The sequence below is a fragment of the Drosophila busckii genome, chromosome X (assembly GCF_011750605.1).
Source record: "Drosophila busckii strain San Diego stock center, stock number 13000-0081.31 chromosome X, ASM1175060v1, whole genome shotgun sequence".
Classification (NCBI taxonomy): domain Eukaryota; kingdom Metazoa; phylum Arthropoda; class Insecta; order Diptera; family Drosophilidae; genus Drosophila; species Drosophila busckii.
In genome coordinates, this window is record NC_046608.1 from 15,214,322 (window position 1) to 15,353,271 (window position 138,950).

The 138,950-nt window shown below is 40.0% G+C and overlaps 18 protein-coding genes across 27 annotated transcripts; 9 read left to right on the top strand and 9 right to left on the bottom strand.

Moving 5' to 3' along the window:
- The first annotated feature begins 22,466 nt into the window (after positions 1-22,466).
- Positions 22,467-23,433, top strand: LOC108605831 (probable RNA-binding protein 18). 2 transcript variants are annotated; one of them, XM_017995637.1, is made up of 4 exons: positions 22,467-22,521; positions 22,583-22,689; positions 22,774-22,987; positions 23,049-23,433. In XM_017995637.1, exons 1-4 carry the CDS (start codon positions 22,510-22,512, stop codon positions 23,352-23,354), a joined length of 639 nt encoding a protein of 212 aa, XP_017851126.1. In that variant the 5' UTR covers positions 22,467-22,509; the 3' UTR covers positions 23,355-23,433. The 2 variants fall into 2 exon arrangements, with proteins under 2 accessions (XP_017851126.1, XP_017851127.1); XM_017995638.1 differs by lacking the exon at positions 22,467-22,521 and having other exon boundaries at positions 22,620-22,689; positions 22,820-22,987.
- On the bottom strand, positions 23,422-24,228 carry LOC108605832 (probable 28S ribosomal protein S25, mitochondrial). The gene is made up of 3 exons (XM_017995639.1): positions 24,013-24,228; positions 23,746-23,940; positions 23,422-23,643 (listed from the first exon to the last, which is right to left on the bottom strand). The coding sequence occupies exons 1-3, from the start codon at positions 24,147-24,149 to the stop codon at positions 23,472-23,474; spliced, it is 504 nt and encodes a 167-aa protein (XP_017851128.1). The 5' UTR covers positions 24,150-24,228; the 3' UTR covers positions 23,422-23,471.
- Positions 24,229-24,440: 212 nt separating this feature from the next.
- On the top strand, positions 24,441-26,525 carry LOC108606694 (nucleoside diphosphate kinase 6). The gene is made up of 2 exons (XM_017997061.1): positions 24,441-24,711; positions 24,773-26,525. Exons 1-2 carry the CDS (start codon positions 24,512-24,514, stop codon positions 25,020-25,022), a joined length of 450 nt encoding a protein of 149 aa, XP_017852550.1. The 5' UTR covers positions 24,441-24,511; the 3' UTR covers positions 25,023-26,525.
- LOC108606693 (b(0,+)-type amino acid transporter 1) lies at positions 26,120-40,340 on the bottom strand. Of its 5 annotated transcripts, none has more exons than XM_017997057.1 (9): positions 40,234-40,339; positions 30,946-31,117; positions 30,799-30,845; positions 30,138-30,239; positions 28,577-28,819; positions 28,012-28,510; positions 27,267-27,363; positions 26,683-27,001; positions 26,120-26,621 (listed from the first exon to the last, which is right to left on the bottom strand). In XM_017997057.1, the coding sequence occupies exons 1-9, from the start codon at positions 40,280-40,282 to the stop codon at positions 26,551-26,553; spliced, it is 1,599 nt and encodes a 532-aa protein (XP_017852546.1). In that variant the 5' UTR covers positions 40,283-40,339; the 3' UTR covers positions 26,120-26,550. The 5 variants fall into 5 exon arrangements, with proteins under 5 accessions (XP_017852546.1, XP_017852545.1, XP_017852549.1 ...); XM_017997056.1 differs by lacking the exon at positions 40,234-40,339 and adding an exon at positions 31,505-32,395; XM_017997060.2 differs by lacking the exon at positions 26,120-26,621 and having other exon boundaries at positions 26,768-26,939; positions 40,234-40,340.
- Positions 40,341-41,900: 1,560 nt separating this feature from the next.
- On the top strand, positions 41,901-44,856 carry LOC108607268 (E3 ubiquitin ligase Rnf157). The gene is made up of 3 exons (XM_017997961.1): positions 41,901-43,234; positions 43,345-44,294; positions 44,378-44,856. The coding sequence occupies exons 1-3, from the start codon at positions 42,003-42,005 to the stop codon at positions 44,548-44,550; spliced, it is 2,355 nt and encodes a 784-aa protein (XP_017853450.1). The 5' UTR covers positions 41,901-42,002; the 3' UTR covers positions 44,551-44,856.
- Positions 44,857-45,110: 254 nt separating this feature from the next.
- LOC108606375 (glutamine-dependent NAD(+) synthetase) lies at positions 45,111-77,189 on the top strand. Of its 2 annotated transcripts, none has more exons than XM_017996430.1 (7): positions 45,111-45,328; positions 56,929-56,979; positions 62,593-62,820; positions 71,847-72,098; positions 72,768-72,857; positions 72,917-74,350; positions 75,432-77,189. In XM_017996430.1, exons 4-7 carry the CDS (start codon positions 71,953-71,955, stop codon positions 76,117-76,119), a joined length of 2,358 nt encoding a protein of 785 aa, XP_017851919.1. In that variant the 5' UTR covers positions 45,111-45,328; positions 56,929-56,979; positions 62,593-62,820; positions 71,847-71,952; the 3' UTR covers positions 76,120-77,189. The 2 variants fall into 2 exon arrangements, with proteins under 2 accessions (XP_017851919.1, XP_017851918.1); XM_017996429.1 differs by having other exon boundaries at positions 62,564-62,820; positions 75,432-76,119.
- On the bottom strand, positions 45,649-68,783 carry LOC108606374 (cytosolic carboxypeptidase Nna1). 2 transcript variants are annotated; one of them, XM_033294490.1, is made up of 17 exons: positions 68,516-68,783; positions 57,755-57,933; positions 55,578-55,730; positions 54,550-55,444; positions 53,276-53,966; positions 53,083-53,218; positions 52,880-53,017; positions 52,535-52,815; positions 51,873-52,032; positions 51,653-51,811; positions 51,392-51,586; positions 50,389-50,504; positions 49,656-49,791; positions 49,036-49,563; positions 47,817-48,340; positions 47,392-47,763; positions 45,649-46,847 (listed from the first exon to the last, which is right to left on the bottom strand). In XM_033294490.1, the coding sequence occupies exons 1-17, from the start codon at positions 68,574-68,576 to the stop codon at positions 46,064-46,066; spliced, it is 5,508 nt and encodes a 1,835-aa protein (XP_033150381.1). In that variant the 5' UTR covers positions 68,577-68,783; the 3' UTR covers positions 45,649-46,063. The 2 variants fall into 2 exon arrangements, with proteins under 2 accessions (XP_033150381.1, XP_017851916.1); XM_017996427.1 differs by lacking the exons at positions 51,392-51,586; positions 51,653-51,811; positions 51,873-52,032; ... (6 more) ...; positions 57,755-57,933; positions 68,516-68,783 and having other exon boundaries at positions 47,817-48,322; positions 50,389-50,508.
- Positions 77,182-78,512, bottom strand: LOC108606376 (inosine-uridine preferring nucleoside hydrolase). The gene is made up of 2 exons (XM_017996431.1): positions 78,093-78,512; positions 77,182-78,034 (listed from the first exon to the last, which is right to left on the bottom strand). The coding sequence occupies exons 1-2, from the start codon at positions 78,330-78,332 to the stop codon at positions 77,207-77,209; spliced, it is 1,068 nt and encodes a 355-aa protein (XP_017851920.1). The 5' UTR covers positions 78,333-78,512; the 3' UTR covers positions 77,182-77,206.
- A 174-nt stretch (positions 78,513-78,686) lies between these two features.
- On the top strand, positions 78,687-81,178 carry LOC108605645 (ubiquitin carboxyl-terminal hydrolase MINDY-3 homolog). The gene is made up of 6 exons (XM_017995428.1): positions 78,687-79,162; positions 79,300-79,433; positions 79,545-80,229; positions 80,296-80,455; positions 80,511-80,670; positions 80,776-81,178. Exons 1-6 carry the CDS (start codon positions 78,787-78,789, stop codon positions 80,920-80,922), a joined length of 1,662 nt encoding a protein of 553 aa, XP_017850917.1. The 5' UTR covers positions 78,687-78,786; the 3' UTR covers positions 80,923-81,178.
- A 757-nt stretch (positions 81,179-81,935) lies between these two features.
- Positions 81,936-83,225, bottom strand: LOC108605636 (S-phase kinase-associated protein 1-like). The gene is made up of 2 exons (XM_033294346.1): positions 83,011-83,225; positions 81,936-82,694 (listed from the first exon to the last, which is right to left on the bottom strand). Exon 2 carries the CDS (start codon positions 82,685-82,687, stop codon positions 82,199-82,201), a length of 489 nt encoding a protein of 162 aa, XP_033150237.1. The 5' UTR covers positions 82,688-82,694; positions 83,011-83,225; the 3' UTR covers positions 81,936-82,198.
- A 378-nt stretch (positions 83,226-83,603) lies between these two features.
- Positions 83,604-88,627, top strand: LOC108606799 (ubiquitin carboxyl-terminal hydrolase 7). Its single transcript, XM_017997261.1, has 4 exons — positions 83,604-83,947; positions 84,594-86,068; positions 86,167-87,564; positions 87,780-88,627. Exons 2-4 carry the CDS (start codon positions 84,794-84,796, stop codon positions 88,527-88,529), a joined length of 3,423 nt encoding a protein of 1,140 aa, XP_017852750.1. The 5' UTR covers positions 83,604-83,947; positions 84,594-84,793; the 3' UTR covers positions 88,530-88,627.
- A 1,642-nt stretch (positions 88,628-90,269) lies between these two features.
- Positions 90,270-91,879, bottom strand: LOC108605839 (pleiotropic regulator 1). The gene is made up of 2 exons (XM_017995647.1): positions 91,696-91,879; positions 90,270-91,638 (listed from the first exon to the last, which is right to left on the bottom strand). Exons 1-2 carry the CDS (start codon positions 91,806-91,808, stop codon positions 90,324-90,326), a joined length of 1,428 nt encoding a protein of 475 aa, XP_017851136.1. The 5' UTR covers positions 91,809-91,879; the 3' UTR covers positions 90,270-90,323.
- A 430-nt stretch (positions 91,880-92,309) lies between these two features.
- Positions 92,310-94,194, bottom strand: LOC108605759 (LSM12 homolog A). Of its 2 annotated transcripts, none has more exons than XM_017995562.1 (5): positions 93,400-94,194; positions 93,086-93,219; positions 92,801-92,917; positions 92,613-92,744; positions 92,310-92,551 (listed from the first exon to the last, which is right to left on the bottom strand). In XM_017995562.1, exons 1-5 carry the CDS (start codon positions 93,542-93,544, stop codon positions 92,399-92,401), a joined length of 681 nt encoding a protein of 226 aa, XP_017851051.1. In that variant the 5' UTR covers positions 93,545-94,194; the 3' UTR covers positions 92,310-92,398. The 2 variants fall into 2 exon arrangements, with proteins under 2 accessions (XP_017851051.1, XP_017851050.1); XM_017995561.1 differs by having other exon boundaries at positions 92,801-92,932; positions 93,400-94,193.
- Positions 94,195-94,324: 130 nt separating this feature from the next.
- LOC108606034 (chromatin accessibility complex 16kD protein) lies at positions 94,325-94,903 on the top strand. Its single transcript, XM_017995861.1, has one exon. The coding sequence runs from the start codon at positions 94,421-94,423 to the stop codon at positions 94,823-94,825; it is 405 nt and encodes a 134-aa protein (XP_017851350.1). The 5' UTR covers positions 94,325-94,420; the 3' UTR covers positions 94,826-94,903.
- Positions 94,904-95,361: 458 nt separating this feature from the next.
- LOC108605533 (regucalcin) lies at positions 95,362-97,477 on the bottom strand. Of its 2 annotated transcripts, none has more exons than XM_017995286.2 (3): positions 97,373-97,477; positions 95,701-96,419; positions 95,362-95,643 (listed from the first exon to the last, which is right to left on the bottom strand). In XM_017995286.2, the coding sequence occupies exons 2-3, from the start codon at positions 96,417-96,419 to the stop codon at positions 95,451-95,453; spliced, it is 912 nt and encodes a 303-aa protein (XP_017850775.1). In that variant the 5' UTR covers positions 97,373-97,477; the 3' UTR covers positions 95,362-95,450. The 2 variants fall into 2 exon arrangements, with proteins under 2 accessions (XP_017850775.1, XP_017850774.1); XM_017995285.1 differs by lacking the exon at positions 97,373-97,477 and adding an exon at positions 96,489-96,592.
- A 1,946-nt stretch (positions 97,478-99,423) lies between these two features.
- LOC108606533 (zinc finger protein hangover) lies at positions 99,424-113,361 on the top strand. The gene is made up of 8 exons (XM_017996712.1): positions 99,424-100,035; positions 105,170-105,496; positions 106,561-106,707; positions 107,375-109,100; positions 109,675-110,669; positions 110,734-111,369; positions 111,586-113,134; positions 113,248-113,361. Exons 1-8 carry the CDS (start codon positions 99,829-99,831, stop codon positions 113,268-113,270), a joined length of 5,610 nt encoding a protein of 1,869 aa, XP_017852201.1. The 5' UTR covers positions 99,424-99,828; the 3' UTR covers positions 113,271-113,361.
- A 2,380-nt stretch (positions 113,362-115,741) lies between these two features.
- Positions 115,742-117,656, top strand: LOC108606534. The gene is made up of 4 exons (XM_017996713.1): positions 115,742-115,982; positions 116,081-116,623; positions 116,774-117,069; positions 117,136-117,656. Exons 2-4 carry the CDS (start codon positions 116,136-116,138, stop codon positions 117,273-117,275), a joined length of 924 nt encoding a protein of 307 aa, XP_017852202.1. The 5' UTR covers positions 115,742-115,982; positions 116,081-116,135; the 3' UTR covers positions 117,276-117,656.
- Positions 117,657-122,715: 5,059 nt separating this feature from the next.
- Positions 122,716-130,997, bottom strand: LOC108605382. The gene is made up of 6 exons (XM_017995051.2): positions 130,922-130,997; positions 129,685-130,784; positions 129,359-129,616; positions 127,101-127,950; positions 125,532-126,217; positions 122,716-125,460 (listed from the first exon to the last, which is right to left on the bottom strand). Exons 1-6 carry the CDS (start codon positions 130,995-130,997, stop codon positions 122,950-122,952), a joined length of 5,481 nt encoding a protein of 1,826 aa, XP_017850540.2. The 3' UTR covers positions 122,716-122,949.
- Positions 130,998-138,950: the final 7,953 nt, after the last annotated feature.

A 138,950-nucleotide genomic window follows, 5' to 3' on the forward strand; every position in this document is an offset into this window, starting at 1 on the left:
TTGTAGCCTGTCAGCAGCATTGATTTAATAATATTAAAGCAGCGAAAACGCATATCAAAGCCAAGAAACTCAGACACGTTTGAGCCTGCCCACAACCCCAGACCCAGCCCCAGCCCCAAGTTGCCAACTGACTGTTGAGTTTGTTACTTTGGCGCGCAACTTTGAACAGATGAATGAACTCCCTCTCTCTCTCTCTCTCTCTCTCTCTCCCTCTGTCTCTGTTTGCCAAGTTAACTGTGTCAATATAGCGCGGCACACACTTGTGCAAGCCTTTGCCACTTCACACTTTGGCAAACTAATTTGCGGCTTCAACATAATTTGCATGTGAGCCGCCACACAAAATTAGCATCAAGTATTATTCTTAATTTTTGAGTTTTACACAGACTGGTAGCGTATTTGAATTTCGTTTACAGTTTACTCTATAGCCTTTGTTGAGTAAATAGACAACACACAGCAGCCTAAATAAAGCAAACAAAGTCAGACGCACGCACGGGCTCTAAAGTGTTGAGAACGCAGCAGCCAACAAATACAAAAGAGAACTCAAAGACAAGCAAATATCTCAGGCTGCCTGGCAGCCGTATGAGCTTTTAAAAAGGGTTAACAAAATAGCGCAAAAGGCAGTGTGGCAACTGTTTTTTGTCTCTTCAGCGTGCTGTGAGCAGCAAATTGTGAGCAGAAAATTGAAGCAATTTTTTTGCTTAGCAAACAGCAGAGATCAGCTGTTAGTTGGTGATGTGCAAAAAAATATCGATGCATCGATCATTTGTAAATGTGTGAATGGCAATATTTCATAAGTTTATTTTTCTTTAAGCTGTTTATAAAAATAAATAAATAAAACTGAAATTAATTAATAAAAATAAAACACAACGGCTCACATTTTTTTACTGCTTTGTATATATTTTAGGCCATCGATTGTAAGCAAATAAATATTATTTATAAATTGTTAAATTTACTCATTGAGTCAAAATTTCGCACCGATATTTTAGCTAAATATCGTTATTTGATTTTGAATTGAGCAACAACTGAGCGTCAAACTTTTATCGCTCACATAGTAAGAATATTTATCAAAAAATATTTAAACTCTGCTCTCTTGTTGTTAGTCTGCCCTACAGGGCATGAATGGTAATATATTATATATATGAATTGTTAAATAAAAAGAGATTTGTGGTCTTTTCGTTGTTGTTCGATTTTCACAGCATTGAGCAACAACTGAGCGTCAAACTATTGTAAGATTAACTTTTCTAAAAGTTGAAAGTCTCCTCTCTTAGTCTTGCACTACAGGGTATATTGGATGAATTAAAAAAGCTAAGAGCACTGCAGCTACCTGGAAAGCAGCCCAAGGATGCTCGTAAGCAGCCAACTTCAATGCATCCTGTCGTCTTAGGCGCGCACTCAGACAATGGCGCCTCGACAGTTTAATACAAAAAGTTCATTGCTTGTCGCTCTTGACACGTGCATAGAGACTCTTGGGTGCATGTGTGTGTGTGTGTGTGTTGGTAAATTGCAATGCTTTGGCATTGAGGGAGACAAACTTTTAACCCGATGCCGCCCAATTTGACAATTAGAAGTTCGCGCTACGCTTTGACTTTAAACAAGCCGCAATAGCACATTGTGCGTATGTGTGTGTGTGTGTGTGTGATTGTGTGTGTGCGTAGACAGCAACAGTCACTTAACATGCAACGCTCGTGTGTCTGCGTCTGCCTCTGTGCTCTGTGCTCTGTTCGCTGTGTGTGTCTGCAAAGTTTTGTTTGCAATTTACGTAGCCTCATATGCAAATAAATCAAAATGCTTGTAGAATGCAGTCAAGCGTCAGGGCGTCGTAAATGTTAATTGTATTTTATTAAAGATGCTGGAAATACAGTTAAGCTTGCACTAGAGCCCAGCCTAGAGCTTGCATCAATTAACAAAATTGAAGCAATGCGCATATTAAAATTGAAGCAACAAAAACAAATCAATTAGAGCATTAATTAATATATTATGTATATAATGTATACATTGCAGCATTAATTTGATCTCGCTAGCTAACTATAAACAATGCAAATTTGCAATTGTAAATTTCTATGCAGCGCTGCAAAGTAGGCAAAACTTTTTTTCCAACTGCTTATTTCCCAACTTGTTCACATCTGAAGATTTGCAGAAAGCTTAATTTTTAGCAATAATTTAAAGGCTAGATAGCTAGAAAAGAGTTGCAAAGATTTTGACCTAACTCTCTGTAATACCAATAACATGTCACAACTCAGATCTGTCCTAAGCTGCAATTGTTTCGGCCGAAGAACTCTTTTGCATTGAGGTAAAATATTTCAAACCAAACTGCTAAATACCCATGAAGATCTCGCTATAAAATCTCTACCAGGCGGTAAGTGGACGTGGATGTGGATGTATCAGTGTCGAAGTTTACGACAGAAGAAGGAGATGATGATGATTTGCCGATTTGCCAAATAATCAAACTACCAAGCGATCATCGCTATAAAATCTCTACCAGGCGGGATGTGAGAGATTGTCATTATTAAGTCTCGCTATAAACTCTGTAACAGGCAAGCACAAGAGCCCAGGCTATTATTTTAACTTAAATAATAATCCAGTTGATAATTTTATATTTTTTAATGCAGGAAAAGTCTCTAGACTGCCGCCTGTGGTTATTTTTTTCTTAACCTTGTTGTCGGCCCAAATATAATTGCCTGCTTGAGTGTCAGTTAACATGATAGATGACACTCTCTTAACTATTTTTTGTCTACGAAAATGTGGGCTCACTTTTTATAAATCGTAGTATGTTTTTGGTATTACATATTGTTTGTCTTATACTACGAGAGAATGAAAGAGAGATAGAGTGTTAAAAAGAAGCAATGAGGCTCTAATAAGAAAGTTGCCATCACTTAAATAAAATAAAAAATCAAGGAACATGCAGAGTTTGCAACTAAAATTTTATCACACATAATCAACTAAAGTTATTAATTGTGTGTTGGAAATATTTGAATGATTGCCACTTGCTACTAAAAACAAATTTAATTAAACTGTTAGCTCTGCATTTTACTAAAGCATTTGACATTTGCTTTTTAGAAATATTTAGAAACTTTCTTCAAGCACAAGCAAGCTGCTGACTAATGTAAAAAGTTAATAGTCAGAGCCCGAAAAGGAGCAAAAGAGACACTCGAGAGAGTGTGAAAGAGCAATGCAGGCAATGCATTCATTGAAGAGAGAGTTTTGTGGCACTTTAATTAAATGCAAATTTAATAAGTTGGGCAAATGTAAGACACAGAAAAAAAAGTGCTAAAACTATTTGCAAATGTGTATGTATGTGTGTGAAAATACAACTACGCATTATTCATTACTTAAATAGTTGGCTTGGATTTTATTTAAATAGCAGAGAAAGAGAGAGAGAGAGAGAGAGAGAAATAACTTGTAGCCAATTGTAAAGACACACTGAGCGTATGAGCAATGAGCAATGCACTCAATTTAAATCGATTAAGCGAATGCACTTTATATTGCATTTAACATTTAACAATTTGCAATTGCTCTCGCCGCCACAACACACCGCAATACAATGCAAATAAATATTAAGTGAACGCATTTAATTTTGTAACACATTTGCCCCCAAACGCGACTTGTAAATATTTAATTAGCGCTGGAAATTATATTAAAATTGCCCTGTTTGCTGCCAATATACAAATATATTAATATTTGTTTCACCCCCGCCCCGATTATTATGAATTTCATCATGCGTTTTTTTTTCATTGCTTGCATTTTAAATGAGCGCACACAAAATAAAATTAAAAGCAGCAGCAAACAAACAAGCAAAAGAGTCATAATATTTTATTGTAGTAATAATTTATTTTGAGGTTAATTACAATTATTTACAGACAATGACAACAATGATTATGATGTTGATTGTTATGGCTTTATTAAAAAAAAGACTTGCAAACTAGCCAATAGCAAAGGCAATAACTATTTAAAAACAATAAAGTAAGGCAAGTCATGAAGCTGAAACGAATTTCAAATACGCTAAAGTTGGAATTTTAAATTAATTTAAATTTAATGTCAACTATGCACAGTCGACGCTAAAAGAAAATGATTAAATTAAAATAAGTATTTAATAAGTATTTGTATAAGCTTTTTTTATTTTATTATAGTTAAAATTGTTGCCTTGAATAAAATTATTTAAAAAGAATAAACACGCTGAAATACGCTACAGACAAGTTTGAAAATTTAAATAATAAATCTTCAATAAAAAATACAAAATTTATATAAATGAATAGTTTTGTTACATTTCAATGCGCGTTTATTATTAAGTAAATGCTAATTTGTATTTTATATTTATTGCAAATTCAGTTAGGCAAATATAATACGTATAATAAATTTAATGCACAATTGATACAATATTTTCAAATATTCTTTGAGCTGCTATAGACTGTTGTATGCGTTAACAAATGCTGATTTTATTTGTTATATTTGACAGCTTTTTAATAAAGAAAAAAACAAACAAACGTATTTACTTGCCGCCGCTGCCTGTTGCACACTTTCATTCATGCAACTTAATTATAGTCACAAGTGAGAAGAGCAGAGAGATCCGCAAACAATTAAATGCACAAAAACAAAAACAGCAAGAAAACACAAAAACAAACGTAAACCACGCATAAAGCAAAAATCCATGTGTGTATTTGTAAACAATTAATGGCGCTATTGTGAGGACAAGGTGCGTAACTGCAGCTCTCGCTACGCCGCAAACAAAACAAGCGTGCAACAATAGGATTCCAATCAACTGAACAACAACAACAGCAAGCAACACCAACCTGCGCTGAAAAATATCAAAATGATAAACAACATTCATACTAGGCAAACAAGCGAGTATAAAAGGCATGTAAGCGCATTTTGCACACACTGAGTTTGATGCTTTATTTTGATACACTTTGACATTATTGTGTAAAATGGAAAAGGGTATTATGAAGTTGTGCAAATGTATGCAACAGTGAGAAATAGACGTGGCAGACCCAACAAAGTACACATATTCATGATCAGCAAGACAAACTGCGTCGATATAGCCATGTCCGTCTGTCCGTCTGTCTGGCTGTTTGAGCGACTGTTTCTCAGCAACTATAAGAGCTAGCGCAACCAAATTTTGTATGTAGCTGCTCCTATAGCCAAACCCAAATGCTTTTATTTTATTTTTATTTATTTCCTTCCCCCTACTACGCAAATCAAAAAAAATATTTACACCCACAATATTAAGTAGTTAAAAAATACTTAAAAATCTAAAATAAATCACAAATACGCTTTGTCATGTTATTGAACGATGCTAAACATTTCAGAACGATCACACAAATAACTTAGGAATTATTCACATTCTAATTTTCAATATAAACAGCGCGGTGCACACAAACGTCACTGCCGACGCAGGCGGCGGCGTCGCTGCTGACGCTACAACGAAATCGAACTGTGACGCGTTGGCTGTTTGTGTGTATGTGTTTGTGAGTGCGTGCGTGTGTTTGCTGCAATGCTCTAGTCAAAGTGTATATAAAAGTCCGTTGCGCACAACTTTCTTTATTTTTTATTATTGTGCAACATTAACTAAATTAATGCAGCAAGCGAACGCAGGCTTGCAGCATTAGTGCTCGTTAGGCAAAGCTTAAGCTTGAATGACATAACAACTAACGAAGCAACAAGCAATACACAATAGCAGTTGCCTTCTGTTCGGTTAATAACAATAGATTGAACTGAATAGCTGCCAATGTTGCACTAATGATGGCAGAATGGACTGATTGGCAATTATTTTTATATTGCTCAATTTAGAAATTCTGCGTAATTGGTAATAGACTCAAATAGGCAAATAATAAGTGAATTACGATTATTGTCGTTTGTGCTTAATTGTTTCTAAATAACGTTTAAAAGTAGTTCACAAATAATGCAGCATTTTAATTGAGATGCTACAAAATAATTGCAAATAATCGTTTACAACTTTTAGATTATTTAATTTAAAGTTGAACAACTGTTGAGTAACGATTAGTAATTCAATTACTTTTAATTTACATATTAAACTATTTATTATTATTTAAATTAAAGTCGAACAACTTATAAATAACGATTAGTAAATAATTCGTTTAATTTTAATTTACATATAAACTAATGTGATAAACTTACATTTAATTTAGCACAATTAGTAAAATAATGATAATTTGCAATAATTGAGCATATTATTAATGTATTAATAATTTAGTACTTAATTTAACTAAGTTTTAATAATTTTCTTAGATAACAAATACAAATTTCAAAATGTAAGATATCGCGAAGCCTTCGATGGCTTCAGGCTGCTCACAATTTTCAGCGTACATAATTAATATAATAAAATATATATAATTACAATTTTTAATAATTTTAATTCAATAATTTTAAAATGCAAATTCAGACAATTTTGTTATGACAACTCCACAAATTCTTATGGTTATCTCTCTCTCTTTTTCTTTCTCTCTCTATCTATCTCTGTCTGCAAGTAAATAGTTTAAATAAAATGGTGTTCAAAAATATTCCAAGTAATTATTGTTGAACTTTTATGCAGCTTTATCTAGTATTACCATGAAATGCAATAACTTTTGTTAAATGAATCAAATTGCATTACTGTTAATAGTAACGGACATTGAACAGCAACGAGCTCGCTGAATTTTGCAACGCTCGCAAAGCCTCTTAAGCGTATTAAGCGAAACTATTTTATTTGCAAATACCAGGAATACAATTAATTACCTCACGTTCATTACATTCATAGCTGCAAGCGCGTTTTTAGTTTGCAAAGCTGATAAATAAGTATTGCATTTTATCATCATAAATTGTATGCGTATTTGTTAGCGATTTAGCGAATGCAGTGTCCTTTTTTGTTGAGTTATGGCCGCAGCAGCAGCAGCGAAAACTTTGACTGCATCAAGCAATTGGCTAAGCTGAGACTGAAGAACTAAAGTGCAATGCTCAGGTCGAGACTGCAAGTTAATGTTGTTGTGCGCTTCCAGGCAGTGGGTGGTGGGTGGTGGGCAACAACAGCCACAGCCACAGCCACAGCCACAGCGGGTGGTTGTGTTATTTATGAACTGTGCGCGCCTGCAAGTATGCAACGATTATAATAATTTTAGCTTATAATGTGTTTTTTTGCCCAAGTTCTCGCTCTAACGTTAACGTCGTCGTCGTCTCGTCTGGCAATTTGCTGATTTATACGCACTTAGGTAGCTTAAAGTATCCTGTCTAGCTATGAGGCTTGCTGCTGCTGCTGCTGCTTCTTTCGCTTGTGTGTGTGTGTGTGTGTGGGGTTCGCAGCTCATAACTCTTGTGCTGCTTGTTGTGACTGCAACCAGCACCTGGCGGCTTGCCACACACACACACAGACACACACACACACCTTCTACACTTTGACTTGTAGCTTGCGGCGTGGCCTTACTCGTAGCTACATTTAAAAATGCATTAGCGTAAATCAATAGAAGCTATGCTTTTATGATTGGCATTAAATCTAGCTGACCCCCCACCCTCCCGCCTCACTCTTTTTGCTTTGCTTATAGCAGAGGTCAAGTCACAGCTGCTTCAATGCATTTTAGTGCGCTTTTAAATATTTATACATTTATTTTTAAGCCCCTCAGCCACTTCAAAGATTTTGCAGCCAAGCCACAATTAATGTTTTTGCCTTTTGTCTTTGCAGCTTTGTTGGGCTTGCATTATCCTTTTAGCCAGCGGCAAACAACGCTAAAGCTTAACCATACCTAACTACTGTTAATTAAGCAACGCTCCTCCAAAATTGTTACAGTCTGAAGACGAAAATGGTGAGCTGAATTATTTAATTAAGTCAAAAGTGCAGCTAAGTGACTTCGATAGACTTCAAAGTGTAAAAGAAATTATTAAATCAATAGCAAACAAATTCTTTATAAATGCATATTGCTTGATTTAATTTAAAATCAATACAAAAGCAAACAAAAACTAAGCATATTAATTTATTATTAAATCTATTTACAGCCATTGACAAGTAAACCAAAAAACTTTTGCTCTTGATGTCTGAACTTTGCTTAAAACTCTTTTCGATTCACATGCAACTTTTGCTAATAATTGACAGCATTTTTGTTTGTTTTACTTATTTGTATATATTTATAATTAAAACACTTAACTATAGTTAAAGGCTGCTGTTGTTCAAATCTTAAACTTAAAGTTATTTTAATTGCAATTCTTTTAAATAAAAAGCTACAGTCACTACTTAATTTTTGTATCTTTATGCAATTTGTTTCTTTATTTATTTTCATGCAATTTTGTTACTCCACAGTTAAAGAGCTAAAGTTATTTGATTGCATAAATAATACAACAGAACATTGCCGAAATGCAACTGCTGTTTGCAATTGTTATAGTTGAATAATAACTTTTCTAAGAACTTGCATGTTGTAATTTCGAAACTGAAATCAAATTATTACTAAACTAACATGCAAATAAAACAAAACAAAACAGAAAACAGAGCAAATACTTTTTATGTTTTTAGGCCAATGAATTATACAAAAATTTGCGAATGTAACTGCAATTTGCATTTAGGCTTTTCGACTATTGTCTAACAATGCGTATACGTAATGTGTGTGTTGCCAACTTGAATTTAATTATGCAACAAGTTCGAGCATATTTAAATGCAAAAACTGCAATAAGCATAATAATTATAATAAAATTGCGATTAATATAACATTAGGCTATTGGCTGGTTGGGCTAAACAGTTACTGCCAACAATATGCGGCTCAATAAAAGTTAAATACAATTTGTAGCAAACAAACTGGGCAAATCTATATACATAATATTGTATGTAGGCTTAGTATAGGTTAACTGCATAAATATAAGTACACACACACACACACACGCACACGCACACGCACACTCGTTGCTCTTAGCTGGTTTTCAACTAACCCAACGGCCATGCAAAATCAAATTACATGTTTAACAAACAAACCACTTGCATGCTAACACACACACACATAGAGAGTGTATGTGTATGTGTGTGTGTGTGTGTATGCATATGGCGGCCAGCTGAACTGTCGGTAGTCTATATAGCTGGCCGAACAGTTTTGTGCCCTCAATGCGTTATGCTTGAACTAATTATTCACATTAATTCTAATTTGATTTGTTTATTTTGTATAACGAAATGTGTTTGCACTTTGAGTGCCAAGCCTCGTGTGTGTGTGTGTGTATTTTAGTGTGTGTGTGTGCTTTGCATATTCTGGTGGGCGTGTGCCAAAAGAGGGCGGCACGTCTGCATAACTAAGTCAAGTCTTGTGCGTGTTATTGCATAGCTGTTGTCCCAAAGCTAACTAAGGCGGCAGACAGCCGCAAGCAAAGAGCGTAAATAATAGAGAAAGAGCGCAAGAGAGAGAGAGAGAGCGAGTGCTGAGTGCTGAAACTGGAATTCAATTTTATTTGAACGTAATTAAATAACACTCGTCAGTTAGGCATTTATTTGTACTATTGTTTAATGTGCACTCGTGTGTGTGTGTGTGTGTAGACCAAATAGCCGCAATGCTTATTGAATCTTTGCATGTATGTGTGTCTCACTTGAAATGCAAACACACACACACACACAAACACTTGACAAACCGCAATTATACGCTGAGAAACGCTTTGATTAAATCGCTTTTGTCTGCTACTCTTTCTGCTCATTTGTCGTCTCTCTCTTTCGCTCTCGCTCTCTGTGTGTGACGCAGTCGAGCATTCAATACTCTTGATTATGTTAAGAGCGCGTCGAGTACCTAAAGTTTTTGCCCAAGGCTGCGACAATTGTCCACACATATGCAGCTATGTGTGTGTGTGTGTGCCCATCAATCAAGCGCCGCAGCTGCAAGAGGCGCAAGCAAATGCCCAACGCAAATAAGCGCTGTAGCATAAAAAAAAATAGACGAAAATCAAAGCAATTGCCATAGGGCTAAACGACGTTGTGAGCTAAAGAGAGAGAGAGAAGAGAGAGAGAGGGAGAGAGGCTAGTGAGAGCGAGAGAGCGTGTCTAGAGAGAGTGCTAGAAGAGAGCGAGAGAGCGTGTCAAGAGAGAGACCTAGTTTAAGAGCTTGAGCTTTGAGCCGCTCATCAGCGCTGCCAGCTCTGTCGCTAAGTTAGCTAAAGTTACGTTTTTGAAAAAAAGCTAGAGATAGCAATAAAATCTAAATGATAGCTTTATTTATGAGCACACAAATTATGCTCTCACTTAATCTTTATTTGCATATAAATGAATTGCTTACGAATCTGAGATATGCAAGGACGAACGCAACAATTCATTGTTCTCATTGGCGCTAGTATTTAGCACTTTTGCTTTTGATAAATCTCCTCACACTTTTTATACAAAAAATGCAGAAAGCAATGCTGAAGTTGTGCACATGTTTGTAGCCCCAAGTCTTATCTTGAAATATTGTTTCTTAAAGTAATACTTAGCAGCTTTACTAAAATCGTATTTTCAAATTAATTTTCACATAACTTGCTCGAAAATCTTTTCATTTTCAATTTATTTGCTCTTGTGAATTAGTTTTGCTAATAAGAATGACTTCAAAATTGTTGCCAAACTAACTGCATAACCCTCTGTCTCTTTCCCTCTCTCTCTTCCGCTTGTAGTATAAGACTAAAAATATATAATACCAACATACTATAATTTATAAAAAGTGAGCCCACATTTGGATCGGCAACGAGGTTAAGACTAAAAATAAAAACCGGCACAGCAGCTTTTATTAATTAAAATTTCCTGAATTGAAAAATTCTCAGCTGGAAATTATTTAAATTAAAATTATAGCCCGGGCCTCTATGCTTGCCTGGTAGAGATTTTATAGCGTCCTTCAGCTGTTTGTATGGAAGTTAGATCATTCTTCATAAGTCTTGGCTATATAAAAAATACTTACATAAAAATATTTTAGTATATTGTTAAATTAAAAGAGCGGGCTCTGGAGATTTTATAGCGAAATCTGGTCTGATTATTTGGCAATTGGCAATCTCCATTATCTTCTTCTTCTGTCGTAAACTTCGACCCTGATACATCCACATACCGCCTGGTAGAGATTTTATAGCGAGATCTGACGTCTCTTGCACGCGTTCCTTAAGCTTGGCGCACTCATTCAATGTTTTGTTCTCCGTGGCATCCTTGGCTTTGTTCGTCCTCTGGTTCTGCATCAACCTGGCGCTTCAGTAAAAAATTTATTTATTTTAAGCAAGCTTGCTGTTACCGCTGGGGCAACTTAATCTAGTTATATGTAAGGGAAAACAATAACAAAGGATCACATGGGTCCATACATATGCTCACTAGACAATATAATATATATTCCTTGAAAGCATCTATAACTCGATAAGCTTAAGCTAATTTCAATAAAAATGTTGCTTATCTTCAATAACATATTTATAAAAAAATGTCAAAGTGTATAAAAAATATTAATTAATAGAAAAATAATATTAGTGTTCCAATAATTATTTCGCCTGTGGTATTGTCAAAAATGTTCACCAATATATAGCAAAGATTTATTTGCTCCCCCCGCAACCAGTTTTTTATTATATCTTTCGATTATAACTTATATTCGCATTAAGATTTCCCTACTGCTTGCTGACGCTCAATGCAAGCCCAAAGTGTATCAGAAAGTTGGCTGCGCTCAATTTTAATGTTTGTATTATCTTTTCGCTCACTTGCGATGCATTTTCTTTTAAGCATGAGCATTCATAAAAACAAGCAAATAATTTAAGCATAAAACCCACAATCAAGATAATGAAAGACATGCACACACACACACACACTCACACACATACATGCACATGCACACTGGTGCAAATATTTATGCACATAAAGCAAAGGATTGCGAAGCGTTGGGCGCTTAACATGTGAATCGGTTGCATGAGTTTTTCAATATGCAAAGTGTTGCACGCTATGTCTCGCTCTCTCTCTCTCTCTCTCTCTCTCTCACACTCTCTCTTTCTCTATTACACTTGCATATGCCATATATAGTATGTACACTGGTATGGGTATAAGAAAATATGTTTGCAGCTTTTGCACAGTGGCGCATTTGCTAACTAAATAATTTATACGAAGCTTTGCCAGACTGTCCTGTCCGCTGGAGTCCTTTGAGGACAAAGCAGCTTTCGTATTGTTGCATGACATTTTGGTAATTGAATAGCTAAAGCAAGCCTAATGAGTAATTAAATGGAAATGCATTGAATAATGTAAGCACAACTTTGAATATGCAGCTTGCAAGCAAATTCGATATGTCCATAGCATAAGTAAGAAATAACACAAATTAAATAATAGAAATAGACTGAATGCATCACATGTAGAGCAGTTCGATAAGCAGATATAATAGATGTATCTCTAAGTAAGTTAACAATGTAATCTAATGATATAACTAGCTTGTTAGTAAGCCCAACACATGTGTCAATAATCAAAGCTTTAAGCAACTCTGCAAAGCAAAGCAAAGACAAAGCGATTTCTCTCTCGAACTTGTCTCTGAATTGATAATTGGTAAAATAGTCTAGTAATTACTTTCATACACATTAAATGGAAACTTATTTAAAAGAGTTAAGTAATTTGAAAGAGAGTAAAGAAATTGGAACATAAATGACACTGACAGTGGCAACTTTTTTTCTTTCGTATATGATTGCTGTTAAAGTCAAAAAAAAAAATTAATAAATACATCTGGTGGGAGTTGATCACACAGCATCCAAATCCAGCGGCTGCTTCACTAGCCTCTAAGCCAGTTTGCTTCTTAAAACGACTTCAATTTGTTTAGTATTTTGAAGTAAATTTCAAAAAGTGTTGCCTACTTTTATACGCTGAGAACTGCTTTGCACATGCGAGTGACTTGTAATTCCCAAGTGGTTATAGTACGTGTAGACTTAATATATTGATTAGCTTGGACCCTTGTGCTTGCCTAGTAGAGATTTTATAGCAAGATCTCATAGAAGAACACCAGCGTTCTTTGGATCTCCATTATTTCTTTCTTTAAAATAAAGAATAAATAACGGATATCATATGCTTCGAAAGAAGCCATTACCAATACATTCACATTCCCGCCTGGGATGCACTTAATTATTCCTCGCAATGATCCAATGGGAATTGGAGGTTCCCCATCCCACTCCCACATCCATATCACGAGCTTGCCTGGCAGAGATTTCATGGCGAGATCTGCACACCACAGAATTCCACTTTCCAATTGAATAATAATACTTAACTTTATTCAAAAATTTAAAATGAAATTTCCCTAAAATAGTACAAAGTCCTCGTGTCTCTAGTCGAGCGAATAATCCCACGTAAATATATTTACAAAAATGAATTGCCCACGTCCCCCTGGCCAACGCCCATGCCTCTAATCTAAATGGCTTGCTGAGCAAGGAACACATTCAAATTTATAAAATTCGCAATCACATATACACATCAAATGTTTGTTATTTTAATTTAGGCCAAAAAACACATTCAGTGGACTCTTTTGTGGCAAAATGATAAGTGTATTTAATTTTCATATGCGAACATTTTTCTAATTATCAATATTTTGCGGTCAGCAGTTACTAACATAATAAATTAGCTGTTGATTTATCAAACCAGATGAACACAGCGTTTATTGTCGCCAGCTCTGCTTTAATGCAAATTACATAAAATTAGTTAGTCAAACATTTGTTGAGACTTTCGCTTTGTGAGGTGCCAAACAGATTTTGCAGCCAATTAACGCAAACAGCAATTAATTTAAATGCAACGCATCAAAACTAATTGAGCAAACTGAATTAATTAAAATGCAGCCCGACGCCAAAAAAAATATAAAAAACTAGCTAAAAAACCTTCGCAGTGCAGCAATAATAATGGCAACAAAGTCGTCGACAGCTGCCACGCCCACACAAGACGCCGCCGCATTGGACCGCCGCCATATTGTTAGCATACTGTGCGCCCAAATGGGCGCATGCCACGCCCCCACGCCCATGCTCTCTCATCGCTGTTGTGTTTAATTTCTTTTTGCCTTGCACGGCATGCAAATGAAATGTCATAAAAATTGCAACTCAGCAGCAACAGCAGCAGCACCAGCAGAGACGTCGACGTTGACTGCAACATCAATGTTGGCCCCAGCACAGAGTTGAGCGCGTGAGCGTGACTACAATGGAAGAATGCAACTACAGTATGTGCTATTAAATGCTGTCACAGGCAGTTTGCATGCATTGAAAATGTGAAAATGTTCGAAATAATTATTACTCGCGGGCTGCCAACAAAGCTCAAAGCTTGTAAAAGAACGGTAAATTGCATGGAAGAAGCAAGAGAGGAGCGCTTAAGCAAAGAGAGCGCTAGTTTTATAATTATGACTCGTAGGCAGTAGCAACAAAGTTAAGGTTGTAAAAGAACGGTAAATTGCATGAAAGAGCCAAGAGAGCACTTAAGCAAAGAGAACGCTGCGCCATCATTAAGCAGAGCAAGTTGATCGTTTGACTCTTTCTAAACAAAATAATTATTACGCGTTAGCAACAGCAAAGTGAAGCTTGGAGGCGTGAAGAGAGCACTTAAGCAAAGAGAGCGCCACGCCACCTTTGACTCTTTGCAAGCAAAATAATTATTTCTCAAGACATCGTTTAAGCAAAGAGAGCACCACCTTTAAAGAGCACAAGTTTGATCGCTTGACTTTTTATAAGCGCTCACGCTCTCATCTCAGCGCTGCCAGCGGCGGCAGCAGCATGAACCGCAGCGACGACGCAGCGCGCATATTTTTCAGCTTGTTGTGCTTATTGTTGTTGCTTCTGCTGCTGTTGCTTGTTGTTGTTGGTTGTATACATATACACATATTTTTTAATTTTTTTCTTTTTTTTTTTAATTTTAAAACGCAGTCATTTTCTTTTGCTGCTGCTGCTGCTGCTGCTGCTGTTGCATAAATGAAAACGGGAATAGAAAAATGCACAGAGGCAGTCGCGGTTGCACACATTGCCACACTGCCTGTTTGCCCTGGGACTGCAGCAGCAGCAGCAGCAGCGGCAGCAACTCCAACAAACGCCAACGGACGCATAGACAAGGACAGCTTAGAAATTGTGAAAAGTATTAAATTTCAACGCCAGGCCAGCAGCAACAAAAACAACAACAACAACAAAAAAGAGCTGCAAGTCACACACACACACACACACATATACATAAAGCCGCTGGTATAGTTGCCACCTCCACAACCTACAACAAACTCCCAAAGCGTATTGCGCCCACATTGGGACAATACCTCAGGCGTTGCGGTTTGCCCGTTGCCCTTCAGTTGAGTTCAGTTCACTTCAGTTCAGTTCAGCTGGGTTTATCCCAATCGCAGATTGTGCATGTAACTGGTTTTGTTTTTATTTTTTTTTTTTTTTTTGTTCTGTTTTTTGATATTGTCAAGCCACCGGGGGATTGCTGGCAAGTTGTGCCGTGCCAGTGTTGTCAGGTCAAGGCATAAATAAACGCTTGCATGTCAATTGTTTGGATAAACGTGAAATTTATGGTTTTACGGCTAGGTGTGCTTAATTAATTAAAGCTAAGAGCACTTAGATTGAAGGATGCTTTATTTATTAGCCGTTCAGATACAAGTAAACATATATAGAGCATAAAGGCTCAAGCGATACTTTTGAATTTCTTTTCTCTGACAAAATATTAACGAAACATAACTAATTTTTTTTAGAATTTTTGAAAATACAAGCAGCATATTGCTATAAAAATTTTTATATAATTTTGTATATAAAAACTAGCATACCAAAAACCAATAATAATCTTTAGTTATTGCTTTAGCAAAAGTTTTGTTTTCTCAGTAGCATATAACTCTTTATTTATTTATACATATGCATTCGTATATTATTGCTGTTAAAGTCAAATAAATAAAATAAATAAATAAAGCCATGGCTGTAGTGGAAGTTGACAGCTGCTTCACTAGCCCCTAGGCTAGTTCGTCTCTTACAATGACTTCAATTTGTTGAGTATTTTTTTTTTAAGTTTCTTAATTTTAATTTTTGCAGGAACTCGTTCAGGATGCTTCTGAACAGCATTGCACATGCGAATGACTTGCAATTCCCGAATTGATTTGTCCGAATTAAGCAAATCAATTATTAAATTTGTTACAGACAATACACAAATATCAGCAGCTTACTCTAATAGAAGTTATATAAAATCTCCTGACAAAAATTGCTGCAAGCAAATGAGTGCAAGCTTATTTTTCTCTCAGCTCAGTAACAAATATTTTGGGAGTTTACTTTGTTGTTGTGATGCGTTGATCATTGAATGGAATTTCATGCTCTCGAGCTTAGGCCGCATTTTGAATGCAAGTCACATGCGAACTAAATACTTTCGGCTTTTCAAGCGAATTGCACTTGATGATGTTGTAGTCGTTGCTCTGTTCCCAGTAACTTTATAGTCAAGCCAGAGCAAGTCGTACCACTCACTGCTGATGACCACAAATGCCACAGCAGGCTGCAATTTTCTATCACCAACAACAGTAGCAGCTGGGCAGCTGCCTTAACTGACATTTTTCTTTGCTTGCATGCTGCAAACAAAAGTCAAAGTTTTTCCCACTAACACACACACAGACACACACTCAGACACATGTGTGTAGCCTTGAAACTCACTCTGCATTGCCATTTAAGTTCCTGCAGCAAAGTCAAGTCCGTAGCACTGATCAAAATTATTTGAAGCCAGCAATTTTTGTAATTAAGCGAACAAAGCCAAACATTCGTTCGGGCATTTTGGCTCATTGTTTGGCTGCTGTGTGTGTATCTGTGTGTGTGTGTGTGTGTAAAGTTGCTCTGGACAACTGGAAAAACTGCTGCATGCAAATCGAAAAATAATTACAATTGCGCAAAGTTTTTTAACGAACTGACAACTGTGTGTGTGTGTGTGTGTGTGAGAGCCGGACAGTCATATGAGAAGAGCTCTGAGTAACTATTGCTTGGTGAAGAGCTTTTAGGAAGTGCCTGATTTCTTTCCGCTTCCGCTCGCTCTCACTCTCGCTCTCACTCTCGCTTTATTGCTTTGTATGCGTGTGTTCGTGTGTGTGTGCACACATTAGAAACATTTTGAAAACGAGCCATGCATATTGCTGGCCATGAACGCATGTAAATGCGTTTGAATTCAAAAAAGCAAAAAAAAACTAAAAAAAAAAAGAGCTGAATACTTATAGAAAAAACTTTGGGCAAACTCATTCAGTTCAGCTCGTGTAGATTTGCTCTGCTAGATTTTGCAAAAGGATGGCATAAAAAAATAAAGTGAGCAAGAAATAATTGTTAGCAACTTTTCAAGCTCATAAAACTGCTGCCCATAAAGCCAGTCAGCTATACCCCAATGTATTCACTGTATCAGTCAGTTAGCATGTGTGTGTGTGTGTGTGTGTAGCGTTTTAGAACTATTGTTCATTTCAAGCATCAAGAAACTTGGCAAATTGTTGTGAAGCAACGCCCGAAACTTTTTGTTTATATATTTTTATTTTAACGCCTTTTGGCAGGTGGCTGCCCCAAAATGTAGGCAACAAAAAAAAAACCGCAAAAAGTTGTAAGCGCAAAGAATTTATAAAATCATTCAATGTACTAGCTAACAATTAAAAATAACAACAATAACGTTTTTTGTTTTTTGCAGCTGTCAAAGTCAATTTTAAGAATATGTTTTGCTACTTTCAGTTCAAGTTAAGTTCGTTGCGTGGCACTTTTTATTTTCATAATTTATATGCAGTTGCTTTTTGAGTTGAATTGCCTGCAGTCTGGCAATTTAAAAGTTTTGCTTTCTCTGCCTTTCAATCTCATTGTCTCTTGCCACAATTTATGCATTATTATTTGACACTCATTGCAGTTGTTGTTGTTGTTGTTGTTATTGCTGTTTGTTTGCTTTTACAGTTATGTTGCACTTTTATTGCCGACACACTCGTAAGACAAATGTACACAAGTCAAGACACAAAGAGTCTCAGCAACAGCAGCGAAGAACTCATTTCGAGGCCATGTCAACGTCACTTCAACCCACGCCCACGCCCACGCCCTCACGCTTGTCTCAGCTACAAAATCAAAAGAGCTTCACACACACACACACACATGCGTACACAGCTGTAGTGCATATAAACTTGCATACAATGCTTTTAACTATTTTACTTTGCCGTCTGACACTTTCTGCTTTTTATACTCTCTTCTCTTTTAGCGGCTACCAGGGCACTTTAAGAATTTTCGCAACATATAAAACAAAGTGTGTATATATCTGAGAAATACTTCAAATTGTAAAAAAAAGCATAAGTCAATACATTTAAGTAATTAATAAACTATGTTACTTATAATAATTTACATTGCCTCAAAAGTTGCTGCATTATTTTTTTTCTATTATATTCATTATATGTGAATTATTTTTATTTAATGCGAGTTACTTTCGCATAATTAAAATAAAAATTATGCAATTAGTAATTTTTAGTTTCAATAGTTGTAATTAATTTGCATAATTTTTCAATTTGTATTTGTTATGGGACTGGTAACCCTCAAATAATTGTAAATTATACATTAATTCGCCTATAAAAATAGCTTCAAATAGTAATAAATGTATGTATTAATATAAATATTAACTGAAAAAATATATAGTATAATTGTAAAATTTTAATAAATATTTTTGCAATTATTTGTAATAATTTTAGTTTTTAAATGAAGCACTTAGAAATAAAATAATTTGTTATATTAAAATTTTCTCATATATTATTGCACATCAGCTTTATAAAATTCTTGTTTATTATTAGAGTATTAAAGCTTCGTTGAAATAATTGCAAAGCAAATATTATATCACTGATTTCTCTCTCTGCTTTCACTTTATCTCTCTCTCGCACACTCACTCTCTCTTTCTTACTATCTTAGCTTGGGCTTGTTGAAAACTAGCTCTTTAATTAAGTAAATTTATGATTACCTTACTGCTGGCATTGCTTCAGCTATTGTCACAGCTTCCATAAGTTTTAATTAAAATTAAAATATGTCTGTCTGCATATATATGCAAATTGTGCATGTGTGTGTGTGTTAACTAATTTCCATTTGATTTTAAGACTTGACTTGGCATTTTAATGGGCATTACAACACCTTTCAACTGCCAACAATTATAACGAGAGACATATGCATAGAATAAGACGCTGCATTTCTTGATTGCCACAATATTTCGCTGTCTGCCCAGTTGCAACACACACATCTACATAATTTAAATAACTTGCAAAAAAGACACATTTATCGCATAATAAATTCTGTCGTATATACATCAAAGAGTTCGTAGAGCAAGCAACCAACTAAGAATGAAAGAGAGACACACATAGATTGACGCTTGGCAAGCTTAACAAACAGTAGCTAAAGCTGCATGCATTGCCACTCTGGTTGATGTTGCAAAATTTGCAGCAATAATTGCATAGAAATAGAAAAAACATCAAAAGCAAATGTTGCTCATCGGAATCTGCAGTTAATTATTAAATATTTAACAATATAAACTTGTACAAAAAGCAATAAACAGCAGTTAATTTTATTACAACACTGAATTATGACTTAAGCTTAAGCTTAATTGCAATGTGTCGCTTGAATTCCTCAAATATACTTAGGTGTGCCCCTAAAGATATGCAGCATTAAAAATTTGCGCGTATCATAGCAGACAGCTTTCAGTCGCGAGCATGATTTTGTCTTCAGCTGGCAGAATTTTATTTGTTTTAATTTGGTTTTCTTGTTTTGCAAGTTAAACAAAAAATGTAAATGTAAGAACAAGATAAGTTTATTAAAAAAAAAAACTTTCAATTCGTGTAGATTAATTGATTTGATGTGCTGTTCAGTTACTGATAATCAAACACAATAAAAGTCAAAAAATCAGCTAAGCTCAAATACTATTTTTTATTTACAAATAATACACATTAATTGAATTGTTAAAAACCTTTTAGTATTGCCTGCAAAAGTCGCTACAAGGACCATAGTACAGCGCTGCTAGCAAGTGTTTCAGCTCACTAGCAAACAAGCCTTTTTTCCAAATGATGGACAGGCATTCAATTGCTACGCATTCAATTCAATTCAATTCAATTCATTCATTTTATTCAATTCAGCAAACTCTTATATACATACATATGAATGTAATGTTAAGAACAATAAATGACAAGCTGTATTGCCTAAAAGCCAAATGCTAATGCATTCGATAAGTTTAAGCTTTGCTCAGTTACTACTTAATCGATAACAAAGCTTAGCTTAGTGCAGACGCTGCAGTTACTTAGAGAGTATATAAAAGTCTAGCATTATATTGTTGTTGTTTTTTTTTGTGTGTGTCTCTTTTATTTTTTGGTATCATGGTCTATATAAAAATTTTTACTGCAAGCTAACACAGACGCACAATGTTAACGATATGCTGCTGCTGCTGCTGCTGTAGCTGATGTTTATATTTGCGTGTGTGTGTGTGTTTGCTTGTGTGCCACGCTTGCTTTCAGCTCTAGGAAATAGCAAAAGCTGTAAAAAATTTGCATTTTTATAAGAACTTAAGTCACTAAAGGACTTTACTTTTCCAAGCACTTGAACTGGTTTTGCTGCTGCCATACAAAAAGTTTTGCATGCGTGCCACATATCGCACCTAACCCACGCCCCCTCACACACACACACACTAAGGTCTATGCTGCTGCTGCATATCAGCATATCTAACTACAAGTGTGCCATGTCTATGTGCATTTATAATAACAGTTATATTTATGCACTAGAAAAAAGCAAAAGAAAACATTGTAAAAGGCTAAAAATTGTGTCCATTTTGCAATTTGCCGCCGGCGCGCCGCACTGAATCATGACACAAGTGGCAAATGGGCTACGGCTAGGTGAAGAGCAAAAGAGAGAGCAAGAGCGAGCACAGTCGGTGACAGTTGCTGGCTAAAATGCTCAGACTGCAAATGACTTTGGCATGACACATTGGGCTAATTAGCCCAGCTAACACACACACACACACACACACGTATAATATGCATTAGTAGTAATGCCTGCTGCATGCTCAAAGCTAATTCGTACAGCTGTCAGTTTTGATGATATGCCCGCTAGATGGCGGCAGCAATTCATAGTTAACCCTTTTATTTTATGCAGCTAACAAATTCCAAGACGCAGACAGAAAGCCTCACTTAACACATGACCAAAGAGCATACCAAAAAATATGCAGAAAAAGAAAAAAAGAAAAGGAAATAAGGGAATTTTATAACAAAGCGGAGCAGCACAAATATGCGAAAATATGTGGGCGGAGTTGGTGATGGGGAAGAGGCGCGCAGCTGGCGCGCAACGACAAATCCACAGTCCACTTGAAATATGCAACAGCAAGCGCCCGCTGGACAGGATGAAATAACTTGATGTGAACGCTTGTAGACACTGCTAATGCGCATTGTATGCGATAAGTTCCAAGCGCTCTGGGGCAACTTCCGACGGCGTCGTTCACGTTCCCTACGCTTTGCACCCATACACATGCGTATATATATATATATATATATATATATATATATTACATACATACATACTGTGTTCGCTGGCTTGCTTCCGTTGTTGGCGTAGTCTCTTGCAGCAAACCGGAATCCTAAATGTCCGTCTTATGTCGTCTGTGTCGACCGTCGTCCGCTGTCTGACCGTCTGGCCGTCTGGCTGCCGGTTGTTGGTTTGGCATTCAACTGCACGACCAACACAAATTACCATCGTTGAGCTGAAGCACCACTAACAAGCTGGCAGTGTCGTCCACTGTGAGTTACGGAGTGATGATGAAAAACTAGGTCTTGATGTGTGTCCCTGTGTTCCTGCCATGAGTGCTGCTGTATGTGTATGTGTGTGTGTGTGTGCTGTGTACGACTCTCAACGTCATTTGTTTAAATAATTCACCGCGACGCTACAGCAGCCGCACCAAGAGCGCCATGCATATCGAGCTTGTCGAGCTCCCGGACACATGCTTAGTTGCATATGTAAGAAGATAACGCTTTTGCCAGTGACATCATCAGCCAAGTGAAGTTTAGTATGCATGCTACAAAAATGTTGCAAGGTCTTATGTAGGGGTACATATAGTTCATACGCCATTGCTGATGCTCATATATTTTACCGCACACACTGCACTTTTTTTTTCCTCTCTTGTCTTTATTCTTTATGGCTTGAGTGTAGCAAATGCAACATGTTGGTCATTTGTTGCATATGTAATTTGCTGAGCAAATCACTTTACGGCATAAAAATGGCCACAATTTGCTAAATTTACGTTTGTAAAATTTCAGTCACGTACTTCAATTCAAATTATAAATTTGAAATAAAAGACCGCGTGCGCCCTTTTGAATGGCAATAATCACAGTGTGCTGCGAATATCAACGACTTCAAACTTATCGATTTAGCGCTACTGTGTACATTATATACAATTTAAAAGAGTATTGGGCTAATAGCATGATTTTTACTATATTTATTTTAAATTACCGTTGACATGCATTTATAAATTGAAATTGTATACAATTTTTTAATTTTGCCGCCCAAAGATATCGATATTAAACGTTATCGACCTATCAGCTGTTCATGACAACACACTATCATCCAACTAGCTAACTGAAAGGAAAAAACTACACAAAAATGGCGAATGCTGTGCGTAAGAAAATAACAATAATATTTATTCTATATTAATGTGGCGCTATTTATGTTTCAGGGGAGCTCAGCAAACGCGACTGCCGGCAGCAGTGCTGGAGACACCATCACCAACTCTGAGGACCACAGACGCATCTGGGTGGGAAATATAGATTCCCGCATCACTGAGTAAGTTGTGTACTGTATAAACAGGAATTGTTCCAAATAGACAAAATTGTGCTAATATATATACTCTGCCTTTGACAACTATTGGTTTCAACTCCTCAAACTAATGCAAAAATGCGGCGCCATCGAAAAGTTTGACATGCTCTTTCACAAGGGCGGACCGATGGTGGGCCAGTCCCGAGGCTATGCCTTTGTCACCTTCGCACAGACTGAGGGCGCTACAAATGCTTTGCTCAAATTGGACGGCACCAGTGTAGGCAGTCGCTCCATTGCTGTGCGACTAGCTAAAAATATAAAATATGTAAGTAAGACTGGAAAACCAACTTGAGACATTATTATTCATAGTTTTTATGCATTATCAGGATGATCTCCAAAAGCCAAAGCCTCGTATTGAGATACCCGCACTGGGTACTGGCAAACGTGAGGAGAAAATAAGCAAAACAGAAGCCATACGCGCCATAGAGGCCAAACTCAAGGTGTTGGAACGCCAGACAGACGATAATTTAGAACTCAATAACAGCGGTCGTGAGCCAAATGTGCCCTTCATCCAGCGCTATCAGTTCAACAAGGATCGAGACTCATTGCAACGTCCTGGACAACATGGCAAATACAGTAAAAGTAAATCCTCCGCCCCATATCATCGACAACAGCGTCCCAAAAGACGTTGAGCTACCCTCTCATCGTAGTCATACGTACATTAAAAAATTACTTTACGTCTAATTTATATAAACATACATATAGTTTATCTGATTTTTTTAAAAAACAAAACAATAATTTGTCTAATTCTACTTGGGTGCAAATAAGAACTTTCCTCTCATATTATCTGGCAGCTTCACTGTGCCTGGACAGGGCAGTTGTCCGGGAATTTCACAGATGCAGTGCCGTTCACAGCGATATCCAAAATTGGCTGGATTATCTTTACTCTCAGCCAGACGCGCCTCCGCATCCAGTTGCTCACTATAAAATATAACATACATTTATTTGTCCATAAAATAGAAGAGCGCTTGTATTGCTCTAAACGATGAAAGAGTAAATGTAATGATGAACACATGCACTTACCGCGTCTTGCCCACCACCTTGACTAGATGCTCTATAATCTCGTCCTTATTGCGACTGTCAAGATCCACAATCATATCCCGACCATCCTCAAAGTAACAGCGCACAAACGGCGAAGGGGTCATGTTTTTTAACGTAACAACCTGTACTTCAGGATTTCTAAACTGTATCTGTGGTATGTTCCAAAACACAAAGTCTCTGCGCATAGAGAAAGAAAGTTTAGTTTAGCATCTATTGTGTAAAGTTTAGCAAGAATGTGTGCTCTCTCACCTGGCGCCCGCATGATGATCTCCATAGGTATTGTAGTTGACACTGAAAATGCGCACCTTGTCCTTAAGAACCAGCTTGCCGGCATTCAAATATTTCAGAGTGCGCCTTATAGGCTCTCGTCCCTTCATGAAAGGCATTTTTCAGCAGTTTTAATTCAATTTAAATGCAAAAATAACTACAATGCGGCGGCACTTGTGTAATATAGCAAAACACACACAGATGGCTATCGATAACAACGCAGCAGCATAACGATAAGTAAACATATCGATGCAGCCGTCATTTAACAAATAATAACAGAATAATTTTAGCAAATGATTGTAAAATAATAAGAGTGAATTTTTAATTATACAAAACCGCAGCTGCAATTTATATAAATATAACATTAATTGTTATCGATTAAGCTTGTTTTCAATAAGTTACATCTCTAGCCGCTCAGCGGTTGCATAGCGAAAACAGCGAAACAAAACAAAATAAGTTAAGTAATATAAATAATAGCACTATGGAAATTACGCTGGCCGTGCTTAAGCCACATGTGTGTCGCAACACATACGCCTTGCAACAAATCAAAGCGCTAATTAGCAGCAATTTCAATATATTGGAAGCCAAAGAGGTGCGCATTACGAAAGAGCTGTCGGAACGCTTCTATGCGGAGCACAAGGGAAAGTTCTTCTACAACAGGCTAACTACATTTATGCACAGGTAAATCAAGTGTATTTCAATATATTAGTAGCTCCAACCATTAATACATTATATGTTTTAGTGGCCCCTGCTATGCGCTCATATTGCAATCGGAGGCATGCATTCAAAAGTGGCGCCACCTCATGGGTCCAACGAAAGTGTTTAGAGCTGTCTATAGCGAACCCGACTGTATACGTGCGCTCTATGGACTCTCGGATACCCGCAATGCCTGCCATGGATCAGACAGTGAAGCCTCTGCTCTGCGTGAAATAGCAATACTCTTTCCAGAGTTTAAAATAAATAAAACCTGCGAGCAAACGCATAAGGCGTGAGAGCCATGAGAGAAACTCAAGCACACGAGCACCAAAATGTATTCTTAGTCAAAAATATGAGCATTTGTTGTTTCAAAAACTTTATTATATAAATTTTCGTTACATAATACAATTTATACTCCGTTTTACAAGTACGTGTATATAGTAAATACGTATGTATATATAATTTAAGTATGTATGTAAATAGAGAATAGAGATTTGTAGTTTTGTTGTTTTGTTTCTTAAGTTCCTTTGTAAATATGTAGATTGTAATAAAAATTATAAAATTTATAAACTTAACAAATTATATGTACATCAATTGTATGTACGTCCCTTGTAACTGGGCATAACTGTAGTATATAAATAGTATGTGTGTTTGTATATATATCAAATATAAGCATTGCCATAATTCTTTTCAAATCTGGCAAGACGAGCAAGACAATTAAGTATATATAGTGTATGCTGTAGGTTCTCTCCGATTGTAAATAATATAATAATCAATTGAAAATTCTTGCTGTTTAACAAAAAAGAAAGAGAGAGAGCGACACACTATGCATTTAATAGTGTGTGCTGCTCTAACTTATGTAATTTATAAGCGTTTGACGAATTGCTTAATAGTATTTAGTATATTGTAATTTGCTTGCTATTCTCTTATGTGAGTTATTTTTGTTGCAACATTTATCGCCTAAGCGCTACATCAAACAAAAATCGGACATTCTTTGTCTTAAGCTTATAAATATCTTGTTATTTTTTTTTTAATTTTTAATTTTTTGCTTTTTTTTGTTGCTAAACCTTTGGTATCAATTACAATCATTAATGCCTATATGCAGTCCTACAGTTTTTCACAATTCGGGTTACGTGTTTTTTTTTTTTATAGTACACACGCCAATGCTAGAAACATTCAGTTTGAAAGAAGGGGACAGAAAGGTTTTAAGATAGAACTTAAACTGTAGCTAAGTTGCTATGTCTTTCTTAACGGGCTCTACAGTGAAACATAAACATAAAGGATTCACTCCTTAATATAATTAACAAAATGCCAGCAGCGTGTGCAAATTGCTAGACATTTATTCAGAGACTTTTGTTGTTGTGTTTCCTTTGTTGTTGTTGTTATAGTTATAGTTGTTGTTGTTATTGTTGGTGGTCTGAGTTCGTTGGGCAAAGACCAATAGTTAAGCTAAGCTAAGCTCACACAATTTTAAGCACTAGCGCCTCCAATTGTTTATAATTTACAACTATAATTTGAATGCAAGCAGAACACGCTCTGAATTTGTTTTGTTTGTTTGTTTGGTTGGGGTCAACTATTTTTAATAGTTAACAAACAACGACATAACAATTAGAATATTCTTAAAGCAACTTCTCTATGTAACATATAATCTTGAATATCTGTGAATGTTTTGCTTTGCTTTTGCTCATTATTTTTTGTAAGTATTTTGGTAATTTCTTTGCTTTTTTTTTTTTGTTGTTTTTGTTTTTGTTGCGTCTACAGAACTAAGTACATATGTAATTATCAACATTCCATCAACACGTTTCTTGAGCACTTGGAGAATTATTACTCGAACATGGCCATCGAAGATGTGGGCACCACCTCCAGCAGCAGCTGGAAGAACAAAGTTACCTTGTCTGCAAATAGATTCTGAATTAGTTCGAAATTTCGATAGAGTTGAGAGTGGGCGTTACTTACTCATAAAGCGTGGCGTCATGCCCAGCTTGACGAACGGCACATAGAAGATGAGCCCGGCAAAGATGAAGAGCAGTGCATAGAGATACTCAATGCGTGGCGTTTCGAATATGGGCGCGGCAACGAGATACACTGAGATGACCAAGACCACAACGGGAATGATAATTGGCACTTTATATGGCCGTGGATAGTTGGGTTTGGTGAATCGCATCACGATGAGGGCCAACATGGCGCCGCCATAGAATATCCATGCGGTGAAGCTGAAGAAATCAATCAGCGAATCAATTGTGCCATGCAGCACCATTGCCGAGGCAATCAGCGACTGTTAGAAGAGAAATTGGGTGGAAAAGAAGGAGTAGGCAATGTTTAGAACAAGGATTCACAGAAATAGGAGGATTTTGTTAAGAAAACAAAAAAAAACATAATCGAAGCACAATGAATCTAATTTTGTATTTATGGATGGTTGGGGGGAATATAGCCTAAATACAATTAAAAGCAATTTGTGTGTGTTTGGGGTTGCATTTAAGACGGCATATAAAGATTATGTGTTTGTGGGCTTAATTAGAGCAACTTGAACTGCAACTTACGTGGAATATGAGACCAGGTGCTGGTGTCAAGCGTCGCACATGCACATACGACAAGATGTCCAACAGATGACCTTCACGGCTGGCCGCAAAGCAAAGACTGCAAAGAATAGAGAAGACATTTTAAGAATGGAAAACATTTGAGAAAGTTCATTTTGCCACAATTGTAGTCAATCGATCCGAATTCTCATTAATCTTTCGAAGCTCTGAGCAGAAAACTGATATTCTGATATATTTTCCGATAATGTTTTATTTTCCGAATTTGTCGAATAGAAAACTACAATTTGCTACAATTTACTTCCATCTACAGAATTTCGAATTAATATTTTAAGTTTATCACTTTTATTTTCCGAATTTTTCGATTCGACAACTAGAGCGTGGGCTTCGTTATCTATAAATCTTAAAAAGGAACTTCTCAGCTCAGCTCTCAATGGAAAACATCAGATAAAGTTCATTGTGTAACAATTGTAAAGTCAATCGGACTTCAAAGTTCCATATTCTCTTTTCTCTTTCGAACTTCTGAGCAGAAAACTGATATTGTGAAAGTCTATCTCTTTTATATTTTTGAAACTTCAGACTTCGTTAGGCATGTATAGATATTAAAGGGAAACTTTTGAGAAAGTATCAGGTCCTTAGCTGTTAATCTAGTATCAGTTAGTATTTCAGAATTCCATTAGGATATGTCAAAAATTATCTCACAAATATTATAATTATTATTATTTATATGTAGATATTCGATTCGACTTACCGTCCAGCAGCGAAGAGCGTGCCATTGGCACTGCCAAATGTGCTAATGGTAACACTTAGCGGCATTAACCAGGCAAGGGCGCCCAGAATGCGATTGCCAAAGGTGACAGCGACTGCCTCGGACTCGATCATCTCGGTGGCCGACATGGCAGCCAAATAGGAAATGTTAATCAATGCATAACAGAGCGTTACCAATGGTATACCAATCATAATAGAGCGTGGCAAATTCTTGCTGGGATTCTTAATCTCCTCGGTGACATAGTTGAGATTATTCCAGCCATCGTAGGCCCACAATCCCGTATAAAATGCTGTCGCAATGGCCCCAATATTCGGCATCGGCCCATTAAATGCATTCGACAGATGCTGCGTGTTGCCCTGGAACAATTTCCAAGCGCCGCCGCAGATGACAATAACAACGGCCACCAACTTGGCAGCAGTGAAAACATTCTGCACGGCCATGCCCAGATTAACACTATAGCAATTGACAAACAATATCATCACTAAAAGAGGGAGAGAGAGAGAATGAGTTAATTATTGACAAACAGTTCGACAGTTATATAACTTACCAATTGCCACAAGCGCAACCATTTTGACCACGCCCCTGGGCGGATCACATTCGGTGACAAATGCCTCAACGGCATATTGCGCAAAGGATAAACAGATTATGGCCATTTGTGATGGCTTCAACACCAGTGTCGATACCCATGAGAAAAGAAACGCTGGCGCTGGTCCATAAGCGTCCATAAAGTAGGCCCATTCCGCACCAGACGAAGTATTCATCGTGCCAAGTTCAGCGTATGCCAGAGCGCCTGCAAATTAAGCAAATTAATAAGCATGAATAAGTGAAAGTTTTAATGAGTCTGCGTCGCACACAGTGCTGGCCATTCAAATAGTTACAGCTTGATTTTCAAAATTATGCATAGAATTCATATTTCAGTTTATTATTTTGCTGCTGCTCACATTTATTTTTATTGTTCCTATACATATGACGCCTGCTGTTTGCTTATGGCCACAGAGTGGCGTGCTAACTTGTTGTAAGCCAGTCTAACATTAAATTAAATGTCTTGTAAGCAGCTTAGCACGTGCACGTGTCGGTTATAGCCATAAAAGAATTTGCTTTAAGGCTCACCAAATTTATATAAGGCAGCTGATATATACTATACTTATGTAAACATAAAGATGCATTTTTTTTAGTACTATAATTTTTAAAACATTGTTTTTATCTCTTTTATAGACAAAACAAAAGTTTATTATGTTTGACTTATAGTAATCAAATGAATTATTAAAATTATTAAGATATTTGCTAAAATATAAAAATTTAGTTTTGCAATTCGAGCAGAAAAAAATGAAATATTTCAGATATTGATATTGAAATTTTTAACATACTTTAAGATATTCAATTTTTGTTATAAGTATTTTTGATACTATAGGATTTTAATTTTTGAAATTTATTTTTTTTTATATAATAACTTTAATTTTTAAATTTGAATATACTAAAAATATAAACGCACGCATATTTTTATTTAAGATAATATTAATTTGTATATAAAATTGAATGTATTACAGATTTGCCAATTTGAAATAATTAAACTTTTAGTACTTTCAATATAGTTTGTGCTTATTACAGATTATATTACGATATAGGCTCTTGCATTATTTATTTATATAACTAGCGCATTGCTTGAAATTCAATGCTATATTTACGTAAATCAATGAACTGACAAATTCAAATTTGTAATTGAAATATGGCTGGTGAAAAATGTGGGCAAATATAATGGCAAGTTGCACACTTGGCTCAGAAATTGATATGGCAATTGTTGTTTAGAGTATAAAAACAACAATAGAGCGCAACATACGTAACTTATAGACACATATAGCATATGTATATATGTATATGTGTGTATATAGTATTATGGAGGTGCCAGGCACACCCCAATGGGCAAAAACTAAATATGTTGGCCCAGTGCCAGGCGTAACGGCAGCAACAAGTGATGGATGAGAAGCCTGGGATATAATACGACTAACTAGTGTGCAATATAAATGGGTCACTGCACACTGGCTAGACAGCTGCATAAGTATTAGTGTGTGTACGTGTGTGTGTGTGTGTGTGTGTGTGTGTTTACTTACCCAAAAGCGAGAGCAGACCACAGGCAAGCCAGATTATAAAGCTAACTCCAACGGAACCGGTGCGAACCAGTAAACCGGAGGGTGACACAAATATTCCAGACCCTGCAACAAAGTTAATATATGTAAATTAGTGAATGAATGCACTTCCGGCTTGCATAGAATGCTTTCGCTTGCATACGTCATCAGTGTAAAAAGCTTTGACATTGGAAGCTTTTATGGCGTGGCAAGTGGGCGTCAAGCATTGCGTGTTGCATTGATTGCCATTGCGTGCCACATGCGGCATACAACATTTTAAGGTCATAGGTGCATAGCACCGCATTGCTGTTGTTGTTGCCGGTGGCGTATGCGCAATATTTACGAAATTGTATAAACAACAAACAGTCGAAATTGAAATGTACACGTCAACGTCAAAGAAGTTTGAGCTAATACTGTATACTGTAAACAGTACGCGAGCTCGTTATTTAGCCTTTTGTTTATCAATGTTGTCAATGGATATGATACTTTTATGCGTGCGCTAAAAATAAATTACGCATACGCAGCGTTTGCTCGTTAGCGAGCTATACGCGTATATTTTTGGCCAAAACGCGCCTCCAATGTGCTCAATGCTGCAGCACAAGGTGAGCGTAGCGCTCAATAGCAAAAATATTGCCTATGAACTTACCTATCATAGTTCCGACAATTAAAGCCACCCCACTGAAGAGGCCCAGCCTAGAAAAAAAGAAAATCAAAAATAAATGCATAATTTATGTTAATGGTTAAGCAAAGTTAAATCAAATCACAAAACGTTCAAAATAAAACTTTTATTTACCTTCTCTCGAGGTGAACAGTGTCGTTCTGCGTTGAGCCATTCCTCTCCAGCGACTTCCGCATCCGCCCGGTCCCTGATGAGTCGGTCTCTGTCGCTTCGGGCCCTTCTGTCCCAAAAGACCCATTGGCACACATAGTCCCGTTGTTCGTTGCTTTTGTTGGCACATTATGTCCTACGAATCACAGAGCAAAACAAAAATAAAAAAACAAAAAAAAAAAGAGAAACGCCAATTAGCAAAACACACACAATAACAATAAAATATATGCACAGATAATTGTGTCGGCATTAGTTAAAAAATACAAAAAAAAAGAACTTGTCCTATTGAATGATTTGATAGATAAACAAATAGTCGGCAAAACTGTTTCTATTTTCGTTTTTATATACACACACACACACACACATACAAGTATATTGTATATTTCGGTTATAGCCTTGGCTAATGAATGCCTCACGCATTAGACGCATATCAGCAGACACATGTATCTACATAGATAGCGGCGCCCATTCACATATATACACACACACACACACACACATACAGACATGGATGAGCACCCACCTCTATTATCTGTTGAATTAGTTTTGCATGCGTTTTTTTGCAAGCAAAATAGTTGTGATATTTTATCGCGCATGGCATGGACGGATAACAAATAGCCAAAATTATTTCGCCGCGAATTTCAGCTCTCAGCGATTCAGAATATAACCAACGAAAGCGAATCTCAATAAAATAACGAATGCTGGCTAGCTGGCTGGCTGCTGCTGCTGCTAATGCGGCTGCTAAAAAACGCGTGCGATGTGGGCGACTATTCGCTGGCAACTATGCCAACAGTTTGCAGGCGCGTCGTCAAATATGTTTCCACACACACACACACACGCGCGAGCACACACGAACACAAAAGTAAAAGCTTCGTTCTGCCGACAATAAGAACACGAAGCAAGCGCCTGTCGCTGTCCACGAAATTGTCGCTGCTGCTGCTGCTGATGCTGAGCAGAGATCTCTCTCTCTCTGTCTCTGGCTGGCTCTCTCACTCGCGTTGCGGCTCCAAAAGGCTGGGCGCCTGTAATTCTATTGCTATTGCTCTCTTTAACGTTTGTCGTCGGTTCTCGGCTTCTTCGCCACTTGTCTACGTGACACGAATGCCGGCAATATGTACATATGTATGTATATAATTTATTGTATGTATATTTGCACAAGTACAAGTCCTCGCCTCGTGCGCCTAATTTATACAGCCAGAGTAAAATCTCAAAGTTTTTTACGCTTTTGCCTGTTTTTGCAATTTGTTATGTATGAATTTTAATAGCGCGCTGCTTGTCACTGCAGACAAATTATTTGCAGCCACATTTTCACACTGATGAGCAGCGCGAAGGTGAAGAGATTTTCTTTTACAAATTTATGTACACACAGACACACGCGAAAGCTTGTACATACATATATCTATGTATGTATGCATGTATTGGTGATTATTTATTTATTTATGTGTTTTTTTTTTTTTTTTTTTTTTTTTTTGGTCGGTTGCTCGTCGTTTGCTATTTATAACAGCACACAAATATTTTCTGTTCACAAAATATCGCAATTTGAATATTTTCTCAGGCTATTTGGCTTTTTATTATAGCAGCGCTGCTGCTGCTGCTGTTTTTCTAATTTTCTTTCGTGTTTTCAGCTAATGCTGCGCTTGTGTGCTTTTATTTGCGCTTGTCGGCGTTTGTGTCTTTGGCCACGTTTTTATTTGCCCGTAGTCGCCTTGTCCACTGTTCAATCAAAACTGCAGTACAGTGGCACACAATTGTACAGTGGCACACAATTTGAGCATTGCAAGGGTTCCCAAGCAGAGAACTCTGCTCCCACACACACTCGCGCTCTTAAAAAAGCATAAAAAGCATCGCTGCTCTTTTATTGTGCGTGCTGCTGTACAGCAGTCGAATTTTTTTTTCATTACTCTTGCGCTCTTTTCAGCGCGCGCGCTCTTTCTCGCATAATTGTTTTGAAATGATTTTTGGTTGAATTGAATGTGTGCTCGTGGCTGGCGGCTGGCGGCTGGCGGCTGTCTTGTTTGCACTGTACTCAATCTCAATCAACAACAACTTGCTGGCTCAATTGACTGTTTATTAAATGCGGAATTCCCTAAACGATTGCCATTGCCCTCTCACTCTTTCACGCTCTTTCTGTTTTGCAATGGATCATGTGCTCGCTGCTGCTCTTGCGTGTCTATTACACATCTGTTAAGTTAAGCAATTGCATGGGTTGTGCGCTCGCTTACGCATTTGCTCTTCACTTAAATTGTTTCATCAGCCATTTGACTCCTACAGGGCAACACGCATTAGGCTATGGACTGCATTGCTGCTGGACCCTATCTAATACGTCAGCAGCAGCTGCCATACACACGCGCCTAAACTTATAAATAAATAACGTGTGACGAGCATACACACATATGTACATACATACATAGCATGTTTTTAAATATGTATGTTTTTAGTTATGTATGTATGTATATGCATGTCACATATAAACATAAATAAACTGTTTCTTGCACGAGTATTTTATTGTGCTTAATCTTGCTAGTCTTTCCCTTTCTCGCTCTTCTTTTTCTTTTTTGCCATGCTTTCTGTCATAAAAGTCACGCGGTTAGCGAACATTCTTGTTTACCATGCTTAAATTTTGTTTTTGTTTCTCTGTCCTTTTTTTTTCGCTTTGCAAGCACATTACTGTATTAAACTAGGCACAGTGGTACAGAGAACGTTAGTAAACAAATCAAAGTCTACAGAATAATTGCTTTTGCATGCAAATATTTGAAAACAAGTGTATTTTCAAATGTAAATGCTTGCCGTTCCTTTGAATGTTAAGTGTCAAGACTTGTCACAGCCTCTGAAATATGCTATACATAATATTAAGCTTTTAAGTTTGTATTTAGTTATGTACATACATACATATGTATGTAAATATAAATATATATTATAAATATGTACATACATTTGATTTGACATTTTGCCCAACAACATAAACATAAATTTTTCAGTGCAAAGCATATTTAAAGTTAGCAATTATATATACAATGTTTTAATTATTCTTCATTTTTAGAGTTTGTCCTTCAGGATTGAAGCCTGCTGGCTTAAAGTCACAGCAAATATTAAGGCAAACGAACTCATTTGTTTGGCTTGCGCGCATTGCATTGCACCGTTATTTTTCTTTTGCTTCGTATTCGTTTTTGACAGTGGACAAGGTTGTTAGTGTTAAGCTCAAAATTCTAAATAAATGAAAAGCAGCATTGCTTGTTAGCCAATAAATTGCTCTTTAATTAAAACTTTACATTAGCCTTTTCAATTAAGAATCTAATTTGTTTTGCCCATAGCATTCATTCACATACATAGCACATGTACTAATTAAACTAACAGCTTGTTAAATGGCAACAGCAGATCATCTATTAATAAGGCGCAGCCCTACCCTTACTCCCCAGCCCTGCAAATCAATCAAGTAACGGACCCCAGCTTATTACATAGGCTTGGGACATTTGTCAGTTTACAATTAGCTCAGCTTGTGCAAAGAGCAAAAAGCGAAAAATGCGAACGCTTGGACTTGCACGTAGACTGCGATAAAGTGAGAGGGCGAGAGCGCAACTCGCCACAGGTAAGAGCAGTGCAGTTATTGTCAGCAAAGTCGCCTGCGCGACTGATTTAGTAAATTTGTTTTTCTTACGTTTTGTTGTTAATAAATTCGACAAATTGATGTGAGAGTCAAATAGATAAAGTTAAGTAAACAATAGTTCATGTTACTGGACACCCAGCAAATTGTTGTTATGAAGTGGGCGTCAGTCTGGTGCGCTAGCAAGTGATTGAGCTTGGTACACACACACATATGCACACAGCTGTGACGCAAAGCAAAGCGCTGCTGACGCCGGCAGAGCAACGTCTTGCCATGAGTAATAATCACGCGGATAGAAAAAAAAATAAAAGTTGCGCCTCTCTCTCTCTCTCTCTCTCTCTCCGTTCTTTTTCTTCGCAGACTGCTGCAAATGAAAATTTTAAATATAATTTGCCACACAAAGCGAAATTTAGCGCAAGGGGTGAAACGTTTAGCTGCATTATTATTGGCAGGTGTCCAAATTAAAATGATGCTCTATGCGTATGTGTGTGTGTTTAAATATTTATTAAGCAAACACACACACACACACACACACACATGCATAAATGTATTGTATTTAGTTGGGCGCATATTTTGCAATTGTTTAACTGTCAACTGTGAAATGCAATGCGGTAAACAAACAAACAAACAATAAGTTGTATGGGTTATATTTAAACTTTTTGCATAGCCACCCTAACAATTATTTGCTGCCCACGCAGCAGTGTATAATATTAAATATACAATTTATTAGTTTATTTATTTAACGATCGCGCTAGGCTGCTGCTGTGCCTGTTAATGAAAATAGCGCATGCAATGTTTTTATACATAAATTATAAAATGTCACAAAATTCAATGAAAACAAGCGCTAGATCAATTGATTGATTGATTGATATGTATTTTGGGCAAATATTTGTGCATGCCGACAATCAAAGCACGCTCTCGAACTTGTCAGGACATGTTAAGCAAACGAAAGCAACACGCATACGCAGCGTGTGACTAGAGCAATGCGAACTTAATTGATTTGTCAATATAAAAAGCAAATATTAACTAAAGTTTGCGCCCATAGGCAATACCAGAGACAGAGAGAGAGAGAGAGAGAGAGAGAGAGAGAGAGAGAGGCGTGTATTTAGCACAGCGCTACTTTTTATGTATATATTTATATATAAAACTTGAAACAAATATGTTTATACATATGTACATAGCATTTGCGTCAGCAGCAGCGGCTTTGTATATGTGTGTGTGTGTCTAGTTCGCTGCTCCCGGCATGTCTCCGGTTTATTGGATGCTGTCGAAAATGTTCGCAGTGTTCGCTTAATTGAAATGTATCGTTTACTTTTACTCAGCTCAATTAACGACAAGTGCAGACAACGGACTAGCTCTCACTTTGAGCTGCGGGTGGCTGACTGGGGGGGGTGGGCAGCTGCCAACTGCAGCCAAAGTCAATGTCAAGGCGTCTTAAGTGCCTCGCTCTGTGCCTGACTTGCACTTTGCCAATGATTTTAGCTCAAGCAACAGGGGGTTGGCTTAAGTGTCGCTCTCGCTCGCTCACTCTGCCGCTCAATTAAGCGCACTTGCCACACAGTCAAGCATTTTATTTTGCCTCACAATTTACATATATTTTTATATACATAATGTTTTCTTTTTTTTTAATTTTAAAAAGTGCACACACACACACACAGAAACATCAACGACCTTGACATTGTCAACGCATTAGTGCGAAGGTCATGCACTTAAGCAGTGCGTGACAATTGCCTCGGCTAAAAGATTGCACTGCCTACAAGCGGAAAATGCAAAGAACATGAAAAGCTTTTGGCACTCGACACTTGCCACCGTTTGTTGCATATGCTGCAAGTACTTTCCTCTCTGTCACATTATTAGAAATAATACAAAGCGAAATGGTAAAGAATAAAGTGGAAAAAAATAAAGTTTTTAGTTTTCAACAATAAAAAATATACAATGATTTTTAAGCATTAGCAACACAATTTAAGCAGCTTACTAAATGTCTAAAGTATTTGAAGAGCAGCTCAGGAGCAACTTAAATAAATTTGAAGTTAGTGTTATTTACTTTCAATATCGAAATATTTACACTTATCAAAAAAAAATTCCCCATTCTAATCTAAAACTGTTGGGACAGCAAATAAATTCAGTTAAAATGTGATAAAAAGTGCAAGCAGCTTAATTAAATATTTAAGACAAGATAATTATTTCAAAAGTACTCAGTAATTATAGAAACAACAATAAATGTGCGATAACCTTGCAATGGCAATGGAAAAATTTATTTATGATAAAAGTTGCATAACTTTCATTTAAACAATTTTAATCTCGCTGTCTTTCACTTTCTATAAACATTATCATCAAAATTTCAACAGCGATAAGTGAAATTGAGTGTTGGGTATTAAAAAAAACAAGATAATGCAAAATTTTAAATGTCCATCAGTTTTGATCTAAACAGATTTAACGCTTGAGTCTAAGCCTATGCATGTTTGTGTGTGTGTGTGTGTGAGTGTGTGTGTGTTGCTCGTTGCGCGTTTCAATTTAAGTCAATTGATTTTTATTTGACTCGTGACGCGCCAACTTCAGCGACTTTCCCCCCACATTGCTGACGCTAATGATTGGGCATGTATTTTAATTATAAAGCGATAAATTCATTTGACTAGCCTCAGCTAGGCGTCGCAATTTTCAGACACACACACACACACACACAGAGATGACAAATTGTAAATAGAAATAGAGAATTTAGAATTTTGCCATTCAATTGATTGCTAAAAATAACAAAATACCAAAGGCGCAACAGCAAAATATTCTCAACGTCAACGTCCAACGTCAATGCTCATAAATGAAAATTTAATGTATTAAAGCTTTCCCACCTATGGCCGCTTTTCCCACACATTTCTTTCTTATGCATGCATCCTTGAGAGCCTTTCTACAATTTCTCAGTTAATTTCTTGATGGTTTTTCGAGACATTTGTTTATTTTCTCCTCATGCAAGCTTAATGAAAATAGACAAAAATTGTGAAATAGCAAAGCCACGAGCGCCAAAGCCGAAGGACTCGTAAGGACGTGGCACGAGCAAGGCATTGAACTCAATTTTAAGAGAGCATAATCCAGACACGAGCCAGTCGACAACAGATACTCTCACACACACGCACACACACACAAGTGTGTTTATGTAAAGGTATTGAGACTTAAATTTAGGGGCTCGTCGTTGCCCTTGCTGGGGGACATTGTAACTATAAAAGGCAGCAAGTAATAGGAGAACAGCAAGAGCAGATGGAATGCATAGATTGCAGATATATGTAAATATATACATAGATAAAAGCAAAAGCTTATATACATACATATCTATCGTATTTGCTGAAGTTAATTTCGATTTATGCGCCTTTGAATCTGTTAATATTTCAATTTAAAAATAATTCAAAAATCTTTAGCATGCTTTAAACAAATTATATAAAAATTAATATAAATATTAACTTATACTTGGCAAATTTGTGTTGAATTTTAAATATGTAACTAATACTAGACTTTTAACAATTAGTTATTTATTTAAAGTTGACAATACAGTATTTCAAATTAATTTGATACACTCATAAATAGCTGTTAGTGTTGGTTATTAACACTTTTTATATTTTAAACATTTCTTTTACTTGCATTTTCAATAAAATTTGCATTAATTTTGCAAAGTATTTCAACATTTTAAAACTTTCTCTAAATTCTATTCAAAGTGCAGCTACCCGACAGCGTTGCCAGATGTTTGCAAATGCGCACATTTTAATGCACGTTTACTAAATTGGATATTTCTAGGCGCTGCTATTAAAATCAAATGCCTGTGCAGGGTCACACACACATACACAAATACACACACACACTCAGACAGACAGACAGCTAGGCGTAGGCGGAGTGGCCACCTGTTTTTATGACATAGTCGCTACCAAATAAGGCAAAACTTACGCAATTGCCGGTTACTGGTGACGTTGTGGCCCACAAAGCAGCTATATATATATATATATAAAATATATATATATATCATGATATATATATATGCAGCCATAGTAGTGGGCACAATGTTGATTTTGTTGTTCAATGACAAAAGCTTTGGCTTAACGCATGCGCTGCTGTGCATGTCCTTGCGAGGACAACGAGCTGGCTAATAATATGTGCGCTTCCCACGCACCACTCACTGACAAAATCAGGCAGCCCCAGCAGCCCAGCCCAACCCAACCACCCCCAATAAAGCAGCAGCAGCAGGACCAACCCCAAAGTCTAGCGCTTTGCGTGGGCTACACACACAAGCATAAACGCACATATACATATGCGTGTGTGTGTGTGTGTGTGTGTGTGCCGGCTGCTGCTGCTGCTGATTTTGCTGTGCGCCGCATCGTTGTGTGAAAGTTTTGTGCGAAATTTTTGATGATGGAGTAAAACTGTAGCATAGTTATCTGCGCAGCTAGCCGCTGCCTGGCAAAAGGGTCATTGCCTGAAGGTCTTGCTGCGGCCCAGGCACAGTTACAGTTACAGCTCAACACAGCCACACAGCTTGTAGCCAAGGGTTGATTTTAGTGCTTTGATTTACGACGCTGCTAATTTAAATTGCGTTGTTAAACATATTACTCGATTGATATTGCAGTCATGCAAGGCATTAAATTAAAAGCCTTGGAGCTAACTAATTGACTAGCAGCTTTGCAGCTGTGCTCTTGGCATTGTCCTTGACCACAAAGCTCTGCGACTTAATTGCAAATGCTGCTGCGCAATTCCTTAAGCCTGTCTTGCTATTAAATTAGTATAATATTAGAATTTGCTTCATGGCGCTTCGTAGCTAGAAAAGTAATGCTAGTGGAAATGGCATAAAAATTCACAGAAATGTGCGTGCCTTAGCTAAAATTATATTGCTGACTGCCTCTAGTTAAGTGCAGTCTTTAGTTGACAGCAAGAAATGTAAGAAATGCTTCAACCCAAGCAGCTGCAAACTTGACTCTTTTCATTTCGTTAAGCGCATTAACTGAAAATGTCCTTGTGGCCTTTTGGTACAGTTGCATAGCTCTAAGCTTAGTGATAAGAGTCTTAACTGTTGCGTAATCAGTTTGACATCAAAAAGCGCAACCGAGACCACGCCCACACGCCCAGGAAGAGATTTTGTTTGCTACGCATTGCATATTTGCTTGTGTGTGTGCGTGCGTGCGTGCGTGTGTGTGTGTTGCACTAATTGCTGAGCGTGACCCACACACACACACACACACAGTTTGTTGTTGCACTTTTGCCGGAAGCCCAAGTTGTGCCGGTTGCAATTTATAATAAACTTGGCTTAAAGCACAAACAGCTGTTTAACACACACACAAACACATGCACATGTATATTTTTTTTAGCAATTATTTATTTTCGACTAGCTTAACGCATGCGCTTGCTGCTGCTGCTGCATTGAGCTCAAATTTTGCCTGGGCAAACATCGCTTTAAAATAATAGCTCATACGCACCATGTAGCCAAATATAACGTATACGCCAGCGCACACAATTATGCACGTGGCAATGCAAAAAAAAAATGCGACACACTAATTAGCAAACAAACCAAAAAAAAAATTAACACTTGTAGCTTATTTTATTATAAGTTAGTGTTGCAAAAAAAAAAAAAGTAAAAAAAAAATAGTTGTTCTTTTATTGTTGTGGCAGCTTGCACTCACCATCGGCATGAATATGATTTGTGTGGTTTGGTTCGACATGCTGATACATGACTTGTTGCAGTGCACCAATGTCGTCACTTTCATGTCACTTTAAACACTACAAGAGAATGAACGCGAACGCGTCTGTCTCTCGCTATATATACGACAACTGGGGCCGCCCCAAGTACACTCGGTACACTCGTAGGCGAGAAAAAAAACCAACAACAACGTATCGGCTAACGTTGTCGCTAAAACTTGCCGGCCCGGCTTCACTCCCAAAACGTAAAAGTATTTTACACACTGTGCGACATAACCGAGAGCAAAGTGCATGCATTTAAATTTACTAAATCAACTAGTAAAATATTGTTTTTTAATATAAACTGCTTTGATTGCATAAGCAAATGCGCGTAACTTTTTGCTTGCTTTAATCAAACTATAATTATGTTACGCAGTGTCATTTACACTTGGCTGTGCGCAAAGCTTTTATTTTCGTCATGCTCCTTTATGAGCTTTTCGCCGCCCTTTGACTTTGTCAGTTAGAGTAGAAGAGCATGCTAAAGAGAACTTTCGAGCAAAAGAGCAGCAGCTGTCATATCATATACATATACATATATACATATGTATATATATAGCTATGCGTTGTAGTTCTGCTTGCCTGTATGTAAAAAGTTACTGGCATATTATTCGTAGTGTGTGTTGCGTATAGAATTGCGTCTGGGCCTGTCAGCATTTTTATATATGTATATATATCTATCTATATGCATCTGTGCAGAGCTTTGACTTATGATCGACAGTTGTTGTTGCTTTCGATAATCAACATTTTAATATTTATATACATAGCAATTGCAACCTTTTTCTTTCTCTTGTGTTTGCCTTTCTAACTTTGTATGCTTGTAAAATTCATCTTGGTTAGCGCGTCAGAAAAATCGATGAGCTATAGCATTCATTCGTATTAATGGCGTAGGCGTTTTGCTCTACTACATACATCCATACATTCACTTATATAAACTATGCGCACACGTAATCTGAGATTCGTTTTGTTGCATTAGTAAGCCCTTATCCGCTAAAAGCCAGTTCAGGCCTAGAGAGATCCATGTTTTTTATTAACCGCAGCGAAAGCTTTGTGTAAGCGATATCCCAGCATTGGTTTTCAAGGGTTATACAAATATATACATAACTATGTATTTATTCGCACATTTCCGTAACCTCAACTAATATGCGGCAAGCAAGCAGTTCAGTTTTCACAAATATATCAAATGAGTTAGTTTTAGTCGTTAGTATACTGTGACTATAGCAGTTAATTATTGCTAAGCAATTGTCAACATCAAAATTTATATTTGTTGGTGATGGCAAATTTGAACCACGCGCGCATAGCTGAGCAGTATGAGCACAAACTCCAGGATGTGGCGGCCGGCCAACTGCGCGCACAAATATCGATATTATTGAACATATGACTTTTTAGCGACAGTCGACACCAATCGAAACCGACGGCGATATTTATACATAAATCATTGCTGAATAACAAAAATTCTACTATTAGCTTTTTAGCTTTTTTAAGCAGATTTTCGTGCAAAATAAACTAAACAATTAACATACTTATTCTGATATGAAAATTAACAACACTTAATCAATCGAATTTTCTTAGGCAATCGAGTTGAACGAACAACGTTATCGATTTCTCACATCACTAATGTTGTAATTGTGTGCAAAAAGAAAAGAAAGAACAAAACAACAGAGCCAGTGCAAGGTGAAAGCAAAAAGCAAAAAGACCAAACCACATTACGTACCTAATGGGCAACTTCGTGAGCAGACAAAATGCAGCTGTCGAGGAAGCAGATCATCCTACTAACCATGCCTACAAATATCCGCCACGCATGGGCAACTTCTTTGGCAGTCACTTCATAATGGGCGGTGAACGTTTCGACACGCCCCAACCCGAATCATACTTGTTTGGTGAAAATGCAGATCTTAATTTTCTGGGCAGTCGACCCACAGCGTTTCCCTATCCTCCGCCACAAGCGAATGAACCAACCAAGACGCTTAAGAGTCTGGTCAACATACGCAAAGAGTCCGTGCGCTTTGTGCGTATACCAAATGACAAAAAGCCCACAGACAGCGATATCGATGCATTGAAAGAGAAGAAAAAGAAGCTCAAAGAGGGCAACATTGAAGAAGTGGACGGAAATGTAATGTGCAGCATGACGGGCGGTGTCGATATAGATGCAGTGCCTCCCACATGCTGCTATAACGTTGAATTCACATTCGATTCGGATGCCAAGTGCGCGATCACTGTTTATTACTTTTGTAGTGAGGATGTTAGCCCCAGCGGTGTGACATTGTCGCCACGCGAGGGACTTACGCTCACCTCGGATACGTATCACTACGAGAAGGGCATCAACCAGAGCTTCTCACAGCCCGGACATATATTTAACCCGCAACTCATACCCGAAGATGAACTTATCTACAATTCTGGTCGCGAGCAATATCCTGTGGCCATACACTGCGTCATCGAGGAGGGCAACGACGAGTGCCGCCAATCGCACACCACAATTTGCGTCATTGATCATCATCCGGAGACCAATAGCTATGTGCTGCGTGCTCTGAAGCAGAAAATCTTTGTCGACGGCCTTTGTTATTTGCTGCAGGAGATCTATGGCATTGAGAACAAGGCAGTGAACAAATCCTCAATTGATGAGGATATCGATGATCATGGCAGCGAGTGCGTCATTTGCATGAGCGAAACGCGTGACACTCTCATACTGCCCTGCCGCCATCTCTGTCTCTGCAACTCGTGCGCTGACTCGTTGCGCTACCAGGCCAACAATTGTCCCATTTGTCGTGCCCCATTCCGTGCGCTCTTGCAAATCCGTGCCGTGCAGAAAGGCATCAGCACGCATATGTTGCACCAGAACACGCCCACTTCGGGCGGCGAGCCAGCGCCTGTCGATGTGCCGCCTGGCTATATACCCGTCTCGCTCATTGAGGCGCTCAATGGTCCGCCACAGTATGTGGCACGCGCTAGGTAATGCTGCAGCATTTAAATCAATGGGTTGCCAATGAAAAATTTTTAGCCAAAGTGTATATCAATATCGCCTAATTCATATTCATATCAACTTTTATTTCATTTTGCAGAAACAGCGAACATGATATAACGGATAGCAGCGCCACTGCAGCCGCTTCGACAATGACCACTGGTGACATCAAGCCCACATCACCGATCAAGTCGAGCAGTCAGCGTCGGCCAAAGATCAAGAAGAATGCTTCGACATGCACCACCACCAACGAAGTGGGCACCATTACCAATACCGCTGGTGGGGGCGGCGGCGGCGGCGCCTCCTCGGCGCTGTCGGTCGTTGAAATTGAAAGTGATCCGAAAAAGTCCGCAGCCACATCGCCCATGTCGCCACCAACGCCAACGCTAAGCTGCTCGTCGGACAAACAAGAGCTGCATATTGTTAATGAACGTCATGCGGGTCTTAAGTATCAGAAGCGCAACCACAACGAAGGTGATGATGAGGATAGTGAAAATGAGAAATTATCGCCGCTGCTTTCGCCTGGAAGTCGCAGCAAGCACAATTCAACTAAATCGCTCAAGCAGGTGGTGGCGAGCTTAGGCGACGACGATGAAGATGATGTAGTGGTCAATGAGGCTGCAACTCCAACTAGCACTCCGGATGCAGAGTCTCAGCCAGTGCGCAAGAGCTCATCATTAAAGCGCACAAATCAACGTCCCGAACTGGCAGATGAGAATACGCCCAGCATGGAGAGTGGCTCACTGGCAAACAATCTAAGTGCCGAAGACTCCGACTACTATACGCCGGAGGACACTCAGAACACAATACTCAGTCCGCTCTGTTCGAATGAGCGGGCCAAGAGTGGCGATCCGCTTTGTGGCGCCACCACAATTACCAATCGCAGCAGCACCAATTTGAGTGCACCCAATGCCGTCGTCGTGGGCTTTGTAAGCGGCGTCAAGAAGAACGCCGCTGCCGCTCTTCACAAGAAATCCACATCGGTGGGCAATATTGTGGGACCAGGCGGGCCAGTTGATCTAAAGAGCAACAATGTTAGCTCACTACCGGGTAAGCGTCTCTAAATGTTTTCAATGAATTAAAAACAATTTGTACTGTTTTAAGCTTTATATATAAAAACTTCTCTATTTTAGATATGCTGGACAGTCCGGTGAGCGGTAATTCGGCATCGACGCGTAGCTCAAGCGACAGCTACTCATCCAGTTCATCAACCAAGCAGCTTCTTAGCTCCAATCCAACCACAACATCGACGGCCAATATTATTGTTGATGACAAGACTGCTTTGCAGAATGCCGTCAATGTTTGAGATTATCATCTCCACTCTACTGACTATCCATTTAACGAAAATCGTGCTGCATATGTGCAAACAATTGTTTCATACATAGCATAAAATGTGTAAACCTTTCGGAATGACAAGTGTCTGCATATATGTAGGTATGTACTTATATGATAATGTTTTATTTATTTGTAGCGCCTAATCTTAGTTAAATCAGTGCCGCTTCCCCTTTGGGCCATAGACCAGCGTGCAATAAACACACAGTTATATACACACATAGTGAAGCACTTTAACAGCAACAGTATACAACATTAAATATATATACAAATATATTATATTTAGCATAACATTAAAATCTATACTTATATCGATATATCTTATGATACATAATAAGCAACAAATGGCTTGGGTATATAAATGAACAAAATATTACGAACAATAATAACAAAAAAATATACTAGTACAACATTCCAACAAGCAGCTCCAAATACACATGACAGCAATTATTTTATTAGCTAAATAAAAACCATAAACAAAAGATTGTTTTACTTTTTCTTTTTTTTTTTGAAGTTTAGTTCAATTCAAATACTTGCATATGCTATGGCTGCTCAACAAGCAGCAGGTATCGTATATCGAGCAAAGCTTTGGATGACACTTGCTAAAATCAAGTTCGATAACAGTCTTCAGTTGCCAATTTGGTTTTGTTTACTTTTGCAAGCTTGAACCTGGTATCATAACGTTCGCCTAATAAAATAATACATAAATTAACTAAATTGTGTAACGCTGAAAAGGCGCAACGACAAGCAGGGTATGTAAAACTGCAAAGCGGCGTGCAGGCTAAACTTTAATTATTGTAATAACAATGGGCAAGGGCACCTTGCGCGTGCTGCATGTGTGAGTGCGATTGAGATTAGAGTGTGGTAGGGCGCCCCCGCGCTGGCGTGTTAATTAATTATTGTTGTATTGTTTTGATGCCGACTTGCCCTACTAAGTAATTGATTTTTCAGACAGGACATACAAACACAGACAATTGCAGTTACAATAAAGCTACATTTTATTTATTTAAAAGTTGCAACTTTGCATAGAAAAGGCAGCGCTTATGGTTAAACAAAAAAAAAAAATTAGCTATATGTACATAATGTTGATTTATTTGTTCGATCATATGTACTTTCATAATTGAACATGCAACACATTCTTTTTACTACTTTTTTATGTACAGTCGGTATACACAATGCCTACACTTGGGAGTAAGCCCCCCGCCGCGCTCCACACCAAAGGGTTGAAGAGTTCGTAGGAAGGGGGTTCAGAACACCAATAATTTTGCTAAACTAATTGTGCGTCTGCATTCATTTTGCAACATCACTGCACTAAAATTTAGTTTAAAACAGATATAGAAAGAGGAAGATAGAGTGAGAGGGGGGAAGAGTAAACAAAATGCATAAACAAGAAAACAGGGAAATTCACACAAAAATATTTGCTATTGCTTGTGGCTAACGGAGGCGACGCTGAAACAGAGGGAGGGATCTATGAACGGAATGATTTTTCACTTGGCCGATGCCGAAGCGGCCGCAGCAGCAGCGCTGGCCATCGAACGCGACTTGCGCTTCTTCAACTTGGTCTTCACCTTGCGCACCAAACTAACCGTGTCCAGCGATATGCCAGCTGCCGATTTGTTGGCCTGCACCAGACTATTATTGCGATAGGCCAACATGCTAGTGGCACCCACCATGGTGCCCTGACTGCCGACGCCGCCCTTCACATGCAATCCAGCCGCATGACGCATACGCCGCGAGCTGCTGCCGCCCGCTTGGGCATTCGTTTGCTGAACTGCCGTGACCACCAGTCCGCCCGTTCGGAACTTGCTAGGCACACGCATGCCGCCAACACCAGCCGTGCCACAGGCACTATTATCCATTTGATTCTTGAACAACAGTCGCTGCATTTGTGTCAGTTGCTGTTGCTGCTGCGCTGTTGAGCTTGACTGAGCAGCACTGCCACCGCCTGCGCCGGCATTGGCGCGTGTGCGTGTAAATCTGGTTACCAGTTGCGTAGTCTCGGCTATTTTCATCATGCTGCTGCTCTTGCGTTTGGTCTTGCCTGTCGATGCGGCCATCTGTAGCTGCAATATTTCGGCACTGCCCATGCCGCCGCCTCCTCCTCCCGACTGCTTGCTGCTGTTCTTTTTGCTGGTAAGCGGCTTACCGCCGCGCAAAAACAGCTGCTGCTGGTCATCCAGCTTGCCACTGTTGCCGGCCAGCAGACGTGCATGATTTGGTGGCATCTTCTTGTGCTCCTGTTGCCACATCAACAGCTTCTGCGAGCAGGCGCTGCAAAGGGGGGAATTGGGCTCAGATTAGTTTCAGTTTAACTATAAACAAAATTCGAAAAACAAAAATATTCTCAAAGCATTTAAGCTTTTTTTTTAAGATTTCACTACTCAACTACACTGAGCATAATAAATTCTGTTAAATTTCAAATTAAACATTTAAATCAAGCAATAGCAAAATATATTAGTAGAAAATAACAGTTTTCATTAAATTTATAAAATGCTGCTGATAGAACTTATTTTCTAAATCTTTAAAAATTTATGTTTTATTTAAAATAGTTTTTGAAAAAAAAACCTTTATTTTTTGCAAAGTACATTGAAAAATTTATTTTAATTTATTTATTGCTACTTGCTAGTAAAAATCGGCTTCTTTTAAAATTATACGTAACTTCTTAAATCAATCAATTACTAAGTAATCAAATTAAAAGCTAAAATTTTCCTACATTTGATGCCTTAACATAAAGTTTCAAATTACGCATAGCCAAAATTATTTTGATAAACAATTTGAAAATTGATTTGTTATTGTTAATTTGTTTTCTACCTACTTGAATAGATCCATTTGATCCAGTTTGCGTGGCTTGCGTGGGGCTGACATGTAGGCAGCGGGCAGGGCGGTCGGCATGCCCATGGAACCGGCATCCTTGTTGCTGCTCATGTTGAATATGTTGCGCGTTTGAGCGCCTCCAGCGCTGCGTATGGCAGCAGCGGCGGCTGCTGTGGCCATTACATTTGCCATCTGTCCATGGGCTTGACCAGGTGGTGCCTTGCACCAGGCCAAGGGCCGTCCATCGGCATCGCCATGAGCGCCCGTCCAGATTTTCTTCTTTAGCGACAGCTTCAGCTGCAGATCTTCGGCATTGCCGGGATTGCTTTGAGCACGCTGCTGTGCCAAGGGTATGAAATTGCTGGGCACGTTGCTGAAAACCAAACAGGATTAGCAGTTGTGGCAACTGTGGCATCCACTACTTACCGTCTTGATGGCGGCTTATGTAGCTTTACCGGCTTGGGCTCATGCACAAAGAAGTTGGCCTTGCTTTCCTGATTGAGATTGTGCCAGGAGTAAGTGCGTCTGGCACTGTTCACATTCGTCTGTCCCTGCAGCTGACCCACCACTTGCTCCGGCGCTGTGCGTGGCGTCAACTTGTACACCTCGTACTTCTTTATCCCACCCGGTCCGCAGCTCTTCGAGGGCGTGGTCACAATCAACTCGGGCGGCATATGTGCCGGCTTCGGCTTCTGCACCACCATATCCCCAATTTCCTCAATATAGCGACGCTGCAGTTCACTTTGCAACAGCGTGTGGCGCAACGGTGCGACGGCACCAAAGCCCTGCGTATTCCCAGTGGGCGCATGCTCCTCATCATCCGTTGAGAAATGCAAGTCAGAGCCCGGATCTGTGGTGGGCAAATCGAGTGTGGTGCGCGCCACTTCGTTGCGTTTCTTCTGCGGCTTGCTGCGCACACGCGGACGACGATTCTGTACGGATGGAAAATTCTATATAATTATTAAAAATAATATATATACAACACGCAATGCTAAAAATGTTCTACAATCTACGTTGTACTCTTGTTTGTGAAGAATTCTATTTAGTTTTCTTCTGCTCGTGTATAAATAATAGCTGAATTATTTTTTATATCATTGCTATATTAGAAATCAAATCTGCTGTATTTAGTATCCTAATTTTTTCACTTTTGGAAGAGTGACAAAACTATGAACTTTTAACGATTTATTTTAAACATTATTTCGAAATCATTATATTAATTTATTCTTAACCCTTAAGCACCCTTATGAGTGTGAAAAAGAATTTGCTTCAGTATTTTCAACTACTCTCCACACATTGTTAATCGTTCACTTATAAAAATATGTTAAAAGCGTTCAAAAGAAGATAACCCTGTTTTTCTACAAACGGTCTTTCTTTTGAAAAAGGGTTTTCTAAATTATTTTCTTATTAAACTGTATTCAATTCAATTTAATTCTATACCTCCATTTGTCTAACAACATATTAAAGCATGATAAAATTTAAATTAAAATGGGGTTCAAAACACCCCCTAAGGAACCCAAAATAGCTTTGCGCTGGCTCCCAAAGAAACTTTTTCACTATCTTCAACTCTGAACTATTAAACTAAATTGTTGTCAAGTGTTGGGTGCAGTGTGGTGCATTTGTCGAGTGGATCGGGTGCATACTATACCTTCTTGCGTCTGAATATGAAAATACGTCGATTGGCCAGCCAGAGACGTAAATTGCGATCAACACGCATCTTGCGATTAATATTGCGATTCTTCTTCTCAATCGGCATGACTTTTCGCTTCTGTTTGCCACGCTTGCGTGAGCTGCCACTGGATTGCTGCTTGACCATAGCAGCTGGCTTGGATTCGCCCAGCTCATCGGACTGTTCTGAGGACTGTGAGCCCAGACTTTCGGAACTTTCGGATTCCACGGGCGGTTGCGGCTGTTGGGATGTCCGTATCGTTATCTGTGAGCGCACACGTGCCTCGCTGGCAGTTAGATTAACATTGGCACTGCCATTGGGGGAGCTGCTGCTGCCACCACCACTTGCACTACCACCTGTGGCACGCTTGGCATTGTTCGGCTTGTTGCTCACTTTATGGCGACGGCGCTTCAAGCGCGCCAAGGCTTTGAACTTGCGCTGTAGCACGGGTGAGAAGTAGATTTGATCCAGGACATGCATGACTTTGTGCATGCGGCGAACACGGAACTGTTTACGGTGCAATTGGGTAAGAGGTGAGAGTGCAGTGACAGCGAGTGGCATGTGAGAGAGAGAGAGAGAGTGGGAGTGGGGGTACCTACCTTGCGTATCTCGTGCAAGACCTCGGGTGAACTGGGTGGCGCTCGTGTGGGCGCACAGCAAGGACCTTCAAGGTCTGAGGCCGTTATAGAGTGCTTGCCCTCGTTATCAGAGCTCGAGCTGCAGTTGCCCTCATCGCTAAAAGGTTAGTTAGTTAATCGGTAATTTAGTTTGGCGTATTGTAAAGAGATGCTATAAAAACTAAAGTTAGCCTCAAAATGCACAAATAATTCATTAAAAATTGTTTCTTAACGTTAATAACAGCAATCGTAATTAAAATAACTTATAATTCCTGGTTCTGTAACCTGAATAGTCTATGAAATTAATTTATAATATTCTTTTCCGCTTATAGAAGATGATAGAAATAATTGGAAATCTCCTAAAGCTGCTAGAAATATTTTTTTATCAGCAGCTACTTTTAATTGTTGGGTTCCTAATTGAATAGAAGGAATAACTTAACTTCTTTGAAAGAAGCAAAACTAACGTTGGATAGGGCCAACTTAATATACACTTTGATACAGGTATTTGGAATTTAAAGGGTCTGTCGTTATAAAAAAATATTAAATCAAATGTGCGGAAACGGGGGAACCAAGTCAAGTGACGCTAAAACTTATAATAGCTGAAATCTTGTTGTTTATACAGACGAAAAGTCTTAGACCCATTTACATTATGGGGTCGCAAAAGTGAAAAATCCTGAAATGCTTTTAATATATTGTTATATATTTTTGTACTTACCTCGAATAATCAGATAGAGGTATATTTAATGGTTCATCAGCGCTAGAGCCTTCGCGCATCAGTCTTTCGATAATTTTGGAGCGTAGTCTTTCCTGTTGTTTGAGTAAATTTAAAATCTATTGTAAATGTCAATGCATAAGGATTAGTTAAAAATCATACATAGGGCACAAAAATCAAAAAACAAAAATGAATTGAAACATTTTTAAAATGCTCAAAAGAGACAAATTAATAATGAAGCAGTCGTTGGTCGTTGTTGTTGTTGTCGTTGTTTAATGTGATACAAGCTAAAAACTAAATATTTAAACAATAATAAAAGCAAAACTACGTAAAATGTTTTATTTCAGACAAAGAATAAACTAAAACTTTTGGCGTAGTGTAGGAACTTAATGTAAACACAAGTCTTTGGCTAATTAACAGAAAATTACAAAGCAAATTAATTTACAAAGCAAATTAATTTTAATAATATAAACAATTTAAATAAATATATAAATGTGCAGCTTAGGCTAAACATATATGAATTAATTACTAGTATATATATAAGATTATGGTTATGCGCACTATATAAACTTAGACTAACAGCAATTGTTACTAAATTTAAGTATGTGTTTTATAGTGCTAATAACTATAAATTCAAAAACATTAGAAAAACAGCGATGAGCGATAGATAGCATTCAAATTAATAACTTTTGGCACTTTGGCAACAAATTTTTTTTTCTCTCTTAGTCTCTCTCTCTATCTCTTTTACTCTTTTCAGCTGATTCTTTTTTGGGGTACAACATATAGATAGTATATATATTATGCAAATTGAGCAACAACAAAGACAAACAAAAACGCAGACGACAATTTACACAAAAATGTTTAAAATTACACACTGAACAAAAAGCTGCAACTGTAGGCATTAGTGTCTAACTAACTGTGTATGTATGTATGTGTGTGTGTGTGGCTGTGTGTGTGTGTGTGTACAACGTTCCTAGGAGACACTTTTCTCCACAGATCGTTTCACTTTTAACTTGTCGCTTATGATACATCCCTGATCGGCCATTTTTTGTAATTTTAATGCTTTCTGTTCGCGTTTCTCGCGTTTTCTTATCTTTTTGATTTGCTTAAATAATTTAGCATGTCGCTTTACTTTGTTCGGATTCTCATCACAATAGTCCAATAAAGTCTCACAAAATGCGCGGCCCATGTGCTCATAATCCTGTCAAGAGAAAAGAAAACACAATCAAATACAATTAACTTTCAAGTGCTTCTATAAAGCTCTCACCTGTGTATTAAAGTGCGTGCCCTTGCGTGAGCCCAATGAGGAGCCGCCAAAGGATGCTTCAATCGTATAGCTATTTGTTATGCCCAGCATCCAAACAACAATGCGTCCAGTGCCCTCCTTGCTGCGCTGTATTTTAAATTTACAGCTTTCAAATGAAAACTAGTGGGGCAATAACAATTAGCATATAACTTGCCATGATAACTGCAATATGCAAGCTTACCCGATCGGCGCTATTCTTGTGCAGCATCAATGGAAAGACCTGCTCGGTGAGCTTCTTCTCCGGATTGCGCTTGTTCTCACAGCCATATATAAATATGTTGTGCTTGCGTGAATGTGCGTGCATATCACAGTACATGGCTACGCCGCATTCCTCAATCAGTCTGGAATAGTTCAAAATAGTTCACAAACCTCAGCATTTCGAATAGTAGGGAACTTGTAGACTCAAAAGCTTATCTTGTCTTCATTTCTAGAAAACTACTGCACTGGTCGAAAAATTGTGAAACAGTAGGAATAAAAACATTTAAATCGATCGGATAGAAACTTGTAGGCTCAAAAACTCTTTTCAAAACATTATCGATTCTCAAAATTTCTAGAAAACTGCTTTCATATATTATAGACAAGAACAAATTTTATTTTGCATATCTTAATTTGAAATCTTATTAACTATTATTACTCTCACCAACTGCAAAGTTTTAAGAGTCTACACAGACTTAAGAAGTTTCTGAATTTATCAATTTATCTAATATTATCTAATATCTATAACATTCTGCTTATCAGTTGAATGCCTTATCATACGAAATCTATTCGTTCTATTAGTTTACTAAATTCTTTAACCAATGCAATTCATCCTTTTGGTATTTCTGTCCTTAACTTAATATTTACCTTCTAATCATGGCTTTTGTATACCAAATGGATGGATATGTTTCGCGTATAACTGTGCGATATTGTCGATTCAAATCCTTGCCAGTTAACGAATTACGCGTATTGCCAACAATAACACCATCTGGATTTAGCATCGGCACCAGTTTAAATATAAACTTGTGACGCAAACGCTTAGCCACTGTTGTATCACCCGTTATGAAGTCCATAAGACCTTTCATCATCCATGAAGCGGGCGTTTCGCTTGGATGGACGCGTGCCGATACAACAATTGATTTCTTGCGCTAACAATATATGATATATATATATGAATATGTGATATATGATTGGAATAGCGGAAATACTTACGCGCATGTTTTCCTCATTGCTGGATGGAGCAGTGACTGTTAAATAATAAACATTATTGCCGGCCAGCGTGCGACAGAGCAGACGTAATTTGCAAAACTTCGATTTGACAGGATGACGTTGGATTTCCATTAAATAGTCCTACAATTGAACAGACAGAGAAGTGAAGGGAGAAGTGAAGAGTGAAAAGTGCTAATGTGATTTACCTGTAAGTCGCTATAGGTATATGGATAGCTGTGGGCAAAGAACACCGTATCATCGTCGTAGTCAAATTCGATGGTAAATGTTAGCGTATAGCTGGAGTTATCCTCATCTTCCTCATTGTTGGCATTACTGTTGCTTCTGTGGACGAAACGTTGCGTTACAGAGATTTTAGTTCAGTGCCTTGGCCTCACTTACTCATCATCATTGCGATAGTAGCAAATGTTGTTGCCACAACGACGCCAGCCCTCGTTTTTAACCTTGGCCGCCTGGTTGGAGTACATCACAGGTCGCATGCCATCGTTATAAAGACTGTCCGACTTGACCAGATTCACAATGGAGAAGCGATAGAGCATATTACGTCTGGTGCGGCGCACACGAAAATAGAACCACTGCTTGGAGCGGCTCGTATAGAGATCAGGACGTAAATATAGCTCATAATAGGTGGGCGTTATTTGCACCGCCTTCGCCAGATTGCCGGACTCGAAGCGTGACTCAAACTCCAGGCTATCGTATTCCTCATTGTTCAGCGGATGGCAGTTGGATATGAACTTGGCGCCGCCCACTGCGGAGCGACTGAACTGCATTTGTGGAATTTCATAAGAAGTATTTGGACTTTTATAATTGCTGTCATTAAAATTAAATTCAGTATTTAGCTTATCGCTGCCTAACTCAAACGAGCTGCTGGTATAAGTGCTAGTGCTTGTTGTTGTTGTTGTTGTTGTATTAGTATTTGTATTGAAGCTGCTTGAATTTGACTCAACCTCAAAATCATCACAATGCGTGGGATCAAAACGACGACGTCCACGTGCCACAGCGGCAACAGCTGCTGCCATGCTCATGACGCGTGTGCTCAGCGGGGATTGCATGTCATCCGCATGAGCTGCAGCTGTGAATAAAATGTATAAGTATATGCCATGCCCCAGAGGAAAGCGTTATGGTCGAAATATATAAAAATATCAAATGCTTAAGCATTCCCGTGGCTATAATTGGTTTTGAAGATGAATATAAAACGTTTGTGTCTAGACAAAATATTAACGTTACGAGCAAAAGTCTTTTGGAACGCAAAAGCTTCGGTTACATTCAAGAAAATCAGTTAAAAGATTATTTATAGCAAAAATACCGCTTAAGGATAAATCTCTTTTTTGAGTTGAACATTCAAAAAGTGATTTCTTTTCCAAAATTTTCCATTTTACAGATAAATCTCTTTTTAGAGTTGAATACTCAAATAGAGTTTTAAAAAGAGAATCATTTCATGTACAGATAAATCTCTTTTTAGTAGAGTTGAAAATTCAATTCAAAAAAAGAAAATGAGTTAAAAGATATTTTGCTTAAAGATAAATCTCTTTATAACGTGGAAAATTCAAGTAGAGCTCTAGAAAGAGCAGTTCCGAATGAAATTGCGCTAACTGACAAATCTTCAACAAGAGTTGTCGAATTCGAATCAATAAATCGATAAAATCAACTGCGACGCTTACTTGCCAGCCTCATAAGACTCTCTTCGCCCACTAACGTCTCCGTATCTGATACGGAACTAGAGCCGCTACATGGACGCTTATCAGCACCGCCGGTTAAACGACCAGCTGCAGCACTACTCTGGCCCGCTAAATTGTTAGTTGTTAGGGCTGCCTCTGGATTATCCGTGCTGCAATCATCACCACTGCTAAACAAATCTTCTTCCGGTTCACCCATGGCAATATTTTTCTTGCGCATTTGCGCCACCTTATCAAAGCATTGGCGTGCACTATTCTGAAAGGCGACCTCCAAGCGTGTTATATTCGTTTTGGGCAGCTTGAAAGGGGTTACGGCGTATTTGTTGTGTACCTTGCTAACGCCGGAGCCAGCGGCTGTTGACGGCTTCTCGCTGTGATCCACAATCTTCTCAATGATGGCCTTCGATACCTTCTTGCCAAACTGACTGAGCACATAGTGCGGTGAGGCGGGCTTGTATTCGGTGCTATTATTTTTCCATATGTCATCAATTTCGCTATTGTCCTGGCTAGTTTGCTTGCTCTCCGGCTTGCTGCTGCTGCTGCCACCTGCTGCTGCTCCAGCTGCTGGCGTCGGCGTAACAATCTCGTATCGTTTCTTCTTCGCCTCAATGAGATTCTGTATGGCAATTTTGTCGCGCGCCTCTTGTGTCGTCTCGCCACTTGTCTCATCATCATCGTCATCGTCATCATCCTGCGAATTGCTTGTCGAGCGATTTTCGACGCTATTCAATATCTTTGAGATGCTGTTCAGCTGACTTTTGCCCGCCGGCATGCGACGACAATTGGGCGTGCAATCGTTTCTCGAGTCCGAGGAGTCGTCCGAATCATCGCTGGACTTGTCCTCTGTCTTGGCACAACGCCCAGTTTGGCTGCCCTGTTTAAGTTATGCAAAACTCACAATTAGTTCAAATCCCCACAACCCCCAAGCACACAACTCTCTCTACCACACTCAGACAATGTGCCGACGGTGCATTGTGTTATTGAAGTGTATTTTGCATAATACTCACATAGTTGACAGCACTTATAGGACAATAGTTGAATACAACAATGCCATTCTCTTCGCCAACTGGACGCGGCTTCAGCTCGTTGCCCGTGGGCACATTGAGCGGCTCGGGCTGAGCCGGTACATAAGGAATGTGTATGATGCGCTCCTCAATGACCTAAATCAATGGAAGAAAGTTAAGCAAAGTGTATAGAGTGGTTTGGAAAAGCAATGATTCGACAAATGTAAATCAGAATTTATTGCTAGCAATGTCTATAAGCTACACATATTATTATTATCTTCCAAAAGGATAAACAAAGCGCATCGAAAGTTGGTCACAGATAATATTAATATTGTAAAAATTGCATAACATTTTTATGACGCTGTCTAGCTTAATAAAGAGACCAAAGTAGACGAGTGATTATGTTGAAAAAAAGAATTAACGACGTTAGTAATCGTATTATTAACATTTATATAGGCGAAAAAAAGTGTAAAAAGGTAGTCAACCAATCTGTGGTTAGCAAAAAAATGTTAACAAACTTTTATTCTATACATATATCGAAAAATTATATTAATATTGTACTAAATATCTAACTGTATGTTATCTTCACAAAGTGTATTACATAGTCGAGTGTGCTAAGCTTGTTTTACAAGGCGAACTGACGACGTTAGTCGCATTATTGACTTGAAGTTTATATATGGATTACACATTAGGCCAATTTACGACTCTTTGGGGCACAACTCTTTCGACTTTTTTGCTTTCGCATATAAACAAAAGAATCGAATACAACTTTGAAGGTCAATTTACTTTTGCACCCATTCACGCCCACGCCTCTGTGCAATGGCAATAGTAAAAAAAGAATATACTATATAGCAATACATGCATATATGTGTATGTGTGTGTGTGTGTGTAGTGTGTAGCTCTGCCAAAGGTTGCCGAAGACCTTTAGCTGTCCGCTCTGACGCCGCAAGTTGAGCTTCTCCCCGCCCCACCCTCTTGCGCACGCCCATGCACATTGGCTGCAAGTGGCGTCTCTAGTTTATTTTTATTTATGTGCCATGTGCGTGCAAAACTTTTATCAAAGCAACTAATTAGCGTGTATGTTGCTATTTTTTTGCTTCGTTTTTTTTTTTATTTATTTATTTATTTGCTTGTTGTTTTTTATTGCACGTTTTGCTGCTTTTGTGCCTATGTCATTGTCAATGCTATGAGCAACAATGGCAGAGAAAAAAATAAGACTGCTCGGCTTGGCTAAATCACTTTTAATTGCTTTTAACAACTAAAGGTTTATCGAAAGTAATTAGTGCTAAAAATAAGTCTGTTCTGCATATTTTTGTTAACAAATAATTATTTTAATAATGCTATTTAATTTTAGGTGTGGCAGAGCGTAGACGAGCGAAGGCTTTGAAGATTGTTAATAAGTTGTGTAAGTAACAAAAAGTACAGAAATTTTATAATTAGCTAATTATGCTAATGCTTATTAATAAAATATTTTAAAAATATTTGAAATATATATTCGAGCTCTACGTTTTCGAAATTACGTTAAAACTAAGTTACGTATACGTCATAAATACGTTAAGCATACGTATACGTAATTTTTTAAAAAGCCTTTTGCTTTATAAATTAATTTTAAGCTATAATAACTTAGCTGTCTAAATATAAAAAGAAAAAATCGAATTTCAACCTAGCCTAGAAATGCTAAAAAGGCAGCGTTCGATTTGTTAATCGATTTCGATTTTTGTGGCACCCCTCGCAGCAAAATATTGAATGTTGCTAGCTGCAACAACCGAAGCAGACATACACACATATATTTTATTTAGTCAATAGTAGTTAAAGTTTTAATACAAGCCGAAGGCCAATTAACATGGTCATGCCTTTGACGCACTTTGGTTTGGTTCATGTTTCATGCCCAGGGCAAAGGAGCTTAAGCCAAGCATGGAACATTACCCATTTACATTACGCCTGTGTAGCTTTTATTGCGAAATTTTGCTCTCTAAAATGACCTACATAGGTGCTGAGCGAGAACGAGCAAGTGGGGAGCAAGTGGGTGGTTGGTTGGGTGCGCTTTTGCTTTAAGGCTACGTCGGAACTTGTTGATGTGCATTAATATTTATGTGGCACACGCATGTCTAGAGCTCAGTTCCAAGCACTTTGCTTACAGTTAATGTGAGTGTGGGGGGGTCTGGGGGATTTACACTCACCTGACATTCGACGGGCCATCGGGGGGCCTGCTGTGAGCAGTCATTGTCCTTGTCTTTAGGCAGGGCGAAAAGATCGCGTGGCTCTTTTAATCGTGCAATTGGTCTCAATGTTTTCTCATCCGTATTAACAACCAACTGATTGGTTTTCAGTCCCTTTGATAGAAAATTGCCAAGAAAGCCTAAGAAAAAACAAACAACAACAAACAAATATAAACTTATAATTTTGTTTGTTCACTTCTGGAGCCACAAACACAAACACAACTGTGTGTGTGTGTGTGTGTGCTCATTAATATTCATTTAGCCAAAAATATGTGTCTTCAACCCAAATGTCAACAAAAAAAATTAATTGCAATGTGTGGGTGCCTCGTCTGTTTATCTATTCATCTCTCTTCTTCTGCCCCCAACACGCTTAAGCTATTTATTTTATATGTATGAAAACATATATTTCAGTTTCATTTTCATTTTGTCGTGCAAGCTTTTCACTTGTTTTTAAATTACATATGTTTTGTCAAATTTTATTTGGGCTGCAATTTATCGCAATTAGTGTCAGAATTTTTTTTATTGGAACAGACAGTTGCAAATTGCAATTACTAAGCGCTGGAGAATTGCATTAAATTGTGGGGCACACACACACACATACAAATATTAACATGTGTGTGTGTCAAAATGTTTAATGTCAGTTTTAATGCTGCCATTAAAAAATTAAACTGAATTTTTTGTTGTTGCTCATTTTTTTTTAGCAAAATTTGCAGCTGTTACATATATTTGTTTATATGTATGTGTGTGTGCTTGTATTTTTAAGTTTTATTTTTCTACAAAAAATGCCATAAAATGAACTCATTTGAAATCTCTGTGGAAATGCGATTCTGAGACCTATAGACGCCAAAATAAATGTTGTGTATCTATCTTCAATATGTATTGGGAATAAACGATAGCTATATAGCTTGATATGCTATATAATGTGATTTCGTGAAGTGCTTAATATCGAAATACATTTATTTTTTTTTTTTGCAGCACGAAACTCATAAATATATCACTTTAATGAAAATTTATAATCTTCAGGCTTATGCGCAAGCTAATAAAAATATATATAACAATTTATGCATTAATAAAATGATAAGAAATGCAAAAGCAAATATTATAAAAAAATGTTTGAAAAAAAATAACTGTATTACATTTTACACATTTAAATTACATGCATCGCAGTTCAAAATTAATAATCATTAATTTTAATAATTCTTAAGACAATTTTTGCTTTCACTGTGCAACAGGTAAAAACATTTTTTTTTTTCGTGCTATTATTAATGATGTTTGTAAATAACGCTCACTTGGCTTACCGGCAAAAAAAAATGCTTAACACACGGAAAAAAAAACAATTCAAAAAATAAATATATATTTTCACTGAAAATAAGCCAAAGCAAATCAAAACACACGCAGCTGTTTGGCGTTTGCAACACTTATAGATTTTGAGAACTGAACGCGATGCTTGTCAAACTGAAAAACTGAGTGATGAGCCGCTAAAAAAAATTTTAGGCACAACAGATCATCAGAAGCAAAGAAAAAAATTTAATTTAAGCATAAAGTGTATTAGTGATAGAGCGGGAGCTGGGCGACAGCTATAAAAATAGTTTAGTTTACGCGTCGCGTTGTTAATATTTGATTTATATAGTTGTATAAATTTAATTTTGATATTGTTTTTAGTAATAACAAATGCGCACACAAGTACCGTTGTTGTTGTCGTTGTTGTTTTTTTTGTCGCTTTGTTGTCTCGTTTGTTGATTTGTTGCTCTCGAGGCTGGCTGTCGTCGTTGCCAGTTGCGCGATTTGTTGTTGACTAAAACCAGCAAATGCTAGCGAATGAATGAATCGACGTCGATGCGTGCAGTTCTAGCTGCCGCCGTTTGCCAATTGCTGTCTCCTTTATATCGCAGCCAGCAGCGCAGCCAGCGCACGCCCTCGCACACTCTGCCATTGCCTGCGCTTTCGCAGCGTTTCCCCATATCCCCCCCCCCTAAGCCAGCAGTAGGCTGCATAAGTCATCGGCTACGAATATTATTTATTGCAAAGAGCGCCACACACACATGACAAAGAGAAAGCAGCGCCAGCTGTGAATGCGAGAGAGCGAGAGTGAGAGAGCAAGCACACGCGTAAGCTTTTTTTTTAAGCATTGCTTTTGTCAAGCTCTTTGTAAGCTTTTCTCCTCCTTTCTCGCTCACCCGAAAATTTTTGAAACTGTACCTTGCTTAGAGCGCCGTTCGTTGCATTTACACGAATTTCAAAACAAAATTTTATGCACCAAATACGACAAGATATATAACAACAAGAACAACAACAGAATAGAACAGAATATGTAAAAATAAAATCCAATGCTCAATTGCATACAAAATGAGCTGCTGCATACATTTGTAAGCAATATACAAATGTAAATGCACAATGGAGAGCTTTGCATATTTGAAATTGTTACATGCAGACTTCTCAGCCTTTGAAACTAATTTAGCTGTAATGCAATTGTTTTTATATTGAGCAAAATATAATGGTTAGCAGTGCACTAAAATATATAAAATACAAAACAAAAAACTAAAGCTTACAAGATTTTGGAGCAGACTAATTGTTCTACAAATGAGTTTTAAATTTAAAACATTTTATCTCATTTTTCGAATTTCGAAAAATTCATTATTAGCAATATATTTCGTATTGTTAACTTTTAGGATCAAGTAATAATTTATAATCTCCTTATTTAATTTATATCACAGCTAGTGCGCTTAGAAAAATATTCTTAGTTTTTTAATTTGGAATTTAATAAGATTAAGAATAAATTGCATGCCATAAGAACATTTGAAAATAGTTTAAAATGAATTTTATATGCAAAACGATGTTCGAAGTTCTGTTCGACTTTTCAAAACTAGAACAGTTGTATTTTTTTCGAAAGCAGATTTGAATTCTTTTTGAAAGTAACGTTGAAACTTAGAAATATAAATTTGTTTAGGCGGCCGAGTAACTAAGTGTATTTAATAGCCTGACATATACATAAGCCGCACGAATTGGTTTTGTTTGATCAAAAATCAATGTAAATCGAAAAGGCAAAAATAATAACAAACATTTTACCATTTATAGCAACAAAAGTTTGGGGAGCACTCGGCTCAAGGTTAGGAATTTTTCATTAATTAAAATTTTACGCTCTACGTGATTCAAAGCTTTTGCTTGTTTTGTTTTTTTATTATTTATTTATTTGCTTTTTTGGCAAATGCAAGAAACTATGCTTTGTTTAACAAATTGCCAACAAGAGCGAGCGAGCGGCTAATATTTGAAATATTTTGTTTATCAGTCAGCCAAATATGCAGGCAATGCCATTGACTTGCTGCAGCGCAAATTGTGCACTTATTTAGTACACAATTAATTAAATTAAATTGAAATTATAACGACGCATTAAAGCTGGCGCTTTGCTTTGTTTGCTGGAAAAGTCTCTTATTATATTTTTGTATATTGGACTACCTGGGGCTCGAGACCAATGGCATACAAAATATGTAGACGGGATGAAAATGGAAATTTATGCGGTTGTTGCTGTCAACACGAACAGCGCCAGTGCATTAAACAAATTTACATTGCCAGATATAAACATATATATATATAAATATATATATAACAGTGGTGCAATGGCATTGATCGATTTATATATGTTGTAAGATTTAAATAACTAATGCTCTTTATTAAAAGCGTCGAAATAAATTCTATCAAATTATTCTCTAAAATGAATGTTTCTGCTTGCTTGCTTACATTTTTAATTATGAACTTTTTTAGCTGCTATTTAATTAATATATTTTAAATTAAAAACCAATCAAATAAAACTCACAGCTTAATTTCCTTGGCAAAAAGTAATGCTAAGACTTATTTGATTTCAATTATACATAAGTAATTTATGTTATGTTAATTTTTTTATGCATAATGCATTTCTTAATTTTCTTAAGAAATTTTTGACAGTAGGCTGTAGCTATTCTATCTATTGTAGTACATATTATACTATAATAGCAAAATAAAATAAAAACCAAATGCCAAAAGTAGTTTTAGCCAAATTAGACTTGTGATAAATGATAAACTTTTAAGATATTTTGGCACAAATATCAGAAATTTTTTGTAATGCTTTAGCACAAATCTTGCAACAAATTGTTTAAAAAGAAAAAAAAAGATTACATTAATATTTGAAAAATATTAAGGGAATACATATAGTATCAGCTATAAATAAATATCAATATCTTTTTAGTTCCAACTGATATTTAGGAGTCTGCATAAAATTAATTTAAAAAGCAATACTAACTCTATATAAATAATTTCAGTTTCGATTGAACTTATTCCATTAATTAAACTATAATATTTAATGTTCTCTTACATATATTAAAGCTAAAATTGCTATATTCAGTTGCTGTCTGTTCCATATAACAGCACATGAATAATAATTTAATTGTCTTAAGGGAGGGGGCGCTTAATTGTTAATTGATTTCGATAGGAATCAACTCGATTGCTCTAAAAATTTTCTAGGTTTATATTCATAAACATATTTACACAAAAACCCCATTCAGATTCTCGGGTGTAGTATAACAGTCAAATGGGTTAAATTGGGGGCATTAGCGGCTTGAAGGGCGGAGAGGGCAGCTATCCACGCCAATTTGGGGCTTGTGCTAATGGTTTTGTTATGCTGTTGTCATAACAGCAAAGAACGAGATTCATTGGAATGCCGCATAATAATTCATTTTTCAAAACTTATTTGGCAACGAATTTCATTTTAATTTTATTCGCATTGCTAATCTACCGCAGCATTATCTTAATCTCTTTTCCCTTTACAGTGGCGGCAAGGCAAGAGCAAGGACAATAAGGAGGTGTGAAAGAACTCAGGCACGGGTATCCCCCAGTAATAAAAAGTTTTGTAAATTTTACAACGGCAAAAACTATTATTGCCATGCACTGCAGTTAATAAACAACAACAACAACAACAACGATAACGATAACAACACCGTGGTGCCCTTAGACAATCAATTTGTACAACGATATATTTTAATTGCAAACATAAATATGTAAGTATACGTCAATTTAAATTAAAAAGTTAGTGCTACAAATTTAAATTTCCAAATTTTTAAACTTGAATAGGGAACAATAAATTTAGCAGTGCCAAATACTCTTAACTTAATGTCAAGTCGATGGTATCGAGGGAACTTTAGCTTAAAAATCAGCAAATTCCTTAACGTGCCTTAAACAATTTCAAACAAGTTTACTACAATATTCTTAAGTTAATAGAAAATTATATAAAAATAAATAAATAAATCTAGAGATTTTTGTATAAATAAATACCAAATGGTATAGTAGAGAGAGATTTATTCTATAGAATATTTCCATTTTGGGAAAATGGAAATCTGGGTTCCAGCTCGAAGCTGATTTTAGCTTGGTTTGAGATTAATTTGAGAATCTGTGGTACAAACATTTTAGCCCTGAACAAAACGCTCTTATAAATTCGAGAGTAAGAGCTAAGTTCATAGAGATATATTGAAAATAAGTCAATATAGCATTGAATTTTGATATACGTATACCCCAAGAAATTAAGTAAGGCACATTTGCGAAAATAACGGCTTTCGAATTTTACCCGCGTCAATTTTTGTTGGGGTATTTATTTTTGCTTTTAGTAAAGGCTTCGATTTTTGCTTACAACTTTTCGTGCAGGGTCTCACACTGTTGGTTGCGCCCGTCTCTTTCTTAATACTGTAGCTATCAATTATATGACACATCGTTTGCAGCTCATAAATATTTTAGTTGCTTTGCGAATATATTTGATGATTAGTTAAGCTAATTGCTAATTGTAAATTTATGAGTATTGTTTAAATATTACCTGCACTAGATGTTGTTAGTGTACAAACGGGAAACAGCTGAGCCTGCAAGAATTGCACGCGACCACCGCCGAAACCGTTAAAGTCCATGGTGTTTTATATAGCGAGTGTGGAGCCAGCAAAGTGTGGTGGACAACGATGCGGATTGAGTTTGCTGACTAACGCTTCAGCTCATGATGATGATGATGATGATGATGATGATGCATACGAGTTATTTTGTTGGATTTTAGTTAAACAAATTAGAGCGCTAAACTTATGCAATTTGTTTAGACAACAAATGAGAGTTTTATTATAAGTTGCAACCCGACGAACGACGACGCGTCTGCTGCTAATGCTGATAGCGGCATTTTGAATGCGGCATTTCGTAACGTTAGACAAATTCCAACTGAAGCCCGAAACACTGAGAACTTGCAACAAACGAACTGAAACTGAAGTTGACGGTCGCAGCTCGCGTCAGACTGTTATAAACAAATAAACAAAAAAGCGAAGCGCAAAACTTTTTCGTTGTCTCTAATGCCGAACCTAAAGTGACTGGAAGAGAAGAAGAAGAAGAAGCAGCTACTAAGTCGCTCCAAGTGCTGCGGCATGTACAAACGGACGGACGGACGGACGGACGTACGCCCAGAGGTGCATACATATTTTATTTGAATGGCGCTCCGCTGGCAAATCAATTGAAATGCAAGCCAGCCTTGGTTACCGGCAACCAACCACATCGAACAAATAAAATAACACTTGCCCCAGTCGATCAGCTGTCCGCCACACTGTGCGCTGCGCAAGAATGCAACATTTCAAATATTATATTGTAACAATTGCAAAAATATATATTAAGTATACGCCCCACAAACAGGTGTCAAGTGAATTTTGTGCTGCTTTTTTTTTGTGTTTTGTGTTTCGTTATGTCATAGCCCAAGAGCAAACTCGGCAATGATCTTGATCACAATATTTATGTATTTTCTATTTTGTTGGCAACACTCGCAACGTGACTGTCAAGGTAGCTCCCCTACCCCACCCTCCCCTCTTGCCCACACTTTGCTATTTTCCTCATTGACCCGCTAGTCGGACAGCGATTAGGTTTTTCTTCTGTTTCTGTAGTTTTTTGGGCTTTCGCCACACATCGCTCATTTCAAAACGAAATGTGTTTATAATTTGCTGTAAATTGCAATTAAAACAAATTTTCACTTGTGCGCCAATTAAAAACTGCTCTAGCTCTCATGCTCTTGCCTGCTCTTGTTTGATCAATTCTGAATGACTTGATAAATCTTTCGTATTGGTGGCCAAACGACAAAAAAAAGCAAAAGCAACACAACTGAGTTTATTAGCAAGTTTTTTGAGCCAAATGCGCCATTGTCCCCACATTTGGGTCTCTATATAATCTTTCGTTAATCTTGCAACAACAGCAAAATAAATAAACATAAATATTATTCAAGTTACTTATTGTTTAGTCTACAAAGAACGAAAAGCGATTATATAATCAATTTATAGTTTATACAATATATTTTTATATTTATTCAACAAGCCTAAGTTATTAAATTGCACAAGCTTAAAAAACAAATAATTTCAATTTATTTATTATCTTTCCTTACTAAACTTTTTATGAACTTTATCCAACCTATTAATGCTTTTTATTATTATTTTAGCCTTCAAAATATAATTATTTATACAGCAGACATTCTTTATAAGCAACATCTATACAGCCAAAATTCTATATAAGCAACAACTGATTTTTTATTATAAAATTTCTATACCAACTATATATAGACTATATCGAACGAGTTTAACGAATTGAAATTTTCTAAAATTTTTAATTTAATTCTTTGCTTGAAAAAACATAACGGATTATTCAGAATGGGAAGTAGTCGAAGAATTCGCTTTGAATTTATTTAGCTGCATGAATTAATTACAATTAAAACTACGAATAGTCTTTTAATTTTAACTGGAAATGCTTATTACAATGTATCGAGTGTCCACTGTAATTGTTTGTTAGCCCAACTAAATAATTTAATATATTTATACACAAAAGTCAAGAGTGCTTAAGCTTGTTTATAATTGTATCAAATCAAAGGCTTGATTTGATTATATATATGTATATCGGTTGATCAGAGTATATTCTCTATAGAAATGTTGACAACTTAACTTGAGCAGGAGCAAGGCTGCAGCCAATGCTGTCAACTCAATTGGCCAAGTTGGCAATATTGTTGCTGCACTGGCTGGCAGCGCTTTCAATCAAGTTGTCAATAAAGCTAATGAATATAGATTTGTTACAACAAGGACGACATAGACTCACCCTTAGCATAGTCAGCCAGGAGCAGCGAGCAGGCCAAATCGTTGCATTGCAGATTGGAGCTAATGCTGCTCGATTCGCAATTGGAGTTGCTGATGGGAGATGCGGAGACGTTGTTGTTGTTGTTGTTGTTGTTACTATTGCTGGCGCTGACAGCTTCATCATCGCTGCAGACAGAAATGGAGCTGGAGCCGGTGCCGGTGCCGGAGGAGTTGTTGTCAGGTGGCGTTAGCAATGAAGGCGCAGCCAGCAGCATGGGCAGCGGATGCCGAGCGCTGCGCAGCAGCAAGCGACGCCTGGTGGCCTCCATGCTGCTCAGCTGTATATTATGATTGGCCAGCAGTTGACTAAAGTCTTGACACGTGGCTAAGTCTGTTGCAGGCTGCATGTTGCACCAACCAACGAACAGCAAAAAAAAAAAAACAAATAAAAAAATGCTGCACGCGTCTCACGAGAGTTCAAAGCTGCCACTTGGCCGCCCAGCGACAGACTCGTGTCTGTAGCAACTGACTAACTGGAACTGCGGCAAGCCCAAGCCAAAGCCCAAAGCCCAAGCGCCAGCTTGGCTTTCAATCCATCCGGAGTTACCCAACGTAAAAACCACGGCATTAAAAATTTGTTGCTAGCTGCGCGTCTCGTCAACTCAGTGCAAGGCACCAAAAGCAACAGCAGCAGCAACAGCAACAACAACAATAACAGCAGCAGCAACATTGGGGTTTTCTTGCTTTTCTTTATTTTGTTGTAGGCCTACACACACCCACAAAGCACAGCCAGCCAGCCAACCAGCCACCCACTCAGACATCGCACGCGTCCCGCTCCTTACAACTCTAGAGCGACGGCGGCTGCGGGGGGCTGCGGAGCTGCTTGTTTTTTAGGCTCTGTCGTGATTAACATAAATTGCGCACGACATGGGCTATAAACAGCGCAAAAAAATTTAAGACACGCCCCCAAGCCGCCAGTCCGCCAGCCCGCCAACGCGCACGTCTTAAACGCCAACTCATTGGGCATTTTGTTATATCAAAAAACTATATTATTATTATATATATATATATATGTATATATAGCTGGCGCGTGCTCTACAAATTTCGTTGGAATTTCGAGCAGCGCTTGTCCGAAATCTGACAGCAGACGCGTATCCGTAATCCTGTTGCCATGCCGTGTGTTTTGACGTGCGTGTTGCCTACTTTTTGGCGCGTGCCAAACTCCCTTTGTCTTGGCACCAATTTGTGCGCCCTAAACGCAACATTGCGACTTATTGGCATTTGACAGCAGCTGCTGCTGCAGCTTAGACGCTGACTAATGACGTCCTTAACTTGGCCAAGTCATGCTTAAGGACAATTTCGTATATTTGTCCTAGCGCAAATAATGCATAACATTGAAATTTCGCACTCAATGACAACAAATAATGAAGAGACAAATAAAAAAAAAACAGGGTGCTGACTGCAGCATACCCTATATTAATTTGCATTGCAAAAATAACAAATTAATTGTTATATACAAAATGTTAAGCTTGTGCCTTTAAATTTAATAAAAAAAAATATGATATATGCAGTTGAGCGCAGTCGACAGCTCGCGACTCTGGAATTACTAAATTTCATGCCTTGACTATTTACACATAAAAATATTTTGCAAAATAAGCTATGCAAATAATTGTGCTAGAAAATGTTTTGAGCTACAGACACAAATTCATTTTATTTTAAATTTGAAAAAAAAATTCCAAATTTTCACATTTAAACTTGTTGCAAATGTTTTGTACTACAAAAAGTTTAAAAAAAAAATGTGCAATTAGCACTTTAATTAATATCAGATTTGCCATAGAGATTTTTACAAACGAAATAGTTAAAGCAAATCGTAGTAGCCACTAAAATTTGCTGCTGCTCAAACAAAAAATTATTTAAAATGTTTGCTTCTAAAAAAGAAATATGTATATGCCTAAGAACAGTCTTGAGTGAGGTTAGGATTGATTCAAGCATTATTGACTTAAAATATTTCTTTTAATTCTTTAAAATTTATTTAAATTTTCAAACCTATGCCAGCCGCCCTAACTCAGCCTCAGCTTGTTTAGTTTTGTTAGCTACAAGGAATTTCATTAAACTACATATAAGACCGCTGTGCATTGCTTTGTACAGAGTCTTTGCAGGGTAAACTCTAGGCTGTCTACTGCCCAATTTCCAACTCGCAGCTCTTGCTCTTACAGCTTTATCATTAAGACTCTTAAATAGTTGAAATGAACATGCAACACCTTGAGATTTATTTAAAGCTCAAGACTTGGCTGAAAACTTGAGTCCATACCATTGGCAATTGGCAATTGGCAATTGGCTTCTTAGCTGTTTGCACAATGTTTCTTATGTGTGGCGCGCACAGCTTGCCACATGCCACAAAAATGGCAGCGCTTCAACTTAGAGACAGTTGACAGAGTTTTGGGGCATGCACATGCCACATGCGCCGCCTTAATTTTGGGGGGTGTGGGCTGGTGTAACCAAAAATAGATCACAAATGCAATTTGTTTGACGTTTGAGCTCGGAACAGCCGTCAAGAGTCAAGTCTTCCGAGTCTTTTAAGCCAAGCCCATGACGCGCATATCGCAAAATTCCAAATCAATTTACTTACCATCGCATTGTTTTTGATGTTGCTGCGTCTCAATTTCTCTGTCTTTGGCGCTCTTCTGCATGCTGCTTGGCCTTAGCTCCTCGTTCGCCTTGCCGCCACCTTTGAACTTACACAGAATCTTTTGTATTTTTGGCTTAAACTATTAATACGCGAGCTAAATTTGCCGTTTGATGCTACAATTTGTTTCACACTTTGCGCTCAATTTTGTTAAAGAAATGTCGTCAGTTTAGATGTATGTGTGTGTATATGTTTTGGTTTTGATTTTGCTCGTACTCGAAATCAAACTATATATCTCTGTATGTCAATAAATATGTGTAGTAGTGCCAAAAACGTTGTCTGACTTTTAAGTCTTGCACACTTGATCAAAAAAAAAAAAAGGAGTTATAAAAAAAATGGCGAGCATTAACCACTGGCCAGGCCAACAAGCTGCAACTGACTAAGCCCAAGCCTCGTCCTGGCTGGCCGCAAGCTAAACCCCAAAAATAAAAAAAGGACAATATATTTATATATATATATATATATATATCGAATAGTTTACTCTCCGTGATCAATGGCAAATGTGGGGCTGGCAAACAAATCAAAGCGAATTAGTTGCATTAGTGGCAGCTATCAGCGGCGGGTGGTTTATTGTCGATCTATTGCAGTCAGGCCTATAGCCAATATACCGTTACCATACAGCTTGGCCAAACTTGGCGTGTCTATAACCCCAAGCCCAAGTCGCATAAGTATGCACATATGTATATATGTTGCAAGCTTGGCTGCTTGCAACTGCAACTCGCAGTAATGGGTGTCCCATTGGCACAGCTCAGAGAACTCGAAATTTCGGTTGATTCATTACCTAACTATCACAAACTTTGCATTGGAATTAAAGAAAAGAATTCAATTTGAATTAGAATTAAAGGAAAGAATTCATTTTGCATTGGAATTCAAAGAATGCATTCAGTTTGAATTGAATCAGTTGAGTGCATTAAAAAAAGGAATTAGCTCAACATGAAAAGACTTTGTTAGGAATGCTTTGGAGCGTAATTTACATTCAATTTGAAAACAAATGAGTGCATTCAAAAAACTCATTTATATATGCTAGTATATTAATTACCACAAACTTAAGCATAAACAATTTTCAGAATAATCATGACTGCATTTTATTGTCATCTATTTCATTCAATTAAATTTTTAAATATATTTTTAATATGCGTTAACAAGTATTTCATTTTGAAGCCTAAATTAAATTTTAAAAAATTAAGTAAGACACATTTTAAAAATGCATAAGCCAATAAAAAATATTTTTTTTATCTTAAACAAAAAACTAAGTTAAGAAAATCGATTAAAACAATTCAAGACTATAATACAGTTTTTTTTAATACGCAATCAATTCCAATAAAACTTTTTTTAATATAATTTATTTTATATAATTTTCGAATAGTTTACAATATACAAAAACTAAATTACAAAAGTTTGCTAAGAAATTTATAGCTATTCAATTTAATTAAATTCAAATATTAATTATAAGCTTATTTGCAAAATGCGCAAATCATTTGATGCACATTTTTCGTTGCCTACCTGCAGGCGCATGCTGCAAACTTATTAATAAAGGAAATGCATTTGAAAATAGCTTTATAGGCATATCAAGTGTCGCTTCGAACACCCTTTAGCGCTGCAGTTTATTTTTATAAAAATAGTACTATTCTCAGTTTGTGTTAACTGCCATTAATATTGACTGCAAATTGGGACTAACTTTACATGCTGCACATAGTTCAAAGTTCAATGCATTGCAATCCATTGTTTGCGACACGCACAGCGCTCTCTGTCTCTCACTCTCTCTCTCTCTCTCTCTCTCTCACTCTCTCACTCTATTCTGTGTGGCACGTTGCATGGCATTTGCCTACACACGTCGAAGGCAGAACGCAACTTTCTAAAGTCTGAAGTCCTGTCAGCAACTCATTCGATACTCAAATGAACTTTGAACTTTATGCAATCATGCAATGCATACACACTAAAGCAGCAGCTAGACAGCTCGATGTGCGTGTCTCAAGCTGCGCATAAATGAGTTACATTTAGTACTAATAGTAGACCTGAAGTTAACTATTCATTGATATTGCCATAATTAAACCTTACCCAAATACATTGAACTTTCCAGTTTTAGCATTTTGCATTTTGTTCGCCTTATTTATACATTTTTCTATAGCTATTGTTAATAAAGAAATGCACATTATTTCAAATAATAATCTTACAATTTAGTTAAATAAATCAATTATTTAAATTAGCGCACTAGCATTAAATACTTGATAATAAAACTTATTGCACTCTCTAGAAGTTCTACGAAAATAAAATATTATTAAATACAAATTAAAAAAACATAAAAAAAAGTATTTTAATAAATTCAAAAAGTTGTAGTCTAAACTATTAAAGATTTTAGCTGCGCACGCCCAAACTTTAGCACACAGCAAGCTTTAAATATTTAAATATTATTAAATACAAATTAAAATAAAATTAAAAAAAAAATGTATTGGAATAAATTCAAAAATTATGAAAGATTATGAAAGATTTTAGCTGCGCACGTCCAAAATTTAGCAGACATAACATGCTTTAAATATTTGCTTAACCGATGTCGAAAATTTGGAAGCAATTGGCTTGGGAAATATTCAAATCTAAAGCAAAGCCAGGCAAGCAGTGCAGCCAAGCAGTGCGTAAATGCCTAACAAAGTGTATCAAAAAGTCGGCTGCGCCTCAAGTTGAATGCGTGCTTTACTTCTCCTATGTTGCTTAGCTAAATTTGATATGCGTGCTGCAATTTCTTGTAATCTGATTACAATTACAGGATAAATATTGCAGTCGAAAAATATGCATAATACTTAGGAGTTGACACACTTCAGACAACTGGGTTAGCCGGTTACTAAAGCTACAAACACATATTTTAACAGCCAAAAAAAAAAAGAAGAGAGAGATACATTGACTTGTGTGGTGTTAATTGTTGGTGGTTTCGGGTTCGGTTGTTGCCCAGAACGAAAGCCATCAATATGAGAGTGGCATGCCAGCATATTAGGCGGGGGTGGTGGGTGGCTGGGTGGTTGATTCTCTTGTCGTCATTTGGCACACAGAAATAGTTGTAGACCTATAAATATCTCAGCTGCTACGTCAGTCAGTCGCTGTGTTTGATCAATAATCAAAGAGCAGCAGTAGCAGCAGCAGCAATAACAACAACAACAATAACAATAGCAACCAGTGTAGCGGCAACAACTTTATTTTGTTGCACAATTGCCACTTGCCGCAAATTGTGCGCAGTGTTTTGTTCGACTATTAATTAATAAATATTGTAATTTTGTCATTGCAGCTGCACTGCCGCTTTAACAACAATTAAATACTGCCTGCCTGTTTATAAAAAGGATTTTACTATTATTATTATTATTAGTCTCTAAACGGAAGTACTGACAATAAAAATGGGACGTAAAATCACCGTGGCCGTGACCACGCTCAATCAATGGGCGCTGGACTTTGAGGGCAATATGGCTCGCATCCTGCAGTCAATACTGGAGGCCAAGGATATGGGCGCCAGCTATCGCACAGGACCAGAGCTGGAAATCTGGTAAGTCAACAAGTCGTGCTCTGGGCCGCAATTCAATTGTTTACAAATCTAGCCAAGTTTTTAGTTTGCTCACTTATAATTGTGCCCTAGAAATAAATGTACTTATTTCAAATGAAATAAAAAAAATACCTTAACAGTTTTAAATTGCTTTAGAATTGATTGTTAAAGATTTTATTTATTATTATAATGCAGTCAGTCTGCAATCTTTTATCAATTAAAATTAAAGCATAAAATAAACTGAAAGTGTAATTATTTTGAATTAGAAAACTTCAATTTTATTTTGTTTTTACTTTTTTCTATAAATTTGGGTTTATACATAATCAAAATCGTTAAGTTTATAAAATAAAATTAAAGCATAAAAAATAAACTAAATGAAGGTTTTTATATACTCGTAGGTATTTTTTAAATAAAAAAAAAGTGAATAAAATAGCTTAAATTAAATTATTGCTTGTACTTACTTGATTTATCTAATCTAATTAATAACATAAATATAAAGTACCAAATTGTTTTGCTTATTAAATGAAATCAATACAAGTGACAAATAAAATCAATTAAATTATAGCTATCAAAAATATATAAACTAAACAAAAATTTTAATTTATACATTTTTGTTACACACTTATGCGTTTTTACTTAAAGTACTTAAATCATAAATCTTTTCATTTACAGCGGCTATAGCTGCGAGGATCATTTTCGTGAGCCCGATACCTTTTTGCATTCATGGGAGACGCTGCTGGAGATTATGATGTCGCCCATATGGTAAGCCAAGCCAAGAGCTCAGCTAGAGCTAGAAACTAATCCTCTGTGCTTGTTTGTAGCGAGAACATCCTGGTGGACGTGGGCATGCCGGTGATGCATCAGAACGTGAGCTACAATTGCCGCGTGGCGTTCTACAACCGGCAGCTGCTGCTGATTAGGCCCAAGATGGCGCTCTGCGATGATGGCAACTATAGGGAGACGCGCTGGTTTACCGCATGGACGAAGGCGCTGCAGACGGAGGAGTTCCAGCTGCCGCGCATGATTAGCGAGCACACGGGCCAGCTGACTGTGCCATTTGGCGATGCAGTGATTGCCACGCGGGACACTTGCATTGGCTACGAGATCTGCGAGGAGCTGTGGAATGTGCGCAGCAAGCACATCGAGATGTCGCTGGCGGGCGTTGAGCTGATTGTGAACGGATCGGGCAGCTATATGGAGCTGCGCAAGGCGCACATTACCACCGATTTGATACGCAATGCGAGCTTCAAGGCTGGCGGCGCCTACTTGTTCAGCAATCTGCGCGGCTGCGATGGACAGCGTGTCTACTTCAATGGCTGCTCGGCCATAGCGCTGAATGGTGATCTGCTGGCGCGTGGACAGCAGTTTGCGCTGCAGGATGTGGAGGTGACGCTGGCCACCATCGATCTGGAGGAGATACGCGCGTATCGCGTTAGCTTGCGCTCGCGCTGCTCCACGGCGGCGGGTGCGGCGGCTTATCCGCGCATACGCTGCGACTTTGAAATGTCCACGCATAGCGATATATTCAAGACATCGACGCCGCCGCTGCAGTTTGCCTATCATACGCCCGAGGAGGAGATTGCCTTGGGGCCCGCCTGCTGGCTCTGGGACTATTTGCGTCGCTCTGGCCAGGGCGGCTTCTTTCTGCCGCTGAGCGGCGGCGTCGACTCCAGCAGCTCTGCCACCATAGTGCACTCCATGTGCCGCCTCATTGTGCATGCCGTGCAGCATGGCGATGCCCAGGTGCTCTACGATATACGCAAAATATTGGCGGACAGCGACTACACGCCGGACAATGCCGCCGCCCTGTGCAATCGACTGCTCGTCACCTGCTTCATGGGCAGCGTCAATAGCAGCAAGGAGACGCGTCGTCGTGCCGCCCAGCTGGCCAATCAGCTGGGCAGCTATCACATTGAGATCAGCATCGATCTGGCCGTCAATGCGCTGCTCAGCATCTTCAATGCCGTCACCGGCCTGACTCCAGTTTTTCGCAAACAGGGCGGCTGTGCTCGTCAGAATCTGGCGCTGCAGAATATCCAATCACGCATACGCATGGTCCTGGCCTATATCTTTGCCCAGCTGATGCTTTGGGTGCGCAATCGTCCCGGTGGCCTGCTCGTCCTCGGCTCGGCCAATGTCGATGAATCGCTGCGTGGCTATCTGACCAAATATGATTGCTCATCGGCGGACATCAATCCCATTGGCGGCATAAGCAAGACTGATCTGCGTCGCTTTCTCACCTATGCCAAGGATAAGTAAGTTCAACAAAATCAGTATTCAAATTCACATTAGCATAGCAAAAATAATTATCACAGTCATACATGCTGCATAGATTCGATTCGAATATAAAATATAAAATAATTGAAATATTTCACCTCAGTATTATTCCAATATTTATTTTTTTTGCCTCAGAGCTTTTTATATCGTTCATAAAAATCAGCAGACAATTAACTAATATATGTTAATTTGCATTTAAGAACATTTTAATCAATGCTTCAAATACAACTCTCAATATAAACTTAGCTACTGGTCCATAGGCCAAAGCTTTGAGCACAATTTAACTGAGAGCATGATAAGTAAAGTAACGGTTAAGCTTTGTGCACAAATTCCGTCCGCGCCCAACCCTTCAGTTCAACAGCCAATCACTGAACGTTAACGGAGAGAGCACCTTTTACTTATTGTAACAAGACTGAGAGCAGTCTGCCTCTCACGCTCAGTTTCTACCTGCAGTTAAAGTCCTATCACCCAAGCCCACCCACACAAAAGCGCAGCGACGCTCTCGCTCAGTTGCGAAGCGATCGAGCCCAAGCAAACGAACGAGAGATGCGCGCAGCACTGCTCTCTTTCTCTAAGCTACGACCGAAGAGCAGCCTTAGCTAACATGAGTGTATGTGTGTGTTTGTGCTTTTGTGTGTGTGTGCTCAAGCCCAGCAGCTCAGTTGCGTTTTGGCTGTTAGCGACTGTAATCAGTCCGATTATTTTTCAATTATGATTTAATTGAATAATGGTAATTAATTTTCAATAGCTATAATTTATATGGCTGTGTCTATACACACATATTTGTATTCTGCTTGTTTATTTGTATATTAATAGAAAAAAACAAATCGAGAGAATTAAGCTATAGCTCTATTTATTCAGTTTGTCAGTCATTCGCAGATTATCACTTACAACCATATTTATGCTGAATGAACGAAATGAAATAAATAATTTAATAAAATTTAGTAACCAGTAGTAGTAAATAATGATAAAAAAAAACATGACAGTATATTATTTGGTATGATTAATTTGAAATAACTTTTTTAGAAAATGATTGAAATGCCTTTTATAATTTTACAGATATAATCTGCCCGTGCTGGGATCTATCATAGAGGCGCCACCCACAGCTGAGCTGGAGCCGCTGCAGGAGAATGGCGAGCTGATGCAAACGGACGAGCAGGATATGGGCATGAGCTATGCCGAGCTGAGCGAATATGGACGACTCCGCAAGCAGGCATTCTGTGGTCCATATAGCATGTTCTGCAAGCTGGTGGCCACCTGGAAGGGTGACCTCAGTCCCAAGGAGGTGGCCGACAAGGTGAAACACTTCTTTCGCTGCTACGCCATCAATCGCCATAAGATGACTGTGCTGACGCCATCGGTGCATGCCGAGAGCTATAGTCCGGATGATAATCGCTTCGATCATCGTCCGTTCTTGTATCGCGCCAACTGGAGCTGGCAGTTCAAGGCCATTGACGATGAGGTGGACAAACTGCAGCCCATCTATACGCCCTCTTCCACGCAGCTGCGTCCCAGCAGCGATGACCTCTTGCTCTCGCATGATACCAGCACACAGCGCTCCTCGCATTTGGACGACTCCAAGCACTCGTCGCCACTGTCATCTGCTTCGCTAGATGTGGGCGTCTCCACCGCAGCACTGCCACGCATGGATACACCGCCGCCACTAGGCAAAAAGCCCAGCGGCTACTCCAAGGTGCATGTCAATGTGCTGGGCAAGATCAAGGATCGCACTGGCATACCCGTTTAGACCATGTGCGCGACCATGTCTCTGCTTCTACTAGTGTCTTAAAACTGTTGAAATATTGTCTTTTTTTTTAACTCAAATCCTTATATACCTTATATATACAACGATATCTTACGTGTATATAGTCTTAAGCAATCTACGAAAATTGCAGATTGTGTAAGTTTTTACAACTGTTGTTTGTTTTCTTGTGCTAAGTTTATCAAAATTGTTTTTATTCAAAATACACACAAATTATTCTATACATACAAAATCAGCATCAAATTGTTGAATACAATTATCATAAGCATTAATATTCTAACGCACAGTTACACTTCTTACACTATCTAATATTTAAGAATGTGTTTTAAATTTACTTTAACTGCAGGTTAGTTAGTCACATCGTTTTATAAATTTCCATTTATTTGCATACAAGATATAAAAATAAAAATGGAATTGATTAGGCAGCGAATTAGCAAACATTAAATTTGTAGAAACTTCAAAAATTAATGCAAATGAAATAAAAATTAATACACGCAAATAATGCCCAGCTAGTAAGCAAATTCTGTAGTGTGCGCTTGTAGCATAAACAAACACCGATTAGTTAAACTAATCTCCATAGTTGCTTAGCCCAAATGAAATTTTTATGTGACTCGATAAAATTGAAATTAGCCACTTGGCAAACAATAACCTCGCTGATAACAATGTAGCACAAATAAAAGGCCTTAGCTAAACTGGTTTAACTAATTCATACATAATTATTACATAAGCACATTATACTCAAACTCAACTCAATTAGCAGACAAATCCATTGTCTAAGAACAAGCTTAACTATAAAGCACAAACAATTTTATATCTATATGAATTAAAGTAGCGCCTAGTGTACACAAACACCTCAGATAGTCGATTTACAAATTATACAAATTAAAGCTAACTTTAGTGCACACAAGAATGTTTTTGGTAAATTATATTTTTGTTTTTTGTAGTCACACACACACACACACACACACACAGAATTTTGTAGCCATTTGATTATATACAATACTAAATATATAATTGCATATACATGCTGTTTATGCTGTATGTGCATTAGTTAACAAATTGTTTTGTTTGTTTACTTCTCCTCCTCCCACAACTGCTCGATGCGCACGCCTTCAAGTCCAGCTGCCCAGGCAAATATGGTCCGCATGTGCTTCGCATGCAGATGATAAATGAGATTTGCATTAATGTCCTTGCCATGCAGATAGTCCACAATGCGACCCTTCTTATGATCCAGCACCATTTGGCCGCGTGTCTGTGTGCCGCTTAGCTCCACGCTGGCATAATAGCCGCGCTGCTGGGCAATAACATGACTGGGAAATAGATAAGCGGCTATAAGCAGCGCATCGCAGGTTAACCACTTGACAAAACCGCGGGGTACAAACACGTTTGTCTCTACGCGATTCATAAGCTTTATAAAATCGCTGTTCACAGCTCCCAACACGTTGAGGCGCCAATCTAGAGTTAGATCCAGCTCCTCATCAATGCACGTTTCCCAGGGTAGTATTAGCGCTGGTTGCTTTAATCGCTCCAATACTATAAAGGCAGCCTCGGGATCCAGCATGAAATTAAACTCTGCACTTTTCGTCGCATTGCCTTTGCCATGGATGTTGCCACCCATAATATACACATTACCAATTTTGTCCAAAAATGCATCGCCATAAAGATTTATGCACATGGCAAAATTTGTCAGCGGTCCTATGAGTATATAATCAATCTGTCCCGGAAATTCGCAGGCTAAGCGATACATCGCATTTACGGCATGCTCGGAACATAGCTGCTGCTCCTCATTGATCTGCGGATAGTCGCCCACATCGCCCAAACCGTCCTTGCCATGAAAATCTGAATAAGGCTTCCAATTGGTGGGTAAAATGGGTCCACTGCAGCCTTTATATACAGGAATCTGTTAAATAGCACAACAGTTATGTATGTATATCACTTATCCATATTGTCATACTTACGTCCATTCTTTTTACTGCTGAGAGCACACGCATTGCATTCTTTGTCGTATTTTCAATGTCGGCATTGCCCCTAACACATGTAACGGCCGTTAGCTTAAACTTCTGTATAGGGATTGACTCGGGAATTTCACATTTAAAGGACTTAAGATATTCCTCGGCTCGCAATAGCATCAGCAGTCCCCAAGCATCATCGATACCAATATCACAGTCGAAGACCACGCGCCGTACACTCTTCTCCATTGCTCCACTGATCTTCCGTCTTTGAGCGCAATTTTGGTTCTTTCCGTGAGAGCGTGAGAGTGTTGACAATTCAGCATTTTTCCCGTCAAATCTGGCTTTCTGCACAGTCCAATTGGGCGAACAATAGGAAATACAATAGATCAGACTGCGTAGCGTATTGTTGTATTTATTTAATTGCCACATGGATGACAGTGTAGGCAGTTTATAAATTGATTTGTCGATTATTCAACCCGTAATCGTAAGGGCTTGGTAAGGAGCTATCGCACTTGCGCATATTATCGATACATTGTTGCATTTGCATAGGCCCAAAAAATGCCAACCTAAATAGTTGGCTGTGCGCTTATTATATGTATATATATATAAATATATATCACAAATTTAAAGACGAATACATTTTGATTCTGATACGTGCTCTCCCGAAACTCCTGCTTTAGTCGAAAGTGCGCGACGCGATATGAGCGACGCATGCGAACGGGAGCAACGCAGCGAAAAGTGCGCCTCGCCGAAAACTGCATCAGCAACGCCGTCGATGACGTTGGCTTCGACAGCCTTGGAATCGCAATTGCACAAAACAACAACAACAACAGCATCATCAACAGGCCAACAACAACAACAGCAGGAAGTGGCCATGAGTAGTACAGGTGGTAATGCAGCTGCATCAACAGCAGCGGGACACCAGCAGCCGCAACAACAACAACAACAAATGCAACAACAACAACAACAACAAATGCAGCGACCTAGTGAAAATGATATGCGTGAGCTGCGCGAAATAAAACAATTGCTTTGGGGCGATATGGTGCGCGAAGATGTATTCAACCGTTGGTCTCAAGGTAAGTTCAGATGCAGCTGTCTGATGCACCCACCCATGGGATGGCCCAACACCACCCATCGATATGCGCGCGCTTTTTTCTTCACAACTAACTGTATGCATGTGTTTCGTGTATGTATACTAAAAACACAATTGCAGGTTTTGAGTTTAGTGATGTGGAGCCGTCGGCTTTGGTGCAAAAACAGGGCGGTCCTTGTGCTGTGATAGCGCCCGTGCAGGCGTACTTGCTTAAGATAATTATCATGGACATGCCAGGCACACATTTAGCCAAGGTAAGTTACCACACCACCCACCCAATACCCACTCAGCACAGCTGTGCTGTTCGTTTTAACTAAAATTATTAAATTATAAAATTATATTATTATCGCACCCATCGCACACAGCTGCCCAGTGACAAATGCCAGAGTCTGCTGATTGAGGCGCTGTGCAATATATTGCAAAATTGTCGAGCGCCGCGCTTTAAAATTGTCACTCTACAGCGTCGTTCAACCAAAGAGCATCGCATGTCAGCATCGTCGTCGCCCGCCACTAACCCCAGCGATGTACAAGAGGCAGAGGAAGCCACTGAGGCAGCATCTGGAGCGGATGCAACGTTGGAGAGTCGCTTGGACTGGGATTTTGATTTCGAACTGACACCGGAACAGTTCCATGAGCGCCTGCACACAATATATTTTGATCAGATTATAGATGTTGCACGTTACTATATGGCCAACCAACAGCAATTGCAACAGACCTATGGGGTGCTATTATTCATGTACTCGGTATTTCTAACCAAGGGCACGGAGCAGGTCACTTCAGAGATATCGGATACATCCGAGCCGCTAATACATAGCACATATGGCTATGGCGCACAGTCGTTGATCAACTTAATGCTTACTGGACGTGCCGTTGCGCATGTTTGGGATAATGAACAGGATGTGGGCGGTCTCAAATTGCGCGGAATTTGTGAGCAGAGCGATATTGGCTTCATAACACTTATGGAGCAAATGCGTTACTGCACAGTCGGCTCATTCTTTAAGAATCCGCGCTTTCCCGTTTGGGTTATGGGCTCCGATACGCATTTAACTGGTAACTTGCATATCAAATATTTCAAATGAGTAGAAACAAATTATAATATATTCGCTTGTATTACAGTATTGTTTAGCTATGAACAGAGGCTAGTATCGCCGGAGACAGCATCAGAGACAGGACGTCGCATATTTAAGTCATACGATCCGGAGGGCAATAATTTCATATCGAGCACTTTGCTACGTGATGTGCTACAAGCATTGGATCTGGTCAGCGAACCGGCATAGTAAGTTGTGTCCTAGCTGTTTCCATTTGTTTGCTTACATACTTCTTTATTTTAGTGTAAATCTCATGCAAAAGCGTCTGGATCCAGAGAATCTGGGCATCATACTGCTAAATGCTTTCATGGACGAGTTCTTTCCACAGGAACGTCAATCGACGCCTGACACATTCGAGCTAATGCACTACAATGGCATACCAGGATCCAATGATAATAACAAGGCGAGAAAGCATAGATATTTAAACAAAACTATAGCTGCAAGCCCTTGCACTTATTTGTGTTTGAGCTTTGACTGTAACTTAACTAATAATATTGTTCATCTCTAGGTGCGTTATTACTTTGGTTCGGCTATATTGCTGGAGGCCGATCTCAAATCCATATGCACCTCGAATCCGATGGTCACCTGTCTCCAGACCAAGTGGCCCAACATAGAGATCAACTGGCATGATACGTATATGCCTTCATTGAATTGAATTGATGTTCTCAACTAAAACAGCTAAAAATATGTAAAGCAAAGTGTTTAGCAGACGTAATCTATGCTAGAACAACAGCTACCAAAACAATAAATAAAACAAAAATAATATGAAGAAGATGAATATAAGAACTATTGTAACAGTGACGGCCAGTAGATGCCCATGCACATCTTTATTTCAAACACAATTTCAATTGTTTATTAATAATTTATTGAACAAAAAAACAAAACGTTTAAAAAACAACCAAAAAAATGCAAACAAGCAAACAAAACAAAAAAAAAACGCATAAAAAAAGAAAAAACCAACTAACACTCTTACACTCTCACACACACACATGCATACACACATAAAAGACACATATACACGTACATATGCATAGTCAATATGCATGTATTCAATTTGCAACAATAATATTTAAAGCAAGAAAAATTATACGAAAAAGAAAACAAAAGCGAAAAGTGAACGCATCAATTATGCATAAAACATATTGACGTCTAATTATTTGTTTGCCATTGTAATTATAAGAAAACAAGAAAATATTGTATACCCCAACATACAGATAAAATATTTCAATTGCAATTGCAGAATTAACAAACATAAACGTAATTATACTAAAAAGAAGAATAACAATAAAACAAAATATAAGTGTACACCATATGCAAAATACTTACACATTGTGGACGAAAAAAATATTATTTTTCTTTTGTTGAAGGCCTTTTAACAAATTACATGTAGTGTTTGAAAGAATTTAATAAAATTAAACAAAACCAAGCTAAAAAAGCGTGAACAATGAAAGCAAAATATTTTAAGCATCAGATACGGTAAGTACAGTAAGCACTCGGTAAAGCGAACATTTCCTCTGGCTTAGGAATGGACATATTCCAATTTTCCCCAACCTGTCCCAATTCATACATGTCAGGTAACTTAACAAATGACGTGTTCCTTTCTCGGCAAAATTTGCAAATACAAAAGGCCATATACATTCTTTTTTTCTTTGAGTATGTATTTATAATTAAATCAAATTTGGTTTTCAAGAAAAAAATTTGTTAATTATTGGCTAACGCCGTACTTAAACATAATCTAGATAAAAGTGCAGCATTTTTTACTTATTTTTGTTTTGTTTCTGCTTGCGAAAGTTAAATTTCTCAATAGGCTTAGTTTCCATTGTGTTTCAAGTCAACCAATTGCTTTTAAACAATTGGTTATATGTTTATATATATATATGTGTATGTTATCGCTATAGCTATCGGCATTTACTGTTGGTTGCAGTTATGGTTTACTTTTCCTCACACCACTCGTTCTCCTTGCGGACCTGCTCCTCTTCGGCGGGAGTGAAATCCTTTTTAATGTTGAACGTCTTGCGTATATCCTCCGGAGTTTTGCCCTTAATCATATTGGCCACAGTCTTGCAAGTAAGTTCCAACAAGCCCTTGATATCAAGATAATTAGCCGCCAAGATGAGCTCAAAGAGTGTTCCCTGATCCACCTTTAGAAAATCGGCATCCCATGAGGTTATATCGTCCGTACGTTTCTCCTTGCTCTCATCATCCTCGGTGGGTTGTGGATCGTCCTTGTGATAATTGGCCCAGGTGAGCACCTTTCGCAAGATTGTCGAATTTACATTCGGCAATGGGACGATGGCGTTCTCATCTTCCTCCATGCCACAATCTTCCAACATAGTACGTATAGTACCTGAGCATTTGGCAATTTGAATGTCAGTGTCGAAGATCTCCTCATCCGATGACTGCAACTTGATGTTAGGCATTTTAAATCTGAAAATCAATGAAAAATTACTGTTATTAACGAAATTATATCCATATAAAACTAAGCGGTTGACTGAACCGAACTAACACCAATGCACACCACGCATACAGGCTTATGTGTGGTAGACATACATATACGCCGTGGTATACAACACAAGTGCAAGTAAATGCATACATAATGTATTATGCACCCATGGTTAAATACACTATATTTGCGGAAAGCAGATACATATGTAGGTTTATAAACTAATTTAAAACAAAAAGTGACCAAATATTTTTGATTTTTCAACAATGGCGGCGCATTTCATTACTCATGGAAACTTACCACAATTAAATGAGACGTCTAGAGTGCTTCAAAGAGAAAATTGCGTTTTGTGTATGATTATAATTCGATACGAACTATAAAAAGCTATATTTGAATACGTGTTTTCTTCACGGCGTGTAGATAGAGTTTAGGTGTTTATTGTTAAATACCAATCTAATATTTCTATGAAAATACACACACAATTGAGAGTACTGTTTTCTTGTCTTGTCAACCACAGGGATGATAGTGTCTGGTCAAAAAGTGGTGCTATACATTTTTTGTACTTATCGGCTTCTGCGCAAGTTCACCAGTTTCTCTTATTGTTGTTGCAAATTAATCGAGCACATTTTTTCCGATTACAGCTCATGCGCGCTCTAGTAGAAGGCTTCTTTGATAGTACAAATAAAAGTGACAGCTTATTTTAAGTTTACTATCTTATATGTTATTATTTGTGTAAAAAAAATGCCGACAGAGCTGCATAAATTTTTAAAATTTAAATCGCAATCTCAACTTTTCCCGCAGCTGGTCTTCAAAAGCAGCTAGATTTGACGAGAAAAAAGTGAATTTGGCAGTTCTGCCGCCTAGTGTGAATGCAGTGCGAAGTGAAAAATACGTCACAAGCACAAGTGTGTTCTTCATATAAATTAAAAAGTTTTAGACAAAATTTATGATTTCAACGAATTTTTTAGTTACTAACAAAAGATTCGTGCAATACACTGAATATATACAGCCGATGAGGAGAAGAACGCCAGACAATTAAAGTGTAGGTTGGAGAGAGAAAAAACTAGTAGAATTTCTATTGAGTGTTGTTGGCGCTTGTGTGTACCAAGTTCCCGAGTTCCGAGCCGTGAAGAGTCAACGCTGCCGCAGCCATCGTCGTCGCCAGCAGCTGCCTGTCAACGTTCAGCTTATGGCAACTGTCAAAATCAACTATAGTTTTTATTTTAAAGGTATAAAGGTAAGCAAAAAAAGAAAATAACTAAAAAGAAAAGAAAAAGAAATAACTAATTGCATTTGTGTGCGAGAAGAAGCTCATCGTTTTGCCTGCCCGGGCGTCTGTGTGAGAGGGGTTTCGCATTCGTACATATAAATGTGTGAGTTTGTGTGTGTGTGTGTGTGCGAAAACAAGAAGCAGAGGGCGGTGGGCTTGATGCGTGCGTGCGTATAAATGTACAACATATATGTATACACGTATATGTAAAGGTGTGAGTGTGTTTTGCACGAGTGTCAGTGTGTATTGGGACAAAGCGATGCGGCGACAGCAGCGCACTTCATTTCAGCTGCTGAAAATATAAAAAAACACTCGCATATAATTGCATAAAAGTATTAAGTATTTAGAAAATATGCACATTTAGCATGTGTATGTGAATGTGTATATGTATGTGTATGTGTGTAAGTATAGCAAACAATAAGAATTTGCGAACTTGTGACAGCAACAGCATACATATGTATCTATGCATGTTCGCATATATACATATGTATGTGTATGCATGTGCTTTTATATACATATATGTATGTGTGTGTGTGTATGCGTGTTTGTATGTTTATTTATCGATGTTTTCTGCTGCTGTGTTACCCATTTCCCATTGAATTTCCATTTTCAGACAACTAAGGAGGCTGCAATAACAATAACAAAAACAAAAACATAAACTGACAAGCTCATAATAAAAGCGGCAGTAATAACAACAATAGGCACATCAGCAGCAAGGAAAATCAGTAGCTGAAAAGTCAGTAAAGCAAATATTGCTAAACCAAACGGCGTTTAGCCGATAATAGTGCTTTGCAAGAACAATTGCCACATAAGATGGACATAGAAACAGATCAGTCTATAGAAGCAATGGATACCCAGGATACCCAAGAGGTTGAAATAACCACAAGCGACTTACAACAACAGCAGCAACTGCAACAGGATCAAACAAATTCGCCCCAATTGCCGAAATTCAAAAATCTAATGCATTCACAATTGCAGCAACAACAACAGCAACAACAACAACAACAGCAGCAGCAACAGCTGCCACCCAGTGAAAATGGCAATATGCCGCCCCAGCAATTACTAGCGGAGAGCAGCTCCACATCGTTTGGCAATGAGCAAGAAATGACCATGGATGATGAGACTAAAGAGGATCAATTCCGGTCAGAGACCACATTCTCGTATACCGTTGAGAATGTGGGCCAGATTAAGCAGCAGCATCTCTCACCGCCCGTCTATGTGCGCATGCTGCCCTGGAAGATAATGGTTATACCCAATGACCGAGCATTGGGCTTCTTTTTGCAGTGTAACGGTGAAAATGATTCACCCACCTGGTCATGCAATGCCATCGCCGAATTGCGTCTCAAATGCCACAAGTCCGATTTGCAGCCCTTCACACGCGCTAAAATTAAACATTTGTTCTACTCCAAAGAGAACGATTATGGCTATTCGAATTTTATTACCTGGCAGGAGCTACAGGATCCGGATAAATCCTATGTGCACAACGGTTCCATCACATTGGAGGTCCACGTCATTGCCGATGCACCGCATGGCGTGCTCTGGGACTCAAAGAAGCATACAGGCTATGTGGGCTTGAAAAATCAAGGCGCCACCTGCTACATGAACTCCCTGCTGCAAACTCTGTACTTTACCAATTCACTGCGTCTTGCTGTCTATCGCATACCCACTGAGGCTGACGATAGCACCAAGTCGGTGGGCTTGTCTCTGCAGCGTGTCTTCCATGAGCTGCAATTCGGCGATCGTCCCGTCGGCACCAAGAAGCTAACCAAATCCTTTGGCTGGGAGACTCTCGATTCGTTCATGCAACACGATGTGCAGGAGTTTCTCCGCGTTCTTCTCGACAAGCTCGAGTCAAAGATGAAGGGCACTTGCCTCGAGGGCACCATACCGGGTCTCTTCGAGGGCAAAATGTCATCGTACATCAAATGCAAGAATGTTGATTACAACAGCACACGCTACGAGACCTTCTACGATATTCAGCTAAATATCAAAGACAAGAAAAATATCTTCGACTCCTTCCAGGATTATGTGGCATCCGAAACGCTTGAGGGTGACAACAAATATGATGCCGGCGTTCATGGATTGCAGGTGAGAGACTCAGACTGATATAATAATAACAGTAACTTTTCAAAAGATTTGAATTCAAATCATCTTCGTTTACTAAATGTATATTCTTGTTTCCACAGGAGGCGAGCAAGGGCGTCATATTCACATCATTCCCGCCAGTGCTGCATTTGCATTTGATGCGTTTCCAATATGATCCGATCACAGACAGTTCCATTAAATATAATGATCGCTTCGAGTTCTATGAGAATATCAATTTGGATCGCTATCTGGCGGAGCGTGAGAAGACACCGGCGGACTATGTGCTCCATGCAGTGCTTGTGCATTCGGGCGATAATCATGGCGGTCACTATGTGGTCTTCATCAATCCCAAGGCCGATGGTCGCTGGTTCAAGTTTGATGACGACGTGGTGTCCAGTTGCCGGAAGCAGGAGGCCATTGAGCAGAATTATGGCGGCATGGATGATGAGATCTCATTCCATGCCAAATGCAGCAATGCCTATATGCTCGTCTATATACGAGAATCGGAGCTGGATCGTGTGCTGGGCGATATACCGGAAACTGAGATCTCCAGCGATCTGGTGGAGCGTCTCGATCTGGAGAAGCGCATTGAAATGGCGCGACGCAAGGAGCGCAGCGAGGCGAATCTATATATGAACATACATGTTATACTCGAGGAGTACTTTGAGTCGCAGCAGAAGCGACGTCTATTCGACTTGGAGAAAACCCATCAGCGCCCATTTAAACTAAAGAATAATCAAACTGTCAATGAGATGGTCGAGATGCTGGTCAAGGCATTCGGAGTGCCACGCGACCGCATGCGCATGTGGAACATGTGCACGGCCCAAACGCAAAAGTTCCTGCATTTTGATTTCGAGGCAGAGGCAACACGCACTTTGGAGCAGATACCGCCGCCGCAAAAGCCCTGGGTCATCTTCCTGGAGCTCGCCTCGCCGGAGAGCACAGCAGCATTGCTACCATTCAATCCCAAAACGGATGTGCTGCTCTTTCTCAAGTATTATGATGCGCGCAACAAGCGCTTGAACTACATTGGCTGCACCCAGCAGCCGCTGAGTCGTCGCTTGGGCGAATTGGTGCCCGAAATCAATCGCAAATTGGGCTTCGAGGAGGACACTGAGCTGACGGTGTTCGATGAGTATGCCGACAAGAAGATCGGCAATTTGAATGAGCCCATTGAGAATGTGCTCTATATAACGCAGGATCATCTCCAAGGTCCTATTTTGATATTCGAACGCGACAATGTGGATATGAAATTGGATTTGCCCACCGTTGAGGATTACTTCCTGGATCTGGTATATCGCATTGAGATTATATTCACCGACAAATGCAATGCCAACGAGCCCGACTTTACACTTGAGCTATCCAATCGCTATAACTACGATCAGCTAAGCAATGCCGTTGCCGAGCGTCTCAACACAGATCCACAGAAGCTACAATTCTTCATGGGCATCAATAACTACAAGGAAACAGCGGGCAATGCAGTGCCCTATACATTCAAAGTAAGTTCAGGCGAGCAAATCATATGAATAAGTTTAGCATTATGGCAGTGGCTCAAGCAATTATCCATTATGATGGATGACTCAGTTTCTGAGTGAATCATAATAATCCCTTCAAATTGTGTCTTCTATTGCAGCCCTACAGACAAATTATAAAAATTGAGTTTTGCTTTTAAATGGATGTTTATAATCTAATCTCTAATCTGTTTTGTTTCCAGGGCACCATTAAGGATCTGCTATCCTATACCAAGCAAAGCACACCAAAGCGCATTTACTATCAGCGCTTGTCGCTGAGCCTACATGAGCTAGACAACAAGAAGCTGTTCAAGTGCATTTGGGTATCGCATGATTTGAAGGAGGAGAAGGAGCTGGTGCTGTATCCGAATAAGAATGACAATGTCAAGGGTTTGCTGGATGAGGCGGCCAAGACGATATCATTTGCCGAGAATAGCCGCCGAAAGTTGCGTCTGATGAAGGTGGGCAATCATAAGATAATGGCCGTATGCAAGGATGACATACCGCTGGAGACGCTCATAAGGACAAATGAGTCCATCACCACTACGCAGGGCACACAAAAGATTTTCCGCATCGAAGAGATTGGGCCCGACGAGATGCACATTGGCGAGAACGAGATGCTAGTGCCGTGTGCTCACTACAGCAAGGAGCTATACAATTCGTTTGGTACGCCATTCCTAGCCAAGGCACGCCATGGCGAACCCTATGGCGCCTTCAAGCAGCGCATACAGAAGCGTCTCTGTGTGCCCGAGAAGGAGTGGGAGAACTACAAGTTCACGATTATCTCAGTGGGACAGAATGTGGACATCAACGATAACACACCCGTCGATCTGGAGGTATATCGCTCATGGACTGGCGGCCAGTTGCCGTTCTTTGGGCTCGATCACATTAACAAGTCGCGCAAGCGCAGCTCACTCAACTTCTCTGAGAAGGCAATCAAAATTTACAACTAATCGAAGAGAGAGAGGAGAGAGCAGCGAACGCAGCAGCGCAGCAAACAGAGTGCAACTAAATGTGAGTGCACACTATGTATGTGTGTGAGTGTGAGTGCGAGTGTGTGTATGTGCATATGTATGAATGAAAGAATTTGTGTGTGTGCGTGTGTGCAGCGTTGCAATTATTATTGAAGCGACAAATGAGATCAAAATCAAAGCAAATGGCAAGCAAGCTTCCCATACAGATGCGCAACAACAACAACAACAGCAAGTGGCATAACAACAATAATAATAGGAGCAGCACTACCGAAGAAATTTTCAACTTCCACAACCCAAACATCCAGCCAATGGGGAAACTATACTACATTATATTTAAACAAACTGCAACATTAACAAAAATCAAAATTATTCAAGTGTGTGTGTGTGTGTGAAGTGGAGTGCTTATGTTTAAACAAAACAGCAACAAATGCACACTATAGCACAATCAGTAAGCAATCCAAAGCTCTTTTTAGTTCCGATATAACAAGTTTTTAATTAACATTTTTATTCATTTGTTTTCAAAGCAAATGCTTGGAGGCCTCTGCAGCTGAGAAAGAGTAAGAGAGAGTGCGCGAGAGAAAAAGAGAGAGAGAGAGAGAGCATAATGCGGAATAAAAATTGTGTTAATTTCAATTACTAAACAAAATATACCATATACTCCATTTATTCTTTCCTATACACATATATTTTTGTTTTCGCCTCCAATTGTAATACATTTCGAATTTATACAAAGTGTTAACTAGTTAAGTGTCCAAAAGGCACCGAGTTGTAAATTTATTGATTTCTGTAAACAAACTAAGCTAAAACAAAAACAAAGTTGTATATTTTGATTTGTGTATGTGTGTGTGTACGGTACATTTGTGTCCTGCGTCTGTTTGTCCCTGTGAACACTGTTCTGTTGAATATTTTAGATGTTTTTGAATATTATAACTAAAAAAAGAAGAAAGAAATGAGCCAAACTCGAAACGATTTTTGGCATACTGTACATAAGAATGCCACAAACGTTTAAAAGTAACTGAGAAAGCAAAAAATTTTTGGAATTTGCAACACCAAAATATGAGTCAAGACCAAGACTTAGGATTCGCACCATGTCGAAAGAGATGGAAGACATGCAAAGCAAGTGTAAGCGTTAGTTAGAGAGAGAAGCATATATATATATTATATACATATATTTCTATATGTGTATTTACGTTAGATGTATAATGGTATCTAATATATAATCTAACTACAAATAAACAACAACAAAAGAGCGTTAAAGCTTATATAAAAAAAAAAAAAAAAAAAATATATATATATATATTAAAAATATGAAAAAAAGAAAAGAGAAAAACATTTGTTTCAAACAACAATTATTTGTGATTTTAAAACATGAAATGATATATTGATAAAGTTTATGCAGAAATGACTAGATGAGAAAGCCTACTTATAATAATAAAATTATACTTAAAATAATATAATACGAAAATAAAACCTAAACACAACAACATTTAAGACAACAGTTTTTTCTTTGTTAATCTAAAAGAAATATGAGAAAACCAATCGAACGTTGAAAAAATAGTGGTAAAATATTTTAACATCATGAAAATATATACATATATATTAATAGGCTATTATTTATGCCGTAATGAATTACAATTTATTTGTGTGAAACAAACTAAATGAAAAATAAGAAAAAAAAAAATAAACAAAATACTGAAAAAAGAAAGCGGCCTTGTTTTGTTTATAAAAATGCATTTAATTTTTACATACATATTTCAGAACTATATCTAATGCTTAAAATTTACGACGCTTGAGCAGCTCGGGCCGCCAATTAATCGGATGTGAATCCTCGCTAGCCTCATCATCCTCCTTATACACCTTAATGGTTTTGTCCGCCTCGGCGGTTATGAGACGTGTCCCGGACTGATCGAAGCACATGGCAAAGATGCCTGCCTCGCTGTCCATGGAACCAGGCTGGACGGGCGCTTGGAAACGCTGGAAGTTATAGCCGGTGCGCCAGTCCCAGAAGAACATGGTGCCGTTGTCGCCGCCGGAAACCAGCACTCCATCCGTATTCGCTGCCATGCAATTGACAATTGCCGAATGCCCAGAGATATTCTGCACAAAGTTGCCCTCGGGACAGCGCCACTGCTTAATGTTGTCCGGCGAAGCGGAGGCAAACATGTACAAGGATGGATGCAGCACAACGCTGCGCACAGATTTCTTATGGTTGGTCAATGTGCAGACGCTCTTGCCGGCAGCCAAATCCCACAGACGCACTGTGGAGTCATGTGAGCCGGTAATAATTTGAGGATTTGTTGCTTGAGCCACCACGCTGGCCACTGTGTTCGTGTGTCCCGTCAATGTATGCACATTGGCCTTGGTGCGCATATCCCAGATGCGCGCTGTGGAATCGCGGCCCGAAGTGGCAAGCACATCAATGGTGGGATGGAGCGCCAGCGAGTATACTGCAGATAAATGCCCATGATAGTGACGAATCACTTTGTTGTACTCCAGATCCCAGCATTTGACTTGGCGATCCTCACCGCAGCTAAACAAATATGGATGCTTGGAGCTGACAGCAACGCCACGCACTGTGCTTACGTGTCCGGTAAGCGAGAGCTTCAGCTTGCCGCTGGCTAAGTCCCAGATTTTTATGACTCGATCGCCGGCGCCTGTAGCGAACCATTCGTTGCCCGGCTCCACGGCTATGCAGCGCACCCAGCCCAAATGGCCAGAGATAACGCGCGATAACTTCCAGGGTGCATGCCACTTGGGCTTGGGTATGCTTGGCGCCTTCTTTGGTATTAACTGCACATTGCTGGCGCCAGTTCCATTAGCGCCATTATTAGGCAAAGATGCACGCACCAAAGATGTGTTGTTGTTGATGTTCAATCCAGACTTGTTTTTCTCCTGGAATCTTATCAGACTGCTGTCATTTCCATCCATCTCAATTAGATCTGAAGGATTGCTGCCATCCGTTATGGCCAACATCTTGTTGCCGTCGCCATGTAGCATTGCCATCCGCTTGGCTTCTGCAGCTTTGATGGCACGATCCAACACTAGACCATAGCTGTCTTTTGCTTTAATCGATCGTCGCTGTCTTTCGCTTTTGGACAAACCAGAAATTAAAGGTAATATTAAAATCTTTGCATTGAATACTTACAGCCTCTCGTCGATTTCCGGTAAATTAGCCTGGTTAGATACAAAGAGATCGTGTGTGCGCTTGAGCGAGCGAAATATTAGCGTGTGTACGCTGTGCTTTTGTACATCTTCCATTATTCAGTCAATATAAACGTTTATTTGCTTAAAATGTAAATAAACGCGTTTTAATTTTGCTTGCCGCAAAAATTTGCCATTCACTCTATTTATCAACGATAAACAGCTGCAATAAAAGCTTATCGTTATCGTAGTCACTCTGCGATATTAGCTGTTTTCTAGCTAAATCTAGATGTTTTTTTTAGTCTTACAAAGGTTTTATAACGTCAATCAATATGTTTATTAATGTAATAACTGGCTCGTCCCAATTCTGGGAAAGCTTAAATTTCTAATTTTTAATTGCGTATGAAATTTTTTGGAATCGAAAATTAATGAAATATGCCGGCACACCTGTTCACCTTAAATCGAACCATGAAAAATATTTGTAACTGACGATATGCAAGTACTCCGAATAGGTATAAATATCAAATAACATATATATATTTATTCATATTTAGCAACATTCTTATGTTTAGCTTTATCTAGCATTAGCATATATTCTGACAGCACTAGTATGCCCTTGCATCCCTCCAGCTGATGTAATAGCTAAACCTTAAAATGAAAACAAGCATCTTTCATTTCTGCAGCAAATATGCATTTGTTTTTATTTTTTAAATAGCGGGAACGGGTGATCCTGAAGCAGCATTACTTGACGATATTGACGAAGACGTTGGCGACACTGAAGCCGACGATGTACTGGCCGAAGCCGAACCATGCGTATTTTCCTGAGAAGGCACTGGCCTCGTGTTAAAGAACTGTTTGATCTACAAAGAGATCACAAATTTTAGTTTTATAACACTCAGTTGCTATTTAAAGGGAGCTTACAATTCGTTTTATGTAGTTACACGAAGTATCGTTGTCCGAGCTGGAGACAACATTATCCACGCGATATGGCGGCGAGACGGTAACTTCGTTTAAGATTTGTATATTGCGTCCTTGCCAAGACACTTCGTGGTACTGCAAAGTAATTATTGTTATCATACGTCTATACTTTTATTAATTATATGGTTTACCCCAAGCTGTTTGGCTATCGCTCTATAAAGTTCTTGTGCTTCTGGACTCACATCAGAATTTTTGGATTTGAGATAATCTTGACGTTTCTCAACTGTTTTGCGTAGGCGCATTTTAACCTGCGAAAGATCCAGCTAAAAATATATAAATTTATGTTTTTTAACTAGAAGCTATGGTCACTGCTGTTTTCTTTTGAATGATATTAAAATTAATTAACTATTTGAATTTAAAATCATTAATTCTTACAAAAAATAATATGTGTGGTCCAGTCAACTTATGTAACTCACCTGTTCCAGGTTCAGTTTTTGCGGATCCTCAATGAAATTGCCATTGCATTCCTTGAGTACCTGTACGTTACTGCACAGCGATAGATTCATCACATAAACATCACTCAGTTCCTCTGCAGTTTTCGATTTGCACTCTGGAAAAAGCAAAAAAAAAAAAAAAAAACAAACGCACGCGAAGAGAGATTTCGAAAGCGATGTAAGGAGACCAATTGGAAAAACATGTACATATTATATAAATAAGACAACTTTCACCCGCTGACAGGTGAACAGTTTTTCACTGGCATTGTGTATTGTTTACTTTGCAAAAAGGATACTTAATATAAGCATTTTTGTGTTATGATCAAACGCAAGCACCTCCCCCTCGACTTCATCCTTGAAACAGGTCGTACAGAGCACTGTGGATCCGATACTGAAGCAATCGTTGACTGCATTTACTACGGCGGCGTTGGCAGCGGCCATTTTTAATTGCTGCAGCTCGTATTAGCTTCCAATGTGTATGATTATATTTACAACAAATAGCTCAAGTATTAGCTATTATAATTATTATTGTACTATTTTATGTACTATCGTTTGGATCGGAGTAAGTGACTTGCCAAATGCAAAAGTTACTTCTTCTAATGCTGTTGCTTTTGATGTTTTGTTGTTGCCGACAGCAATTGTTTACACAACTTGCACTTTTCTATGTAACTGTGTGTTTGTGTACAATTAGCATTAAAAAAGAGAGAAGAGCGCTTTATGTTGTTTAGAACAACATCTGTTTTTGATTTTTGTTGTTGCAGCAGTATCGTTGTTGCACTTCCTTGCCGCGGATTCGCTTTCACATTCACGTTTCAGTGTTGTGTATTTGTATGTGTGTCGGTCGGTCGCACAATTGCCTTTTTGCCTGTTTTTCTATCCGTCTCGTTTAAACAACGACTATGTGTGTTTTGCGCCAGTTGCAATTATTGTTGTTACGTGCATCTGCCAAAATAGTTCGCGTTGACAGCTGCGCAAGCAAAATATGCGTATTAAACACGTATTTTGTGGTTTTGTAATTGAGAAGTTTCAAAAAAAAATATGCTGCGTACGAAAAATTTATTGGTCAACACACGAAACAACAGCTCAAAAAGGAGGCAGTAAAAGAATCGCAGTGTTGCATCTGAAACCAGGGCTGCCATAAACATACACACATACTTAATAAATCGAATAAGCGTTGTGCAATACTCTATTAAAAATCCGCACACTATCATCCATGAAGCATTCAACATAAGAACTAAAACTAAGGATATGGCGATCACTTCCAAGTAAAGCCAAAGACAAATAGTCATATTTAGTGCGCCAAAAAATCCTAACGCCATGGTGGACAAAGATGCTAGCCTAACGCAGCCGCAGCGCAAACCAAATGCGGACACATTTCTACCGCTGAGTCGCGTACGAACGATCATGAAAAGTTCGATGGACACCGGCTTGATCACCAATGAGGTTCTCTTTCTCATGACGCGCTGCACGGAGTTTTTTGTACAGCATCTGGCACGCGAAGCGCACACAGCATATTGCGGCAAAGCAGGCGGAGGCGACACACTCAAATATGACCATTTGTCTCAGCTGGTAAACAAGACCAAGAATCTGGAGTTTCTGCTACAAATAGTGCCCGAGAAAATACGTGTGCATGAGTTCCAAGAGATGCTACGCCGAAATCGTGCCAATGGCGGTGATGACGATTCTACCTCTGAATCTGAATCCCAGTCGGAAAGCGAATAAAAACATTCCAAATTATGGTAATTGAGTCACGATTAATAGTAAATTATTTAAATAATGCATATGAACTAAACATTATTAAATTTAAGTTAGATTATAGATATAAATATATTCGAATGCAAACATTAACTATTTCGGCTCAATTAAATTCATTACGATATTAAATTTTAAATTTAAATTATTTCCCCTTAAGCTTGTATACGGATAAAATGTTCTTGCTACTGACATTCAGCTAAGCCAAGGGCAATGTCAAGTGTCCACCAATGTCAATGTCGTTAAATGTACTTGGCTCCTTATCAATAAAAAATATTTACAGTAAACTCAGTATAATTAATCAAAAGCTACTTAAAATAAGTTCTAATTTTTTCAATGTTTATACACATGATGCTTAAAAGTTTTTACAAATATTAACCTCTCTCTCATACCCGGAACTTTTAAGTTTTTTGAATTTCTAAAAATCCTCTAATTTCTGTAGCAATCAGTGTACAGCTCTTCAGATTAAAAATAATTAAACAGTCAAACTTTTTATGGGTTATTTAAAAAAAACTTTATTGCAAATTGCACAGGATGTGATATTACAAAAATAATTGTAGGTCTAAAAAAAACAATGCTTATGAAATTTGAGAGCTTAGATCTTCAGGCTTACGCCAGGATAACCCTTGGCATTGAGCCCAGTCACCTTGTAGGTGGTGCCAGCAGGCGAAGGCTGATCAAATTTGGCTGCGGTGGTCACATACAGGATATCCATGTTGGGTCCGCCAAAGGCCACAGAGGTGATCTGCTTGGTGGGCATCTTAATCTCCAGCATTACTTTACCAGTGCTGTAAGCAATTTAATAATGAGTGCATCTAAGTAAGGCTAAGTAGGAGGTTACATACCTGGGATTGACCTTGTAAATGGTAGCGCCATTGAAGGTGGCCACATAGAGATTGCCTTCAGTGTCAATGGTCATGCCGTCGGGCAGCAGATGATCCTTGGGGCTGGTCTTGCGCAAATTATAAATGACCTTAGGATTGCTAACTTTGCCAGTGTTGACATCATAATCGTAGGACTTGACCTCATAGTCGGTGGTGTCAATGTAGTAGAATTTCTTGTTCTGCTCATCCCAAGCCAGACCGTTGGAGATGCCCACATCGCTCTTGACCACCTCAGCATTGCTGCCTGCCTGCCACATATAGAGCTCGCCATGGCGATGCACAAACTCATCCCCAATGTAGCGCATGGTGCCACCATAAAGACGACCACGAGGATCAGTTTTAGCATCATTGAAGCGATTCGCCTCATACTCTGGCTGCACCTCAAACAAAGTACGGACAGGCTTGGCTACGGGTGAAGCGCCATCCCAGTTCACAATGACTACGCGACGACCACAGCCGACGGCAAATTCCTGTGGATTACCAGCAATGGGCAGCACAAAGCCAGCCAGCTTCTCTCCCTCAATTTGCGCCTTGTACACCTTGTTCTGCTTGTAATCGTAGCGCAGCAGACCGCCCGCCTCGATGTCCACATAATAGAGCGATTGACGCTGCTCATCCCAGTGAGGTCCCTCGCCCAGGCCGGCGTACGAATCAGGCAGTGGCTCCACTTTGTACGACATCTGCAAAAATATAAATTCCCATTAGACCGAGAGAAATCGTAAAGCTTGAATTGTAAGCTTGTGAACTACCGTTGTGCTGCACAGTGTGACCAGTACTAAAATTACAAGCGCGAATTTGTTAAGCATTGTTTTTCATCGATCGAGTTCAACAGACGCGTTTGAGTTTTAACTAAGCACTGAGCCAGCTGCCGGCAGCTCGATTCATTTTTATTTATTTGATTTATACGGGTGTGTAAATTCGAGTTTTACACTCATCTCCCCCCTATTATGCACAACCACAATTACAATTCTCTCTGACGTCATGCCCTTCACTTAGAGATCTCTGACTTGGGCAGCATTAAAGCAATGATGCTGTTGTAGTTGTGGTTGTTGTTGCGAAAAGCTTACTGTGCACTTACGGTAAAAACAGCCAAAGTTGAATGTTTACAGATCTACATAAGTATCGTATATACATATGTATATAACAGGCTTTAACGGTTTGAAACTCGACTATACATGATCAAAAATGGCTGCTCAAGGATAAAAGAATCAGAATCAGAGTTTCATAGGCACAGTGGTGCAAACTAAAAAACGCTATGCTGTTCTTTATAGTTGGCACTGGCATTTAAAATTAATTATAATTAGCTGTAGAAATAAATGTTGAAGTAATTGGCAGCAGTTCAAGGGAACTTTTGCGGCATAGATTTATGAAAAGCTTGTATAACGGCTTTTTATGTTTATAAGAAACAGAGAAAACTATTAATTTGAATTGTTAATTATTTCGTTTTTTATGTCAAAATACTGCCATTCTTTTTTTTTTTTTTTAATATTTATTGTAAATTTTCTAATACTTCAAATTCACTTCACTTCCAAAAAAAATTTGGTAATTGATTTTATAAAACTCTAGTTTGCAAAACTTTTACAGAAAAGGATTAATCAAATAAAAAAAAATAAACTTTGCTTTTTATACATACCTTGTTTAATATTTAACTTTGTAGAGTAATCAAAGGTTGTCAACTAGGAAACTGCACGTACACTCTCTATGTGCAAACTGAGGTTTGTTCGGCCGGTCAGGAATCTTTTTATAGTCGTCTCAGTTGATGTATGTGTTGGTTACTGTTTTTATTTGGATGATAAGCCGCGAATATGGTACTGTAACCTGATAAGAAAGTATATATGATTACTTATGGACATATGTATGAGTACATTTACTTGTGTATTAATGCTTGAAATTACACTGCTCTCTTGAAGTTCAAGTCTTTGAGCAGTCGCTCATAGCGACATATCTATAGCGATACTGAAAAATGCACAGTTAATTTTATAAGCTGCATTAAGTAAAGTATATTTAATATTCGTTGCAATTTTTTCTGCGTGGGTGTGTCTGATAAGCTTAAATGTGCTCGCCAAAATTAATATAATTATTAACATTTTATTAAACTTAAGTATGTATGCAAATTGTTATTTTCATATATTTAGCAATTGTAGAAATAATATGCATTTTCCGGTCCAGAATATGCGATAAATAAAATTGGCGACACGCCTATCTAATGAAGCCCACTGTGCCGGTCCATTCATGTATATGAGAATGTATATATGTATGGAAAGGATGCTGAAGAAAAAGCTTGCTCACATGACTATGGTCTTTATTTATGGCAACGCTCTTTGCACTTTTCGGTAATTGATAACCAGTGGGGGGCGTCTAAGCTGGCAAAAATTCCAGACTCTGCGATTGATTCTTATCTCTTAGCAGTCACCTTAGTGACTTGCCCAAATTTGGCTATAAATTTAAATGATTTTTTAATTAATTTTCTATATGATTTATGGACATTTTAAAAATAGACACGTGTAATTGTACTATCTCATGAATATAGTACATATGGTACATAAATATTCAAATCATAGTGTAGGGTTTTGGGCAGCAACTGTAAATCGGGTTAGGATTTAGGCGACTCTGAGACGTATAATTCAATTGGGAATGTATGGCATACAATAAAAAAGATGTGCTTAGCGTATAGACTATCGTTCATATTTTACTATATACCCTTTACGAAGCCTTATCTTATGTGCAACATTGTGTTTACTGTGCTCTTGTAATAGCTATTTATTTGATTGTACAATTGTTATCATCGCATAGTTTATTGTAAATGTGGATAAAGTCATATTTACATAGGCAATAATGTTTACCTTTAAACGAAATTACTTGTAATCAAATCAAGACCAATTGAGGTAAATAATAACAAAACCAAAATAAAAACAACACCCACACAACCAAAACAGAATCAGCTGAGTTTCTGTCATCCCTGGTATGAGAATGGGGATCTAACCGGCAAAACAACCCACTCAAATTTGTATTGCTAATACGCCAGTATTCCTAAGTTTATTAAGCTAATAAACAGCCATAATAATTTACATCAAAGTTAATTCTTGAGCAACTCTTATTTCTTAAATATTTATAATTTTACACGCCAATTCAAATTTAATCAGTGCTGAGTAATTATTTTTGATAAGCACTTTTGCCATTCGATACTTTAACCCGATTTCATAGATTTTAAATCGAGTCAAACCTCTCGCTCGTGTCACTCAAAACATTTTGTGTAAGGATGATACGCTACGTTGGATTATGTCCATCTCGCTCGGACCAACGGACAATGCCCTTAGAGAATATTTCCTTACTGCTATTTTAAAATTTTGCAGCACTGCTACTAATAACTTCGGTATATTAGTTGAATTTTTTTTAAATTTGATCAACAATAGTATGAGATTAAGAAAATATATCACAATCTAGTTAGAAAATTACTGTGTGTGTGTTATCTTATTTCATAATACTAAACGTTAATACAAAATATGAATCTACAGTGAGTACTAACTGAAATTATCGTGTCGAAGTAACCATCGATTGTAGAAAACACATCTTAAGACATTGGGATATATCGTAAAAAAAACATCGATGGTCGGATGCAACGATGTATCATGTACATCACTGTTTTGCAGCTCTTTTTGAGTTCATTTTCGCTTAAGAGTTTGGAGCCGCTAGTTGCGTTCGTTCCGTTCATTTTTTTTCTGTGTAAATTTGTTTTGCTAATAAATCATTAACGGTTGCACGGCGGCGGAGTGACTTCGACTAACCAATACCGATATCCAAGAAATGTGACGGCACGACGAAACAGTGTCAGCAATCGCGAAGCCGAGGCGACAATATAAAATAAAAAGCAAAGAAAAAACCATTTTGCCAAAAGAAAGAAAAAAGTGAGAGGAAGCGGCTGCGACGCTCACGCGTTGCGCCTACGTTCCAAAATAAAAGTGAAAACGTGCGAAATAGCAAAATAACAAAGCAAAGCAAACAAGAACAAACAGAGAGGCGCTTAAGTTAAAGTTAAACTTTTTTTTTGAACAAAAAGCTACGAAAACAGTCGAAGAAAAGTAGAACAAAATGTGCGACGCTGCTGCGGCAGCGACAGCCCAGGGATTGGGTGCGGGAGTGTCTGAGACATCAGCGACAGCGACAGATGAACTAACGCGACAAAATAGTTGTCGCCTGTGCTTAGCGCCAGCCAGTGAATGCATTTCGATTATTAACAGTTATGCAGCCGATAAGGAGCCGCTGGCCACTAAAATACAAAACTGCGTGAATATCAAGGTGAGTTTCTTTTACGTTGTTTTTTCTTTCATTTTTCATTAAACCATATCGCATACATACGTAATAAACGCATACTCCAAGCGTTCCACATTTTGAATTTTTTACCTGCTGCTTGGGTTGCTTTTGCCTCAAACCAAAACAGTTATACACACAATGCTAAATTCCCATACCCAAATAGTATAGTATGCCCGAAGTCGGAGCACTGTGCTGTTGCTGTGTGGCCACACCCGAGGAGAGGATGTTGGCTGGCCTGGGTCGGCTGCTCGCTCATCCACACATTGAGGCTGGCGCAGGCAGGCAGGCGCAGCCATTATTGTATTTGTTGTTGCCGTTGCCTGTATGTGTAATCGATAACATCAATGGCCATTAGTTGCCTGTGCCATGCCTGCCATATGCCTTGCTTCATTGGTTATCCAAATAATAAAATAATTGCAAATCTAATATTAAGTTAGGTTAAATACGAACAAAGAGTATATACATATGCCGCCTCAACCAAACAGACGCGAGAGCTCTGCCGTTGGCTGCTTGCTGGCCCCATTTGATTGTGCAAGCGGCTGGGCGATGACGATGACAACAGCGGCGGCGGCGACAACGACAACGTTGTGTTGTTTCGCTGCCAGCTGCAGCGGCCATTTCCATTACCCATAGCCTCGCACTCGCACTCTTATTCCCCTCCCTGAAAGTGGCCACTTGGCTCAATATCATCTTCATCGTAATCATCATCATCATCAGTTGAAACGGAATCGGAATTCAGGTAATCGTTTCTGTTCCATGTGCTCCGGGTATCTATCTGGGGCTGAAGTGCCAAGTCACGATGGCGCGTTTTATGTATTGGTATTGGTGTAACTTTGTCGTCGTCGTCGTCATCGTCAGCGTCGGTTGTGGTTGTCGCTGGCTGGCTGGCTAGCTAGCTGGCTCGCTGGCTGGCATTGCCTGTGGCTGACTCGCTGCTGTGCTGCTGCTGCCGTTCTTGTTGTTGTTGTTGCTGTTGTTGGCTTCGCTTGCTTGGCTGGTTTGTCGCTCGCTTCTCGATAGCCGACGACGTAGCTGTAGCTGTAGCTGTAGTAGTCGTCGCCGTCGTCGTCATCATCATCGGCATTTCGTGTGTTTGCTACGTTGGCATGATGGGCTCATGCCATGGGCTCATGCAGCTGGTAGCGTGGCCATTGCGCTGGGATTGCGCTCAGTCCCAGCGGCAGCTGCTGATTGAGGTTAGAATTGACCGGCAAAATGCACAAATGCTTAACAAAATGTTTTTGTTTTTTTTTTTTTTGCATATATTTAAGCAATAATAATAATAATAACAAAGCCGCTCACGCTCATTGTTTATTATTTACCAAATAACATTTGTTGTTATTTAGCGATGGCAACAAGCACAAATATCGATGTAATTTCTCGATACTTTTCCTAATTGCCCTTTTACGCTAATTTGCAAGAAATATACGTATTTATTATATGTATTATATATATAAAAGTCATAAAAATTGTATTTTGGGCTCATCTCTAAGCAGAGCTAACGAATCAGCAGCACAAAGCGTACAGCGCAATGAGCGGCTGCGGCACCCGAACGGGCGCAACAACAACAACCACATACAAATTTTCGAGGCCGTCAACCAACGTCCATGCCAGTGGGATTGAGAGCTATGTGAGCGTAAGAGAGGAAAGGAAACGGCGCAACGTTTGTATGTATGTGTGTGTGTGTGTGTGTATTTGTGACTGTATGCATGTGTAAATGTATGGAGCTTGGGTCGCGCTTGGTTCGTTTCATATCGGCTTCATGGGCTGGCTGTGGCCTGACTGAGTGACTGACTACGACGTCGACGACTGGGCTGCTGCTGTGCCTGCCCAGCACCAGAGCAATTACGTATAATTTTGTGTGTGCTCGCCTCGCTTCCATGGAATTCGCCCATACACACACAGAGATATATTCTTGTATGTATTTGTAGCTCCGCATGGCAGCATATGCCCATGGTTATATTATCCCAAGTCTCGATTTATATCAGCATTAGCGTCTCCAGCGTTAATTTCCGTTTTGCACTTGCAGCCCTCCACTCTCAGTACGCTCGCACTTATGTGTGCGCTCTCTCTCTCTCTCTCTCTCTCTCTCTTTCTCGCTCTCTCATGCGCGCGCGCTGTTGTGTCCTTCACTGGCTTCCATTTGTAACTCCTCGCCTGGGCCTCATGATATATCCGGTGCTGTGTTGAGCAGCTCTGGGGCACATACAAAAGGGAATAACACACACACACACACGCACACACATAACGAAAAAAACATAAGAAAGCAGCAAAGAAAAAAAATAAAAAGGGGGCAGGGCAGCGGCAGCGGCAGCAGCAGCAGCAGCAGCAGACAGTACCCAAGATAAGTGGAAACAACCTTTAGGATTTGTGGGCTTCGCTAGCTACGCTTCTCTCGGTTATTGATTCTGTGCCAGCAGGCAGCCAAAGCAAAACGGCAAGAGCACAAGCAGCAAACCCAGCTCGCTGAGTCGCCCTCGTTGTCATCCACTTTTCGTTCGTCGTCGAGGCACACAAAATGGTTGCCGCCTGCTGCTGGCAGCAGCAGCAACGACTCTCGACTCTTTGGCCTGCGCCCCCGGCAAATGGCAACGGCATCGACATCATCATATACGTCGGCGTCGTCGTTGTCGTTGTTGTCGGCACGTTGTGAGCTGCGTGTGCTTTGCTGTGCTGTTGCTGCGGCGGCTGGTACTCTGGGGCTGGGCTCTGTGCTGTGCTCTTTGGTTTCGCTTTTGGCTCGATTTCATGGTGAATACACCAGCACCAGTAACCAGCACCACACAGAAACAGACACGCATACATATAAAGCGACCATTTGGTTGGCGTCATCGCTGTGCGGTTCGCTTGTTATCTGGAGGCGGACCACATGCACACACACACACACATACAATGTGTACTGGTGCGTATGTGTGTGTGTACATTCTTACAGAGGGCTACAAAAATGTACAAAGCCGAATGGTTTTTCGGTTTCGCAGATTAACCTGCTGGCTGGAAATTGCAGTTGCTGCTCTTCCTCCTCCAGCCTGCTGCTGTTGCTCTCTTTTTATAACTCCCCAACTGGCAAGTTGAAAACTTTCTCTGATCAGCAAAAGGCATGCTACTGGTCAGTCGCAAGAGAGCGTGAGCGAGAGAGAGAGAGACAAGCGCCGTATGCGCTAATGAGAGATGTAACTGATAAAACTCCAAAAAGAGCGTACGCCCGTCAAAAAAGCTTTAGCCAAGCATCGATAACGTTTTATAATTTATCGATGCTGACGAATCCACTTGGCTGACTTTTTACCCTATGCATGTATGCACGTGTATGTGCGTTTGTGTGCGTGTGTGCGTGAGTTTCATGTGTAATTTAATATTGATCTGCACTGCTATGAGGGTTTACTTTTGCTCAGGACACAACACACAAAGACGCATACATAGACACAGCTGACAGCGAATAAGGACACAAAAGCAAATACGGCAAAGGCCCAACAAACTCGTTCAGAGTTCCACCAGATCGTCGTCGTCGTCGTCGTCGTCGTCATCGACTCTGGGCGAGACGAGCAACTGCTGCGTGTCTCTTTATTTTTTGTATTTCTGTTTCTTTATAATTCTTGGTCAACAGCCCAGCCTCATCTCATTTCTGATTATTGCACCTGGTCAGCAGCTGGTAACAGTGGCAGTGGCAGCTGCTGCAGCTTGTTGCAATGCCAATTGATGGATGAAAGATTGCCTTTTTGCAACTTTCGAAAATGAGCAAATTAAAGTAAATCAAAACTACTTTAACTATGTTACACAAAGTAACAAATTAACTTATGTCTGTAGGCGTATGATAAACAGATTATGGTATAAAAGTCAATTCCATTGCTGGCAAAGCAAAGCTTTCCTTTGTTGTGCTCCTGTGGTTACAGTAGGCTTAAAACATATACACATACTATCTACAATAACCATATGTAGCATTGTTGTATATAAGCAATTGCAATTTGCTCGTTATCGTCACTTGAAATTGGTATATAGTTGCACTTTGTATGTGTGCGCGTGTACATAAGCAGCTGCACAATAGTGTGCGTGTGTGTGTGTGTGTGTGTGGTTGCTTATGTATACGTGTGCGTCAGTTCAAAAGGATAAGGTGGGCAAGGTGAATGAACAACAAATTATCGAAACCCTTCAAAGTAAGAATGCAAGAGTTTAGGCTTTAAGGACGAGTGTTTTAGAAATGAAGTGTGCACACACACACACACATATATATATATATATATATATATATATGCATACATAAATGCATAAGTATGTTGACCGCTGGACACTCACAAGAGCAAAGGCTCACACTTGCAAAAATATGCGTTACCCACAAGAAGTATGTACTTCAAGTATATATGTACATACATATATCTATATAAATACTCATACATTGTCCACAAGTTGCCAAATGCATTTGCCGGCTACACAATAACAACAACAAAAGCAGTCCACAATAAACTTGACTAATTTGCGCTTTTGTTTTGATTTTTGTGTTCGTCACGAATTTCATAAAAAAAAAGTTGTTCTGCTTTGTTATCGATAACAGCTGAATTTGAATTTTTTTTTTTTTGCTGCGAGCAACACTGTTTTTTGAATTTATAAGCAGTGTTTGCATTTGAATTCAAATTTGAATTGTATTCATGCCAGTCATAATTAAAATCGTATTATGTATCATGGGCTATGTAAAGTTGCTATGTGCATGAGAGCACAATACATGTGTGTGTGTGTGTGTGTATATAAGCATTGGGCTATTGTAAATAGACATACCATAGCGCCCAAAAGGACTTGGGGATGTGGGACATGCGTTTGCATGGCAATCTTATGTGCTTAGGCAGCAGGCTTGTGTAGTGTGGTGAGAGTTTGTTTGTTGGACTGAGTTTTGCATATAATTATAAGCAGGTCATTGACATTAATACAACTTGTAGTTGTCGTAGATAATAGGCAGCAGCAACAAAAGCAGCCGCAGCAGCATCAGCAGCAGGATGAGCAACACTCTGAGGTTGACTTTGTCGTAAGCATAGGTAGACACACACCCCTTGTGCCATAGAGTTTACTTTAACTTAAATTAAAGAAATTAAAACTAATTGGTTATATTTTGTTTTTGTTTTTAAATGCGTTTTAGATATCATCGTTGGACCGTTTCTCTTTGAACATTTGTCATGCCTGCATTAGCTATTTGAACTCGTGGCAGAGCTTCAAGAATCGCTGTCTGAGCTCACAGGCAAAGCAACGACAGTGGCAGGATATTGACAAGACCAAACAGCAGACGCTCTTGGGCTATTTGGACTTGAATAGAGCGGAAAATGGCAACGCACTGGAGCAGCACCAACATCAGCAGCAGCAGCATCAACAACAGTCTGAAGCAGCATTGGCTGCAGCCGAGAAGGCATCCGCCAACATTTTGGATGGCATACCATCGCTGAAGAAGCGTAAATCCTTAACAGTCTATGTGAGTCCAAAGCATCAACTACAACAGCAACAGCTGCAACAACAACAACTTCAATCGGCCAGAGTAAACAGCGGTGGCGCGGCAAAGTCAGCGCCGTTACAACAACAAACATTGCAAACACTTTTATTGCAGGTGCCAGCAACCAGCAATTTGGCAACAGCAACTCAGCAGCACCAGCAACATCAGCAGCATCGCAAGTATCAGCAACAGCAGCAGCAACATCAGCAACATCAGCAACAGCCGCGTGTCAAGCCGCAGCAATATCATCACCATCATCATTATTATAAGCAGCAGCAGCGTCAGCAGCGACGCATACGCCAACCGCGACGTCAGCAATGCACAACAGCATCATCTACTGTTACTGCAGCGACAACAACAATAACATCAGCAACAGCAGCAGCAGCAACCGCTTTAACGCGTTTAGCCAAATTCAAGCCGAAACTATTTCTACCCTTGGATATAGCCGTGCCTCCTTTGCCTGCAATTGGAGCAACTCATGCTGCTGTTGCTACTACTTCGACTGCTGTAACTGCAACTGCGACCGCGAGTGCTGCAACTGTTGCTAGTGCTGCTGAGGTCAGCTCTTTGCCATTGCCTCTGTCGCTGCCACTTGATTTCAGCCAGACTTCATCAGCTACAAGTCAATTCTTGCGTCAGCAGTGCAGCAATGTGCTGCCGCCGCCGTTGCCGCCGCCGTTGCCGCCGCCACTGCCGTCCACCACGTCAGTTGCTGCAAGCACAGCAAGCAGCAGCGGCAATGCGACTGCAACTGCAACTGCAGCCGCTGTGGCAGCCACACCGCTGCTCATGCCGGTGACGCTGCAGAGCGCCGCACAGCAGTTGCGCTTTTTCAGGCGTTATTCCTATAATGTAATTGTATCGTGCATTCGCAAGACACAACAAAAAACAACAACAACAACAATTGCAACTGTTGTCTATTTTTTTGAGTTACTCAAACTGTTTATATATGTTTTGTTTTTCCATTATGTTTGTAATATGAACACAGACGATTAGGATTTAATTTGAAACTCAGTTTTTTGAACGCTGCCAATTCGTTTTTGCAGCCGCTGCCCGCTGTACCCATCAAGGATGAGCCACTGGATGATACGGATGATGACTATCACATGAAAAGCATTGATGAGTCCGATGACATGATGGACCCCACTATGTTCCTAGAACGCTCCGAGCATGAGGGCGATGTGCCGCTAATGGTAAGAATCTGTAGTCAGAATGTAGTCAGCAATGAAATAATATAGTGAAATAAATAGTTCACTCGACAGAACTAATATCAATGAGATAAAAATTAATGCAAAGAAATAAAAAAAATTTGACTTAAAATTTATATAAGCAAGCTACAAAATGATATAAAAAATAATTAATATTAAATTGATACAAATAATATATGTATGTATATTGCTTAAATAACTTTTAAGAAATCATTTTATTTTGCCAGTTTGTTCTCATAGTAAATTGCCATTCACAAAAAACCATTTGCCTTTTTAAATTAAATTGCCATTCACATAAAACTATTAGCCTTAGCCAAACATACATTTGCAATATTAGCTATGAATAATATATAATAAAGAAACTTTAAAATTTGTTGCTACTAAATGCCATAGAGCTATGACGAAATAATATTTGCTTAAATAATAATTTTGTTGTGGAAATTAGAGGAAGCTTAGCTGTGACAAATAATTTAGTGATTGGCAGAGTTAAAGCTCGTGACAAAGCTAAAGCTAATGCCAAAGTAAAACATTTAAAGTCAATTGAAAATAAATTCAATTCAAATAAATCCACTAGCAATTGCCAAATATTTCGCTTGGAAATTATTTACAGATTTTGTTAACTAAGCTTTGCATTTGCCTTGTCTTCTTGCAGACCTCCGACTATGACTATAGCGCGCAGCACGGCGTAACGGCGGCGGTGGCCGCAGCCGCAGTTGCACAACTGCCCGCCACTGCGGTGGCCAATGTGGCTGCCGCTGGTGACTCTAAGGTGGCCAGCTGCCGCGCCTGCAGTCTGCAGTTCTCAACGCGCGCCAATGCGCGACGCCACGAGCGCAACTTGCATCCAAATCTGTTTCAACTGTCCACAGATTCGCCCAACAATACGCCGATAACAAAGCCAACGCCAGCATTGGCCGCAGCGCTGGAAATTCAACGCGCGGCGGCGGCAGCAGCGGCCACAGCCGAGGCGACCAAAGCAGCAGCTGGCGGCAATATCTCTGCGCAGAAGTATCGCCAGGTGGTGATGAATACGTTCATCAAGTGCGAGAACGGCGGCTATGACTACGAGAATCCGGAGCAGTATCAGCAGCTGTTGACGCGCGAAAAAGTGGACTTCATAGATGAGAACAGTGAGTTCCTCGAGCAGTACCAAACGATGACCTGTCGCTGTTGCAACAAATACTTCAGCACCTATAAGAATTTCATGGCCCATGTGCGCAAGAAGTATCCAACATTGCCACGCAATCTGTGCTTCAACTGCCTCAAGATGAACGACTCCAAGGCGCTGTTCATATCGCATTTGAAGAAGCGCAACTGCATCAATCTTTATCGCATGCTCAATGGGCTGCGTGCCAAGCAGCCCAACTTTACGCCCAGCGGCGACAACAACAGCAGCGGCAGCAACTTGGAGGCAACAGCAGCACAGCTGGCGGCGCCTGCCACGCCCAACGATTCCATCAGCTCCGAGCGTCCCGAGAAGTTGCGCGCCAAGGAGCTGCTGGTGAACAAGCTCTACGAATGCAAGCTCTGCCCCAAAGGCTTTCGCACCAAGCACGAGTTCCGCACCCACGTCTATGACAAGCATGCGGATGTGCAGCGCAAGGATAACAATTCCATACAGTGCAGCTTCTGTGGCCTCGACTTTGCCGATCCGGTGGACAGACGTCGTCACTACAACAACATGGACTGCATTGTGCGTCTGCGTTGCATGACCTGCGATGCCAAGCTGGAGACGCACCAACGCTTCCTCGAGCATGTCTATCAGGATCACTTGGGTGGCGTCAGCAGCGACAGCGCAGCCACCAATGAGCACTCGCCCGGCAAGCGCAGTCTGCTGGGTGCGCTCGGCATTGGCGTCAGCCAGTCCAGCTCCAACGACAATGAGTCACGCAGCAGCGGCAGCCAGAACAACAACAACAGCACCACAACACCGCTGACCTCCACGCCCAAGCCGAGCGGCAATGCAGCCACCAGCACTCCCGCTGCTGCTGCAACTGGCGCCAGCGCAGCAAGCAGCAGTCGTGAGGCACCCAAGTCACAATACTTTTCACGCATGCCCCAAGTGTGCCCCATCTGTGGCCAGCAGTACAACAACTACAACAATGTGCTGCGTCACATGGAGTCAAAGCATCCCAACAAGCTGCCCGAGACCTACAAGTGCGTGCGTTGCGGCCTCGGCTATCCACGGATCTCCTATCTGCGCGAGCATATGATCAACGTACATGGCGTGGACAAGAATCGTCACTCTGGCGGCTTTGAGTACATCGTTAATGCGGATGCAGTCAAGTTGGCCGATGGCAGCACGCCCAATGTCTATACGGGTCGTTATGATTATGTGATGAAGGATTTGATGTCCATAACAAATGGTGGGACAATCGGTAATTTTTAGTTGGCCACACCACACAAACACACGCACGCACACACATAGATACACTAACACACACACACACACACACGCAAATACACTTATACTTGTTACACTAGTCATCAAGTACACTGTCCTGCCCTCAACCTCTGGCTATTTGCGTAATTTATCTCAAGTACTAAATGGGGCAATAACTTTTAAATTTAAAGCTTAAGCTGTAACCCCATTCACTTTATTTACAAGTTTGCGCTTTGAAAATATTTTTTTATTCTAAAATGCACCAAATTTAATAGAAATTCTTCGAAATGTTTTGTATGTTATAAATTGAATTATTTTGTTAAAAGCCTAAACCGTTTTTGAATATTTATTTCGATATTCGCTATTACATCAAAAAGCTTGTTTTATATAATTTGATTTGCTTTATTTATTGAATGCCAAATTGTTAGCCTTAATCTGTTTGTTTATAATTATGATTTCATTATAGCCACGCCCCTTTTGTTTGTCATTCTGTTTGCCCTGTGTGTTGCCGCCAAGCAAAATCAATTGCCAATAACTAAACTCATGCTATACTTGTTCTCGTTTTGCAGATGATGAGGATGAGGACACTGGCAACATTGCCAAGAAAATGCGTCTGGACGAGAGCAGCAACAACAGCAGCATCAACACCAGCATTGCCAACCAGCAGAAGGAGTGTCCCATCTGCAATGCCGTGTTCAGCAACAATATTGGGCTATCCAATCATATGCGCTCCCATTACACCGCATCGACTGCCACAAATGCCGCACTGGCTGCAGCTAATCGCATGACACCCAAATCGCTGACCATAACAGCAACGCCAGCAGTGGAGGCAACAGCAACAAGCACATCAGCAGCAGCAGCAGCAGCAGCCGCATCAGTGACAATCATTGCAGCAGCAGCAACTAGAGCTGGAGCTGATGGTGCAGTGCCGCCTGCAATGGCCAATCAAACGGCACAGGAGCAAGCTGTGTTCCGGCGTAGCTTGGATCAAGCTGCTGATCGACGCTTTAGGCGCATGCGCTGTCGCATCTGCCAGCGCAGATTCAGCTCCAAGAAGTCCTACCGCTATCACATGCTCACCGATCATCAGGTGCAGAATGTGCAGTTCATCAAGTGCAAGCTCTGCAATGCGGAGTTTGCCTATGAGAAGGGTCTGAAGGTGCATCTGTTCAAGGTGCACGGACGCGCGATTAAGGATGAAATGATTGTCAAGCAATTCGAGTGTGATGTCTGCTCGATTGTCTATAGCTCGGAGCTGGAGCTGCAGCAGCATAAGCGCAGCGTGCACAAGTCCCAAGTGGTCCTGGACACTGGCGCCAAATCGAGCAAGAGCTCCTCTGCTAACGCTACTTCAAATGCTGACCTGGCCAACAGCGATGCTGCCGCCGCCGCCGCCGCTTCGGCATCGCTGCCTTTGTACTGGTATCAATGCAAGTACTGCCCATCCAACTTTAATACCAACAAGAAGTTGGCCATACACATTAATTCCCATGATGAGTTCGATTCGAATGATTATTCCTGCAAGGACTGCGGCAATGTCTACAGCGGACGCAAGAGCCTCTGGGTAAGTTGCCGGCAGCGCATTGAATTTAACTGCATATATTCATATATTTATATTTTGTTCATAGGTACATCGCTATAAGAAGCATCCGCAGGTACCGGATCCGGCTGAGTGCACGCTGTGCCGCAAAATGTTTTTCGATCGCCAAATGCTGGAGAATCATACGCCCACCTGCAATCGCAAGCCGATTACGGCAACGGGCGCACATCAGCAACAGGAACAGGGACAACAACTGCTGTCGGCGTCGCAGCAGCAGCAGCGCGCGGTGTTCAAGCACAAGACGGGCGATGATGATGACGATGAGGAGGACGATGATCAGCTGCTGATGCTTGACGGTGCGGGAAGCGATAGCAATGGCGGCGCCAACACCAACACGCACACCACAACCACAACCACCAGCAACACCATAAGCACAAATAAGATTAAGATACGCATGCCGGAGGTGGCATGCACCATTTGTGGTGCACGCTTTACCGATCAGGAGATGTTCGAGAAGCATATTGAGAAGCATGAGCAGGAGCTGTATGTGGATAATCCGCTGGCAGCGATGTTTGACGATGGTCCCGCAGATGCGGGACAATTTCAGGTGGAGCGACAGAATGAGAATGGGGAATATGCGTGCGATTTGTGCGCAAAGACGTTCCCCCAGGTGATTGCACTGAAGGTGCATCGCAAGTGGCATTTCAGAGGTGATAGCAAGCAGGTGAGCTTTTTGGGCTTGTGCAGCGAGGTCGTCCCCCCAACCAACGCAACCAAAGATGATGGTTGCCAAACAGTCGTTTGTTTGTTTTTTTTCTTGCCTCCGCACCAGTCGCAAAAGAACAAAAAAAAAACAGAAAATATTGCAATACTTGTGTCTGGAACTTTGCTTTGAATATTACTAATTTGTTTATATTTCTGTTTCTCGCCAACAATTTAGAATCTCACCAACGACAGCGAAGCGACGCAGCTGAACAGTCTCAGCAACAACAACAACAACAACAACAACAATTCACTGAGCAATTCATCCATGTTGCAGCTGCGGGAACTGCATGCAGTGGGTCTCATGCCCAATCAGCAACAGCAACAGAAGCAACAGCAGCAGCAACTGCAACAGAACAGCAACAACAACAGCTCGAGCAGCAGCTCAGCGGCCAACAAATCGCTGAAGCGCAAACGTGAGCTTAAGTGTGAATACTGCGCCTCCACCTTTATAAGCAACAACAATCTGCGTCGCCACATGTACGAGCTGCACAAGCATGAGGTCAGCAATCTGCCAGAGCCGCCAGTTATCGAAGTGGACGAGGCCTTATGTTGTCGTCGTTGCGGTGATTTACGCTTCGAGTCCAAAGAGCTCTGGATCGAGCATAAGCTAGCGGACGCCAAGGTCGTTCGTCCATTCTGTCCATTCCAGTGGGGCTGTGATTTATGCGGCGAGTACTTGTCGCGCAAAGAGAAGCTTATCAATCACATAAACAATCATCTCAAGGAGGATGTCATTGTGCCAGTGGCAACCAAACCAATGGCCACGGCCAAGAGTGCGAGCACAGCCAAAGCAACGCCACCAGCAACAGCAATACAAGCTGAGGCAGCAGCAACAACAATAGCAGCAGTAGCTACAAAAACAGCAACAACAACAACGGCAACACCAACGGTCATAACTAAAGCTATAAAGCAAGAAGAGCAAACTGATGAGGATGAGCAGGCAGCGGCAGTGACAGCAACAGCAACAGCAACATCAACAGCTGCTGCTGGCAGTAAAGAGAAGCTTGAGAAGCAAGCGGCAGCGCTCAAGTTGGGTGAGAGCGACTTGGATGAGGAGGACAGCGATTTAGATAGCGAGTTGGATGCGGAGGATAGCGATTTGGATGAAGATGATAGTGAGTTGGATGAGGAGATCGAGGACAACAGCGATGATGATGAAGACAGCTCCGATTTGGACGACCTCATTGAGGAGGTGGAGGTGGAAGAGGTCGACGATGACGGCATTGTGGACGATGATGATAATTTTGAATATAACGCCAAGCAGCTGAATGGCAATGACAACAAACAGCAGCAGCAGCAGCAGCAAGCAAAACAAAAGCAACATCAGCAGCAGCAGCAGCAGGCGAAACAAAATGAATTGCTGGTGCTGCATAGCTCGGAGGAGGACGTAGATGACGTAGATGATGATGAGGCTGAGGCCATTGAGAGCGACAGTGACGATGATCTTGAGTTTGTCGATGATGCTGAAGGTGACGCCGAAGATGATGGCGTGGGTGAGTCCATGACAATTGATGATATAATCGAAGAGGATGAGGAAATGCCGAGCTCAACATCAGCAGCAGGGTCGGGGGGTGGTGGTCGTCTGGCCAGCGCCAGGGGCGGCAGGGCCAGAGTCAGAATGAGCGCTAGCAGCAATGGTGATGCTGATGGTGATGGTGATGGCGATGATGATGATGATTCATCCTCGTCGGAGAGTGAATCAACAACAACGACGCATTCAACTGGTGAGCGGCGCAAAAAATCTGTAGCAGCATCAGCAACGGCACATGGTGCTGCCGCTGATCAGTCTCATTCCAGCTATACGTGTGATCTATGTCAACTTTGTTTCGATTCTCAGGAGCTTCTGCAGACTCACATTAAAAGCCATTTTCTGAATAATGGGCCCAAGGCAGCGAGCAGCAGCAGCAGCAGCGGCGCTAGCAACAACAACAACAACAATAGCAGTAGCAACAATAGCAGCAGCGGCAGCCATAGCCACAGCAAATCCAAAAGCAAAAAGTCCAGCATACTGGAAATAAAAACAACAAAGACGACATCAGCGTCCGCATCAGCAGCAGCTGCAGCAGCGACGGGCTCCAACTGAGTTCCAATGAAAATGTACAAAACAAACAAAAAGCATTCACCATCACCACCAACACCAACACACACACCACTAAAGCACCACAAACACCACCACACTCGTTCATTAACCTCACCACTGCAGCATCTCAGCATTATCATCGCTCACCTCACCTTAGTCCAGAGCACAACATTGCAAAAGAGAGCAGAGAGCACAGAGCAGCAAAGCAGCAAAGCTGCAACGCATTCCATCAAACAAACATTCACAAGCAAAATAAAAACCAAAAACACAACAAACAAATACACAAATGATAGGAGTAATGCGATTACAATCCACAAGTGTGCAACTGTAACTGTAAGAGCGTAACGAATTAGAGCGAGATAGCTAGATAGTGAGACAGAAGCAAAGACAAGATAAATATAAAGTTATGTATGTGTGTTGTGTGCTCTTGTAGTTAAATGTAACTAAAAAATAAATAATCCTCTTTTTTTTGCTGCTAAATGTAGTAGTTGCTGAAGCTAAGACTTGCACACACATACACACACACACACTCGAACACACATTCATCTAAATGTATGTACATGTATTGCTCTTATAAATATGATATACCATTTAAAACATATACATATATTATAGATGCATATAATCCTTTTTTTTGTATGTTAACTTAGATAATAATATACATACATACATTACACTCACACATCATTTGAAGAAACACAACGTCTCCAGTTTTGAGTTTTAATTTAAGCTTTTAATACATACATATATACACAAGGATACGTACGCATATACATACAACTATATATATATGACCGAATATATATATATATATATATGAAAAAGAACGTTAATTTATATGAGTTTAACAATTAATTTACTTTTAATTCATTACTAAGCACAGACTTTATGATGACGCACCAAAGCCCCTACAAACTGGAGAATTGAAAACCTTTATCCTTTCTATTTTTTTTTTATTAAGTTATTTTCTATATGTATATACAAAAACAAAACATGTATTCAGTAAGTGCGTTTTCCTTAGAAGGCAGTTCATTAAAAAAAAAAAAAACATTTCACACTTATTTGCAACTTAAATAAAATGTCTATTTAGACTATAAAGGAATTTTTTTTTGTTCTATTTAAATGTACATTTAAAATGCGCCAAATTTCTAATGCATTCTTTTATATTTCTACGATATGTTGCTTTTTGGCGATGAGTTTACCAAATACAAATGCGTTCTTCGCTTAAACGTATATTTATTTTAAGTTTTCCTTTCACTTATTTTGTATTGATTACATTGAATGACTTAACAATAAGCTTTGTAAAATTATTTATAAATGTATGAATGCATTTTACAAATCAATTCGTTTCATGACTGCATACAAAACTTTGAGAAATTGAATGCGAATTCAATAACAAAAGCAGAAACAAAAATGAACTTTCTATTAATTAAAGAAATGATATGCGTAGTTGCAAATGTTAATTGCGCTTTCTGCATATATACCTTAACTGTATAATTATCTCTAAGGTTTATGTATGTAATTGAAAACTAGTTTAAAAATCTGCTAAATATAAATAAAAAACAAAACATGAATGTAACAACTGCATATGAATATATCATATGACTTAATTGAATTCCTTGGCTTTTTGATGGGGAAAGAAATTTGTGTTTGGCTAAAAATACACATGGCAAATATGGGAAATTATGAAATGATATATTCAACTGGAACGACCGTTAGCCTAGTTAACTTCATATTTTAACAGCTGTTCTGCGATATGTATCGATAAGAGCATATGAAGAATGCAAGAAGGAATGCCTTTTGTTGTTAACTGACTACTAAACGTTTTTAAAAATTAAATATATAGAGACCTATTTGCGACAATCACCGTATGCGCCAGAAGAATTTTACAAGAGAGAATTTTTTTGCTAGGCTAAAATCTCCGTAAGTATATACATTTAAAATGTAATATTTTGGATTCTAATGCGGATGGTGTTCTTGGAATTTCGGAAAATCGCGCATTCATTATTGTCGCAAATAGGGCTCGATATTCTTATTAGCAAAAAATTGTTTTGTTTGAATTAATATTCAAACGTGTCAGGTGGCAACCTTTGCTTTTAAAGTCTTATCGATATTTCAGTTAGCCCAAAAGTTCAATGCTTCAATAATTATTAAGTATCTACACAAAAATTTAACACTTTTAAGTACACATATGAACTGTAAACTGTATATGAAATGTAAACAAACGGAATAAGTGATAAAATAAATGGAGACAAAGGGTTATAAACGAGTTGTGCATTTCTTTTAGTAAAGTTCCTTTGTGAGCTGCACGAAAATATCGCAAATTGGTAATCGATTATAAAGAGCCAACAACCCACATCTCCAACACTTAATAATAAAAAAAACACGAAAACACACAAAAACAATATATTTTCAACACATTATTTATAGTAGCAAAGTGCGTTAATTGTTACTCTCTGCTGGAGCACTTAGACAGTGAAAGGTGCATATATGTAAGTTTGAGGACAATGTCATTGTCTGGGCCACAACAGTGACGGAAATGATAACAAAACAATAAGATTACAACGCATTTTAAACATTTTCATTGCAGTTGAAGCAATTTTATACATAAAACGTGGGGGTAGCATAGCTAGCAGTAAGCCGTAATGGATGTTGAGGAGAACTTTGAGTCACAAAGCGCAACAGCAACAGAGTCTCAGCCAACGCTGGGGCAGCAGCAGCAGCAACAGCAGCATCCAAGCCAGCCGCAACAATTGCTGCTGCAGGAGATGCAGTGTGAGCCATTATTTGGCACTACCACAAATACAACAACAACCACAAATCCAATGATGGAAACTAGCAATAATGGGATACCATTGCCAGCGCCACCAGGTCCACCAGGTCTCGTTGTGTCCAGCCAAGCAGTGCCTGCCGTCGTTACTACGCTTCCATTACCACCCGCACAGCAAGCACAGCTAAAGGGGCTCGGTGGTAATGCGCCAACAAATGACTATGATATTGATTCGATCCTACTGCAGCAATTTAGCTGCATGGGCACCACAGATCATGAGGATCTGATCAGTCAGTTCCAGAGCCTTATGAATAATCAAATGAATCGAGAATCGGCTCGTTTTTACCTCGAAATGAGCAACTGGTGAGCCACACTTGCGTTCTGATCGTCTCCATATCTATATATATATATATATATATATATATATATATATATATATAATCAAATGAATAACAAACCAAAACCAGCTGCGATACTGTTAACTAATAACTAACTATGCTCTTTTCTTTTTAGGAACTTACAAACAGCTGTGGGCTACCATTTGGACTTTTGCAGTCTACAGGGGTTGCCATCAATGAAAATAGTGCAGGGACAGCATGTGAACGCTCAACAGCAAGCGTTTCAGCTGCAAAACGATGGCGCAGATCGCTGGCCAAATGGTTGCTTTTTAACATCGCCTATACAAATGCAACGCATCAATGTGCCGTCCCTGCGTCCGGGCGAAACTTGTGATATATTGGCTGATCTGATGCCCACTCAGCCGGCCATTATGTGGCGTCTCTGCACGCCAAACGGTTGGTACTTTGGCGGTAAGTGCACAATGCTAATAAGCAAAGAAAGCAAAGTAAACTGATTTATTGTCTTGTATCTTGCAGAAGCTATTTGGATGATACCGCCGGGCACTCAGGCTAGCCAGGATGAGCTACAGCAACGCATGGTGCAGCTGATCACGTCGGAGGCGAAGCCAGAGTTCTATCCGCAGATCAACATAGTGATAACGGCGCATACACAATGAGGCTGCCGTCCGGTTCTTCTCATTGTTTTTTAAATGTTCATGATTAGAGTGCGGGTTCAAGTTGAATTGGCACAACGCTATTTCAAATTTTTTGATTTGGCAAGATGTCGGGTTTTACGAAAAGCCCAAGTCTCCGTGTACTCCCATTTCCTTCCCCATTAGCTCAAAAACAAAACTGATTTGTTTACTGTAGTCATCTTATTCGATTTGTCATACATAAAAACTTCATTTCGTAAATAATTTGGAATTTATGCGCGCGAAACGGTTTTTAGTATATAAGCTGTATGGTTTTTTTGCCCGAAATTTAATCCTGTAACAATTGTAGATATTAAGTGTTTTATTGAACGAATGAAAGACGAAAGAGTGAGCGTTTTATTTATATGTAAGAAATGGTTTCACTGGGTATTGTCTGTGTATGCTGTTCTTTTATATTAAAGATGCAAGATATTTGAGTTCGGTTTTACAGGTTCAATTCAATTTAAATTAAAATTAAAATGTTAATAGCTATCATTCACCTTTATGTATCTTAAGAAAAGAACAAACTCAACAAGAGTTTCTAACATCGGCTCTCTGGCCATCTGGCGGCTGCATGTTAAAGCTGCAACCCTCCAGCGGCATTTACTAACCGCAAACAAAAAAGTATGGCTTATTCGAAAATATATATACAAATCGGTTTGTTTTAGCCGGTTAAGTCAAAGCTTCAAATTAAACAAATAACAAGTATGCAGCATTGGTTTTTTAGTCATAGCTTGGCCATTTATCACCCAATTGTGCAACTGTTAACTGTATTATGCTCGTATTTATGCTAGAAATAAAGTTGCATTCATTAAATTTTGTGTCGCAGTCCAAACAAAAATATAAATTAAGAATAAAATAAAAATAAAAAACAAAAAATAACTGTGAGAAACTTGAAGCCAAAGTTAGCCAGGACGCAATTAGTGGCTTGCGTCCTGACTAAATGACACAAACAGTGGTTTGCGTCCAGTCTACATTTTGGTCCAATGGACCAAAGTAATTTTTGTCAAAAAATCGAATATTTCAAAATTTTAATGCAGATCGATGGAGTTTCGTTCTGTGAGTTTCGCAATCCAAAAATTTTGAAAATCTCTCAAGATTTGGCCAAGTTATGTCCAATTTTCGTTGAAGGATTGTCCTGCGTCTTCTGTGTCATCCATGATCCACACGAGTGCTAGCTTGCTGCTTAAAACTAGTTTGCTCTGACTATTCTTTCAATACAAGTAAATAGACTTTAAAATACAGACACAAGTTCAAGGGTAAGCTGCAATTATTTCAGTTAATAATTCATTTATTTTCCGCCTAGATAGACCCCATGGTTAAACAATTCGACAAGTCGCCACAAGCGCTGCGCGCACATTGGCAACAAAAACTTTTGCAGCGTCGACCCAAAGCTACTCCCAGAAATGTGAAAAAGGATGCCAGCGTGCTAATTCATTTGGAGCACTCCTTGCAAGGAGTTTTACTATCATTGCAAGCACGCCATGCGCAATTGATTGCAGCCAGGCCGAAAATCTTTTGTAGCCGGGGCACACAAACGGAAGCTTATATAATTGTTGATTGGTTAAAGGACTTGATGGTTTATCTCGTTGAAACAAGGCCTGAGCCCCAGTTGCTACTTCAGCGCCCCAACAAATGTCAGCAGCTTATGCTGTGGGTGGCTCACAATAAGCGCAAGATACGCATAGCTTGCTTGCTCGGCTTGATTATCTATTTTTTATATGCTTAATGCTCCTAATTAAAAAGAGTTTCACTTATTTTTCTCTTGCAATCAATCAATCGAGTGCACAGCTTTCGCTGAAACCATATGAAACATATGAGCTGCCCACAGGACTAGGCCACAAAGAGTTGCAAGACGTGTTGCGACAACTGTAGCTCTAGATTATTGAGGCGCCAAATGAAGAGCCTCCTATGAAAATGGAAATGGCAATGGATCAAGGTGCGCTCTGTGGCAAGGCAATGAACAGATGATTATTTGTATTCATTGTATTCATTTGTATTTAGTCTTCATTATTATAAGTAAGCTGAATTGGTAGCAAGTCATTTAATGTAACTGGCAATACAAAAATAGTTATTCTGCAAATAAGAATTTAAAATTTCAAATAGAGTACTCAATGCAAAATTGCACGTGGGCTTAAATTGCTTTGAAGAAAACTTACTCAGCTGATACTTATCTCAAGTCTGCATACATCAACAGTCAAAGCCAAACCCACTCAACGCTCATCATACGATGCACAGTGAGCTGAGCGCTCTCTCTAAGCTATGAAAACGGCCACGCTCTCATTCGGCCGCAGCAACGGCAGCGCTGAGAAATACCGCAATAGTCAAAGCAAAACACACTCGCGCTCTCACTCATCGTACCATGCACAGTGTGCGACACTCTCTAAGCAACGAAATGGCGACGCTCCAAGTTCAGCCGCAGCAGCAGCGTTGAGCGATCGGGAGCTCACGAACGAAAGACGCGTGCAGCGAAGAGCAGCAAAGCAGCGACGCTCACATGTGCGGGCGGCTGAGTGAATGAGAACGCACATAGGCCACGTAGGTCAGTTCTGTTTTGAACAAGCAGTGCGCGAGTTATCAGTGTAATAATTATCGATAATTTCCACATGCCTTTTAACAATCAATCTATGGAGCTGCTTTGACCACAAGTAAGTTTTTAACTATTGTTCTCAATAAACAAATATCAAGTGCTTAATAAAGAAAAATTCGCTGTGTTTTAGCAGCTTGCTTGAAATTTTGATTCATTTGCTCTATGCTTTTAAAACTAAATATTCCTTGCATGAGCCTCTGTGAGTACTTTACAGACTTTTTAGTTTCATCTCATAAAGTCCTCAAAATATATTGCGCTGAATTCAATTTAATTACTTTTATGCAATTATTTTCTTCTGACCTCGTCTGAAATAAATAAATGAATTTATAAGCAGGCGGCGTTTTTGTGGTCAGAAAACTAAAGTCATGTTAGAAACAATTCGACAAACGATACAAATTCTAGCTTGATTACTAAGTAAGAAATCATTTTCTTTAGTTTTATTTGTAAAGTTTGTTTAATTTTATAATTATTTATTTACATTTTTGTTGCCCATACAGACGTTGACTGGGCTGGGCTTCGCAGCTGGCCTTGACCTTGTTTGTGGCGCCCATAAAGCAGGAGCTGGTACTGGCGGCCAACTAGTTGCCTGGTGCCTTGTTGAGGTACCAATGACGGCCTTGACCAGCTGCCAGCTGAACTTCTTGGAGAAGCTCGAGTCTGGCTGTTCAGATGGCACATGCCGATCATGGACTTGCAGGAGTTGACAATGGCGAGCACATCCTTGGACACCTGCCTGCCCCAAGCGTCGGTGGCATCCACATATTTGGTGCAGGAGTTTAGCATCCCAGCGATCTCCTTTAGCTCCTTCTTCAGCGCCTTGCGCACACAGCCAACGTCATCCACATGCGCCTGCAGTTGCTGCAGCAGTAGCTCTAAGCTATCATCAAGCTCCAGCTGCCCAATAGGAGCACCAAGAGGACAATTGTTAGGCTTTCATATTGAATTGGGTACAAAAAGCTGCTCGCTGCTGTTGTATTGAAAGACTGGTCGTGGCTAGTGACAGTCCTTTAAAGTTAATGGTCTGTCTTCTATACTCTTAGCTGTTTAAAAATTAAATTATCCAATCATCTGTTTTGTTTTGCAGCTTAATGTACAATGGGTTTGTCCCTGCAGCATTCGCAGGACTTCATCAGACACGAAATGTGGCTACGTCCTGGAATGTTTACGCAATCGGACTATAACATCCGGCTTGAGCGGCAATAGTAGCAACAATAGCAGCTCGTTCTGTCCGAAGGGATGTTGAATCAATCAGTTGATTTTAAGTTAATGCATTAATACATTCTTTGTATTTTTAATTATTTATAAAGGCTTAACTTTAAAATTGTTCTGTAAATATTTTTTTATTTGCATTCATTTGCATTAAGTCATTGTTATTTGTGATAACAACAGTTATACAATGTTTTTAATTTTAGTAACAAAACGCTTTGGCAATAAATAAACAATTATTATACAAAACATGGCTTCTTCTTCTTATTTTGAGGGTATATAGGCTTTCAGGCTTTTCAGATTAGATAGCACGACTAGTCGCAGGTTGAAAAAATGCAGCAAGTTCGTTGCTCAAGTCTTTTAACTCCAAGTCTTTTCGTACGATGAGTGAGAGCGCGAGTGTGTTTTGCTTTGACTATTGCGGTATTTCTCAGCGCTGCTGCTGCGGCCGAATGAGAGCGTGGCCGTTTTCATAGCTTAGAGAGAGCGCTCAGCTCACTGCGCATCGTACGATGAGCGTTGAGTGGGTTTGGCTTTGACTGTTGATGTATGCAGACTTGAGATAAGTATCAGCTGAGTAAGTTTTCTTCAAAGCAATTTAAGCCCACGTGCAATTTTGCATTGAGTGTATTTTAAATGATATGTTTCTATTTGCAGAATAACTTAAATTGGATTGCAGAAGATACAGTAAAGTACGTAATACCAATGCAACTTACTCTGTATTGCTATTATTTTATTGACCACATGACATATGTATATCATAAGAACGTATGAATTATAAATTGTCAAAATTATGAACAAAACTTTGACAAGCTGCGCGATATCCTATTATGCAGTTCGATAGAGTTGATGCCCGGATTAACCAAGGAGTAGTAGCAATTTGCATTGTAAGTAAGTAACGAATCTTTTGTTTATTATTTTAATAATTTTTTTGGTTTTCATTTTTTATTGAGTTTTCTTTAATACGTACAATGAGTTTGTTTAGCTGAAAATATATAATTTGTGTGTTTCGTGTGTGTGAATTTACTTCTTTCAAATTGTTTAAATGTATGTATATATATGTATATATATATATATAGAGATAATGTTGTACAAAATTACATAATTGCATTATGCGTTTCATTTTATACGTTTCAAAAAAAAAAAAAAAAAAACCACACACAATTGATTAATTTATTATTTTGTAAATAGCTTTTAGGCTTAGTATATACTTGTATATATGTATGCTATATGTATGTGTGTGCATGTGTGTGTGTGAAACTAAATTGCAAGAAGCTCAGTTGACAACATCAATAATAATATAAATATATTGAATATGCAACTCGATTATTTTGAAGTTTGCCGTTTGCTCAACATTTACATACAGACAAGAATATGTATAGAGTATATAGTGGATTAAATATATATGTATTTAATATGCATAGACAACGATATATATAGTTGTATATGTATGTGTTTGTATTTGTATTTGTATTTGTAGCTGTGGCTTCGCCTTGGCTGCTAAATCTAAAGTAGACTACGAAAAAAATTAATTATTTGGATATTAATGCATATTACTGGTATACAAAAGATATAATAATAATAATAAAAATAATAATAATAATAGAAAAAAAAAAACAGTTGCTTAGACTTAAAGCTTAACATTTACCAGATATATATATATATGTTTATATATATGTAAATCAGGCGACAAATAAGAAATAGAAGCATTCAATACGCTTTTGAGGGCTCTAAATTCAACTACGTTTGACATTGCGTATACGCAACGTTTGAATATAACATTTATATATATATATGTATGTATAGAGAGAGATATAGATAGATCGAGAGTATGTAATGCCGCCACGCTGTTGGGGCTTGAGCTTAGTTCGCTAGATCGCTGCGTTTGGTTCTATATACATTTTGGCCTAGAACTCCTTGAGGCTGCCGCCGCGCTTGAGCTTGGTCAGGCGCTTCAAACTGGCGCTGAGCATGCTGCCACTGGGCGGTCCGGCGCTGCGCTCCCGATCCCGGATGGTGCCGCGAAAGCGAACGCGCCCGCGCCGCTGCTCGCCGCCGACGGCGCGACGCCAGAGCTCGGTCCAGGGCGGATGGTGCTGGTGCGGCTGTTGCTGGAGCGTGCAGCAGCACACGAGCTCCTGCGATTATAACTTCTTCTCCCAGACCACTATGTGCGCTCCCGTTGGAGTTGGCGGTGAGCGGGGAGCAGCAGCTGGCGCCGCCACTCGAGCCGGGCGCATTGCTGCCGCCGGCGCCAGAGATGGAGCCGGAGCCAGAGCTGGAGCCGCTGCTCTTGTGGCCGGGCGAGCTGGCGCTGCTGTTGTACCACACATGGCGCCAGTAGCCGCGTCCGCCCATCAGAGTGATCACTGTACGCGGCCCGTCGGCGCTCGCCTGCTGCTGCTGCTTCGAGTTTTGCTTCTGCTTGCGCTTCAGCGTGGCCACCGCTGCAGGCGGCGCCGCCGCCGCCGCCGCTTGCTTCTCCGCCTCGAGTGCTGGCTGCGCTGGCAGCAGCGGCTCCTCCTTGGGCGGCATATGGTCCGTTATGGTCATCAGGCCGTTCTCGGAGATGTTGCCCAGATCGCTGCCGGTGCCGGAGGTTTTGTGACTGGCGCTGCTGCTGTTCCTCGACACGCTGCGTCCCCCAAAGAGGCGAATGCCCATGCTCTCCTCGCTGCCCGAGGAGGTGTATAGGCTGGAGGACTTCGAGTCCACCGACCAGTTGGACAGATCCAGCGAGCGCGGACGCGACGCCTTCATGCGTAGCCGGCGATCCAGAGTGCACACCTTGCCGGGTATGGCGGCCAGCTCGGGATCGGAGCGACGCATGCCCTCGTACATCATGTCCATGAGGTTGCCCTGCGTGCCCTCCTCCGCATCGTAGTCCTCCTTCACAAAGATCAGCTTGCCATACAGCCCGTACACATCGCAGTAGCCGTGCTCCCCGTACGCCTGTCCGCCGGAGCTGCTGCTGCTACTGGCTGGAGCGCCACTGGCGCCGCCGCCGGCTGCTGCGGAGGAGCCGAGGCCACGCGGCAGCGTCTTGGACATGCGTGCGGAGGAGGCGTCGCCCAGATCGCGGAAACGCTTGCGATGGAACGCCGGCGAGTTGGCCAGCGAGGCGCGAATCTTGGCGGTGAAGCTCTGGTCCAGCGAGTGCTGCTTGTCCAGCTTGGAGCTGCGCGGCGAGCAGGCAGCAGCGCCAGCGCTGGGAGTGGCCGCCGTTGCGGCTGAGGGCGACTCCTCTTTGGGCAGATCGCGACGCAGCACGACGCCGCTGGTCTCGTCCAGATCCGACTTGGGATCGGCATCAATGGCCGGCAGCTGCAGGTCGTCGCCCATGCTCGGGACCAGCGGCATGGCCGGCGGCTTGTACGCCGGATAGACCTTGGGGATGAGCGGCAGCAGGAAGGTGATGGGTCCGAAGTGGGCGTGGCAGGACATATTGATGCCGCCGCTGATGATGGGCACGCCCTCGAGCCGGGGCAGCGGTATGGTGACGGCAATGCCGACATTTGTGCCCACCCAGAGCAATCCCTTGCAGGCCATCAGGGCGGTGACATAGACGGAGCTGTTGTTCAATGGCTGCTCCTTCTTGGCGTCGTGGCGCAGCACGCTGGAGGCGATGTTGATGTCCTGCAGATGCTTGAACGTCTCGGTGTGGTACAAACAGAGCATGGTGGAGTGCTTGAGGGAGATCCATAATCCGATGCCCGAGTGGGCCATGAGATTGACCTGCTGACTGGCGCCGTGGTGCACCTCAAAGCTGCGCTGGAGCTCGCCATTGAGGGCGTTGAGCACGTAGACGCGATTGGCGCACGAGGCGTAGATGTTCATGTTGATGGGCAGCAGACTGGGCACGGGCAGACCGGAGTCGCCGAGAGCGACGAGCTGAGGGTCGCGCAGCTGCCAGACGCCGTCGTGGGCGCGGCGATAGATGAGCACGCTGGCATTGGAGAGCGCCACGTAGACGGCATCGAAGTGATAGAGAATGCGCTGCACTGCACCCGGCACCGCATAGCTGCCCAGCTGCTCCTCCTGCTCCGGATTGCGTGCCGAGTAGATGAGCAGGCGGCGCGACTCGGTGCCCAGCCAGACGAGATCGCCCAGCAGGCTGCTGTGCTCCTCGCGCGTGCGCACCTGATCCACGCCCTTGACAAACTCCAGCGCCGCCACCTGCGTCTCCACGAGATCAAAGGCGCCCGCCTCGCGCAAATTGCCCGCCTGCTGCGGATGCTGGGCGAGCACAGTGATGTGCGAGGAGCTCCCATCGCTGCTGCACATCCACAAATAGTTCAACTGCTTGTGCCGCCGGCGCGCATTGCCGCTCTGCTTGGTATCGTTGGCGATGCTGTAGTAGCAACCACAGCGCACCTGGAATCGATCAATCGATCAATCGATTAGCTGATTAATCCTCTCAATTTTCTTTGCCTATGGGCACTTACCTCGGTTTGATGCTGTGACCTGTAGACGGGCATCGCCTTGACGAAAAGCGGCATCTTGCGCGACTGGCGCTGCTGCTGCTCCGCCGCCGCCAGGGGCGCAGCACATGCGCCGGAGAGTTGGGAGCTGAGATGCAGCGCCTGCATCTGGGCATGCTGCTGGGCATGGCTGGTGGCATTGGTGGAGCGCTCCCAGGCGGGCGAGTTGTTCGGATCGAGCGCCAGCTGGGCGAGCCGCAGTTCGGTGATCCACTCCTTCTTCACATTGGGCGTCTGGGTCTGGAATGTGAAGGTCTCCTCCTTGCCGCTCTTGTGGCGTCCGATCAGCTGCAGACAGCAGGCGTCCACCCAGGCCATCTCCTCGTCCTTGCGCTGTATCGAGCCCTGGATGAGGTTCAGCACGTTGCGCGTCGTGTTCGTGTTCAGCTCCTTGTAGCTGCCCTTGAGCGAGCCCACCAGGTCGTGGATGCGCGAGATCACCTCGTAGTCGTACATCAGTGTGCTCATCTCGTTGCACAAGTTGTCCGCCCCATTGGTCAGCTGGGCCGCCGGCGACGAGTGCGAGTCCCCGAATCCCCCAAACGGCGATCCTCCAGCTCCTCCATGTGCTCCAAGCGTTGCATTGGCATAGGCGCTGCTGCATGGTCCGTTGCTGGCATTGGACTTGAGACTGCCGCCACGATTGAGACCTGAACCAATAAGAAAAACAATTTAATTCATTTTTTTCAATTAAGTGCACAACAATTTCATAGCATTAATTAATTAATTAATAATAATCGAATAATTTTATTGCATTTATTTATTAATTTCAAAGCTTTTTAATGGTTTTATTAAATTACTCAAACTCTATGGCTGAAGCATTTGATATTGATATTAATAAAAACAATTGAATTGCATGTGTTTTAATTTTAAAAATAAACTAATCCAGCTAGAAACTTCAGTTAGCATTCAGTATATATAATATATGCTTAATGCTCTAATCGATCGATTATTATTATTTGAAGACTTAAATTATTTATTAACTTTTTTATGGCATTTAAAAATTAACGTTTCTATAATTTCTATTATACCAAGTATAAGAATTAATTTAAAATATTCATAAGCGATAAGTTCCAAAATTTTTGTTAGTAACTGCGAATTAATTCTAAAGTAGGCAGACCAATTCCTCAGAGTTCCATAATATTTGCTATATGTTTAGTCTATAGTCTGGTCTATAATTATATAGCCTAATCTATTAGTGCTTAAGCTACAGATTATAACTTTTATTATTTGTTGATGAAACAAAAACTATTTGTTGAATTTCGGAGTCAATTTCAGGTTACTTGTTTTGAAATCAGCAAATGCTGAATAAATAATTGGGGATATAATTTGTTCTACTTTTGATTATGAAGCAATCCAGTGGAAAGTCTCACTTGGCTAAAAGTGTATGGCGAGTTTGATTGGATGAGTTGATCTTGAAACTTTGCCACAAATTAATCCAAAATTAATCCATGCAAAGCATTTGTTTCGTACTCTCAACCGAATGCAGCGTCTCTTTCGGTCGGTTGAGACTGACTTTTGATTGCCGCTTACCTGCTGTGAGAATGCGCGAGAGCGTGGCCGATGTGCTGTTGTCGACGATCTCGACGTCGTTGACTGGGAACATCCATTTGAAGGTGAGTTTCTCGGTGGCGCCAAAGTCGTGCGACTGCTTGGGAGCGACGGAGACGCAGATGACCTTGTCGTTGAGTAGGAGGAGACGACGCTGCTTGCACTTGATGATCGAGCCCGCCTGGTTGAACTCCATGTGGGTGACGTTGTCCTCGCGCAGGAGATAGCGGGCGCGATTGCCGCTGGCGTCGCTGGCGACGCTGCTGAGGGCGCGCGTGTTGAAGGTGCCGCTGATGTGACCGAGCATCTCCTTGAAGGCCTGGTACTGCTCGGCCTCGCGCTTGCGCTCGTTGAGGAGCTCGGCGAGCAGCTCGAGCTGGGAGAGCGCCAGCTGCAGGGACATGCGGTCGTGATGTCCTTGGGGCGTGTATTTCAGCAGATCCTGCAGAAAGAGAATGAACTGGGGAAAGCGCTGCACCGGCTTCACCATCAGACCGAAGAAGCTGAGACGATCGTGGGCGCTGATCTGCTTGACCTTGAAGAAATCGGCCAGAGCCGACTTGCGCTTCTCCTCCATCTTGGCCAGCTCCATGGCCACCGAGAAGTTGTTAATGAATCCGGAATAGATCTCAAGCAGCTGCGGCTTGCCAAAGGCGCTAACGAAACAATCGCCGATCTTCTCATCCCGATCCCAGTTGCGCACACACTCCGCCAACGAGATGCGGAACAGTTTGTGCGAATGCAAAATGTCCGGCAGACAATGGAACAGCGTCGCGATCTTGACGCTGTTCAGCACCGGCGGACTGCACTCCTCGAGCGGCTTCTTGTAATCCTAAATGGAATAAAAGTGCGAATCAATATAAGTGCAAAACGAGTGATTGAAAGCGAGGAGGAGTTACCACAAATCTATCTAGGAGCGGCTTCTCTAATGCGACTTGGGCTTGGGATCTTAAGGCTACTCTTAACTAATTTTGCAACTACTCGCTCAACAATGAATGCGAATGCGAATGCGAATGCCAGGGCGGATGATGATGTGATGTTAAATTAGATATAGTTAAAGAGTTAGTTGGAAAGAGAGTTAGATGTTGTATATACAAGAGATAGAGAGAGAGAGAGAGATAATTCGAGAGGTTTGGTGGGATGGCATGTAAAAGAAGAAGAAACAAATGAGTGTTTAGGCATGAGTGTTAATTTACTTAGGAGCAGGGAATTAAACCGAAACTAGCAGTACGATTCGAATTTCGAATTTGAATTTGAATTTCGCTTGGATTCAAAATTCCGTTCTATAGTCTCAACGGCTTCGACCGGAAGATTTCTTGGATTCTTTTCGGTTCAGATTACGCTTCAACATTCGAATTTCTAATTCGCTTCGGTTCGGTTCGAAATTCGCTTCTATAGTCTTTTCGGCTCCGAGCGGAAGATTTCTTGAATTGCTTTCGGTTCAGATTACGCTTCGAAATTCGAGATTAGTTCCGAAAAAAGGTTGAATATTTCGTTCGAGCTCAAAATTTTCTTACGGTTTAATTCCCTGCTTGTGAGGTTATGTTTTCGTTTTCGTAATCGTCTGGGCCGTCCGTTAGCTGTCAAAAGCCCAAAATCATTTTAGACAAACTGTAGACTGACAGAGCTATATAATATCTGTATATAGCAACGAGTCGTAGAACTAATATATATTTTCGATTTGAAAACTGAAAACTGAAATTGTGAATGGAATTGAACGAAGAGAAGCTGCAGCTGCTGGAGGAAGTGTTTGGGGATGCGCAGCTGATGTTGCGCTCGGACTCGCGGCGCGGCTATGCGAAGTTGAATGCGCCGGGTCTCTACAGCTTCGAGGTGCCGGCGGAGGGGGAGCGGTCTACGGGCAATACGCGCACGGAGCCGGACGAGACGGCGCTGGAGAGGTGGACAATGGAGCCGGAGCCGGCAATCGAGCTGGACATGATAACGGAGGAGGAGCAGGCACAGATGGGCGTGCTGCAGCGGGACAGGGAGACGGGCGATCTGTACATGCTGCTGCCGCTGGAGGTGAATGCGCTGATCGAGGAAAAGTATCTGGATCTGGATGAGAAGCAGCAGCTGGAAGTGAAGCTGCCGCAGTTGAAACTAAATTTTGAGCTAACATTTGCAGTTGAGTCGGGGTCGGAGTCGGAGTCTCAGTCTTAGTCTTGGTCTCTGGGTTAGGTTTTAGTCAAATGATTCCACTGCATAATAAATTGTGAATAAGTCCAGACCCAACTCACATTGACTAGACGTTGTAGCGTGGCGACGTACGAATTCTCGCTGTGCACGATGGCGGCCACGATATGGCGACGCTTCAGCTGCTGCTGGCTGAGGCCGGGCGGAGCCGGGGGCAGAGCTGGAACTATTAGGCGACTGTTGACGGCGCGCGCGGAGCCGTTGGCGCGACTGCCCGAGGGCAGCATCAGGTCCATGTCATAGCGCCCAGTTGCGCCGGCATCGCCAGTGGAGCCAGCGACGGCGCCTTCATCATCTTCATACTGCAAATGGGAGCGAGACATGAGCTGAGCTACTTGGCTTTGAAATAGATTGGGTGGGTGGGACTTACCTCTGGCACATCGGGCATCATTTTGCTGGCGCCCAGATTGGCCAGTTTCTGGGGTGAGCCCACATCGGCGGCGGAGCTGGCAGCTGGGCTGGACTTGGCGCTGCTCATGGCTGCCGCCGCATCGGGCATATCGAAGGACTGGCGAGCGCCCACATCGTAGAGATGCGAGCTGGCGCGTCTGATGCTGAACCAGCGCGAGAGACGACCCACAGTGGGCGACTCACCTGGCGTGGTGATCTCCTCACGGTGCTGCTGCTGCTGTTGCTGCTGCTGCTGCTGCTGCTGTGATCCAGGGCTGGGCACATTGCAGGCGCTGGCACGTCGCATTATCATGTTGGCGTTAGTTGGCGGATCCGAATTGAGTAGCAATTGTGGTGGCGTTGGATTGGATGTGGTTGAGGATGTGGTGGATGAGTTGGCCGTGCGCCATTTGTCGAAGGACAAATGCTGCTTGGCCTTGTTGAATGTGGAACGCAATTGGGAATTGCGTTGATTCCCGGCGCTTAGCGAACTCACGCTGCTGCTGCTCTGCTCCTCCTCGGTCAGCACTTCCTCGTCCGAGTGGCTGACAGTGGGCGCCGTCGCTCTGGACGACGTTGCTGCTGCTGCTGTTGGTGTTCCTATGGCTGCTGCTGCTGTTGACGACGACTCTTCGCCGCCGCCGCCGCCGCCGCCAACGAGACGACAGGGAGACTTTGTATCGCGTTCGCTGCTGCTGCTGCTGCTGCTGCCGCCGACGCCGCGTGCGTGACTGAGGCCCAAGCCCAGGCCAACACCAACGGCAGCCTGATTGCCACCGTTGGCGCTGCTGAAGCTTCCGCCGGCAATTGTGGCGACTTCTTTGCTGCAGTCGCTTCTCAAGCGATGCTGCTGCTCCAGCTGCTGCTGCTGCTGCTGCTGCTGCTGCTGCTCGGCAATGCGTCGACTGAAGGCGCTATGAAGCTGAGCGGTCGTTACACTTGCCTTGCTAACAAGCGCTGAAGTTGCTGCTGCTGCTGCTGCTGACTGCTGCTGCTGCTTCAGTTGCTGTGGCTGCTGCTGCTGCTGCTCCGACTCAGCCAATTGGTCCTCCCATGAGCCAGAGTTCAGTTTGTGTTCATCTGGAATTAAGAGCAGAGTTCAGTTTAGTTGTGCGCCTCAATTTGCAATGAAGTCGCAGCTGGTGCTGCCAGTCAAATGGCCATGGCCATGTTGCATTGCCACCACACGCGGGGGCTTCAAAGCGGCCCAAGCCGACTCGAGTCTCTCAGCTCGAGTCTCAACTCGTTAGCGCCGGCGGCTGTGCTGTGTGGGCTCAAGAGTGGCCTGGCCATGGCCAACACCTACGCAAGAAGCGTTTGTCATGCCAGCAACAAGCAAAAGAACAAACAACAGCAGCACAGATTGAATATTTTCTATAACAATGGGCATAAGCACAATTGTTGATTGTTGATTGCCAATGGCTGCTGCTGCCAACTCACCAAGTCACCAAGTCACCAACTCACCAGTTCAACTGGTGAGAGCGCAGTTAGTAATCAGGGGCGTGGCCCCTGCCCACTGGTTGACAACAAAATTTTTATATCAATTGCCATTCTTCTCAATTGTCTGCATTTTATTAATAGACAATTCATTTACATATTGCAAGCCAAGCGCATAAAAAATTAAAAAAAATTCGAGCTAAGCAAGATTTTATATAATTAAAGATATAGTTTTCGTTAAAACTTAAATTGTTTTGCGTTTTCAGAGACTTAATGATTAAATGTAAAGCAGAAAATGTAAAAAGCAATTTGTATGATTTTTAATTTTAAAATAAGTAAGTTTAGCAAATCATGAATTAACTGCTATGTATATAGTAAATTGTGATAAGTGTTAATATATTAAGACTTAAATATATAAAATAAACTATACAATGTTTAGTATTCTTCTTCTATATATATATATATAGCTTATATACTTGTAGCTTATCTTTTATTTGTTCGAAGGCGTGTGAATCTCAAATTAAAAAACTTTGAAACATTTTCTCTGATTGTTCAGTTCACTTTTTAGATTAGCACAGCAGCATATTTGTAATTTTTTTTATTAATTAATTAAATGCAATTTCGCTTTTGAGTGAATTCGTTCTCAACTTTGATAGCATTAAATTTGCTAAACTTAAGCGCCTTAGCCTTAAACTTGTCTGAGCGGCACTTGCAACTTGTAGCTGCCACACACACACACACACACACACACACACATGACTTTGCTGCTAATGTGTGCGCAGCTTAGGAAAAGGGCTCGAGAGCGTTTTAATTTGATTGCCGGCGGCCTCAAGCGGCTTAAGCTTAATAATTAGAAGAAAAAAAAAAATGAATGAGAGCAAAAGTGAATCAGAGTCTAGAGACTTTAATATTTTGCCGGAATTTATAGCGCGCATATATCGATTGCCAAAAATATTTCCTGTTGCTGCTGCTGCTGCTGGTGCCACACTTGACATTGCGCATACGCCACGTATGGCGCGCGGGCAAGTGCACTTGGCTCGCTCGGGTCTGTTAATTGCCCTTGGCCAGGTCAGAACCCGCTAACATGCTTAGTATATATATTATATATATTTATACTACCCACAAGTGGCAGCAACACACACACACACACACAAGTGTGTGATTGTGTTTGTGCAACGTAACGCGAATGTGAATGCAGATTACGTATACGCCATGTATTTGTTGCTGTTGCTGTTGCATTAATTATAAGCAAAATGCAAAACTCCTGGCACGCAATAAGCGTTCCACTCCTTGGTGCTGCAGCCGCAGCCAAATGCAAAGCGACAACTAAAAATTAATCATACGCCACGTGAGCCAAAAGGTGGGCAACCAAAGCAAAGCAATTTGCATAAAATCAAAGCAACAAATGGCAGCAGCAGCAGCAAAGCAACAAAGCAAATCAAACAAGACGAACGAACGTACAGTGCGCGTCAAAAAGCAACTGACTTAAGTTAGTTTGACAGCTTGAGACAGAGCGCAAGACTCTCGACTCGAATTGGCAATTGTCGGGCGTGATTAATGTGCCTCATTAATGCGCCAATGCCCACACACACACACACAGACACACACACACATATATACATATATGATTATCACTGCAATTATACAAATTTGTGTTGATTGTTTTGCTTGGCAATTTGTTTTTATTTTTTTGCTGGGCGCGCTGACCAACTTGCCACATGCCACAACAGCGGAGAGCGCAAGAAAAGTCAAGTGCTGCTGCTGCTGCTGCTGCCACCTGCCGTGAGTCTCATGCCGCCTAATGAGCCAACAAGCCAACAAGCCAATTGCCAATTGCTCTGTTGCTTGCCACTTGCCACTTGTCGCAATGCCCATTTGCTGGCTGCGGCACGAGTTGCAAAACTTAGTTTTTGCCACTTTGCCCCAGCGGGAAGCGACGACCGCCAAGCTCATTACGCAGCTTCCCTCCAAGCTCAAACGCTGACTTTGCCACACTTATGTGAGCATTACCTTTTGCCACACACACACACACACACACACACACAGATAGAGAGCGTGTCTATACCACGTGTCTATAATAAGCGGTGAAATTGCTTTCTATTCCGATGCTGCTGCTGCTGCTGTTGACTTCACTTCGCCTTGGGAGGCGCGTGTCGTTGCCATAAACTAATTATTATAATGTAAATCACGCACGCTCTTCCCCTCTCACTCTCTTTCGCTTTGGCATCTCAATTGAGGAAGCTATTTTACACTGTTAATAAACTTGTTTATATGGCTTGGCCAGCTATCAACTTTCCCCCCATCCCCACTCCATTGCTTTGCAATTTTCTTAGCACACCACCCACCACCCACCACCCACGCATAGTCAACGTCAAAAGTTGCGCAAATGTCAAGGTTGTAAATAAGCTGGCTGCGAATCCTTTCAAGCCGTCATTACGGCTTCTGTTTTCCCAGCACCCAAGCCAATGTCAAAGTCAAAAGTTCTGCGAAAAGCTAAAGCTGTTGCTTCTGTTTGTCCCTCTTGCCACATTCTCGGAACTCGCGACTCGGAACAATCCCAACGCTTTGCCTATCTCAGATGCTTGATGTATTCCAATTTTATCTGCTGAGCTGCATTTTCCTGCTAATTAATCTTACATTTAATTATGCACAAATGCTCTCAACCACATTTATTTGCTCTGCTCTGCTCTGCTCTGGCGGCGGCAGCGGCAGCGACGGCGGCTGCGGCATTGCGCATTTATATTTATTTATCTTCAATTTCCATACGCAATTTAAAATCAAACTCAAAGCCGCCCGCCCACTCTCAACATTAAATTCGAGCTATCAGCAGCGAATTTATTTTATATCATTGCTCGCAAGTAGCACTAACTATTCAATTATAACAATAATCAAAACAAATTTCAAATAAAAGCTTTAACTAATATTTATTTTACTAATTTTGAAGGCTTAATTTAATTAATTGCTGCCCATAGCACTGCATTTAATTCAACTAAATGCTTTCATTCATTTATGATTTTGAATCTATTTGAATTTATTATACTATAAATCTATTTGAACTATTCTGTACTATAATCCCAACTAGCACTAAAAGCTGAATGAGTTTTTCTCACTTTTTATATTTATTTAAAATCTGTACTTTAAATTTTTGTCAAATCTTAACTAAATTTGAGTGTTAATTTATTGAATTTGCATTAATGCAAATTTTCTAATGCCAAAAAATACAAATTTTGCTATTTTTTGCTCATTATTTTTATTTAGTGCGGCTAATAAATGAAGTCAAATACAACAATTGATTGTTGCTTAGCACTTATGAAGTCAAATACAACAATTAATTGTTGCTTAGCACTTTAATTTAATATTAATTGCCATGTATGTTTCAATTGACTGAATTTTAATTAATTTGTAGTTAGTCGACGCTCCACTGAGCTGAGCTTGGAGACTTTGACTTCAGTTGTAAGTTGCTAACGGTGCTTGGCACACACACACACACACACACATACGCATAGTTAGCTATGCTAATCAATAGGAAAATAGTCAAGCTGCCTTAGTTTTGGTTTTAGTTGTAGAGTCTAGAGAGAAGTCTCAGGCGCTGTGGCAAGTTTTCCTTTGCGTGACAGCGGCAGCGGCAGTTGTTGTGGCAACTGAAATTGAAACTGTGTCAGCCACACACACACACACATACATATAGAGAGAGAAAGAGAGAGGGAGAGACTAGAGCTAATGCACTGCACACGGACTAATTTGAGTTAATTAATGGCATCAGCTTTATATGCAGGGAGCAGGGCTGGGAAGTGGCAACTTTGGAAATTAGCGCTGCCATTGCCGTTGGCAATGTGATAAACTCACAAAGAGTGCGAGGGGGAGTGAAATTTGTAACGCAGCAACAGCAACAGCAACAGCAACAATAAAAAATACTTTGAGTTCAAAAATGTTTTGCTTTCAACTTATTTTGGCAGCAGCCAACACCCAGCACCACCCACAAGCAATTTGTGTGCTTATTGCTCGCTTTTTGTTTGGCATACGTGGCGTATGCGCAATTTGATTTGAGCTTGCGAATTGCCGCACATGGCTTGAGACTTGCTTAATTAATTATAGGCCAAAAATTAGTAGCACACAGACTTAAGTTTGAGGTCAATAGTAGTTGAGGCAAGTTGCAAGTTGCGCGGGCGCTGTCAGGGCCATGGCCAGGGCTGACGTGTGTGTGTGTGTGTGGTACCGTTAGCAGCCAGCACCGCAGAAATGTGCAACATCCCATGCCACATGTGTGTGTGTGTGTGTCCCACATAAATTATTTAGCTGCTGCCACTGATTGAAGGCCTGGGGCTCGACAGCTCGACTGGGCGCTGTGAAAATGTCAGCAGCAAATTAAACTGCAACTAGCTGCAGTTGCATGCAACCCAAACGCTGCAGCCCTGGCCTGCCCTGCCCTGGCCATGTAATGCAAACAGCAGACGAGACGAGCAGGTCCAAGTCAATTGCTTTGCCAACTTGATGACGAGCGTCCACTTGAGGCGAGAGGCGATAGACAACTCTGCCAGTGCCACCAGCAGCAGCAGCAGCTGTGAAGCATGCAAAATGACACACACACACACACACACACATGGGGCAGAGTGTGTGTAGCTTATTTTTAAGGAATTTGCTTTTGAAAAAGGAAACTCGTCATGTCAGCGCACGTAGCATGAAGCTCAATAGAAAAGAGTTCGAGCGTTCGCTTGTATGTGTGTGTGTCTGTGTCTGTGTGTGTGTGTGTGTGTGTTGCTGGCCCTTGAGTGCTTGCCACATGCCTTTGACTATTTTTAGCCTGTGTGTGCGCTCTGAGCTGCAAACAATGCGGCAACGTCAAGTGCTTGCCACATTGCAACAACAACAAGCAACGGCTGCCACACCAAGTTGCATTAGCTGCTGCTGGACGCCCACAACTGTAGCTGGAGTCTGAGTTGCAAGTATGTCTCTCTCTCTCTCTCTCTCTCTGTCTCTCTCTCTCTGTCTGTTTGCTCTCAAATTAAGTTCGCTCCACTCTTTTGTTTGCCATTTTCTTTATTTAGCCGCTTGCACTTTTCGGTTTTGCTTGCTCATTAAATTTCACTCAGCGACAATTCCATTTATAGATGTTTAAGCTCAGGCGGCAAACACAAAAATGTGTTCTAAATTTATAGTTTAGTTAGTTAGTTTGCAATTCTCACTCTCTCTTTTCATATATTTTTATCACAGCCTGAGGGCTCGGCAAACAAATTTCAAAATTCAATTAGCAGACACTTGTGTTTGCTCAAATGTAATTTAATATTTAGCTGCGAGATTTAGCTCAAAAAATTTTAAATAAATGCTAATCCTAAAAAAATATTTAGCAATTTACTAACTGCATTTGCCTAATTTAAAAATCTACAGCTCAGTGCTCAATTTGCATTTGTCATTTAATCTTCAGCAAGTTTTGCTTGCCAATAAACGGATTAAATGAATATATTTTCATTTGTCAACATACTTATTTTTCATATGCATTGCAGTGAGCTTTTCACTGTTTGTTTACTTTATTTATGCTGCCAATGAAGCGACGAGTGTCGACAGCAAACGCCAAAGACTTGTGAATTCATTAAATCGCTGCAGGCTTTGCGTTTATCGTGTGTTTACTGTTGACTCCAAACAATTGTCTTTTTTTTGATCCACTTTGATTGACATATTTTCGATGCAGGGTATGCACAATGCGAAGAGTGCAAATATTTATGAGCGTTCAAATAAATTTATTTATTTTATTTTTTCCACTTTCCAGGTATTTATTTATTTTATTCAATTTTGTTGTTTATATATTTCATCTTTTTTATTTATTTCTTGCAAGTTTTCTAAATTTTATTAATCCATTTAAAATATTTTATTTATTTTTATTTGATGCTTAATGATTTCATATTATTTTCATTTCCTTTGATTGAGTTTTGGCAATTGCTTGCTTTTGTCGTTATACCTTTGGCAATTATCGTAAATAAGCAGATAACAATTAAATTTTTCATTTTTGCAGGCTCACGTTTTGACACTTTTTAAAACCAAATTTAACTTTTACATCTTTTGTCACATAGTTTAAAAATATATTTTGTTGCACTTCAGATCTGTTGCACTTTTCTTTTGCGTATGTAATTTATTTTATTATATTATATTTTACAATTATTAATTTTGTTTGTAATATTTAATAATTATGTCTAATATTTGATTATATTGTAGTCTTTCATATGAGGCCAGATTATTATATTGGTTGTCAATTTAGGTCGGTGATATAATTGCAAGTTTTTTTAATGTTATATCTATTTATTCTTTTACATTATTAATTAGTTTTATAAAATCATTTATTTATTTATATATTGTATGTTTATCTGCATTATTTAGTATATTTTGGTTTAAGATTGCGTACTATTTTCTTTTAGTAATCTTTATTATTGGCGCCGTGCTTTATTTTCTTATTTATGTGAATCATTGATTATTATTTGTCTCAGGCTAGCTTTGCCAATTTCGTTGCAGTGCATGCGAATAGTATTCTGCTTTGTGTCAGTTCAACAATACTGTTCGTCGAGCGAACTGTGTGGAACAGCCCGCAAAAGCCTATGGCACGAATGTGCGAACCTGCGCGAAACATTCAAACAGGTGGTTGGGCGCGCCGTATCGCTCATGTTCTGAATTGTAGCTTAACTGTTAACGTAACTAGAAACTGGTACTGTAACTAATGGTAGTACATTCGTGTGCCTTGGGAGGATGTGTGGAAGTCAGAGGTATATAGGCGATGTGTGTCATGCGGAAGAATATCTGCATGTCTCAAGTGTTTTCTGTTGTTCTGCTTATCAAATGAAGTCAAGCGTTTGCTTCAGAGACTTTGTCAGTCGACTGAGTTGCATTTGTTATTTGTTTTTCTTTCTCGCTTTATTTTGTTTAATGATATTTACACAAAATGAAAAAAAAGGCACAAAGCAAATACATGTGTGTGTGTGTGACACCGTTTCACTTTCATTGGCGCTTATCAGCGACGTCAGCAGCGACGTTGGCAGCGCTGCTTGCCGTTTGTTGTTGCCGCCGCGTAAACGCAGTGGTTAAAGCCAAAAGCAACAACAGCAACAACAACAACAACAATAATAAGTTGAACAACAACAATAAGGGCAGCAACAATTTATCGCCAGTCTCGAGCCTTGAATTGAAGTTTTGGCCAAGTTGCTTTTGGGTAATTGCAATTTACATAAATTTCGGTTGTCAGCTGTCGGCACAGCCGCCAATTTGCGCGCATTTATAAACATTTTGGTTTTGTTTATAACATTAAAGATGATACATTTAATTATGGGCAGCAACATAATTTGAGGCAAGTCTCAAGTCTGTTAATTGAACTGCAGCGGCATGTGGCACGCAACATTCTGCGTGGCAAGTTCAAAGTGAAAGTGCGGCACACACAGGTGGCAAGTGCAGCTAAATGTTGAATGCTTATTGAAAACTAAATAAAAGTTGCAAGGCGACACCAGCGCGCTGCAAGTTGCAAGGTCTGCTGCTTGCTTGCTGCATGTGGCAGGCTGTAAATTGAAACGGAAATGCTTTGATCTCGCTCTCGCTCCCGCTCGCGCTCCTTGCGATCAAAGACAAATGTCAAAACGCTGCGGTTGACAGCCCAAGGCCCCGCCCCCTCAACTTGCCGCACACAATGAGGAAATTGCCACGCAGCAGCAGAAGCAGCTGAATATGCAACTGGCTTGAGTTTAATGTTAACTTTGTTTATGCATCGGCCGCTGGGGCTGGGCGAATTGTTTATGCCACCCTTTGGGGCAAGCAGCACCTTGAGATTGAATTTCA

Bases quoted from the DNA above. Each gene is read 5' to 3' on its own strand.
- LOC108605831 (XM_017995637.1), top strand. The intron at 22,690-22,773 runs GTAAGTTGTGTA...TGACAACTATTG, and splicing joins ATAGATTCCCGCATCACTGA to GTTTCAACTCCTCAAACTAA. The intron at 22,988-23,048 runs GTAAGTAAGACT...ATGCATTATCAG, and splicing joins TAGCTAAAAATATAAAATAT to GATGATCTCCAAAAGCCAAA.
- LOC108605832 (XM_017995639.1), bottom strand. From the start codon at position 24,149: ATGCCTTTCATGAAGGGACGAGAGCCTATAAGGCGCACTCTGAAATAT. The intron at 23,941-24,012 runs GTGAGAGAGCAC...CTCTATGCGCAG, and splicing joins GATCATCATGCGGGCGCCAG to AGACTTTGTGTTTTGGAACA. The intron at 23,644-23,745 runs GTAAGTGCATGT...TATATTTTATAG, and splicing joins AAGGTGGTGGGCAAGACGCG to TGAGCAACTGGATGCGGAGG.
- LOC108606694 (XM_017997061.1), top strand. From the start codon at position 24,512: ATGGAAATTACGCTGGCCGTGCTTAAGCCACATGTGTGTCGCAACACA. The intron at 24,712-24,772 runs GTAAATCAAGTG...TATATGTTTTAG, and splicing joins CTAACTACATTTATGCACAG to TGGCCCCTGCTATGCGCTCA.
- LOC108606693 (XM_017997056.1), bottom strand. From the start codon at position 31,577: ATGCGCGATAAAATATCACAACTATTTTGCTTGCAAAAAAACGCATGC. The intron at 31,118-31,504 runs GTGGGTGCTCAT...TGTGATTCGTAG, and splicing joins TAATTCAACAGATAATAGAG to GACATAATGTGCCAACAAAA. The intron at 30,846-30,945 runs GTAAATAAAAGT...CTTTTTTTCTAG, and splicing joins ACTGTTCACCTCGAGAGAAG to GCTGGGCCTCTTCAGTGGGG.
- LOC108607268 (XM_017997961.1), top strand. From the start codon at position 42,003: ATGGGCAACTTCGTGAGCAGACAAAATGCAGCTGTCGAGGAAGCAGAT. The intron at 43,235-43,344 runs GTAATGCTGCAG...TTCATTTTGCAG, and splicing joins CAGTATGTGGCACGCGCTAG to AAACAGCGAACATGATATAA. The intron at 44,295-44,377 runs GTAAGCGTCTCT...TCTCTATTTTAG, and splicing joins CAATGTTAGCTCACTACCGG to ATATGCTGGACAGTCCGGTG.
- LOC108606374 (XM_033294490.1), bottom strand. From the start codon at position 68,576: ATGCAGAAGAGCGCCAAAGACAGAGAAATTGAGACGCAGCAACATCAA. The intron at 55,445-55,577 runs GTGAGTATTATG...TAACTTAAACAG, and splicing joins CTATAAGTGCTGTCAACTAT to GGCAGCCAAACTGGGCGTTG. The intron at 48,341-49,035 runs GTATAGTATGCA...ATAATTATATAG, and splicing joins TCATATTCAGACGCAAGAAG to AATTTTCCATCCGTACAGAA.
- LOC108606375 (XM_017996430.1), top strand. From the start codon at position 71,953: ATGGGACGTAAAATCACCGTGGCCGTGACCACGCTCAATCAATGGGCG. The intron at 72,858-72,916 runs GTAAGCCAAGCC...GCTTGTTTGTAG, and splicing joins ATTATGATGTCGCCCATATG to CGAGAACATCCTGGTGGACG. The intron at 74,351-75,431 runs GTAAGTTCAACA...ATAATTTTACAG, and splicing joins CTCACCTATGCCAAGGATAA to ATATAATCTGCCCGTGCTGG.
- LOC108606376 (XM_017996431.1), bottom strand. From the start codon at position 78,332: ATGGAGAAGAGTGTACGGCGCGTGGTCTTCGACTGTGATATTGGTATC. The intron at 78,035-78,092 runs GTAAGTATGACA...GCTATTTAACAG, and splicing joins CAGCAGTAAAAAGAATGGAC to ATTCCTGTATATAAAGGCTG.
- LOC108605645 (XM_017995428.1), top strand. From the start codon at position 78,787: ATGAGCGACGCATGCGAACGGGAGCAACGCAGCGAAAAGTGCGCCTCG. The intron at 79,434-79,544 runs GTAAGTTACCAC...CATCGCACACAG, and splicing joins CAGGCACACATTTAGCCAAG to CTGCCCAGTGACAAATGCCA. The intron at 80,230-80,295 runs GTAACTTGCATA...CTTGTATTACAG, and splicing joins CTCCGATACGCATTTAACTG to TATTGTTTAGCTATGAACAG.
- LOC108605636 (XM_033294346.1), bottom strand. From the start codon at position 82,687: ATGCCTAACATCAAGTTGCAGTCATCGGATGAGGAGATCTTCGACACT.
- LOC108606799 (XM_017997261.1), top strand. From the start codon at position 84,794: ATGGACATAGAAACAGATCAGTCTATAGAAGCAATGGATACCCAGGAT. The intron at 86,069-86,166 runs GTGAGAGACTCA...TTGTTTCCACAG, and splicing joins CCGGCGTTCATGGATTGCAG to GAGGCGAGCAAGGGCGTCAT. The intron at 87,565-87,779 runs GTAAGTTCAGGC...TTTTGTTTCCAG, and splicing joins CAGTGCCCTATACATTCAAA to GGCACCATTAAGGATCTGCT.
- LOC108605839 (XM_017995647.1), bottom strand. From the start codon at position 91,808: ATGGAAGATGTACAAAAGCACAGCGTACACACGCTAATATTTCGCTCG. The intron at 91,639-91,695 runs GTAAGTATTCAA...TTTGTCCAAAAG, and splicing joins CCGGAAATCGACGAGAGGCT to CGAAAGACAGCGACGATCGA.
- LOC108605759 (XM_017995561.1), bottom strand. From the start codon at position 93,544: ATGGCCGCTGCCAACGCCGCCGTAGTAAATGCAGTCAACGATTGCTTC. The intron at 93,220-93,399 runs GTATCCTTTTTG...TGCTTTTTCCAG, and splicing joins CACAAAAATGCTTATATTAA to AGTGCAAATCGAAAACTGCA. The intron at 92,933-93,085 runs GTGAGTTACATA...ATATATTTTTAG, and splicing joins AAAAACTGAACCTGGAACAG to CTGGATCTTTCGCAGGTTAA.
- LOC108606034 (XM_017995861.1), top strand. From the start codon at position 94,421: ATGGTGGACAAAGATGCTAGCCTAACGCAGCCGCAGCGCAAACCAAAT.
- LOC108605533 (XM_017995285.1), bottom strand. From the start codon at position 96,545: ATGCTTAACAAATTCGCGCTTGTAATTTTAGTACTGGTCACACTGTGC. The intron at 96,420-96,488 runs GTAGTTCACAAG...ATATTTTTGCAG, and splicing joins TCACACTGTGCAGCACAACG to ATGTCGTACAAAGTGGAGCC. The intron at 95,644-95,700 runs GTATGTAACCTC...AATTGCTTACAG, and splicing joins ATTTACAAGGTCAATCCCAG to CACTGGTAAAGTAATGCTGG.
- LOC108606533 (XM_017996712.1), top strand. From the start codon at position 99,829: ATGTGCGACGCTGCTGCGGCAGCGACAGCCCAGGGATTGGGTGCGGGA. The intron at 105,497-106,560 runs GTGAGTCCAAAG...TCGTTTTTGCAG, and splicing joins GTAAATCCTTAACAGTCTAT to CCGCTGCCCGCTGTACCCAT. The intron at 106,708-107,374 runs GTAAGAATCTGT...GTCTTCTTGCAG, and splicing joins AGGGCGATGTGCCGCTAATG to ACCTCCGACTATGACTATAG.
- LOC108606534 (XM_017996713.1), top strand. From the start codon at position 116,136: ATGGATGTTGAGGAGAACTTTGAGTCACAAAGCGCAACAGCAACAGAG. The intron at 116,624-116,773 runs GTGAGCCACACT...TTTTCTTTTTAG, and splicing joins TACCTCGAAATGAGCAACTG to GAACTTACAAACAGCTGTGG. The intron at 117,070-117,135 runs GTAAGTGCACAA...TGTATCTTGCAG, and splicing joins AAACGGTTGGTACTTTGGCG to AAGCTATTTGGATGATACCG.
- LOC108605382 (XM_017995051.2), bottom strand. From the start codon at position 130,997: ATGGCCAGGCCACTCTTGAGCCCACACAGCACAGCCGCCGGCGCTAAC. The intron at 127,951-129,358 runs GTGAGTTGGGTC...TATTCCATTTAG, and splicing joins CGCTACAACGTCTAGTCAAT to GATTACAAGAAGCCGCTCGA. The intron at 125,461-125,531 runs GTAAGTGCCCAT...GATCGATTCCAG, and splicing joins GGTCACAGCATCAAACCGAG to GTGCGCTGTGGTTGCTACTA.